The sequence below is a fragment of the Rhipicephalus microplus genome, chromosome X (assembly GCF_043290135.1).
Source record: "Rhipicephalus microplus isolate Deutch F79 chromosome X, USDA_Rmic, whole genome shotgun sequence".
Taxonomy (NCBI): domain Eukaryota; kingdom Metazoa; phylum Arthropoda; class Arachnida; order Ixodida; family Ixodidae; genus Rhipicephalus; species Rhipicephalus microplus.
Genome location: NC_134710.1, coordinates 212,196,143 through 212,340,321, shown reverse-complemented (window position 1 = coordinate 212,340,321; position 144,179 = coordinate 212,196,143). Strand labels below are relative to the sequence as shown.

At 44.7% G+C, this 144,179-nt stretch overlaps 4 protein-coding genes across 10 annotated transcripts; 2 read left to right on the top strand and 2 right to left on the bottom strand.

The window, feature by feature from the left end:
* Window positions 1-1,260: 1,260 nt before the first annotated feature.
* On the bottom strand, window positions 1,261-1,716 carry LOC142775174 (uncharacterized). Its single transcript, XM_075876518.1, has one exon. The coding sequence runs from the start codon at window positions 1,714-1,716 to the stop codon at window positions 1,261-1,263; it is 456 nt and encodes a 151-aa protein (XP_075732633.1).
* A 39,846-nt stretch (window positions 1,717-41,562) lies between these two features.
* On the top strand, window positions 41,563-127,657 carry LOC119183795 (uncharacterized). 6 transcript variants are annotated; one of them, XM_075878556.1, is made up of 4 exons: window positions 41,563-42,453; window positions 53,277-53,367; window positions 77,084-77,364; window positions 127,352-127,657. In XM_075878556.1, exons 1-2 carry the CDS (start codon window positions 42,020-42,022, stop codon window positions 53,284-53,286), a joined length of 444 nt encoding a protein of 147 aa, XP_075734671.1. In that variant the 5' UTR covers window positions 41,563-42,019; the 3' UTR covers window positions 53,287-53,367; window positions 77,084-77,364; window positions 127,352-127,657. The 6 variants fall into 6 exon arrangements, 4 of the variants coding, with proteins under 4 accessions (XP_075734671.1, XP_075734672.1, XP_075734670.1 ...); XR_012887174.1 differs by lacking the exon at window positions 41,563-42,453 and adding an exon at window positions 50,783-50,929; XR_012887175.1 differs by lacking the exon at window positions 41,563-42,453 and adding an exon at window positions 50,940-51,128.
* On the bottom strand, window positions 100,087-104,194 carry LOC142775951 (BEN domain-containing protein 5-like). Its single transcript, XM_075878553.1, has 11 exons — window positions 103,862-104,194; window positions 103,668-103,804; window positions 103,472-103,573; window positions 102,939-103,194; window positions 102,775-102,822; window positions 102,042-102,080; window positions 101,912-101,956; window positions 101,732-101,809; window positions 101,608-101,645; window positions 100,711-100,930; window positions 100,087-100,244 (listed from the first exon to the last, which is right to left on the bottom strand). Exons 1-11 carry the CDS (start codon window positions 104,052-104,054, stop codon window positions 100,102-100,104), a joined length of 1,299 nt encoding a protein of 432 aa, XP_075734668.1. The 5' UTR covers window positions 104,055-104,194; the 3' UTR covers window positions 100,087-100,101.
* On the top strand, window positions 104,321-107,953 carry LOC142761609 (uncharacterized). 2 transcript variants are annotated; one of them, XM_075878551.1, is made up of 3 exons: window positions 104,321-105,617; window positions 106,150-106,267; window positions 106,620-107,953. In XM_075878551.1, exons 1-3 carry the CDS (start codon window positions 104,559-104,561, stop codon window positions 107,885-107,887), a joined length of 2,445 nt encoding a protein of 814 aa, XP_075734666.1. In that variant the 5' UTR covers window positions 104,321-104,558; the 3' UTR covers window positions 107,888-107,953. The 2 variants fall into 2 exon arrangements, with proteins under 2 accessions (XP_075734666.1, XP_075734667.1); XM_075878552.1 differs by lacking the exon at window positions 106,620-107,953 and having other exon boundaries at window positions 106,150-106,538.
* Window positions 127,658-144,179: the final 16,522 nt, after the last annotated feature.

Sequence of the window (144,179 nt, the reverse complement as noted above, 5' to 3'; positions counted from 1 at the left end):
GGCGACGTCCTATGGAAAGCCGGTTTTCTAGACAAATTTGATCAAGTACCGCAATGCGTTATCTATTTCCAGAGATGTCAACGGCCCAGAGGAGGATGGCTAATTTCTGGAGGCGTTGCAAACGAACCTCAAATCCAGGCAATTACTGTTAGGAGCCTAAAGAGTTAGCTGTACTTCTTTAGGTCCAGTAGTGGTCTAGGCGGGTGTGTGGCTTGAGCTGATAGTGCAGTTGATAACATGGCCGGCAATTCGCTGTTGAAGTCCTGCACCGTCAGATCAGGGCGAGGATTCAGAGGCCAGATGCCTTCTGGTTCAGCCAACGAAGGAGGTGCATTCCACTACTTGGTCTCTTGTCTTAGAACTGCTGCGGACATTCGCGCGTCGAAAGGCCTGCTGGATTGTTTGCGCTCGCGCAGTGCCGCCAAGTGTAGCCTCGAGTCAAAGTCTGAATCTCTTGCAGACGGTTCCTTACGAAGGTCGCATCGCCAAAGACCCAATGTCGTGCAATGATTGAAGCCGTCCAGAAAGAGGTGACCCAGGATGAGAACTCGGGCAGTTTCTGGATGTAATTCTGTTACCTCGCCGCTAAAAACAGGCAAAAAGCTCTATAGACACGGTAGTGTGGTTCTATTCAGTGGAGCAGGGCGAGACTTGCTCATGAGCAGTCGCACTGTAAAACGGCCGTTTTCGAGTAGCTAGCGCACAAACACGGCGACTCCATTCGCATGAGGGCTGGCATCAGCAAACAAGTGTACCATTGTGCGTCCATGCTCTTGCGATGCAACTGCGAGACAACGTTGAAATCGAATGGCAGACAGAACATGCAGTTTCGGCACCCACTTCTTCCATATTTCCTCAATGTCAAGATGAAGAGGCTTGTCCCAGTCTTGTCGCAATAGCCGGTGAAACAGGATTCGTTCTGTCGCCTGAGACGGAGCAACAAAGCCTAGCGGGTCGAAGAGTCTGGCGAAGGGTGGAAAAACGGTTCGCTCCGTCGACGGTTTGGTTGCAATGAATGCGAATACGGCTTGTGAAGTGATGATGCTATGATCGATTAGCGATCCCAACGTAGACCAATCAACTTGGACTTGGAGCTCTCTTCGGTAACATTCTCAAGTGCGAGGATATCCTTCAAGAACTGTGCGCATAGAAGGCGGGAGTTGGAGCACCACTTTTGCAATTGCGTTCCGGCGTCGGCAACGATAGCATATGTTTCCCTGTAAATCTTCAACACCTTCTCTTCGGAACACGCACCCATGATTAATTCGTCAACGTGAAATGGCCACTGTAGATGGGTGGCGGTATCAGCACCAGCTCGCACACCGCCACCCCTCTGCAGGTACCAGGTGTCCAGGTACCAACAGACGGGTGGAAGTGTGCAAGGTGGTGCTGCAGGGTTGCTGACACCATACACGGGCTAGAAGACACTCCGAACGGAACCCTGCTCATGCGCCACTCGACGATTGTCGAGACGGGATGGTCAGAGGAGGGAAGATGGTCAATCCACAGGAACCTAAGCGCGCCTCTGTCTTCCGGTTTGATGCATATCTGGACGAATGCGTTTCGGATGTCTGCAGTAAGAACGAATTCAGTGCTCCTAAACTGCAAGAGCAACTGCAGGAGTTCCGGACCCAACACTGTGTCTTTATCGAGCATGTCATTCAATGACGGTCCACTGTATTCATGCGACGACGGGTCGAATACGACGCGGACCATTGTAGTCACGGCCTCTCGTCTCACTACCGCATGATGAGGCATGTAGTAGATGGTGTGTCCAAGAGGTGCTAACGGTGCTACTCACTCTGCAAGCCCATCCTTAAAGTACTCGCTGATATGACATGGTATTCTTGCAGAAACTCTGGGTGATTTTCGAGCCACTGAAGCTGACGCTTCAGCCTGGTTTCAGCCACACTTCGGTTCGTACATGACGTGAGACCTTTTGACTTGATCATCAGCGGTACCTCGTAGCGCCCTGCACTCTTGCATACTCTGCTATGAAAGTGGAGGAGCGCTGGTGCTTGCTGACGTCTTCTTGTCCGTCAGTGATACCGATGGCGTCCAAGCGCTAGATGTCTGATGGGTCTCGAGGTAGAACTTCAGTGCACCAGTTGTCGGAACAAGCCAGGAACAAGGCAGTGGCACTGATGTTACGCGAGGACAACCGATAGTTAACGTTGGCGCCCACTCCTTGAATGACCCAGCTAAATATGGTCTCAACTGCGCACAGAGTGCCAATGAAACGCTCGACACGCCCAGTCACTACCCTTCATTTGTGGTCTGAGCCGATCAAAGCGCTTATCATAGAGTCTTGCGGTTGTTACCCTTGAGGTGCATCAGCAAATGCCTGACTGCGGTCACGCATCATAGCGATAACGCTCGGCTCTTACGCGGGATCATTTACGGTACAGACCTCTGGAATCTCCAGAGCTTCAAGATTGACGTCGATAGGCTCCGTACATCCACAGAGCGTGACGTTTACCCTTCGGCACAGGTAATATTGTGGATGTTTTGAGCCGCCGAACGTAAAGACGTCCACCTCTTCGGTTACAGTGCAAGATAGGGGAAGCTGCTGCGATATGTCCTTACGGAGGAACGTTTGTTGGCTGCCAGTGTCATCCAGCAGGCGCAAGGGTACACGCCCATCGGTTTTGAACGCCTAATCTGTGGTTGTTTGGAGCAACACAGATGACGAGTGCGTGCTGCTTGCTGGAGCCTTTCTTACGCGCTTTTCTCGTTTTGAGGTCACCTCTAGAGGTTCGGTTGCAGTCAACTGTGGACCGTCAGTTCCTCTTTGGCTCCAGATCTTGCATAGAGCCGAGATATGGCGTCCGGAGCATCGTTCCCACTTAAGCAAGGGTGCGGTTCGGCAACTGCGAGTAATGTGTGCTTGCTTCCCGTACCTGAAGCAGATGCTGTAGCTAAAAGACGTGTACGCTTTTACTCTGCTGATAGCGTGACCCGACAATCACGGGTCATGTGTCCCGAGATGCCACAGAGGGGGCGTATAGTCTGTTCAGGCCTTAACTTCAATTTATATATTGATATGTGGGGTTTAACTTCCGAAAACCACCATATGATTTTGAGAGACGCTGTAGTAGAGGGTTCTAGATATTTTGACCACCTCGTGTTCTTTAACGTGCACCCAAATCTGAGCTCACGGGCCTACAACATTTCCGCCTCCATCGTGAATGCAGCCGCCGCCGCCGCGATTCAATCCCAAGACGCGCGGGTCAGCAGCCGAATACCTTAGCCGCTAGCTCATCATGGCGGGGTCAGGCCTGGAATTCGAACTGGCCGATGATGACCGTGCTGTCAGTGCTAATGTGGACGGCAGGTGGCATCACGGTGTCCAAAGTTAAATGACGGTTTGGTGACAGGCTCACGGATCCGGGTTTCTCGCGTGACCACGGCTCTCCTCTTTGATTTCGACTTCCACTTGAAGGAACTTCAGGATTGCCTGCACTTGCTCGTCTGTCGACTAGACTACAGAGTCCGCGGCATCTGTCTCGGTTTTCATGCGGCTTCGGTACTGGATAGCCAGGTCCTCTGACAATGAGCGCATTCGAACCCGTTGCAGAAGAACCACGTATTCGGAAGATGGCATACCAAAGCTGTCCAAACAGCTGGTACAGAAGTGTATGTTTTCGTGCAGGTCCTGCAGCCTTGATACCTGCGATGATTTCTCGCTTGGCTCGATGGCTAGAAGGCTGTCAATACGGTCGTCGATGAGGACATCTTTTCGGCCAAACGTTTGGGTGAGCAACTTGACGGCAACGTTGTAGGTCACTTCTGTATGGCGTATTTTTTCAATGGCCTGCTTCGCAGTGGCGGATAAGTACGTCTTCAAGTATTTGAACATCTCGATGCTGGTGAGATCGGGGTGCGTGTGAATGGTCACCTCGTAATGCTGCCAGAACCCCTGCCATCCACGGTTCTCGTCGTTTAAGACAGGCACTCGAAGCTTTGGCAGCGCGACTCGCAAGCCTTGTGCGCGTGACCTATTGTGATCGATGAGGATTTGGCCGGTAGTTTCTCAATGGGCAGCTCCCATGGAGTGGCAGGATCCGTCGCTCGTACTCGCATGCCCCGACTGGTTGACTTCACGGACAGTATAGCCGACCGTTACACGTGCGTTCATCGCAGATCGAAGCCTGCTTGCTGATGGCGTTCACGAACTTCTCGTGGTAGTCGAGAGCGCCCTGAGCTTCTTCACCAAACTTTTCCCCGTCGATGACGTCGGCAGGGTGTTTATCCAGTTCGACGAGAGCTGAATCTTTGTCATGGAGCACGTCGAGGATTTACTGCAAGTCGGCGGTAGACGGTAATTTGTCTCGCAGGAGGACCTCGCTGGCTTCGGACAGTTGTGGCACTACGGATGATGCCGCGATGCCTGCGTAGTCTGTCTATCTTGGGAACGTCTCGATGCTGAGTATATCGGCATTCTACGATTCAGAGACTGAATTTCCAACGAGACGGAATGCCCAACGATACGGAATGTCCGATGGGTCACGTGACGGGCGAGACTGAATGTCCAACGAGCCTGAATGTCCAACCGAGACTGAATGTCCAATGAGACTGTGTGTCCAATGAGTCTGAATGTTCAACAAGCCGGAATGCCCAACCGAGACTGAATGTCAATCTAGACGGAATGTCCAACGAGCCTGAATGTCCAACCGAGACTGAATGTCCATCGTGACGAAATGTCCATCGACACCATCGGCAGTTTCGTCCGTCGGCCCAGACACCATGCACCCGCGGAAAAAGCGCAGGGCATAGTGTGCAAAATCCAATGCGCCGACCCCAAAATGACCTCCGTCAATGAAACAGCGTACACAGCGCAATGGCATAACACTGCGAGTAGTTTGACTACCATACCAGTCCCGATGGTGCGCTGTCGAGTTCTATGCCTTGTTTTGTACGCTTCCTGCATTTCTTGGGATGCATAAAGAGAGCAAAAATATGTACGAGAAACTTGAATCTAGGAAACGACTATGCCACCAAGCTTTTTGCAGTTTAGACTGCCTGAACATAATCACGGGAGACGGACCATCGAAACTGCTTCGGCGCTTCAAAGCTGACTATAAAAGGTAAGGCGTCTGAAAAAAAGAAAAAAATACAAAAATACGGGCGTTGCTTTGTTGAGTTAGTATGACTGAACTACAGGCGTGTTGGGAAATTAGGCAATATCTTATACGGTCACTCAAGAATTCGAGCAAGTCATTAGAGTTTAAACACCCTTCTAATTTCCCAGCGGGAACAGATTTTTTGACCACATTTAAGCTTGACGAAATTTGTTTTTGTGAGTGATAAAACGTCATATACGGCATGAATGCTGCGTTTTTACCTCCTTCCTTCGTGGAACCTGGCTGCTACAATTTTCAAGGTACCCTAAATAACGCAACTGCTGTTTAATATGTAGCAAAGGGCATGACAAAATCTGATGGTCTCTGTCAATGCTTCATTAAACAAAACAAAATTTAGTGATATGGTGCATAGCTATCTGAAATTTTCAGCGCACAACAGTGCCCTCATAAGACGTTCACAATCGCCCGTCCTCTCCTCTCGTTCTTGTGAATAAGTTGTTTAGCATTCTTAACTTTCCCACTAACCACAATTATTCATGGAAACAGACAGACAGAAAAAGAACTTTATTGGGTCCTGAGAAACGCTACTCCTTTAGAGCAACGTCGCGGGCCACTCTCATGTAGAAACGGGGACGCCTAGCCTCACCGCCGCATCGTGGGCTCTCTTGACAGCCCGTAGTTGTGGTAGCAACTCTGAACTTCGTAAGGCAGAGTCCCAATCTTTTTCTGTGATGAGACTTTGGCCCCGTAACGATGGGCACTGCCAGAGCATATGTGCCAAGTCACTAACCTCACCCCAATCAAGACAATTGGAGTCAGAAGCCTCTGAGGAGACTATGCTGTGGTAAAATAGGCTTGGATAGGACCTGATCTGCAGCGTTCTAAACGTGATGGCCTGAGGTCTAGAACTATTGTTGTGCGGAGGAGCAAATGACCGCCTACTCAACTGGTAGTGTTGAGCCATTTGACTGAATGTAAGTAAAGCGTCCATGAACATCTCACTGCCAACCTGCGGGCCTACGTCCTCCCTAGCGCAGAGGGTTAGTGCGCGCGCCCGGGAGTGAGCAGTGTCCTTCGGGTTTACTAGAGAGTCCAGTATTGGTTCTAGATGTGCAGGAAACAAAGTAATGGTATATGGAGAAAGTGTCATATCTTCAAGTAGTTTGAATGCTTCAGTACAGACGAAACCATAGGCGAAAGCCTTGACCGCTGACCTTGAGTCGGTGAATATTTGCGATCTACTGTCATCCAAAAGGGTAAGGGCTACAGCCAACTGTTCGGCTCTTGAGTGAGTAGAGCCCCTCACTGACGCATGATTGAAAACAGAATCCATATGATTGACGGAAACAACAGAAAACTATAGCTGCGCGACCGTACTGAGCGGCATCGATCAAACACACTCAATGAGGATCTTTCCTAATATTCTTCAGAAGTGTGATGGTCCTAGCCGGGTGCCTTCCTACGTTGTGCTGAGGATGGACGTTTCGCGGAAACGGAGAGACCAGAATGGAAGTACACTGTTCATCGAGTAGTTGAAGACGGTGATCCTCTACGAGAGCCGGGCTGAGGCCTAGTACGGCCAGAATCTTCCTACCAGCCAGCGTAAACGACAGGCGCATTAGCTCTGCAGTCTCTTGGGCGTCAATGATCTCATCTAGGGTGTTATGAACTCCTAGCGGCGTAAGCCGTTCAGTGTTTGTTCGCACGCAGATTCTCAACACCCTCTTTACGCTTTTTCTGTTCAGAGTTTCCAGTTTATTCATGAAAAACACGAATCGGCATTTGAGGACAGAAACAGTTAAATTCAAGAAATAGAGAAGAGGCGCTGCTCGCAAATCGTGCTGCTTTGTAGCCTTTTAATTACAACGATGAAGTCATGGCATTGCACTCATTCTTCATTGATTTCGTACATAACTGTCATCATCATCATCGTCAGCCTGACTACGTCCACTGCAGGACAAAGGCCTCTCCCATGTTCCGCCAGTTAACCCGGTCCTGTGCTTGCTGCTGCCAATTTATACCCGCACACTTCTTAATCTCATCTGCCCACCTAACCTTCTGTCTCCCCCTAACCCGCTTCCCTTCTCTGGGAATCCAGTCAGTTACCCTTAATGACCAGCGGTTATTCTGTCTACGCGCTACATGCCCTGCCCATGTTTATTTCTTCTTCTTGATTTCAGCTATGATATCCTTAACCCCCATTTGTTCCCTAATCCACTCTGCTCTCTTCTTGTCTCTTAAGGTTACACCTACCATTTTTCTTTCCATTGCTCGCTGCGTCGTCCTCAATTTAAGCTGAACCCTCTTTGTAAGTCTCCAGGTTTCTGCTCCGTAGCTAAGTTCCGGCAAGATACAGCTGTTATATACATTCCTCTTGAGGGATAGTGGCAATCTACCTGTCATAATTTGAGAGTGCTTGCCGAATGTGCTCCACCCCATTCTTATTCTTCTAGTTACTTCAATCTCGTGGTTCTGCTCTGCGGTTATTACCTGCCCTAAGTAGACATAATTTTTCACAACTTCAAGTGCACTATTACCTATATCGAAGCGCTTCTCCTTGCCGAGGTTGTTGTACATTACTTTCGTTTTCTGCAGATTAATTTTAAGACCCACCTTTCTGCTCTCCTTGTCTAACTCCGTAATCATGAGTTGCGATTCGTCTCCCGAATTACTCACAATGCAATGTCATCGGCGAAGCGCAGGTTACTAAGGTATTCTCCATTGACTCTTATCCCTAACTGTTCCCATTCTAGGCTTCTGAAAACCTCCTGTAAGCACGCGGTAAATAGCATTGGGGAAATTGTGTCCCCCTGCCTTACACCCTTCTTTATTGGTATTCTGTTGCTTTCTTTATGAAGCTATATGGTAGCAGTTGATCCCCTGTAGATTTCTTCCAGAATGTTTATATATACTTCATCTACGCCCTTCTTCCGCAGTATTTGCATGACGGCTGATATTTCTACTGAATCAAACGCCTTCTCGTAATCTATGAAGGCTATGTATAGTGGTTGGTTATACTCTGAGCATTTCTCTATTACCTAATTGATAGTATGAATGTGGTCAATCAGGTAATAGACATAACTGTAGACCAAGCTCATTGTGAATCACGAAGTCCCAAAATGAAGTTGGCCTCGAGTTTCACATGTGTCAGAACTACTGCACAGCCCCCTTCCATTCCCTCGTATACAGCCATGTTCATATATTTCGAACGTTTATGAGACGCACACTAATGCAATGATCAATAATTATTCAGTTTTTCCACTTGTTAGTATCTTGCTTAGCCCCTCTAGAAAAAAAAATTATGCTGTTTCGTAGTAAGCATGAACATAAGTTGCTGCTTCTACTTTGTCAAAGAATTTCATCGGTGTGCTCCTTAAACACATCACCTACTAACATCAAAGTGCGAGCCAGTGCAATGCATAAAAAGCACTCGCACATCACGACAACTTATGGGTTTCCCGGAAAGAAACTCCTAATGCCTAGATAATCAAACTGAAATTTTGAAATCGTCCCGCCACGAACGGAGTTAGCTCCCGGACCAAATACACCTTGAAATGGGCTACAAATAGCAGTGCACTGCTATAATAATAATAATAATAATAATAATAATAATAATAATAATAATAATAATAATAATAATAATAATAATAATAATAATAATAATAATAATAATAATAATAATAATAATAATTTATTATTGTTGTCGTCGTCGTCGTCGTTGTTGTTGTTCTGAAGCAGGTCGTCGTGTTTAACCTCGCGTTTAGAGTTACTATGTAACCTCCCTGAATGTAGCACATGCACCTTTAATCAATTTCTGTCATCCGGTGAGTTACCTAAAAACTAAGATTGGCAAGGTAGTCCCTGTATTCAAGGGCCGACGGGCGCTCACCCTGCAATTATCGACCCATTTCCCTAACATGGATATCCTGCCCCGCCGCGGTGGTCTAGTGGCTAAGGTACTTGGATGCTGACCCGCAGGTCGCGGGTTCGAATCCCGGCGGCAGCGGCTGCATTTTCGATGGAAGCGGAAATGTTGTAGGCCCGTGTGCTCAGATTTGGGTGCACGTGAAAGAACCCCAGGTGGTCAAAATTTCCGGAGCCCTCCACTACGGCGTCTCTCATAATCATATCGTGATTTTGGGACGTTGCCTCTTTTTCGACTTCGCGAAAAAGAGGGAACGTCCCAAAATTGCCTCTTTTTCGACTTCGCCAATTAAAGCTCTCGGTACCGTCCCAGATTGTCGTTTAATCTCCAAATTGTCTTCCCTCTGTTCCGTCTGTATAGATTCACTAGCACTATCTTGGATACGCAACTTATTTTCTTCCCGTCAGAAATTCACAGTGGTTAACGACACTTCTCCTATAATCTGGTGTTCCTCAAGGCAGTGTACTGGGTCCATTACTGGTTTTAATTTATCCACGCGCGTTTCTTATTTTCACTCTTGTTTGTTTCGGTTGCCGCCCACAAGGCCTGTCATGAATGCTCAGTGCAAACTGTGCCTCATTGTTCGAGAAAGTTCGCGACCATTGTAGATTGTTGTGTTGAGACCACGCGCAAGAAGCGAACACCAGAGATTATTCCAGAGCTTGCGCGATGACGACTGATAGCGCTAGAGTATTCGACGGCACATGTATAAATGTGGACGCGTGTCATCTCTTGTAGTTGATCGACGACCGATGCTCTGTTCGCCGCTATCAGTGCCAGTGTCTTGCTGCAATCTGACATTTCTTTTACGTGGCCACAATTTCAGCCCAATATACAGTTTATTTTAACCACACTGTCTGCTTCCTTCGTCCACATCACGACCCAGTGAAAATATACATTAAAGACTTGCCCGCAAACCCTTAAACCTCTGTTAGGTAATGCATGAATGATTGCGTCATCCACCTCAATATTTAATCTGTTGACTATCCTTTTGCTCTTTAAAATGACCTTAATCTAACTTTCAGCTGGTGTGAAGATTTGCAAATGTCCCTTACGCCTCTAAATGTAAGTTAATCTCGTTCACTAGAAAGCATACTAACTCACCCTTTCTCTATACTATTAGGATACTGTTGTTTCAGTCACCCCATCGTACAAATAACTCGACGTTCACCTTGTATACATGAGATTTATCTTGGACTACGCACATAGCAGCTGTCCCTTAAAAAGCCTACCAGTCTCTCAGCTATTTTCGTAAAAACTTGCGCAACGCTCATTCTAACGTACGCACATTATCGTATCTAACCTATGTTCTCCCACAATTGCAGTATGCATCATCGACATGTCACCATAACAAGATTACCTTGTGCGTATGTTGGAAGCCGTCCAGAATAGGACAGCGAGATTCATTGCTGGTAACTACGACTACCGTTCAAGCATCACTCTAATGGAACAAGACTTCGCATTTATGTCACTTGATCAACGCCTCGTCAAATCCATTTTATGTTTATTTCATAGGTCCGTAACAAGTAATAAATTCCTCTGTTGGCCCCTTCGTCTTCCTCTGCGCACATTTCGACACATTCACAACGCTCGTTGTTTCATGCACGTTCGTTGTCAAACAGAGGGATTTACCTTATCACCATTACCTTGAGCCATAGCACATTGGAACGGCCTTCCAGAATGCATTCTTTCCATCTCTAATTGTGAAACTTTTTGTGATAACCTGACTTCGTTGCATTTTACTATTATATAACTTTGTTGCACCTTGCTGTTTATTATTTGTTCTCTTTGTTTTTTGTTCTTTTTTTACTTTTTGTCTGTATTTTTTGCAGTGCATTTACTGATGCTCCCCTTACTCAATGCCTTTTTATGAGCATGCTAGGCATTCTGAATTAATAATTAAACACTAACGGCGTTGAGTATACGCGAGCGTAAACTCGTCTTCCCTGACCCCGTTTCGGCCTCCATTTTTGCATTCGTGTCATTGAAAACGCCGTATTCGAGCACCAGCACCTGTGGCTGCAACGTTCGCGTTCACAAATGCTGTGGTCCCTATTACGCGGCTGCATTCTTTGCTAGTCACGTAGGCAATGTTTCACGCGAATCTTACTTTTGCGAAAGCGACACGTGCTGGCACGTGTTGTGGACTAAAATACAGGTGCCACGTGTTGTGGGCTACAATACGATGACAGCCCGGCCCCCTAAAGTGATTAACAATTAAAGAAATACAAATTACATTTTCATTTCTGAGGCTGGGAAGTCTCGTTTCCGAACGAAGCCGATTGTCTAACGATATGGAATGTCCAATGGGTCACGTGACGGGCGAGACTGAATGTCCAACGAATGACCAACCGAGACTGAATGTTCAACGAGCCTCAATGTCCAACGAGCCTGAATGTCCAACCAAGACGGAATGTCCAACGAGCCGGAATGTCCCACCGAGACGGAATGTCCACCGAGACGGAATGTCCACCGAGACGCAATGTCCACTCTTCGACATTTCGTCTCGATGGAAATTCCGTCTCGTTGGATATTCAGGCCGCAAGCGGCCTTCTACCGGGGTTTCGGCACCAATATGTTGCGACAGAGACAAGAAGGAAGGAAGGAAGGAAGGAAGGAAGGAAGGAAGGAAGGAAGGAAGGAAGGAAGGAAGGAAGGAAGGAAGGAAGGAAGGAAGGAAGGAAGGAAGGAAGGAAGGAAGGAAGGAAGGAGGGAAGGACGGAAGGGTGGGAGGGAAGGAGGAAATGAAAAGAGGAAGGAGGGATGGAGGGAATGAAAGGAGGAAGGAGGGAGGGAGGGAAGGAAGGAAGAAAGGAAGGAAGGAAGGAAGGAAGAAAGTGATTTGAAACTGTGGCACACATTTACGCTGGGGGATTGGCCAAGAACCGGTTAGTTCTGACAAAATACTGTTGATTTGTTAGCTCAAGGTTATTAACCTTAAAAAAAGGCCAAAAATAAATGAGAAATGGACAAAAAAAAATAACGAATATACAAGATGAAGCAGATGATTTCAACAAACACAATTATAAATGAATGAGTAAAGGAATTTGGAAAAATAGGTAATTTAGGAGTAATAATAGTTTATACAGTCTGAATCTCTTTGAAGCTTTAATGAACTCCTGCAAGGCATCGGCAACTTTCCCGTCCATGGACTCTAGGGACAAAGCTCAAAAGAAAGTATATTTGGAGTGGTGAACTTCAATCCTACGAGAGGGAAGATTGCATCTAATGTGATTTTGCGCAATACAGCGTATTTTTTTACTATATATCAGATAATGTTTTGATGTCTCGGAGACTCCACAAAACCAACAATTAGGGGAAGCAGCCAGACCAGTTCTGTGTAAATAAAAATTGAGATATTGAGTATGACACCTCAGCTTTGTGATAGTGACTTCCACTGCACGTGTGTCACATATTTCGCAGTTCCAACGATGATTTAAGTGTTGAAATTCCAATTTGTTTATTATAGCTGGCAAAGAAAATTATTCCAACACCATTTTTCTCCTAAATCTAGCCCTTATAACAAATTTAGATGCTGGAAGTATGTGAATAACTGGGCCATTCAATGATGACTTAGCTATTGCATCCGCCATTTCGTTGAGGAAAATTCTCTTATGCACTGGTACCCAAACCAATTTAACCAACTGTAGATATGGTGGAAATAATGATTCAAGAGTACTCAGCACGTGGGAGTTGTCATTTGCAGCAATATAGCGACAGTGACCCAGTTAAAATTTTTGCCGTACTAGTTGGTGCAGTTCATTTGCGGAGAGCCAAAGTTATCACAAAAAACTCTTCTACAAAAATGGGCTCAAAATCTAGAATGCATAGAGATAATGACCAATCTAAAATAGGGGTGAATATCCCGATTCCACATTTTTCCCCTTTGCGAAGCATCTGTCGTAATGACGGTCCTTATTGATGAATGAACCAGATAATCACTAAGAATATAATTGATAGTGCGGTCTGACATTAGCTTCGCTTGATTAGGAAAAATTTCGCCGAGCTGTATTACGATGGAACTGTTGCTATCACCAATCAGAGATATGGCGCTTATTGTAGACATTTAAGTTTTCAAGAAAGCTTGGTATATGGAGAACTTGAGGCGTGTGGAGTCTTGCATATGCTCGAAAACACAACTCAGGCTGGGAAACAAAAACTGCTTCAAAACGCCTTGCTGGGAATCGATAGAGCTTGAAAAATAGTTGTACCGCGAATAATTTAAAACGTGAATCAAGTGATGAGAGTCTAGCTTTTATATACAAGACTTTGATTGTTGCAAATTAAGGAAGACGTAAAAGAGAGACGCAAGGCTTGGCTCTCATGCGTTACAAGCGGGCGAAGCTTATAAGCAGGAGCATCAGCGTACAATATGCATTCAAATTCCAGCACCAGCCGAACGTACATGCACTACAATGATAAAAGCGTTTGCCTTCGCATGCCAAATCGACTTTGACTAATCTTGTGGAACAAACCGACCACCTGAACACCCTTTACTGATATGTCGGCTAATATGAATATTGTCAGCGGAGGCAAGAAATGCGATGTCATCCGCATAAACATATGTGTGTACATTCTGATGTCGTAGTATAGAACCTATTAGTATACTAATAGAACAGGAGGAAGAACTGCTCGTAGTGGAACGCCTCGTGTTTGCGCGTACGTAGACGAAGAAATGCTGCTTTTGGTACAAAAGAATGTCTGATTACTCGAAAATTCCTCAATCCACGCCGTAATGTAATTTGGGAGGTTCATGTTGTGCAACTGCTTAACTAAAACTGCATAGTCAATGCTGTACTATGTCTTCGCGATGTTCAACGTAACTAATGCGGCGTACTTTCTTTCACGCCAAGCTAACCGAATCCTACTCTCTATTTCTATATGTGCATGCCATATCAAGCACCCTGATCTGAAGTCAATTTGAGACGGATTTACCATATTTTTCTTGTTAATTACCTTTATTATATGGATGTTTAACACTGCTGTTTACATAAGCTGCTGTTAACCTAAGCTCCCACGATACATATTTTTTTTCACCCCGCTACGCCCTCAACACATTTTAAAGGCGCATCGCTACTTTCCTCATGCCGCGAGCACAGTGGTGTTGCCACTTGGTCTCTCGTTTCTTTTTTGTCTTTTTTACACACGGTGCTAAACTAGCGAAATGACGCTTACGTATCCGATATAAAACGTCTTTAACACCCTCAGTACTAGTCGGGGTCAGTCGTTACCGGGCGCTTCATCCGGACGATCCACTCGCGACAATGCTCTTCCGACAGGAGCCTTGTCTTCTCGCACTCCGTTGCGCGCACTTTCGGGACTTTCTTTGCTGCTGCTTTCGATTTTCATCTCTTTGCTCTGCGTGCGGCTGGTGCAACCGACTATCGCACAGTAAATCATTGCCGCACGCATTATTAGAATACACGACCATGATAAGTTTGCCGAGTGCTCCCGTCAACGTGTTTCCCGTGTTCCACCGGCTGACTGAGAACTTCAAATTGGTGACTTCTCCCATAACGCGTCGAGCACTGCGCGTCAATGTATACCCCCTATTGGCTACATGCCGTCACGTGAGACAGCTCGAGGCGCGTTGGTTTGTTGCAGTCGCTCCCGACTACCATCTTTGCTCTCGAAACGCGGACTCACTGTGGTAAATCGCAAATCTTTGACGGATACGAACTTGAGCTTCCGGGTGCTATGTGCTGTGGAATACTTTTCACCGGATAATTATGTCGCTGTTGGTCTCCATGTGCGGCTGGTGCATCTTCTTATGCCAGAACAAGTATTGCAACAGCAAAGCTCTCCATGATACCGCCCGGGTAAGAGCAATGAGTTGTGACAAGAGACATGGTTGCATAGAATCCGGCCGTTTCAGACTCAATTTTGCGAAGTGGCAAGTCTGTCACTTTGAATATGCGTCGAAGTTTGCTTAATTAGCTTTCCGCTCTAACGCACCAGACAAGTCGCAATTATTGTGCAGTACGCTGCCACCTCTCAAACAGGTTTCAATAATTATTTGCGGGGTCTGTTTTTTGTTGTTCACAATACATGATTACGTTTACTGCTTGATAATCGGCGCCGGTTTGTGCGTTTAGCACGCACGCGAAAGGACGATCGAAAGTGTTATTGTGAAAGTTCAGGTACCGCACAGCTTTTCCGAATAAACGAAAATTGAGGGCAGATACTCAAAATGGGTAGCCTTGATTGGCCTTTGTTGTGTTCTCGTATATTTCAGAGGAAGTTGCTTTGTCTGGCTCTCTTACGCGGACTGGTCAGCCGGGGACTTTCGATGAGAAGGTAGCTAAGCGAATGATGCTTGCCTTCGAGTCATTGGTGCTTGCATCGTTTGAGAAAGTCACGTGTACGTTCCACCTCGCGCGATGATTAGTACTATTTCGTGTGAAATAATAAACTAGCGACAGTTTTCGCAAGGTACGGTGACACGCTAGATGATTCACTCGCTAGCTGGTTCTTTCAATGATACAGTTCGCAAGTCGGATACGTCCTCAATTCGCACTTGCAAAAATGATTATTGCATCTAAGCACTTCACAAAGTAAGTACAGCTGTTCTAATCTATCAACTATACACAGCATACGCCTTAAGCACATTATTAGGGTGAAAAACTTAGATGCCTCAACCAACGCTAATTGTCGCCCTTTGCTTAAGCCTACGGTCGTTACCCTCAATAACGACGTCTCCTTTCAAGTAACCACAGACCTGTTTAAACATTTTACTTTGCTTCACCTATTGGAAAAAGTGCCATAAATCTCAGTGGAAGGCAAAATATAATACAGGCTAAAACGACTGGCAAGCTAGGTTTTCACCTCCTCGGCAAGTCCCCGATTCACATTCGCAAACACTATAATGCTGCTTCGCGTTCTCCTTCATCTTCTGCTTCGCCACCCAAACACGTTCACCTGGCGTGCGCTCACCCGCTGGGCGTGCTTACTTGTCTGGCGTGAGATGCAGTAACACGGATGTTCGATATAACCAGCACCGAGCGCAAGAAACACTTACAAACTGCAGACTGAAAACGAAGACAGGAAAGATGAGAAAGAGATACAAAGAAACATGAGAAGAATTATATGAAGAAAAAAAACAGACATACAGCCAGAAATGCAGAGAGAGAGAAAAAAGAAAGCACCAGTTAGAGAAAGAAAAAAGATCGTAAGAGTTAAAATTCAATAAATATAGGGGAATAATAGAAATAGACAGAAATGGAAATAAAGAAGGAACAAAGAAAATGACAGCATATCCCCAGGATTAATGATGATGAGTGGGCTGACCTCGTAATGCAGGGTCCTCGCGGCACGGCCTCGCAGGATCACGGCTAGTTTCGGCCTCCCGCGCTTGCACGAGGAGCCGCTTTTTGTAGCGCGAGCTGCCACAGCCCAGCACGCACGCCGCTCGGAAGCCTTGTTCATCGTCCGTTGATGAGCCTCATTTGGCACGCGCGCCAACAAGGCACCACGGAAGAACACGCAATCGCAGTGGCACGATCATCTCTCCCTCGTTCCGTACCTGTGATGTAAATCTTGTTTTCATAAAACTCACCTTAATTGCTACATTTTGCTACAAAGCGTCCTCTAGTGTGTGGCGATTTTGCATTTCTCAGCGTATATGTATTCGTTATATAGTACAAGGAGTGCTATCTATGTCAGGATTGGAGAATCAATGAGCGGTGGTTAAAAGCAATAACGGGGACGAACGAGTGACGCCTTGAGGAGCTTTGCCCTTCAGAAAACAGAGTGAAGAGAAAAAATAAAGAGGAGAAAGGAAAGCCGCCCAGCTTCAAAGTTAGTCATGCCTTCCGGCACTAATGCAAGCTAAGCCAAATTTATTAGTACATCACTCGCCAGTAAATTCCGTGATGTACTCAATTCTACCGCACAGCCAAGCTTCTGCCTGTGAATACGGCGAAAACAACTTGCTTTGCTTGGAAATGCACTGAAAGTAATTTTAATTCTTTACAAACATGCGCATCCTGTATGCGAGCTCAACAAATACAAGGTGAAATAGAAACGTTACTAGATTCTTCTTCAGTGGTCAAACTCCGCTGGGACGAGGCGGCAAAACGCGGCCGCTTTTGTTTCCCACTCCCTAGGTGGCACTCGCGATGCCATTTGACCGGTCGCCGCGACGTAATGAATCCTATGCACAGTGTTAAACGGAGTTCTTGCCATTCATTTGGCATTGCAAAAGATATTTTTCGTGATAGTGCACTAGGGTTATTACGAGTGGGCAATTAAATCACCAGTTGTGCGGCTAATGTGGTGCCACATGGCGCAGATGCGAGTACGATGTCTGAATCTTGCAGACATTGTGTTAATTTAGACGTATTGCGTTCTTGTTGTTTAAAATACCACCGTACGTATATATTAAAAAAACCGCTGCAGTGAGCGTAAGGGTAAACGCTGGAAGACATTGCACTTTAATTCCGGTGCATCTTAGAAAAACCACAGGTGGCCAAATTTTTCAAAGCTCTTCTACACAACGTTCCTCATAATCGTATGACCTTAGTTATTGTAATATGATGAGGCACACACCACATTCATCTGATGCCGCCGTATATATTGGAAGTGTAGAGCCTAGAACAACTTGTTCATTCCCGATAACTCAAAGTTACGATCCGAACGTTTTTTTTTTTTTTTTGAAGAAAAGGTAGCACACGAATTCGATAGATGCGTGTCCCTTATAAGGCTTTAAAATGCTAAATATAATGAGTTCTGCAAAGTTTTATATAACACAATTTATTGAACGCTACAACAAACACACTGGAAGTCACTTATGTTAATGCGGTATCAAAATTACGTCACCCTGAAAATTGTGCACGCAGTCCTTCAAGATACTGTCCTCCTGGAAGCCGCTGTGAAACACAGCGCAAGATCTTGATAGTTCCTAATGCAATCTCGGTATTGCTCGTTGCCACTCATGAAGACTTACCTCATCAACGGTTTGTAACAGACCGGACTATCTGCTATCAGCATTCGCCCTAGGCGATATTGTCTCCTCCTCCTCTCCACCGTTTTGTGCTCTTTACTTTCCTTCCTTTGCTTTCTTTCCCCCTTCCCCGCTGTGAGCGCGGCTACTTAAGCCCAGCAAATAAACGGCCAGGGGTCTTTCGTCATGGCGAGGCCCAGCCAAGTGTTCATCGTCGTCTTGTCTCTGAGCTAAACGTTACACGGTTGGCTTGAAAAAATGCCTTTTTTCGGTCGCAGATTTCGTAGAGTCATAGCCGCTTCGGTAACCTGTGACAAAGCAGCGAGGCATGTTTTATAACATCGAGAAACCGTCACACGATGCATGAGAGCTATGCAGCTAACAACCGGCGTGATAACACAACAGAGCTCACAGCAAGTGAGACACAACGTCAATTGCCACCATGATATCGCTGTAAGCAGCAGTGGGAGCACAAACTGCGCGAGTGTCGTCGATCTCGCTGAGGCACACAATGATAGCGATTGCCACGAAACACTCTTGCACTACACTTGCACGCTACGAAGAAGCACTTGTGTTTCGCTTCGCCGGCGAGGTCGGTGGCGTGCGCCTAACCGCCGAGAGCCTCATCAGACGGGTCAAAAAACGACGAACGCGCCCCCTAGTCGTGGTGCATTGAAGGGTGACACCTAGTTGTGGCAGCGCAGTTTGCAAACTGATAGAAGGATCTAGTAACGTTGGTGAAATAGAGCGTCAGATCATGTGAATAAAAATAACGACTTTATGCTCTAAAGCCAATCGCCCGCTACAAAAGGCGCATACTTTACTGCACATATACCTCAACGGCCACGTAGTGGGTGCACAGCAAGTTCGAATATAATTCAGTGCTTGAACTATGCACCAGAGACAGGATATATAGCTAAATTTTCACGACTGCATAGATATAGATTGCGTTTTTGCTGCAGGGCTGGCACGCGCACGCGTTATTCTAGCCACCGCAAAGCCTGCACTGCACGTATGATAATGATGATGATTCCCGTAAGAATAGTACTACCCACAACGGATGATCAGCCACGGTGCTTTCGTTTGCCTTCCTATTTTTCTTAATTTCTACGTAGATCTTAGCGAGCACGCGTTTCATATGCGTGTGGTCGTTCGTTCTGCAAGGCATTCTGCAAGGACTGCGGTCGTTCGTTCTTCAAGGACTGCAGCAGCGAACGCAAGCGGTTAGGCGGTTCTCGGTGCGGGTTGAGGGGCTAAGTACCGGATAGTTTTTATTTTTTGCCTGGTATTTGGTGTGTTTTTCTTTATTTCATGCAGAATAATTTTTGTTTCCTTGATCTAGTCTTAAGGCTGTACTGATGTCGAGGAATTCTCCGGGTTAGGAGCGTTCCCTGTGGACGGCCTTGTTACACAATCATGACTTACCTCTCGATTTGTTTCTCCGCAGTGGCGTGAGAAATATTCCCGTCGCTCTGGTACCTTTGGGTGGAAATTTCATTAAGCTGAATAACCCTAAGGCGACAAAAGAACATCTGCTTGCCGTGACCCCAAACTACCAGAGCATAACCGACGTGCGGCAGTTTGGTCGCGGTGGCATTATATGTCAGACACCAGATCGGTAGTGTGTAAAGGATTTTCTTAAGTGTTCTTCCTTTACTTCGATCCCAGGAAGTGTGTATATACCACAACATCTCGCATGCACTAAAGCCATTGTGCGTGGGGTTGACGCACAACTAAGCCCTGCGGAGACGCTCGAGAAGCTGTCGGAGGCAGTTGTGGTTGCAGTTTACCGGTGCAATAGACTCGTTGACAACAAACGACATCCCACAGAGTCAGTGATTGCGACTTTTGCAGGTACGTCGTGTCCGTCAGAAATTAAAGCATGACCATTAGTATTTCGAGTAGATCAGTTAGCGTCCCGCCCATTTCAATGTCAGAACTGCTGGAGGTTTGGACATAGCTCTCGTGGCTGCAAATCAGAGGGTCGATGTCGTAGATTTGGTGAACGCCACTCAGATCAAGATTGCAAGGCCCAAGATGACTTGTGTTGCTTGTGCGGTGGACATCATGCAGCTGATTTTGCAGAGTGCCCAATGCGCCATGAAGAAGTACAAATACTAGAAATCCTAGACAAAAGGAGATGCTCTAGAAAGGAAGCCATTACAGCTGTTAAGGAGAGAGCCCACGGCTATGCTGGCGTTACAGCAAGTCATTCATGTCAGGATACTAATATCGCGCAGGCAGTCGAGGTTGCGGTAGGAAGAGCTATGGCTACAGTTATGGACCAATTGGTAGCTAGCATCTCGGAATGCATAGCGCAAGTTTTTAGTAATCAAATTATTAAACTGTTAATTCCAACTGCTTTGGGTAATCCTGAGCCCAATAAAATACCGACTAGCAGTGATGCTACTGCAGTATGTAATGATGAGCTGAATAATGCGGATAACATCCAGGGCTCCTGAGAGTGCATAACAAACGTTGAACGAGATCAAGTGTTAGACCTAAGTGTGTCTACTGATGTCGAGCTTGATGCTCGGGCACAGAAACGAAGCCGAGCCCCATTGAACCACGACGTCTCAAGTTCCCTTCCGTCAAATCCCAAAAAGACGCTGTCTAGTAAACTACTTAGAGACAGTATTTTGGAGAAAGCTATCTCCGCAACAATTCTTACACCAAAATAGCGTCCCTAAGAGTTCTGCAGTTGAATTGTCGTTCTCTATTTGCTGCTCTTACTGATTTACATTTCCTGTGTGATAAACTAAATCCCCATTTATTCTTCAAGAATCTTGGATTGCTCCTGATACTAATATTCATTTTAAAAATTACCGTTTGTTCAGACTAGACCACCCTACGAGAGGTGGCGGAATAGTGACAATGATTTCGAACGAACTTTGCCACAAAGCCAAACTGATGTTAAAGTTCCTCTCTCCGGCATACGAAATATTAGTTGTAGGCTTAACTCTCCAGAGCGGGTAGGTTTTGTCAGTAGTAAATGCTTACTTTCCTTCAGGCGTACATGACACTCGGCCATTAGATACCTTAATAACCACGTGTGAATGAAATGTTTTACTAGCAGGTGATTTCAACTCCCACCATGTCACATGGGGGGTAAAAACTGATAAGTGTGGCAGCCGGTTGTGGCATTGGGCCCAAGATAATCATTTTTCATGTCAGAATTCGGGAAGCCCAACATACGTATGCAGTCATACTTCTTCAGCGCTAGATTTAACTTTTACAAGCTCCAACCTTAATGTTTCATCTTGGTCAGTAGTTGATTGCGCAACAAACAGCGACCACTTACCGATTACTTTCGAAATAGAAAGTCAGATAGCCTCATCAATCTCTATTACTCGTACGCATATTAACTACTCAAAATTTAAGGATTCCTTCCTTTCTTCACTGTCTTCGTTGTCAGATAATAGCTCGATGACCAACGCTCGGAGCTTATATTCTTTATTAAAGAATTCCCGAGAGAAATCTGAATTCGTGGTGTCGTCAGCGAATCATACCTCGAATTCTCTTCGGTGGAATGACGATTGCTCGAGGGACTAAAGACGCAGAAAGGCAGCATGGAAAATGCTTTTGTACAATCAGTGCCCTCAAAATTTGAAAGACTACCAGTTCATTGCAGGTGTTTTTAAACGTACAGTTGCCAAGTCAAAAGAAGATTACGAAAGGCGGAAGTTCGATTATCTTTCTAGATCCAAGAATAAAAAAGCGTTATTTAGATTCCTACGTAGAAAGAAAATGATTCCGCAATCAATAAATACAGACTCTGTCATTTTGTCAGCTGAAGAAACAAAAGCTTCATTAGAAATGATTGGTAAGGGATTAGAGCAACGTTTTTCCAGCCAACTATCACCACCTCCTTCACCGGCGCGAAGGGACGAGGACTTCACAGACGTTTCCAGGCATCAATTATCGCAAGTGTTAGCTAACTTGCCATCAGCGGCTCCAGGCCCTGACGGTGTTATCTCGTTCATGTTGAAACTGATGCATAAAGAGTGCCAAGAATAGCTATTGGATATAATCAACTGTTCTTCACGTACGGCATGGCTCCCATTTGAGTGGAAAATAGCAGAGGTAATACCAATACGGAAAGCTCCGGGTAAAGGATACGTTTTGGATAACATTAGGCCCATTGCGTTAACCTCAAACTTTGTAAAGGTAATTGAGAGAATCCTGAACTTAAGAATAACAAATTTCATCAATGGGAGAGAAATTCTGAATCCATCCCAAATTAGCTTCAGATCCGGATGCTCCATATGGCAGGCCCATATAGACCTTGAAAGTCACATAAAATTAGCTAAGCGGGAAGGAAAATATGCTGCGCTCGTCACTCTTGATATAGCAAAAGCGTACGACAGCGTTGAGCATATAGTGTTAATCAACCAGCTGCACAACTTTAAATTCCCAAACTATATACAATCATCGATAGCAGAATTTTTACGCAATAGAACGTTTTATTGTTACAAAAACGGCATCTCGTCTTCTAAATATGTGCAAACAAGAGGTTTCCCGCAAGGGGCCGTTCTTTCCCCGGTGTTGTTCAATATCTTGATGAGCTCTGTACCTCGGCACCAGGACGTCCACACTTATGTATATGCGGATCACATCGCATTCTTTTCAGCAGCAGAGGATATTCATAGGCTATTTAAAATATTACAGACATACCTATCGGCCATAAAAATGTGGCTTGATAGCTTACATCTGTATTTAAATGTCAAGAAATGTTCTGTTTTAACATTTCCACTCAAAGACCCTTTTCATATTTCGCTCTCCTATCACCTGGATCATATCCCTCAAGTAGTGAATGTGAAATATCTGGGGGTGACCTATGACCAATCAATGTCTTGGAAGACACACATTGAAAACATTGCAGCAAAGGGAGGCCGTGCGATGGAAACATTAAGTAAAATTAGTAATAGTCACTTAGGTATGCGGAGAAATACTCTTATGTCAGTGTATTGTATGTATATTTACCCGGTGCTTGAGTTTGGGTGTGTGTTATACGCGGGGGCACCTGCCTACAAGATACATCCTCTGGTAGTCATAGAGAGACAAGCCTTGAGACTATGTATAGGTCTCCCCAAGTTTGTTTCAATCAAGATCTTGTATCTTGAAGCTAGGCTTCCCTTCCTTGCGACCCGTTTTAAATTGTTAGCTACACAGGCATTTCTTAGGCTCTATGAATCGCCGGTAAGGTGCTTAGAAACAGTTTTTATTGACCGTCCTGACTTGTTTTTTGGACAATACTGGCCGAGATCTCGTATACCACAAATTTCTGCCAACAAATTTTGGTTATACAGCGCTTTCTAGATGATTTAGATGTTTAAATTGATGCTGTTCATTTAATCAGTACCAGTTACAGTGCTATGAAAAGCAGTTTGATGATATATTCCCGAAAAATTCAAAATTGATGCCGCTCAGTTTTTTAGAAGCTATATTAAGAGATTACCTGGAACATACGCCAATACAAGCAGTCATAGCAACTGATGCGTCACAAAGGGAAGAAAAACGTGGAATTGGTATTTTTTTCTCCTGCCCTAGACTGGTCCTTTTCGCTTGGCCTTCCCGATTATGTGCCCATATTTGAAGCAGAATTTTTTGCGATAATTTTAGCTCTCCGTAAAATAACTGCTTCAGTAAGAACCGCAATAATTTTAACAGATTCACTATCAGTATATGCCTCCCTTACTGCAGATGAGAACTCGCATGCTCAGAACGCTTTCAAAGCATTAGTTCCCTCGCATCTCAATCTGATCAGACTGGTCTGGCTTCCTGGACATAAGGGCATTTATATGAATGAAATGGCAGATGCGTTGGCCAAGTCATGTTTAAATGGGCCTGTTATTGATGTATTACCGGCATCGAAATTCTTGATAGGTGCTAGATTAAGAAGGAAACTACTGTTAGAGGAATTTCCCACACCTTCACTAACAGCCACACCAGAATTCAAGCGCTTGTTATACCATTGGAATAGTAAAATATGTCAAACGCGAGGAACTGAAGTCGCAATCACTAGACTGCGCGGTCGAATTCCACAGCTGAATTTATATTTACACAAAGCTAGTCTGGCAGCCTCCCCTCATTGTCCTGTTTGTGGAGTAAATGAGTCAACTGAACATTATCTCATTTATTGTAATAGATTCTCTGTCTTACGTAAAAACACTTTAGGAGCCGTTCGCCACCTTCTCTGAATAGATTTAAATGCTGAAAATGTGCTTTCTTTCGGGGCTTTGGGTCTAAGCCAGAGCGACGGGAAGATGGTTGACGCATTGCAGGAGTTCGTCAAAAGTTCAAAGAGGTTTAAGTGTTGAAATCATTGTTCGGTAGATTTTGAAACTTCCAAATTCATAATAAATCAAATACGATGCTTTATTGCATTACACTACAGATTATTTACTATTCAATCATCAACTTTGTCTTGTTGCATCTTTCATTTATGACTCGTAAATGGATTAATTTTAATCTGTTATTTAACAAGAAATCCATGAAAACTATCAGGTTCTTGGCCAATCTCACAGCGTGGGTATGCGCCACATCGTCAAGGATCTTGACTTGACTTGAGTTGCATTCAACGTCAGTTCGCTCGTTATCACGTTAGCCTCCGCATCAAGTCTTCGACCTTCATTTTTCAGCATGTGGTCGACGCGACCTTGACTAGCTGACCACAAGCCCGACCGAGACCTTGTTGGCTCCCCCGTTTGACGTAAAGCGTCGTGAAGACACAAGACTACGCATGTCTTCGCTTCGCGAGCCTACCCAGCGACACCGTGCTCGAACCAGACAGCACGACTGCGGCATCACCACCTCGAAGCGCAGAGCACAGGGTGACGGGGAAGACCTGGTGTTTGTGTTTGAGAAGCGCCGTTTCTTACTTGCGGAGTTCATGCGAAATGCATGGGACATCGTCATGCATGACCGTGAGCTCAATCACGAAGTGCCTCGGCTCCGCACCTGTGCCTTCTTCGCGTAACGCCTTCCGGTCGTGTCCTGCTGTCACCCTCGGCCCTTGTGGAATCGCTACCGTGGGGACGTCGGTGAGGCAAGCGTACTTTTCTGCTTCAAGGCCAACACATGCATTCAGCTTCAACTCCTCGGCCTGAGCTACGCCACGCATCTGCGACTACTCACTGAGTGCTTCAACGGCCAGCCTCGTGCTTTCATGTGCGGTTTCTTGCCGGGCCACATGATGACGCACAGCTCCCTCAGCACCATGTGTGGCTGCATTGCTTCCAACATGCGAGTCGAGTACCACATTTCCTTTTTCTTGAAGTGGGCCGCGAGACCCTGGCCAACCATCTTGAAAAAGCGTGGACAGCAAGGGCACCGTCAGTGACTTCCAGCTTCCTGAAGGCTTCCTTCAGGATAGCAATGCGCCTTTCCAGGATGTGTGTTGCCCATGTGTGCAGCGGCTGCTCAGGGGACTGACGGCATGGATTCCCCGTGTACTTGGACAAATTGAATGTTATATACGGATGACCAACACGGGTATGCGTTATGATACATCGTACAGTAGCAAGTACTGCTTCGGGGAAGTTGTTTATCATTTTGTCACACTAGATTTATAAATAAACGATAATATTGCAGTCTCGCCTGATTATTTGTTACGTTAGGCCTGGTTAGAGTGTTCCCCAAAAAGCTGAAAAACTCTTTTTTCTCGAAGCATCTTTCATCTCCCACTGTCATCTCCCACGCTGCATTTATGATGGGCAGAAGGGTTGGCACCCAGATTTTCATATTGTTGCTATGAATATCGACAATGAGAGTAATCAGCTCTACGGAGGCAAGGATGGTCGTGATTGAAGAAGGTGGCTTTCTACTTAGAGTGCACCGAAAAAGCACTGTTGTCAAGAAAACCATCATTACCATTGATGTGATTAAAACACGTCAGGGTAACAGGAACATCACAATTGAAATATCCAAATTTATTAAACTGTAAGGCATTTTTAGAAAGCCATTCTGTTTGTAAAGGCTAACTTGCAAGGTAAGTGCTGTACCTTTTAGGTCAGTGATGAAGGCAACATGGTCAATACATGTATTTAGGGGATAAGCACATTTTTTTTTAATCCTTGTCTTGACGGCAGCAGCACAAATGTGGTGATAGGAGTCCTCGTCGTGTTCTTAGAAGCCACTACACTGGATGCACGTCTGTAGAATTACCCCAGCCTAACAAGACCATCTTCTCATCTCCCTACATTAACATCGTTAATCAACACTTTTTCACTCTCCAGTCACCCTTCCCCAGTGTAGAGAAGCAGGCCAGAGCAAACTGTAGCCCCGGCCGATTTCTTTGCTTTTTTGTAAAAAAATATAATTAAATCTCTTTTTGTTGTTCTTAGAAATCAACAAGGACGATTACTTCATCCTATGAAGCTCAAGTAATTAATATTTAGAGCCCCCATTGTAACTATTAGTTCCCTTCGTGCTCGATCCTTTTTTTTTTTGTTTCCGTCCGCGCAGATTCAATTCACGGAAGTAAAGACGAACAATCATGCATGTCAAACTGCTTGACGACACTGAGGAGATCGATTGATTTATTTATTTGTGGGGTTTAACGTCCCAAAACCACCATATGATTATGAGAGACGCCGTAGTGGAGGGCTCCGGAAATTTCGACCACCTGGGGTTCTTTAACGAGCACCCAAATCTGAGTACACGGGCCTACAACATTTCCGCCTCCATCAGAAATGCAGCCGCCACAGCCGGGATGACACTGGGGAGAGGAACACTCTAACACGGGTACATGTTTCTTTAGGCGATACGGAATTGTTTATCTCGACGGTGGCCGATCACGGAATGGTTTTCCTTAAGCTCAATTACTTCAGGGGAAGGCGAATACATTCTCGACTACTTTCTCGAGAAAGAGAGGCGTATGTCCGACAATTACCAAAGTTTTTAAACGTTTCAAACTATTTACACGACAGCACGAACTGAAGTCTATTAGTTTCCTCTTGGAATCTTGCACCATAAGGGATTTCGAAAAAGTAGATGACACCTGCTTCAAGAAATTTATTCTCCATTCGCAAACAAAAAAACAAACAAATGGAAAAACAAATGAATAAACGAAAAAACTAAGAATTGAACAACCAAACAAATAAACAAATCAAATATTGATTACCATCATAATCTTTACTGTCGACCGATTCCATGTCCAGTGGAGGACAAAAGCCTCTCCGAATAATCTTTTGAATACCGTAAATGAGCTCATTTCATTCTTTTCGCGCGAATTCCGCAATTTGAACTACGCACTTGTATCGCTAAAATGGCAATAATAGCAGAGAAATAAACAGTTAATAGTCAGGTGGCAAATCAAGAGAGGTTTATCGGCGAAACGGCACAGAAATTACCCGTGTAAACTACGCAAGTAATGTATGCTACGGAGAAAAACACAAAATACTAAACAAGTGCTTGTTCTGCGCTGTGGTTGCTCCTCTGATTCCCGCATGTTACTAGTAATCCAAGTGTACATTAACGTAGGCCAGCCACTACTTCTCTCAAAGACCGTCGAAATATGTATTTTTGAGAATATTATAATATATTTGCAATAAACCAGGGTGTTGACTCTATAGGTAAATACCAGCTTCCAATGGCGTTGCTTATTTAGTCATGACAACAAAGTTGTAATCAGATGTTGTTTTGTTGCGGGGGGGGGGGTATTCCGGTATGTGTGTCCCATTCGCGTTTTTATGTGCTGTTGCAAAAGAGACGAGACCAACACCCGCGTCGCCCTGGTTGAACACATCGTTCTTCTTTTGTTTATTGCGTGCTCACGTACCCCCCACCTTACGCTCACATCTTCGTGCGTCCGGTGCACAGCACTGCGTTTCCCACCAACGTTTTCCCGTGGTAAATTGAAGTTTGTCTCTGTATATCGCCCTCCTTCGCAATTCATGTGCGGTTGAACTAGGCAAACTACCGCTTGTGCTTGCTGGTAATTTCACAACACGCTTGCCGCTTAAGGCATGCGATGGCGTCAGTGCCTCTGCATCCTCCGCGTCCTCGCAGAGTTGGGTGAGAGGCTATCAGTTGACGATCGCTTCCACCTCCACCAGCACAATGAGCAGCGCTTCGTAACTGAGGCTGCTTCCTTCAAGGCAGTGCTCGAGCACATCCTTGATTTTCCGTATGACTCGCTCCCGGAAACCTCCCCACCACGGGGCTCGTTCGGCGATGAACTTCCAGTAGATTCGGTGGGTACATGCGTGGTTTCGCCCGGTCTCGTTTAGCAGGAATGGCAGTTGCTTGGAACAGCTGCGGAAAATTTTGGAGTTATCCGAATAAACGGTAGATGGGACGACCCTCCTAGACGTAAATCAGCGAAAGGCAAGAAGAAATGAGTGAGTGGGTTGTCATGTCTGAGATTAATTGTAACTGCACTGCCCGTGTCATCGCACAGGAGGAAACGGCAATATAAAGTTTCGCAGGCTGTAGAGTAGAGCAGTAGTACACTGGGCCGCAAAAGTCTACTCCCAGCACGTCGAATGGTGACGCCTCCGTTATGCGGTCTTTCGGCAATGGTGCCACTGTGACCGATGCTGGACGCAAACATCAGTGATGACACGTCAAGCACGTAAGCCCTCTTTTAGCTGTTTGTCTCCCTTTTAAAATTCAAAACCTTGTTCGGAGGTCCAGCAGCGTAATTTGAACGCCGGCGTGTAGAAGACGAACATGCGTCGCGGGTATCAGGAGCCTCGTAAACACGTGGTTGTTTGGTAATAAGATTGGGTGTTTAAGCTCCTCTGGTCCATCAACTTTCTGTAAACGACCTGCAACTCTTAGAAACTTGTCCTGGTCAATATCCGGCCTTAGTTTCCGAACATTGGAACTTGATGGCAAAGGCTGGCTGTGCGGTGCGCGGCGACGTCCTCTGGGAAGATGGTTTTCTAGACAAGTTTCATCAAGTATCGCTTTGCGTTATCTATTTCCTGAGACGTCAACGGCCCAGAGGAGGATGGCTGGTTTCGGGAGGCGTTGCAAACGAACCTCGAAATCCAGGCAAATACTGTGAGGAGCCTGAAGAGTGACATGTACTTCTCTTGGTCCAGTAGTGGTCAAGGTGGATGTATGGTTTGATCTGATACTGCAGTTGGCAACACGGCCGGCGATTCGCTGTTGATGTCCTCCACCGTCAGCGCAGGGCGAGGATTCAGAGGCCAGATGCCTTCTGATTCACAAACCAAGGAGGTACATTCCACTACTCTGTCTCTTGTATTAGAACTGCTGCGGAAATTCGCACGTGAAAAGGTTCTGGATATTTTGCGACCGCGCAGTGCCGCCAAGTGTAGCCTTGGGTCAAAGTCTTAATCTCTTGCACACGGTTCTTTACGAAGGTCGCATCGCAAGAGACCCAATGTAATGATATCATTGAATCCATCCAGAAAGAAGCAACCCAGGATGAGAACTCGAGCAGTTTCTGGATGTAATGCCATAACCTCGCCGCTAAAAGATAGGCAAAAAGCTCTAGACACGGTAGCGTGATTCTATTCAGTGGTGCAAGGCGAGACTTGCTCACGAGCAGTCGCACTGTAAAACGGCTGTTTTCGAGTAAGTGGCGCACAAAAATGGCGACTCCATACGCATGAGGGCTGGCATCAGCAAACAAGTGTACCATTGTGCGTCAATGCTATTGCGATGCAACTGCGAGACAACGTGGAATTCGAATGATAGACAGGACATGCAGTTTCGGCACCCACTTCTATATTTCCTCAATGTCAAGTCGATGAGGCTTGTCCCAGTCGAGGTCTTGTTGCCATAGCCGGTGAAACAAAATTCGTTCTGTCCCGTGAAATGGAGCAACAAAGCCTAGCGGGTCGAAGAGTCTGCGAAGGCTTGAAAAACGGTTCGCTCCATCGACGGTTTGGTTGCAATGATTGCGAATACGGCTTGTGAAGTGATGATGATGTGATCGGATGAGCGATCCCAAAATAGACCAATCAACTTGGACTTGGAGCTCTCTTCGGTAACATTCTCGAGTTAAAGGATATCCTTCAAGAACTGGGCGCATAGAAGGCGCGAGTTGGAGCACCACTTTTGCGTTTCCGTTCCGGCGTCGGCAAAGATAGCATATATTTCCCTGTAAATCTTCAATGCCTTCTCTTTGGAAGACGCACCCATGATTAAGTCGTCAACGTGAATTGACCGATGCAGACAGGTGGCGGTATCAGCACCACCTCAGACACAACCACCCGTCTGCAGGTACCAGGTGTCCGGGTACCAACAGACGGGTGGCGGTGTCCAATGTGGTGCTTCAGGGTTGCTGACGCCATAAGCGGGCTTGAAGACGCTCCGAACGGAACCCTCCTCATGCGCCACTCGACGATTGTCGAGATGGGATGGTCAGAGGAGGGGAGTTGGTCAATCCACAAGAAATTAAGCGCGTCTCTTTCTTCCGGTCTGATGCATATCTCGAGGAATGCCTTTCGGATGTCCGCAGTAAGAACGAATTCAGTGCTCCAAAACTGCAAGAGCAACTGCAGGAGTTCAGGACCCAACTTGGTGCCTTTATTGAGCATGTGATTCAAAGGCAGTTCACTGTATTCACGCGACGAGACGTCGAATACGACACGGTCCATTGTAGTCACGGCCTCTCGTCGGACTACCACATGATGAGGCATGTAGTAGAAGGTGTGTCCAAGAGGTGCTAAAGGTGCTACTCTCTCCGCATGCTCTTCCTTAAAGTACTCACTGATATGGCATGGTATTCATGCAGAAATTCTATGTGATTCTCGAGCCACTGAAGCTGACGCTTGAGCCTGGTTTCAGCCACACTTCGGTTCGTACATGACGTGAAACCTTTTGACTTGATCATCAGTGGTACCTCGTAGCGTCCTGCACTCTTGCGTACTCTGCTACGAAAGTGGAGGAGCGCTGGTGCTTGCTGACGTCGTCTTGTCCGTCAGTGATGCCGATGGCGTGCAAGCGCCAGATGTCTGATGGGTTTCGAGGTAGAACTTCAGTGCACCAGTTGTTAGAACAAGCCAGGAACAAGGCAGTGACACTGATGGTACGCGAAGACAACCGATAGTTAACGTTAGCGCCCACTCCTTGAATGACCCAGCAAAATATGGTCTCAACTGTGCACAGAGTGTCAATGAAACGCTCGACACGCCCGGTCACTACACTTCATTTGTGGTCTGAGCCGATCAAAGCGCTTATCATGGAGTCTTGAGGTTGGTACCCTTGAGGTGCATCAGCAAATGACTGATTGCAGTCACGCACAATAGCGATAACACTCGGCTTCAACGTGGGACCATTTACGGAACAGACCTCTGGAATATTTTTTTTTCAATTATGTGAGCCCAACGAAGGAGCTAGACAACACACATTTTTTATCTGCCAAATCTTGCGCCGTCCACAACGAACACGAACAAATTATGGTAAACAAACTTTTACCCATCAAGCAACTTGCATATTAAAGAAATTAAAACATAAGCTTAATTTTGATTGTACAGAAAAACATTTAAGGTACAAGTTGAAGAAGTGCTAATGCAGGAAAACATCCTTTTTGATGGATCCTAAAAATACTGATGTTAGCAATGGTAGTAGTCGGGCGATGGAAATCTTGTACTGCATGTATTTTATTAACTATAAAATATAATGGTATGTATCACATGTCTCGAATGTTCTACTCTGAATCATCCTGAGTGATTGTTATTTAAGTATGTTATGTAGTAAGTATGTTACAAGATTTGTAAAGTCAGATTCAACGTAACACGATAATTTTTGGCACCTATCTTTTTTTTGTTGCTTCTTGTGTTCTTGAAGGACTGATGCCGCGAAAGCTGTTTTTTATTTTTATTTTTTTGATGTACGAACTGTGTACAAGGGTGTTGGGTCCTCTGTCAGGCTATATGCATTTAGCCCCAACATCCTTTTGTTTCTTGTGTCTTGTACAAGAAAACAATAAAACAAATTTTAAAATTGAAATTGAAATTTAATCTCTAGAGCTTAAAGATTGACGTCTAAAGGCTCCATACGTCCACAGACCTTGATGTTTACCCTTCGGCACTGGTAATGTTATGGATGTTTTGAGCCGCCGAACGTAAAGACGTTCACCTCTTCGGTTACAGTGCAAGATAGGCGAAGCTGCTGCGATATGTCCTTACAGATGAACGTTCGTTGGCTGCCGGTGTCAACCAGCTGTCGCACGGGTACATGCCAATCGGTTCCGAATACCCAATCTGTGGCTTTTTGGAGCAACACAGATGACGAGTGCGTGCTGCTTGCTGGAGCCTTTCTTACGCGCTTTTCTCGTTTTGAGGTCACCTCTAGAGGTTCGGTTGCAGTCAACTGTGGACCGTCAGTTCCTCTTTGGCTCCAGATCTTGCATAGAGCCGAGATATGGCGTCCGGAGCATCGTTCCCACTTAAGCAAGGGTGCGGTTCGGCAACTGCGAGTAATGTGTGCTTGCTTCCCGTACCTGAAGCAGATGCTGTAGCTAAAAGACGTTGACGCTTTTACTCTGCTGATAGCGTGACCCGACAATCACGGGTCATGTGTCCCGAGATGCCACAGAGTGTATGTATAAGCTGTTCAGGCCTTCAATTCAATTGATATATTGATATGTGGGGTTTAACGTCCCAAAACCACCATATGATTATGAGAGACGCCGTAGTGAAGGGCTCTAGAAATTTTGACCACCTCGGGTTCTTTAACGTGCACCCAAATCTGAGCTAGCGGGCCTACAACATTTCCACCTCCATCGGGAATGCAGCCACCACAGCCGGGATTCGATCCCGCGACGTGCGGGTCAGCAGCCGAGTACCTTAGCCACTAGACCACGATGGTGGCATCAGGCCTTGAATTCGAACGGACCGATGATGACCCTGCTGTCAGAGCTAATGCGGATGGCAGGAGGCATCACGTTGTTCACAGTAATATTATAGTTCAGTGACGGGATCGCTGATCCGGCTTTCTCGCGTGACCGCGGCTCTCCTCTCTACTTTCGACTTCCATTTGAAGGAACTTCAGGATTGCCTTCACTTGCTCGTCTGTCGACTGGACTACAGAGTCTGCGGCAACTGTCTTGGTTTTTATGCGGCTTCGGTACTGGATAGCCAGATCCTCTGACAATGAGCGCATTCGAACCCTTTGCAGAAGAACCACGTATTCGGAAGATGGCATACCAAAGCTCTCCAAACAGCTGGTACAGAGCTGTATTTTTTGTACAGGTTCCACAGCCTTGATACAAGTGATAATTTCTCGTTTAGCTCGATGGCTAGAAGGCTGTCAATGTGGTCGTCGATGAGGACATCTTTTCGGCCAAATCTTTGGGTGAGCAACTTCACAGCGATGTTGTAGTTCGCTTCTGTAAGGCGTATTCTTTCAATGGCCTGCTTCGCAGTGGCGGATAAGTACGTCTTCAAGTATTTGAACATCTCAATGCCGGTGAGATCGGGGTGCGTGTGAATGGTCACCTCGTAATGCTGCCAGAACACCTGCCATCCACGGTTCTCGTCGTTTAAGACAGGCACTCGAGGCTTTGGCAGCGCGACTCGCAAGCTTGGTGCGCGTGGCCTATTGTGATCGATGAGGGTTTGGCCGGTAGTGTCCGAGTGGGCAGCTCCCATGGATTGGTTGGATCCGTTGCTCGTACCTGCATGCCCCGACTGGTTGGCTTCAAGGACGGTAGAGCCAACCGTTACACGTGCGTTCATCGCAGATCGAAGCCTGCTGATGGCGTTCACGAACTTCTCGTGGTATACTCGAGAGCGCCCTGAGCTTCTTCACCAAACTTTTCCCCGTCGAGGACGTGGGCAATCTGTTTATCCAGTTCGATGAGAGCTGAATCTTTGTCACGGAGCACGTCGAGGATTTCCTGCAAGTCGGCGGTAGACGGTAATGTGTCTCGCAAGAGGACCTCGCTGGCTTCGGACAGAAGACGGGTTGTGGCTCCGCGGATGATGCCACGATGCCTGCGTAGTTTGTCCATCCTGGGAACGTCTCGATGCTGAGTATGTCGGCTTTCTACCGGGTTTTCGGCACCAATATGTTGCGACAGAGACGAGAAGGAAGGAAGGAAGCAAGGAAGGAAGGAAGGAAGGAAGGAAGGAAGGAAGGAAGGAAGGAAGGAAGGAACGAGAATGGAAAGAAGGAAGGAAGGACGAAGGGAGGAAGGGAAGAAGGAAGCTGGGAAGGAAGGAGGGAGGAAAGGAAGAAAGAGGGAGGAAGAGAGAAGGAGGGGGGTAGGAAGGAAAGGAGGGAGGGACGGAAGGAAGAAAGAAAGTGCCTTGAAACTGTGGCACACACTCGCGCTGAGGGATTGGCCAAGAACTGGTTAGTTCTCAAGAAATACTGTTGATTTGTTAGCTCAAGGTTTTTAAACTTTTGAGAAAAAGGCCAAAAATAAATGAGAAATGGACAATTAGAAATAACGAATATCCAAGATGAAGTAGATGGTTTCAACAGCATCAAAAAGTACATGAATGAATAAAGGAATTTGGAAAAAAAGGTAATTTAGGAGTAATAGTAGGTTATCTCTTTGAAGCTTTAATAACCTGCAAGGCATCGGCAACTTTCCCGTAGATGAACTCTAGGGACAAAGCTCCAAGAGAAAGTACATTAGAAGTGGTAAACTCCAATCTTACGAGACGAAAAATGGCATCTAATGTGATTTTGCGCAATACAGCGTATTTTTTACTATATATCAGAAAATGTTCTAATGTCTCAGGGACTCCACAAAACCAACAATTAGGGGAAGCAGCCAAACCAGCTCTGTGTAAATAAAAATTGGGATACTTAGTTTGACACCTCAGCCTTGTGATAGTGACTTAAATTGGACGTGTGTCACATATTTCGATTTTCAACGATAATTTAGGTGTTGAAATTCCAATGTATTTATCATGGATGGCAAAGAAAATTCTTCCAGCATCATTTTCCTTCTAAATCTAGCCCCTATAACAAATTTAGATGCTGGAAGTATGTGAATAACTGGGCCATTTAATGATGACTTAGCTAGTGCATCCATCATTTCGTTGAGGAAAACTCCCTTATGCCCTGGTACCCAAACCAATTTAACCAACTGTATATACGGTGGAACTAATGATTCAAAAGTACTCAGCACGTGGGAGTTGTCATTTGCAGCAAGATAGCGACAGTGACGCAGTTAAAATTTTTGCCGAACTAGTTGGTGCAGTTAATTTGCAGAGAGCCCAAATTATCGCAAAAAAAAACTCTGCTACGAAATCGGGTACGAAATCTGGAATGCGTAGAGAAAATGACCAATCTAGAATAGGGGCGAATACACCAATTCCACTTTTTTCTTCCCTTCGCGAAGAATCTGTCGCAATGACGATCCTTATTTATTAATTGATTGATTGATATGTGGGGTTTAACGTCCCAAAACCACTATATGATTATGAGAGACGCCGTAGTGGAGGGCTCCGGAAATTTAGACCACCTGGGGTTCTTTAACGTGCACCCAAATCTGAGCACACGGGCCTACAACATTTCCGCCTCCATCGGAAATGCAGCCGCCGCAGCCGGGATTCGAACCCGCGCCCTGCGGGTCAGCAGCCGAGTACCTTAGCCACTAGACCACCGCGGCGGGGCACCTCCTTATTTATTAATGAACCATATAATCACTCAGATTAGAATTTAAAGTGCGGTGTGACATTAGTTTCGCTTGCATGGAAAAAAATTCGTCAAACTGTATTACGATGGAAGTGTTGCTATCACTAATTCGAGAGGCGGCGCTTGTCGAGGAAATTTAAGTTGTCAAGAAAGCTCTGTATATGGAGAACTTGAGGTGTGTGCAATCTTGGTCAATATGATCGAAAAAACAACTCAGGCCGGGAGACAAAAACTGTTTCAGAACGCCTGGCTGGGGGTATTAGAGCTTTAAAAATAACTGTACCGCGAATAATTTGAAACGTGAATCAAGTGATGAGAGTCTAGCTTTTATATACAAGACTTTAATTGTTGCAAACTTAGGAAGACTTAAAACAGAGACGCAAGGCTTGGCTCTCATGCGTTACAAGCGGGCGAATCTTATAAGCAGGAGCGCCAGCGTACAATGTGCATTCAAATTCCAGCACCAGCCGAACGTACATGCAGTACAATGATAAAAGCGTTAGCCTTCCCATGCCAAATCAACTTTGACTAATCTTGTGTAACAAACCGACCACCTGAACACCCTTTACTGATATGTCGGCTAATATGAATATAGTCAGCGGCGGCAAAAAATGCGATGTCTTCCGCATAAACATATGTGTGTACATTCTGATGTCGTAGTATAGAACCTATTAGTATATTAAATAGAACAGGAGAAAGATTTGTCCCTTGTGGAACGCCTCGTGTTTGCGCGCACGTAGACGAAGAAATGCTGCTTTTGGTACAAAAGAATGTCTGATTACTCGAAAATTCCTCAATCCACGCCGTAATGTAATTTGGGAGGTTCATGTTGTGCAACTGCTTAACTAAAACTGCATGTTCAACGCTGTACTATGTTTTCGCAATGTCCAACGTAACTAATGCGGCGTACTTTCTTTCACGCCGAGCTAACCGAATCCGACTCTCAATTTCTATATGTGCATGCCATATCAAGCACCCTGATCTGAAGTCAATTTGAGACGGATTTAGAATATTTTTCCTGTTAATTACCTTTATTATACGGATGTTTAACACTGCTGTTTACATAAGCTGCTGTTAACATAAGCTCCCACGATACATATTTTTTTTCACCTCGCTACGCCATCAACACATTTTAAAGGCGCATCGCAACTTTCCTCATGCCGCGAGCACAGTGGTGTTGCCACTCGGTATCTTGTTTTTTTTTTGTCTTTTTTACACATTGTGCTAAATTAGCGAAATGACGCTTACGTATCCGATATAAAACGTCTTTAACACCCTCGGTACTTGTCGGGGTCAGTCGTTACCAGGCGCTTCTTCCGGACGATCCACTCGCGACAATGCTCTTCCGACAGGAGCCTTGTCTTCTCGCACTCCGTTGCGCGCACTTTCGGGACTTTCTTTGCTGCTGCTTTCGATTTTCATCTCTTTGCTCTGCGTGCGGCTGGTGCAACCGACTATCGCACAGTAAATCATTGCCGCACGCATTATTAGAATACACGACCATGAGAAGTTTGCCGAGTGCTCCCGTCAACGTGTTTCCCGTGTTCCACCGTCTGACTGAGAACTTCAAAATGGCGAATTCTCCTATAACGCATCGTGCGCTGCGCGTCAATGTATACCCCCTATTGGCTACATGCCGTCACGTGAGACAGCTCGACACGCGTTGGTTTGTTGCAGTCGCTCCCGAGTATACCATCTTTGCTATTGAAACGCGGACTCGCCGTGGTAAAGCGCAAACCTTTTGACGGATACGAACTTGAGCTGCCGGGTGCTTTGTGCTGTGAAATACTTTTCACCAAATAATTATGTCGTTGTTCGTTGCCATGTGCGGCTGGTGCACCTTCTTATGCCAGAACAAGTAAAGCAACCGCAAAGCTCTCCATGATACCGCCCGGTAAGAGCAATGAGTTGTGACAAGAGACATGGTTGCATAGAATCCGGCCGTTTCAGACTCAATTTTGCGAAGTGGCAAGTCTGTCACTTTGAATATGCGTCCAAGTTTGTTTAAGTAGCTTTCCGCTCTAACGCACCAGACAAGTCGCAATTATTGTGCAGTACGCTGCCACCTCTCAAACAGGTTTCAATAATTATTTGCGGGGTCTGTTTTTTGTTGTTCACAATACATGATTACGTTTACTGCTTGATAATCGGCGCCGGTTTGTGCGTTTAGCACGCACGCGAAAGGACGATCGAAAGTGTTATTGTGAAACTTCAGGTACCGCGCAGCTTTTCCGAATAAACGAAAATTGAGGGCAGATACTCAAAATGGGTAGCCTCCATTGGCCTTTGTTGTGTTCTCGTATATTTCAGAGGAAGTTGCTTTCTCTGGCTCTCTTACGCGGACTGGTCAGCCGGGGACTTTCGATGGTAGCTGAGCGAATGATGCTTGCCTTCGAGTCATTGGTGCTTGCATCGTTTGAGAAAGTCACGTGTACGTTCCACCTCGCGCGATGATTAGTACTATTTCGTGTGAAATAATAAATTAGCGACAGGAGTTCTCGCAAGGTACGGTGACACGCTAGTTGATTCACTCGCTAGCTGGTTCTTTCAATGATACAGTTCGCAAGTCGGATACGTCCTCCATTCGCACTTGCAAAAATGATTATTGCATTTAAGCACTTCACAAAGTAAGTACAGCTGTTCTAATCTATCAACTATACACAGCATACGCCTTAAGCACATTATTAGGGTGAAAAACTTAGATGCCTCAACCAACGCTAATTGTCGCCCTTTGCTTAAGCCTACGGTCGTTACGCTCAATAACGACGTCTCCTTTCAAGTAACCACAGACCTGTTTAAACATTTTACTTTGCTTCACCTATTGGAAAAAGTGCCATAAATCTCAGTGGAAGGCAAAATATAATACAGGCTAAAACGACTGGCAAGCTAGGTTTTCACCTCCTCGGCAAGTCCCCGATTCACATTCGCAAACACTATGATGCTGCTTCGCGTTTTCCTTCATCTTCTGCTTCGCCACCCAAACACGTTCACCTGGCGTGCGCTTACCCGCTGGGCGTGCTTACTTGTCTGGCGTGAGATGCAGTAACACGGATGTTCGATATAACCAGCACAGAGCACAAAAAATACTTAGAAACTTGGAGACATAGATTGAAAACGAAGACAGGAAAGAAGAGGAACAGGTATAAACAAACTTGAAAACAACTATATAGAGAGAAAAAACAGACATATAGCCAGAAAGGCAGAGAGAAACAAAAAAAGGAAGCACCACTTAGAGAAAGAAAACAGATCGAAAGAGTTAAAAGTCCATAGATATAGGGGAATGACAGAAATAGACAGAAATGTAAATAAAGAAGGAACAAAGAAAATGACAGCATATCCCCGAGGTGAATGATGATGAGTGGGCTAAGCTCGTACTGCAGGGTCCTCGCGGCACGGCCTCGCAGGATGACGGCTAGTTTCGGCCTCCCGCGCTTGCACGGCGGGGTCGCTTTTTGTAGCGCGAGCTGCCACCGCCCAGTGCGCACGCCGCTCGGCAGCCTTGTTCATTCTCCGTCGACGAGCCTCATTTGGCGCGCGCGCCAACACGGCGCCACCGAAGAACACGCAATCGCAGTGGTGCTATCATCTCTCTCTCCTTCCGTACCTGTGATGTAAATCTTGTTTTCATAAAACACACCATTAATTATTACCTTTTGATTCAAAACACTTCTAATGTGGGGCGATCAGCGTATACGTATTCGTTATATAGTACAAAAAGTGCCATCTATGGCCGGATTGGAGACTCAATGAGCGGTGGTTAAGAGCAATAACGGGGATGAACAATGGACGCCTTGAGGAGCTTTGCCATTCAGAAAACAGAGGGAAGAGTAAAAATAAAGAGGATCAAGGAAAGCCGCCCAGCTTCAAAGTTAGTCAAGCCTTCCGCCACTAATGCAAGCAAAGCCAATTTTATTAGTACATCACTCGCCAGTAAATTCCGTGATGTGCTCAATTCTACCGCACAGCCAAGCTTCTGCCTGTGAATACAGCGAAAACAACTTGCTCTGCTTGGAAATGCACTGAAAGTAATTTTAATCCTTTACAAATATGCGCGTCCTGTATGCGAGCTCAACAAATACAAGGTGAAATAGCATCGTTACTAGATTCTTCTTCAGTGGTCAAACTCCGCTGGGACGAGGCGGCAAAACGCGGCCGCTTTTGTTTCCCACTCCCTAGGTGGCACTTCCGATGCCATCTCACCGGTCGCCGCGGCGTAATGTATCCTATGCACAGTGTTAAACGGAGTTTTTGCTATTAATTTGGCATTGCGAGAGTTATTTTCCGTGATAGTGCACTAAGGTTATTACGAGGGGGCAAATAAAGCACCATTTGTGCGGCTAATGCGGTGCAACATGGCGGAGATGCGAGTGGGATGCCTGAATATTGCGGGCATTGTGTAAATTTAGCCGTATTGCGTTTTTGTTGTTTAAAATTCAACCGCATATATTAAAAACCGTAGCAGTGGGCGTAAGGGTAAACGCTGGAGGACTATACACTTGAATTCAGGTGCATGTTGGAGAAACCACAGGGGGCAAAATTTTTTAAAGCTCTTCAGACGACGTGCCTCGTAATCGTATAACCTTAGTTATTGTAATATGATGAGGCACACAACACATTCATCTGATGCCGCCATATATATTGGAAGTGTGAAGCCTTGAACAGCTTGTTCATTCCAGATAACTCAAAGTTACGATCCGAACGTTTTTTTTTTTTTTTTTGAAGAAAAGGTAGCACACGAATTCGATAGATGCGTGTCCCTTATAAGGCTTTAAAATGCTAAATATAATGAGTTCTGCAAAGTTTTATATAACACAATTTATTGAACGCTACAACAAACACACTGGAAGTCACTTATGTTAATGCGGTATCAAAATTACTTCACCCTGAAAATTCTGCACGTAGTCCTTCAAGATATTGTCCTCCTGGAAGCCGCTGCCAAACACAGCGCAAGATCTTGGTAGTTCCTAATGCAATCTCGGTATTGCTCATTGCCACTCATGAAGACTCACCTCATCAACGGTTTGTAACAGACCGGACTATCTGCTATCAGCATTCGCCCTGGGCGATATTGTCTCCTCCTCCTCTCCACCGTTTTGTGCGCTTTACTTTCCTTCCTTTGCTTTCTTTCCCCCTTCCCCGCTGTGAGCGCGGCTACTTAAGCCCAGCAAATAAACGGCCAGGGGTTTTCGTCATGGCGAGGCCCAGCCAAGTGTTCATCGTCGATTTGTCTCTGAGCTAAACGTTACACGGTTGGCTTGAAAAAATGCCTTTTTTCGGTCGCAGATTTCGTAGAGTCATAGCCGCTTCGGTAACCTGTGACAAAGCAGCGAGGCATGTTTTATAACATCGAGAAACCGTCACACGATGCATGAGAGCTATGCAGCTAACAACCGGCGTGATAACACAACAGAGCTCACAGCAAGTGAGACACAACGTCAATTGTCACCATGATATCGCTGTAAGTAGCAGTGGGAGCACAAACTGCGCGAGTGTTGACGATCTCGCTGAGACACACAATGATAGCGATTGCCACGGAACGCTCTTGCACTAAACTAGCACGCTACGGAGAAGCACCTGTTTCTTCACTTCGCCGACGTGATCGGTGGCGTGCGTCTAACCGCTGAGAGCCTCGTCAGACCGGTCAAAAAACTACGAGCGCGCCCCCTAGTGGTGGTGTATTGAAGGGTGACACCTAGTTGTGGCGGCGCAGCTTGCAAACTGAAAGAAGAATCTAGTGACGTTGATGAAATAGAGCGTCAGACCATGTGAATATTATTAACGACTTTATGCTCTAAAGCCGATCGCCCGCTACAAAAGGCACACACTTTACTTCACATATACCTCTACGGCCACGTAGTGGGTGCACAGCAAGTTCGAATATATTTCAGTGCTTGAAGTACGCACCAGAGACAGGATATATCGCGAAGTTTTCATAAATGCATACATATAAATTGAGTTTTTGCTGCAGGGCTGGCACGCGCACGCATTATTTTAGCCATTGCAAAACCTGCACTGCACGTATGATAATGATGATGATGATTCCCGTAAGAATAGCACTACCCACAACGGATTATCGGCCGCAGTACTTTCATTGGTCTTCCTCTTTTTCTTAATTGCCACGTAGATCTTAGCGAGCGCGCGTGTCATATGCGCGTGGTCGTTCGTTCTCCAAGGCGTTCCACGTCAGCTCGCTCGTTATCAGGTTGGAGCCTCCGTATCAAGTCTTCGACCAGCATTTTTTCGCATGTGCTCGCCGCGACTTTCGCCAGCTCACCGCAATCACGACCGAGACCTTGTTGTCTCCCCCGTTTGACGTAAAGCGTCGTGAAGACACAAGACTACGCATGTCTTCGCTTCGTGGGCCTCCCCAGCGACACCGTGCTCCCACCGGACAGCAAGACTGCGGACATCACGTCGAAACGCAGAGCACATGGTGACGGCGAAGACCTGGTGTTTGTGTTTGAGAAGCGCCGTTTCTTACTTGCGGAGTTCATGCGAAATGCATGGGACATCGTCATGCATGACCGTGAGCTCAATCACGAAGTGCCTCGGCTCCGCACCTGTGCCTTCTTCGCGAAACGCCTTCCGGTCGTGTCCTGCTGTCACCCCCGGCCCTTGTGGAATCGCTACCGTTCGCACGTCGACGAGGCAAGTGTTCTGTGCTGCTTTAAGGCCGGCACATGCATTCAGCTTCAACTTCTCAGCCTCAGCTACGCCACGCACCTGCGGCTACTTACAGGGTACTTCGGCGGCCAGCCTCGTGCTTTCATGCGCGGTTTCTTGCCGGACCCCATGATGACGCGGAGCTTCCTCGGCACCATGTGTGGCTGGCTTGCTACTACTCGGCGAGTGGAGTACCACATGACTCGCTCCCGGAAACCTCCTCACTACGGGGCTCGTTCAGCGATGAACTTCCAGAAGATTCGGTGAGTACATGCGTGGTTTTGCACGGTCTCGCTTAGCAGGAATAACAGTTGCTTGGAACAACTGCGGAAAATTTTTGCGTTATCCGAATAAACGGTAGATGGGACGACCCTCCTAGACGTAATTAGGCGAAAGGCAAGAAGAAATGAGTAAGAGGGTTGTCAAGTCCGAGATTAATTGTAACTGCACTGCCTGCTTCATCGCACAGGAGAAAACGACAATATAAAGTTTCGCAGACTGTTGAGTAGAGTGGTAGTACAGTGGGTCAAAATTCTACTCTCATAACGTCGAACTGTAACGCCTCCGTTATGCGGTCTTTCGGCAATGGTGCCAGCTGTGACCGACGCTGAACGCAAACATCAGAGATGACATGTCAAGCACGTCTGAAGCCCTCTTTTAGCTGTTTGTCTTCCCTTTAAAATTCAAAACCTTGTTCGGAGGTCCAGCAGCATATAACTTGAACAACGGCGTGTAAAAGACGGGCATGCGTCGCGCGTACCAGGAGCCTCGTAAACACGTTGTATTTTGGTAATAGGATTGGCTGTTTAAGTTCCTCTGGTCCATCAAGTTTCTGTAAGCGACCTGCAACTCTTAGCATTGCGATTAAGGCGCTGGCCTTTCCAGCGGGCGAGAAGGCTTGGCGTCGAGCAGGTGGGCAAGGTGGCTGTCCATTTTTCAACCGGAAGGTCAGTACTAATATTCTTCGTGGTACTTATGACGTCCTCGCTGAGCTGGCTAATCCACTGCTGGATGCTTGGCCTGGTTGCAGGTAGGGGTCGGTCGTTGCGGACTTTGTGAAACTTGTCCCAGTTTGTCCAAGAAAACTCGCGTGCCCTCTTTCGGACCACTAAAAACTGCGCGTCACCAGGACGTAATGGTCGCTACCTAAGTCAATGTTCGAGTTGGCCCACTGTACATCGGGGAGATTCTTGACGAAGGTCAAGTCGGAAGTCGAGTCTCTGCCGGATAAGGTGCCCAACCGAGTTGGAAAGGCCTTGTCGGTGGTTCATGTCCGTCGCGTTCTGCCACAGTTCCGCGCCCTTGCTGATATTGTACGGGTAGCCCCAACTGTGGTGCGGAGCATTAAAATCGACCGCCACAACCAGGGGGTTGGGACCCGCCAAGCTGACGGCCTTCTTTATGAGGGCCCTGAAGCGCTGTCATCGGTCCTTAGGGCTACTGTACACGTTGAGAAAAAAGATGCTGCTTCGGTCCGAGCTGCGCGGCAGAATCTCGGTCATGACATATTCGGCGCTGCTGGTGGCCATTTTGAGGTCGTGAGAGATGTGTGTGAGCTTGTTACTGACCAAGGTGCAGACGCCCCGGCCATAAGAATAACGCGAGACGGGCTTGTAACCAGTCAGTGTGACGTTTGAGGTTAATGTTTCCTGAAGCAGAATGACGTGGGGTTTTTCACTAGAGCATCGAATGTACGGCTGCAAGGACGCATTTTTACTAGGGAAGCCCCTGCAGTTCCATTGCCAAATGAGAAACGTCTCACTTGGCTTGGCCATCTTGGTGCTTTTGTGGGCTGGTGCTGCCCTCGGATTGGCTAAGAATGGCGTGGACGATGGGGCCCGTAGCGCCGGGCTGGGGTTGTACGACAGTGGTTGAGGTCAGAGCGGGTTTCACTACGCTTTCGAGAAATGACTCTACCTTGGATACTCGGTCGTTTTGCGCGGCCAGGGAGATCTGCAGTTGGGCGAAATTCTCCCCGAGCTTATTGATGCTTTCACTGAGCGCGGATAGCGTGTCTCGAAGCTCAGACCTGACTCGAATCGCTACACCTTCCTGTTCGTAGGCGACGGCCCTCTTCTTGGGAGCACTTTGACCCTCACTGCTGCTGTCGCCGGCTTCAGTGCTGTGCAGCTCTTTTTTTTTATTCATATGATATATAAGGAGATGTTGGCGCACTGTGCACCTCCATGGGTAGGGGAATCGTATCGGTGACGCATGCGGTGGCGGGTTGCGGTGGCGGGTTCCTCGCGTTCTTAATCTCGGCCATTTCAGACATAAGCCTGTTTATGGTTTCCTTCATCGCTGCGTTCTCGCGTTTCAGCTGGGAAATCTCGCGCGCGCTCTCCGCGTGCTCTGGGAGTGACCCCGACAGTACCTCAGCTGGCCCTCCTCAGACCGTGTCAGCCCAGGTTATAGAGCCCGACTTCTTGCTTCTCGATGATACCCCGCTAGGCTGCTGTTAACGCCCGGTAGACCAGGATCGAGACCTGGAGCGGCTCCCAGACTTGTAGCGCCGCGCTCCTCCTCGGGACCGGGAGCGGCTCCTGGACCGGGAACGGCCCCTGGAATGTGACCGAAAACGTCGCCTGGAACGTCCCTCAGAACCGCGTGACTGCTGGAAGTCCTGCCCATCCGTGGGGGGTGATAATGGTGCCGTGGCTTGGCCTTGATCGATGGCTCGAGACTTTTCCCAGCGCCTTCGCCTCACGACATACGGGATCTGGAATCTTTGCCTAAAGTTCTTGTCAGCCGTGAGGTGTTGTCCACCACACAGCCTGCACTTGAGGGTACACTTGTGTTGTGCGTCAGGATTTGAAGCCCCGCAGCCCCGACATACGACGTCGCCTGGGCTGGGACACACATCAGCACGGTGACCGAGCCGTCCACAAGCGTAGCAAATGTCTGTTTTCTTGCGATAAAGCGAACATTGCACAAGGGTGGGGCCGTAGCGTACAAAGTTTGGGACTCTATGACCGTCGAAGGCGACGATTACCGTACCAGTGCTGCCTATGCGCTTGGCTGCCAGGGCGAGCGGATTTCTTTCATTTACGATCTTGTTGTCAATATCATTCGGGCCGTCTACGAGTGGAATACCTCGGATCACGCCCTTGCACGTGGAATGAAAGGCGGCCTCGTAGACACTGACCTCGTATGTTCGGCCCATGACGACGATCTGCCGAACTTTGACGCAGTGGTTGGCATTTTTCCTTCTAGGTGGGCTGACAACCATAATATTCTGCTGCACGTTGGGGCATAGCATGTCACCCCGCAAATCTTCGGCGCAGATGCTTGTGGCCGCCAGGATTGCATCAGCCACCACGGTGCAGCCGGTCTTGACAATATTGAGGCCTCCACGGGGCCGAACCACGATCTTGGTATCCTCCCTGGGGAGCTGGGGCATCCCGCCAGCGCGGATGATTCTAGCCTTGATGTTATTGCCACTGTTGCGGCCTCGCGGGGCCTCGGCCGTTGTCGACTTCGTCTCGTTGAGAGTAGCGCCATTAGGATTAGCGCCTGCCGAGCGCGCGCCAGCTCTTCTGGCACCTGCAGACTGCCAACCTCGGTCTTCTGTCACCTCTTCGGGGGTTATGTCCTCCCCCACCACCTGATATTCCACTTTTTCTGAAAATAAGTCCTGAGAAGAGCGAAAAGGGCACCCGGGAACGGCAACGCGGCTGGCGTCGCGCCGGCGTGGGTTTACCTCATTAAACTTAGCCCAGGCGGTGGCCGGCTCCGGAGAAAAAAACGTTCCAAAACATGAAAATAGTCCACTCACGCAGCAGGTTTTGGCATCAAAATACTCCTGGCACTTTCACTGATGCGACAAAAACAAAGCTGAACGCGCACTCGAAAAATTCACTTGAAGATCATTGTCGGAAGCAGGAGCCACTCGAAGGTCGTATGAACAACACAGACGCCACGCCACGTCTTGCAAAACGCGGGTGATAAAAAAAATTCTTGCAACTACGGGCCTCGGGAGCATTGCGAACAACGTGGCCGGAAGAAGAGGCAGAAGCTGTTGCTCGGCTGTGCAGGGCTATCATGCATGAATGTACTGACTATCCACGTCAAACGAAACGCTAACAGCGGGAAGCCTTCGCGGTAGCATTGTGCGTACCGTCCGGTTGTCGCCATTCGCAGGCGCGCGCATCCTTTACGGCTGCCCTGCGCATATATACGTGCCCGTTCGTGATGAAGTAATGTAGCAAATTGGACTAGTTGGAAGATCCTCCTTACGGATCAGCGCACACAAAGGACAACGAACAAGAAAGTGATCAGCGGTTGTGTCGTGCACTTTTTTGTTTTTTTTTTGTCATTTTTGTGCGCTGATCGGGATGAGAAGTGGACGGTGTGCATTATACCATCGCAAAGGCTTGCCGCTGTTTGGTTTTCATTTGACGTGGATAGTACATGTGTTCGTAATTTTGGCTTGCGTGCCACCTGTCGCGAATGAAACTTGAATATTGGCGGTTGGCCAACAAAGTAGTTTCCTCTGTATCTAGTCTATTCTTGTGCTCCCTAACGCTTGCCTAACACCGATTCATGACAGCGATAAGCAGTCACAGTTGTTATCCCTTTTATGGTCGATAGCCAAACCTGTTCATCGCAAAGCCACCATCATTGTTGCGGCCCTGTCGAGACAGCACAATCGGGCAAATACTTGGTTGTTCGGAAGCGGAGCGTTAGGGAACACCAAAATGATTGTGCGCACTGGCGCCGAGCTGGTTTGTCACGTGGTATTTTTTTTCTATTTCACTGGCATTTGTAGTTGGCAGAAAACACTAACAATTAATAGATATAATGTTTGAAACTGTCTAATCGGATGTTTTGCAAACGGATTACAACTTTCGCATATAAATTTTTATCCATCCCTCTTCCTTCCGAAGTTCGTTTATTGAACTGATCTAATTAATCAATATTTTAGTACACAAAGATAGTCTGACTATCACCAGGAACCAGTCAGTAACATGCGTTTGGTGGCGTCGTAAATGCGTGTGTCGGCACTTTTCTCAACTCTGGCTAAAGATAGCTGGGGCACCCTGAAAACGGGACCGCCGTTTATATAATTATTGCATTATTAGAAAAAAATTCTGAATGGCTAGCTGAATTTTGAAAGTATGTACGCAAACGGTCCAGCAAAAGTGGGGAGTCCTTCCCACTACTGGACCCAGATGGTGTCGAAGTACATGCCATCGCCGACTGTATTGCCACGCATTTTTCATCCATTCAAAAAGTATCAGACTCTCGGACTCCGATAGTAAAACAGGCCAAGGCAGTCAGCACATCTATTGGCCTATCCATGGATAAAAATCTCACCTGCTCATGCATTAAGACCTTAAAACCGTCCCTATAGCGTACCCTAGATGGCATCCCTACCACCATACTAAATGTTTATGGCAGTATATATTTGCCCCATTACTGACTACAGTATATAACAACTGTCTGAACTCTTTCAGATTTCTCAGCATGTGGAAAACTGCACGTGCTTTTCAAATATTTAGGTCGGGCTGCAAAACTGATGTTTCTAATTATCGCTCGATTTCGCTACTGTGTGCCACATCGAAGATATTTGAGCTGGCTCTTCACAATTACATATATATGCTAGCATGAATAATTTATTTTTTACAAATCCACACGGGTTTCCCCTTGGCCTCTAAACTACCACAAATCTTGTTAATTTCATGACGCAAATCTCTTCTCCCAATTCTAAGAGAGGACAGGTTTGTAGTCCACTGAGACCTGAGCAAGGCTTTCTACGTAGTCAGCTGCTCATTGCTTTTGTTTAAACTTACAAACGTTGATGTTGAATTGTCTGTTTGGGATCTCCTGCACAGCTATCAGCATAAAAGATAATGTTAAGTAGCCGTAAATGGTCAATTATCTTTCTTGTACAAAGTGCCTTTCGAAGTCCCTCAAGGGTTGGTGTTAGGCCCACTGTTATTTTTATTTACCTTAACGACGTTTCTTTTGCAATTAGTTATTCTTCTTTTCTTGTCTATGCTAATGACATCAACATCTTTAAGGAAATTCATTCAGTGAACGACTTTCATTCGCTTCAGCCAGATTTGTGTTCTTTCTCTGAATAGTGGAATGACAGTAACATTGTCTGATTACCTCAAAGACCGAATTCATCAGTATATCTCGCAAAACATTCACCGTGTCATTTCCATACTCTGTCAATACCATGTCCTTATGTAAGGTATATGAATTCAGCGATCTTGGTGATATTTTTGACAGCCTGCTAAAGTTTTCTCCTCATACTAAACGCGCTGTCATGTGTGGCCTTCGTTCTCTTCTAGGCTGTGTTTGTAGAATCTCTCGAGAATTGAGTTCTCCTACAGCCTTCCACAAATTGTGCACCACAATATGTCTTTCTCAACTTGAATATGCATTTGTGATCTGGAATGGCTTTGCTAAATATGGCAATGCCGCCATTCAGCGTGTCCAGAAAAATTTATAAGCATTTACAATAATCGTTTCTCTAAAAATGACTCAGGATCCAGTTTCAGCACTGCCAGATTGTTATTATTGGCATTTCATTGCCATCACTGCACTGCCGACGAAATAGCGCTGACCTATTATTTCTTATTACACTAATTCGTGGAATGGTATTCTGCCCTGATATTCAGCCAGAAAAGCCGAGCGTTAGCTGTTGTGACCTGCCCTGTGACATTCGCACGTGCCGGTTGTCGCCGCCCGCTTTCACCATACTTGCCCATATCTTGCCCTCAACTACCCAGTTGTAATAATTTTAGGATTTCTCGCAAGATATTTGCTGGTATTCAGTGTGGATGCAAAGCATCAACTATTGAGCAGTCGAAAGAAGTATTAAACGACATACACGTCGTAAAGGCCAGTGAAATGCAGAGTATGGCGCTTTTAACATGACAAAAGAAAATAATAGGTACAGACTATAGAGCTAATATGCTACAGATCGTACCCCCTTCCCCGATTCTGGCCCATCACACGCATATATGAAAAGTCTTGCCCGATGTGCGACCGAATGAGCGAAGAGGCGCTAATTTATTAGGTTCGGGTGCAGCGCTCAGGCATACAAAAAAAAAAAAAAATCGCCGTGCGGTTGTCTTTTCTCGAATATGTCTATTGAGCCCACCGTGAACAAAGGGCTTGCCAGGAAGGTTTGTTGGTGCCGTACAGTTATCCTCTTTTGTAAATTCTGTAACGACATTTGCCACTCACAACCCATGAACAAAGATGCTGCCAATTCACGTCCCATTTTCCCCAGAATAATGTCCCTTGGGCCCAACCGCCTGTCGTGTCAACTATACAACTTGCAGATATATTCTACGAAAAGCTCCCTTGCATCTCCCGGCATCCCCCTTGCTGCCTGTTCAGTGTGCTGTCAGCTGTCACTAGCGTGGAAACACGAGTTATCGGCCTTCCTATCATCCGCACGGCGCTTCAAGAAACGTGTCCGAAAATACTCACAATAAGGGTTTTTCGACACCTTTACTCACCGCCTACGGTAATATTTACGGTCGTAGTTGAAGATAATTATATACTTATTTACTCATTTATTTCATCAGATAAGGCAGGCGGTCAGTTAACACAAGAGGATGTAAGTCCCTCCTGCGAACAGCGCATCGGGAATTCCAAAAACCCGCACTTGTGAAATACCGGCTGGTTCCGCTTTCACTGCTGCACGCAAAACCGAAAACCCCAGCACTCTTCTATGACTTCCCAAATGTACGAGCGTCTGTGCATAGACAATGCATCCACCTGACTTTGAATGTAAGCGGGCAGCGATTGCCCCAAAAACACGCGTGGTACATGCAGGTAACGAATGCAGAACTCGCCCCACTGCCATCGTTGTCGCAAACAAGCAGTGATGTCTGTCGTCTGCTTGAAAATGCCGCTGCGCTAACCAGGGATAAAGCTTTTCGCTGCAGTTTCATCAAACTTCTAGTTTCGTGAGAAGGAATCATACGTCTTGCAGCGCCGGGAAAATTTATCCCAGGTTTGTCAGACGCCGTCAAAGTCCAAGGAACGCGATCACGCTCTTGCCAACTTTCGCCGCAGCGCCCTTTAAGCCACAGAAACGAAACCACTAACACATCGTCAAGTGATGTTAAGCAATATTTTGTCGTAAATTTATGTAAAAAAACATAACAGCAACAGAAAACTTGCAGGTTTAAGACATTACGTTTTTCTAAGGAATGACGCCCATACAATATATTACCGATAGCGTTATTAACAATGTGAACAAACTTCGGTGTTTTGTTGTTGCCAGATTTTCATGTTCACAAAATACAAGCAATTGATAATCAAAATAAAATGTTACTACTCTATCATTTGTACACTAAAAACAATTTATATGGAGATCTTGTGTTTATTATTTCACAAAAAAATTTTATTTTTTTCAATGTTGCTTGTCTTTTTTGAATAATTATTGACATGGTTGCCTGAACTTTGGACAAAATAAATAAATATTCAGTTTTGATATTATTGTTTAAAGTTTTGTACAACAACGACAAAAAAATTTTTCAAGCCTTTCAGTGCACGCCGGTGTGTTCGTTGTAATATTGTTATAAACTGATCTTCGCGAACACGTGGCACAAGTACGCAGTACACGCGACGCGCCCAGGTGTTCTGTGACGCGCCTGTTCCAAAATGCGCTAGTCTCAAACTTCCCAAACGGTAATATCACTTCGTACGGTTTCTTGCGAACACCATGCTTGTCAAGTTCTGTTTGTGCTAGTTCTGCAAGTCATCTGTCCGGTATGTACACTTTGCGAAGCACGGTGAAAGTCGTTTGCGAGTCGCGGCCTTCCGTAAACGTTGATCACTTGAAACACGTGTTTTCCAAAGCACTAATTGCGTACCTCCTGCGTCTACACCTAGCTAGACGCCAATGAATTCTCATCTAGAAAACCGCCACCACTGTGCCTTGCCTCAAATCTAGGACTTCATCCGGCCTGTACGTTTTTTCCCATCTTGGTAACTTTTACCGCATATCTGCTGCTATCGTTTTGCAGCCAATAAAAAAAAAAGAGAAAAAGTGGCAAACGAATGTGTACTATGTTCTCGTTAATATAGACAAATGCAAGATATTTATGCATTTTACAAGACAATTATGATTACAATGCGATTACGTTTCTCTCGGAGAAAACTTTCTACAGATTCTGTTTCTTTTTTTTCTTCCTTGAAGTTTAGTAGCGACCGCGTCTATTTATAACTAAGCATTATTATGAAGACATTTAAAACGCTGCAAATGCAGAATTTTTCGCAATAAACTGCATCTAAAAGTGATAGTCATTACTCGGAAAGTATTGCTTTCCCACTTGAAAAAACATTTTTTATTGTTTTTTTTAGTTTAGATCTCAGAGTCAACATTCTAACGGCAGTTCCATCCACTATCTATTAGCTGATAATGGTCACATTGGATCGGAGGCTACCAGATTGCAATGTGAGGACAACAACACGAAGCACAAGAATAAACTCAGCATCTCAGTTTTTTTTTTTTTTTTTTCAAAAACCGAATTGAGATTCATTCCACTTATGCAGGTTTGTCCTGCATTATGTAGCTGTGCTGACACTATCACAAGTTTGTGTTTAAACCATAGGTGTACGCAGGGTTCCCCTTCAAGGGGGGAAAGGGGCGAGGTTGGTCGCAGTGCCCTCGGGGTCCCCTCCGAGGGTGTCTATACCGCTATGGAGTCGGTCACTCACGCAAACTTCAAAATTAATTTAAAATACCTGCTATATTCGCTGTTGATATACGAATGTTCACGAGAATCGACCCCGATGGCTATCTCGGCCCCGAAATTTTGTGTCAATACCCTTTAAAGCCAGCTTTATGGTATTGATGCCTTGATTGTGTAATTAGTTTAGCACTCCAGTTAAAGCCAGACTGCAGTGGAAGTACAGGCCTCTAGCACACAGAACTAACTGTACATGCAGCAAGCCTGAAAGAAATGTAGGGCAGGGAATAAGTCTCCTTTGTTTCTCTTGAGCTTCCTTTCCTCCTCTCTTTTTTTTCTTTATCAGTTTTTTCTGCCCTTATTTCTCCTCTATTTTTAAATTTATTTCTCTTGCCCTTTACATTTTTCTACCTATCTCTTCCTTTTCTATCTCTTTCTGTTTCACACTTGCTTCATCTATTCTATTTTTGATATGGTTTTGCTTGCATTAATTACACTAAGCAACGACAGCCCAAGCCCCTAAAGTGCTTCACACGGGAAAGCACCTTCGGGCTGCGTGATTTCGCGCTATCATGTACGGCAGCACGCCACGTGCATGTCAATTTTATAGTGATTCGCACGCTTTATCTCATCGCGCATGTAAGTGTATGCATTACGCATGATCGACTGCTACATGTCCATTTATGTTCGAGCACTTGCTAGATTTTACGTGCCACTATATATTTATCATTCTAAACATCAACTAAAACGGTTTTGAAAGGCAGAAAGTTCTGCGATGCATCTGATGTTGAGAGCACGTTTATGTGACATCATTTGTGACGTCTACTTTTTGTCTAAGAGAGAAGTGCATATGATCTTGATAATACGTAGGCTCTATAAACTGTAAAGATGGCCCATTATGGGAATGTCGATTTGATGTTATTGATAAATGTAGACGTATGAATCTTATTTCTTTGTTGACAGGATATCAGTGGTTCATTGGGCTAATACGACACATTTCTCAAATTTATTTCGGCATCTCTCCTGTTTTATTTCAGCATCTCTCCTGCTATTGAAACCAACATTACCAACTGCTTGTTCTTTTTCCCCTTGTCTTAATACTGTTCTATTCAAGTCTTCAATGACTGTGGCACGTTGGGCTTGTGCCTTTTTTATTGCCAATAGAAAATTCTCATGAATTGGTCTACATCTATGGCTGCATACACCTATACCTGCATCTCTGCATGCCTAATTTAGAGGGGCCTTGAAGATTAAACTTACTTATGTCCAATTTCGTGTTAACAGCCCTAGGTTTTTTTAATTTCTTGACCTCAGGCAAACCTGATAATCACTGCATATTGTTATTCATTGAGAGTATTAAAGTGCGAACTGTGCCTTGTCGTATCAAAAAGAACTTTATTTGTGAAGACGTTAATTGCTTTCAGTACAAGCTAGTCATTCAAGTTGTGCGGTGGAGCCCAGCTGTCCCATTATATGAGCAGAAGTCTTGGGCTTCTGGTCCATAGACGGAAATGAGTGAGTGAAACAAGTTCTAATGTTTTTGAAAAAACATGCTTTTTATATCTACCACTGTCCTCTCACAGTGCTCTTGGTAAAGTGTAGTAATGCATCATGAATATGACATCCACAATTACTTCCTTCAACACGAAATTTTTATGATTCCGTCCCATTTGGCACGTTTCCAATACGAGAATTGCCATTCTGTCAACGCCCTGACAATTTGGTCCAGAATTGATGAAATTTAACTCTGCGGACAGGTATTAAAAAAAGATATAAAGTTAATAATTTATTGGTCTTAGCTGTAATAAATTGGCATAGAGATCTACAGAATCACATTAATTGGAGTCTTCATGTTTAACTTTAACAAGTTCCTTTACAAGAAATATTGCTGCAGTCGAGAAACAGAACTAACATAATTGGTTATTCAGCTGTTTTATAAAACTTGTAATTGTGCCAAGTTTCATTTGCTCTAATTCTATAGAAGTTATGTACTCTATTTACCCCACCTAATAGAGAAATTGCACAATATACTAAGAATAAAGATGTTCCATTTCAATGTGGAAAGATTTCTGGTTCAATATTCTAGCTGGAAATGGTCCCTTTTTTCCTCTAACAGGCCCAAATGGTAAATGTTTGTTGAGATTGTGCTCGGTTAGAAACCTTATTCAAAAGATACAGGATTACTGACTGAATTTATTCTAGGCATGTTCTGAATAATTGTTTCATAATTCACCTTCAAATATTGGTAGAAAGAATTTATGTTCTATTGTGTGTATATCAATGCATGAAAAACCAACTTCCACCTTTCTTAGGCATCACTGTCTAGGCCAGTACAGCCACCGCCACGTCTGTGTAGAGCAGGCAAGCAGCTGGTTTGTGCTCTGTGGAGCAAAACCTCGAGGCAGTATCAGGCTCTGATGTGGTCAGCCTCACAAGTAGGACATGAACGCTCCTGGTACATCACTTCAGACCCAGAAACTGTGTCAAGTTTTCGCACCGCGGAGCAAAAACTGGCTGTTGGCGTGTTCTACATAGACGTGGTTGTGGCTGTACATAAAGCTTCCGCACAAGCTGAAACCTTGTATGTCTTTGTGTGGCTCCAGGTATTTTTATATATCGAAAATATTTTGCAAGTGCTCTCACTCCACAAATGACATGTGTGCAATTTACAGCAGGGCACATGCATTGATGCTGATGTCATCAGTTTATAGAATTGTGTGTGCATTTCAATGAATTTAGGGAAGGGGCTCTATTGGACAACACTCTATGAAATTAGTGGTTAGGCATGGATATCATGGTACGCATAATTTATCAAGAGATGGCAGATGCAATTTCCTTGCTTACACGTACAGTGAGTTAAAACAATGAAACTACACATAGTCCCTTTAGTAAATTCAAATACATTGCACCCACCCGTGTCTGCTTGCATAGGGAATCAAAATGAGTTGGAACTGAAGTTTGAATTTTTAGCTCTTGACTGCCTTTAAGAAAATATAAATATGCGTATGACCACACAAATTTGGTCATTTTCATCTAAATTTAGCTGGATACAGCAAGCTTAATTTCTTGATTGTATAGTGCATTTGCAAGTGTGATTGCCCAATTGCATCCACAATGTGATATCAAAAGTGAAGGCAGATTACCATTCTGCAGTAACATTTCGTGGCATACAGAAGTCATTCATCTTCTCGAGTTTGTAGTACACAAAGAAATTTTACAGAGTAATTTAATGGTTCTACTGTTCAATTGCATCCACAATGTGATATCAAAAGTGAAGGCAGATTACCATTCTGCAGTAACTTTTCGTGGCATACAGAAGTCATTCATCTTCTCGAGTTTGTAGTACACAAAAAAATTTTACAAAGTAATTTAATGGTTCTACTGTAATTCTTCCTTGCTCAAATACTACCACTGCAATCCCGGAGGCACATAATGAGCTGATGACAAGATTGACAAAATGCAGGTTTAAATTGAAGTTTGATAAGGTACAAAAGCTGCACTTGCACAACTACACACCAGCTGAGTAGGCACAGTTTGAGAGAAGGGCAGCACTTGAGCATCAAGGTTCTTCTCATGGCATATTTTTTTATGCACAAAGAACAATTTTTTATTCAGTCGCACCAACAAAACTACTTTTACAGAACTCACGTGACCTCTTCATCTATTTTGCAAACTTGTACAATTGTTGACTCGTGAGACATTTACCAATACATTTTCGATACTTATAAATCTAAATAAAAAACACCTCATGCTTATGTGTTTTCTTTTTTAAAAATTGGCTGTCTACTGAATGATTTCATTAGTTTGTTCTCCTTGATTCAACTTCATATATATATCAAGGGAGCAGCAGGATTATATCAGATAGTTTACAGCGGTAGCCTCCAAATTGATCGTCACAATATTATGTCCAGTGGTCCTTCAACTGATTGTGCCTTAGGCATTCACTCAAAACCTAGATATTCTACTGCCCCCCTTCCCCCCTTGAACACATGCATGCATGTCCTCTGCGCTGCATCAACATCCACTTGCGTGTCAGTTGATTAGTGGCCGTTAATCGTAAATGTTTTCGTAGATCAGTTATATACTCTAACCTCGATATAACAAACCCAGATATAACTAATATTTGTTATGACGAAATAAATAAAGAACAGTTTTGCAATATTTATAGTGCTAGCTAGACTATACTTTTATAGCGAGCTTTCAATTTAACAAACTTATTTTGTACAAATATCAACTTCGTTATAATGAGGTTTTAGTGTACCTCTTCTTATTATATTTGCTGTCATGAAACTGCATAAATAGGCTGTGAGTCAGTGGCGTAACTAAGGGGGTGCAAGAGGGTACAAGGACCCCGGGCGTCATTTTTGAGGGGGCGCTGAGCCAAGTCTGCTCAACATGTACTCTGGGACCTTCTGAAGTACCAAACAGAATGCTAGCTCCCCTCGCCCAGTGGGAGGGTCAGCCTTCAGGTTCACTCTTCAGTGAGGGCATGCCATCAGGCTGTTTCAACACTCCCGTCTTCACTTTCTTCTCTACTACTACAACATTTGAAGCTAGAGGCTAAATGGTGCTCCTCACCTTCAACGAACAAAACGCAATCTTTTGGGAGCCTGTGGCTTCTGGGAACTTATGGCTCATATTAGCAAGAAGCCTGTTCTCTTTCTGATAGACAAGTCTGTAAGAAACTAATAAGGTAAATAGGTTGGTGTTAGCCTGTTTTTACATGAGCACAATTATAGTTATGAACATATGTATCCTGGCCAGTAGACAGAAACTTTATACTGGAGTTCTGTCTTCTCTATATTGGTGATCTGGCATATGTTTGTGCACATCATGTGTCATCATCATCATCAGCCTGACTGTGTCTAATGCAGGAGAAAGGCCTCTCCCATGTTCTGACAGTCAACTCGGTCCTGTGCTTGCTGCTTCCATTTTGTTCACGCAAACTTCCTAATCCCATCTGCCCACATAACTTTGTGCACTCCCTCTAACCCGCTTGCCTTTTCAGGGAATCCAATTGGTTATCCTTAATGACCAGTGGTTATCCTGCCTACCCGATAGATGCCCGGCCCCCGTTCAATTCTTTTTCTTGATTTCAACTATGATACCCTTAACCTCGGTTTGTTCCCTGATCCACTCTGCTCTCTTTTTGTCTCCTAAGGGTACACCTACCATTTTTCTCTTTATCGCTCACTGCGTCATCTTCAATTTAAGCTGAACAAGCCTCCAGGTTTCTGGTTCGTAGGTAAGTACCGGCAAAATGCAGCTGTTATATACTTTCCTCTTGAGGGATAGTGACAATCTATCAGTCATAACTTGAGAGTGCTTGCTGAATGTGCTCCACCCATTCTTAATTCTTCTAGTTACTTCAATCTCGAGGTTCAGCTCCATGGTTATTACCTGTCTTAAGTTGACGTGGTCTTTTACAACTTCAAGTGCACTATCACCTATCTTGAAGCGCTGTTCTCTTCTGAGGTTGTTGTACATTATTTTCGCATTCTGCAGAATAATTTTAAGACCTACCTTCCTGCTCTCCTCGTCTGATTCAGTAACCATGAGTTGCAATTTGTCCACTGAGTTACTCAAAAATGCAATATCATCCGCAAAGCGCAGGTTACTTAGGTACCCTCCACAAACTCTTATGTAACCCTTTCCATTCTAGGCCTTTGAAAACCTCTTGTAAGCACGTGGTAAATAGCATAGCGGAAATTGTATCCCCTTGTCTTACACCCTTCTTGATTGGGATTCTGTCGCTTTATTTATGGAGCACTATGGTGGCTGTTGATTCTCTGTAGATTTCTTCCAGGATGTTTATGTTTAATCAGGGCATGCTTTGTCAATGCCCTGATTCCGCAGTGTCTTCATGACTGCTGATATTTCTATTAAAGAAATGCCTTCTCGTAATGTATGAAGGCTATGTATAGTGGTTGGCTGTATTCTGAGCATTTCCCTATAACCTGATAGATGGTATGAATGTGGTCAATTGTTGAGTAGCCTGTTTGAAATGCTGCTTGTTCCTTTAGTTGTCTGAATTCTAATGCTGCCAGAATTCTGTTAGCAATTACCTTTGTAAATACCTTGCACATGACAGAGAGCAAGCTGATCAGCCTCTAATTCTTCAAGTCCTTGTCATCTCCTTATGCATTAAGATGATGTTAGCATTCTTCCAAAATTATGGTACCCTCCCCATCAGGAAACACTTTGTGAACAGGGTGGCTAGTTTATCTAACACAAGCTGTTCTCCATCTTTCAGCAGATCTGATGTTACCCGAACTTGAAAAGCAGCTTAGCTTCTCTGCGTTCCCTCCAAGGCTTTTCTGACTTCTTCTGTCATTATTGGCGGGATGTCATATAGAATACTGCTAGTTCTTACATTACGGTCGTGGTGTTTTCTGCTACTGTACATATCTCTGTAAATGTTCTCTGTTATTTTAACTATCCTATTCATATGGGTAGTTACTTTGCCTTCCGTGTCTCTTAGTGCATGCATCTGGTTTTTGCCTATCCCAGGTTTCCTCTTCACCACTTTGACGCTTCTTTCGTTCTTTAGAGCATGTTCAATTTTCTCCACATTGTACCTCCTTATATCGGATACCTTACGCTTATTAGTCAACTTTGAAAGCACTGCCAGTTCTTTTTTGTCTGTTGTGTTTGAGACTTTCATGCTTTGATGTTTCTTAATGAGACTCATTGTCTCCTGGGACAGCTTGCCAGTGTCCTGTCTAAGTACCATACCTCCAACTGCTACTGCACCCTCCGTAATGATACTTGTCAGGTGATCACTCAGTTAGTCAACGCTAAGGCTGGTTACCTCGATAAGAGCCGAGTATCTATGCTGAAGCGAAACTTTGAATTCCTGTACTTTCCCTCTCAGTGCTAGCTCATTGATATGCTTCTTAACTATCAGTTACTGTCGTTCTTTTTTCAAGTCTAGGCGAATTTGACACCTTACCATTCTATGGTCACTGCATCCTATCTTGTCAAAAACTTCCACATCCTGAACGATGCCTGGATATGAACTCAGCATAAAGTCTGTTTCGTTCTTACTTTCACTGTTCCACTTACGATTCCTTCATTTTCGGTAGAAGGTATTCAAGAAACGTAAATAATTGTGTTCTGCAAATTTCAATAATAACTCCCCTCTGGTATTTCTAGTACCTATGCCATAATCTCCTACTGCCTGATTTCCAGCCTGCTTTTTCCCTACCTTAGCTGTCATATTGCCCATCAGTATAGTATACTGTTTTTTCACCCTACTCATCGCTGATTCCACGTCTTTATAGAAGCTTCTAACTAGTATGTCATCATGGCTGGATGTAGGTGCGTAAGCCTGTACCACCTTCGTATTGTAGTATTTCCTATTGAGTTCTATTACTATACCTACCACCCTTTAAATAATGCTTTAGTATTCTGTTATGTTACCAGCTATTACTATACCTACCACCCTTTAAATAATGCTATAGTATTCTGTTATGTTACCAGCTATATTTCTGTGGATAAAGAACCCTATGCCGAGTTCTCTTCTGTCAGCCAAGCCATGATTCCAAAAGACATGCTCATTCTGTAGCACTGTATATGCCTCATATGTCCTTCTAACCTCCCTGAGCCCTATTACATCCCATTCAACACACTCTATCTCCCCGAATAGTACAGCTAGATTTGTCTGACTTGATTAGGTTCTGGCGATAAACGTTGCCAAAGTCATGTTCCAATGACGGCCTGTCCAAACGCAGAGATTCTTAGCAACCTCGGCTGCTTTGCAGATCTGACCACCGCCGTGGTCAGCTGCTTTACAGCCGCTGCGAACTGAGGACTGTGTTTTAATTGACGTATCATATGGGAGGTAGTGGGAAAATACTGCACAGGGGGGCCAATTCTTCTCTGATGAGGGAGTGCGTTACTAGTGGTGGTCACTGGTGAGGCCGCCCACTAGACCTCTTAGGGCAGTACCATCATCATGCAGATTTTTTTTTTAATCCAAATGGAAAATGCTTGGCACCGGGATTCGAACCACGGACCTCTTGCACGCGAGGCTGATACACTAATCACTATGCCGTCGCTGCTATTGAATGACATGTATATACATTTACAAATGTAATAATATCCTTGAGGTGGGAGGTCGAACCTCCCTAGCCTCCTGCTAGCTTCGCCACTGAACTGGTCTTTTGAAATCTTCGCTTTCTTCGGGTTTAGCCCAAACACTATTAGTTCTTCTGCACATACATAACCCCAGTGATAATTGGAAAAGAAAAGCGCTGCCCACAGTCTTTTTGAAGAGTTGTGATAAAAATTTCTTTACCAACTAATCAAACATGTCAGCCTCCAAGCTTACAGCAAGTTTTCATGAGCAGATATCTGAATGAAAGAACGAAAGGATAAAACTAAATACAGGCTATCTTGCAAGGCTACATTATTATCCTTTTCAAGTGACAAACTCGTTCAAAAACTGCTTTCTTCTATCAAACTGCGTCGCCCCTACTGGTTTTTCTCTGGGTATTGGTACTTTCCCCCTTACATTTTCCTCAATCAGCGTGCGTAGGTTGGAGTTGCCTATGAGGGATCACTTACCCGAAGTAATTATTTTTTGGAAGATTTCGAGGTGTTTGCGTCTTCTGATAGAAATAAAGAAGTCCTGTGTGAAGTAAATGTCATTCACTAAATTGATAATTCTGTCACCAGTCCGCAGAGAAAGTCGCATTCTTGGAAGTGCGTGCAGCAAATGCCTGCGTGTGTCTCTGGCTAATTGCTCCTTCTAAGCTAGCTTTATCAGCCATGCGTCCCTATGTTAATATTTTTGGGAAGAAAAAAACCATAAATGTGAAATTGTACCCTGCTCTATTGCATGTGCGATGCACAAATTGTGGCTTACAGCACCACTTAAAACATTATTCATGCTTTCTAAGCTTTTATTGTTTCTAGATGCCAGTGAACAAGAACTGGTTGTGAAAGGAAGCTGCATGAAGGGGTAAACTCTGAGAAAAGACACGCTCGGGCTGCTGGCTACCTGTCTTTAGAGCCAGGTTCTGTGAAGCAAGGTGGCGTCACTTGATCATAATGTTGTAGCATGTCGACTCCTACACCCTTGTCTGCAGTGGTGGGCCTTGTGTAAAATAGCGCAAAAGAAATTCAGGAAGTGTAGTTGCAATGGCAATTCATCCTAATATTTATGGATTCATGTCGTTATTGCTGTCAACAGCACTTTTCCAAATGAAGAAAATGCCAGAGACATAAGGGAATATACGTGTACTATCAGCATCAAATGAAATGCAAACAGTGACAAGTAATAGAAACCATATAGTATGCTTTATCCACTCATCACGATTGATAGGCGCACATCAGCTCTGTTTGGTAGCACTGCGCATGTCCGCCGTGATGTCTCGACAGGACGCTCTAGAAATTGCAGGTACTTGCGGCTGTTTGTGTTTCATTTGATGCCGATAATACTAATGCTTCTTTCCATTTGTCTCAATGATCACAAATGCAGTTCAGCCGTGATTTGCCAAAAGTATTTATTTTTATATCCTCCTCATTCCTTTGTTTTGATTTCTTGCTTCTGCCGGTGAGCGTATTGGCAATAACAGCATCCCCAGAGCATTACCGGAGCTTGACTCCGGTAATGTCGACGTCCTTTAAACGAGCCTGCCTCGTACCGATTCTGCGGCTGATTTTACTCGTGTTCTGCCGCTGTTTCGCAAAAAAACAATATGTGACTTTGATGGTTTTGATTTCATGGTACATTTCTTCTCATCGGAACCCACTCACCTGCTCTTCTGATGCGTGCCGTATTCCAGGGGTGGATTGAGTAGTTATGCATGGCTCTGCTCTCGCTGCTCTTCCACAATTTTCTTCACAGCATCGGGCCTCTGCTTGAGTTCTCCAAAAAGAAAATGGTGTTAATGAAATTGGAAATTAAAAACACGAGCAATCATAAACAGTATTCAGGAATGCGACATCGTAAAAGAAAACGACACTTTGCTTTCCGTGCATTGGAGCAAGGCTTCGTTCAAAAAAAGCTGCTGCCACCGCGAAAGCGGGGAGGGATCCTTGCACACTCAATGAAATGCAATCCTCCTTCTATGTGGTGATCTTCGAGGCAAGGTTGAAAGTCTACAACTAGATTAAAAGTGGCAATCATGAAAACCACGGCATCACTTCATCGCGGCCAAACAGTGGCTGATTCTATGCGTGTGGTGACGTGTGGTGGCACTTTCTTATTGGCCGAGAGCAATCTGATTCATGACGATATTCCTTCAGCACTGAGTCTGAGGCATAAGAATTTGAGTAGGAGATACGCAGTCTACGCTTTATCTCCACTAATAACTTTTCTTTTCACACCCTACCAGAACTGGACGCGTTCTTCAATGGTCTGCTCATTCCACCTCAACTGCATACTTATTGTTAGCGTACCTTTAAGGCCTCTAACTGAATGTGCATATTGGACGCCCAAGCAGGAGAGTTAGACCAGAAAAAATCTATACACTCATGTTTCACTTACTACCTCGTAGAAAAAGTGGATCATGAACGTCAAGCTCACTGTCGGCTCCAATGAGGCGGTAAGCTACAATGACACTTCATAATCTGCTAACAAAGCTCAAGATTTTGCATTTGTTGGTTCAAGTGAACGGGTTGTTGTGGCTACATGAGAACGTATTAGCATATTGTCTAGTACGTATATCATAATCTGAATAAGACTTTAAATAAACACCCACAAAGGGCTAAAATGTATGAAATGCCTAGCATTGCAATTTGAAATATTTTTCTTATTTCATACATCAGTCAATTTTAAAGGCGATTAAGTGCAGGTATTGCAATGACATAAACCAGCCTTCAAAAAGACTGAAGTCTCGACAATTCTTAAATCTGACAATTAGAAAGTCTAGAATGTCGTTTCACAGTTATGCACCAACACATGTTGACTGGAGTGGTTCCTTCAAGGAAAAAAATGGTATAGACAAGTTATGCCATTGTAGGTCATGACCACACCTATTAAGAAAAATGAAAGGAAGAAAAGTGCGATGAAGACAGTCATGTGCGGGCAGGGCTTGACATTAGAGATGTCTGTGGGTCATGTGTTCGAGAACCAGGGTACAGAGTGCAGTCGATGGCGAAAATGTATGACCGGAGAGGGACAGTTCGTTTTTTAATGAGCGTGCGGCATGTTATATGTGAAATATATAGAACCCATTTTTATTTTTTCACAACCATTGTTCACAATCAAAATTTGCACTGGTGTGCATGTGGCAATAGGGTTTGACAGAACGAAGATTTGAATGCATCATTACCATTCACAAAAATGTAGGCATAGTATGCAGATTTGATGAATGCAATAAATAATTTGGAACAATACTTTTTATGGCAAAATGAAAAAAACCATTTACATGTCTACCTTGTCGTTTTCTTTTATGTGATTGGATGTAATTTGCAAACTTCGTATATTTCGTGGAAACTAGACAAGTGACTGGCAACATCCATTTCTTCTTTCACATTTTTTCTATCTAACCTTGTGGATTTCTGGTGGGTCGTTTGATGCATGAATGTGCAAGACGGCTTTAGTTCACTGTATTGCCAAATCAATCAAGAGATTGGTCATACGCTTGCCCAAAACAGACAAATTGCTTTTTACATGCGAGGCAGCTTAGGGCAGGGGCCTTGTGCCTCGCTTGTTCCCACTGCGTTCGCACCCCCCTACTGCACATGAGCATTCCCTCCCTGTTTCTCTCTCCTTCCCTAGAGCCCCCCTGTCTCTCCCAAGTCAGCGCTGAAAGAAGGGCCACAGGTAACGCTGACTGACGCTGCCCAGACAATGGGTGTCGAAGCGTTTGAATTCGTCCATCATGTTCATGTACACGTTGTCACTCTTTTGGTGGAAGTGATAGTCACCAGCAGTGGTAATAAGGTGGATGTTTTGAATGTTGTTGCACGTGCTTAAGGCGACATGAACGAGTGTCTGTGGGTGTCGCTCACCTTCTCACCGCGCCTTTGCATCCACACATAGTTCTCTTTAGCAGGAGATAATGTAATTTTTTGCACTCTAATACTACTACTAATAATATTAATAATATTAATCACTATATATACCGTCACGAGGGCCTCGAAAATATATTTGCCATGTGTGCGGTCCTATCTAGTTATGCTGCTGCTGTATTTGTAATTGGTCGGTTATTTAAACACTCCACTTTTATAATTTCTGGCAAATACTCCTGGTGAACCTTTAATTATTTAAAAAATTCAAGCATTATTTTTGTTTTATGTCACTTAGTTATCTAAACTTCACTGTCACGTGCAGAAGCCATAACATCTGCTATTGATGATGCTTTTACATGTGTAAAATATAACTCATTTTCAGTCTGCAAGAGCTTGTTACTGCTTTACATTATAACAACACCCATTTACTTTTATTTAAATGCATGCCTAACCAGTTGAATGGCTTGTTGGTTAATTATAAGGGAGGATACAGTATAGAAAATCAATGCATATAAGGAGAGGTACGAAAAGTAGGCACAGTGTAAATAGCAGCCTCCTACAAGTGCTGTTAAAGAGCATTTGCAGAGAGTGTGCTCACAAAACTCTCACATGGGTAAACCACTAGGTAAAAACAGTACCAAACTTTCCTTACCAATTTATTCTAACTCTTCTGGGGAATATTTCTGTTAGTGTTGAATGTCGGGTGTATTTATAGAATACCATCTTGTAAATATGGCTGGTTTTTCATGCAAGCAAGTTTTGTGATGTAATTCATAACGTTCAAAATACTTTCTTTTATTGATTGTTTCTGCAGGTTGCTAAGTGAGTGACAGCTACACATGTGGCGCTTAACAGAATGCCCCACGAGTCTGATGCAGCACTTAAGTAATATGTATTTTTTAAAATAAAAACTTCAGTTTTTCATTTACTCCACCCCTCCTTTCTTTCATTCAGAGCACGGGTCTCATTCTAGCAGTCTTGATACCTTCAGGTAGTATGTGAGGGATTATTGGTCAACTGCCAACATGTAGTAAGATTATGTGCTATATGACGGCAACAGGCAAAAAGAAGAGGACTGCGACTATGATGACGGGGCCGGTCAGCGCAGTACTATCGTGACTACGGTGGCGGAACCCATAAGTGCAGTACTATCGTTAAAGAGAGGGGGCCAGTCAAGATAGCAATGCAGCTATAACGACGGGTCCTGTTACCGTAAAGCAATGACTACGGTGAGGGGGCCTGTCACTGCAGTGTAATGGTAAAAATTAGCGGCCGTTGCCATAAGTTTGTAGTCGTTTTAGACACCACCATCTAGCTCTTCTGGTGGTGTAGTGGGTTGCTGTTGCGCTGTTTGGAAGTGGTCGTGCCGCAGGTTAACTTGAATCCCGTTTTCTTACTTTTTACTTTTTTTTTAGGGAATGCTTGAAGAATCACATTACTGCTCCCAAGGAGTGGTAATTTTGCTTTTTTACAAGAAAATAATGTCGCTGTTTGTGCCCATTGTTAGAGAGCCCTACCGCATTGATTTTTCTAAGTGCAGTGGGTACGTTATTGGTGTACTGCAAATGATGCGTTGTTGTGCGACTTCAGTTCGAATCGCGCTGACCAACTGAACTTTTTCTTTCTTTTATGCTTTCAATATTCTTTTGAGTAATGTTGCCTACTTAAAAAAATATTCGCATAGGGCAACATTCTACAATGGAGTGATAGGAGCAGCCGCTGGCCGGCAAAAACTTGGACGATCAGCTGAGTCGAATGTGGTGGCTTTAATAATGATGGTTTTCACCACAATCAGTAAAAGTGCATGCACAGACTTTACCTCATTGAGACAATTGATACAGCTATAATGATTTAATTCTGAGGTGGCCTGTTAAAACAACTCTGCTTATAGTGACAGGCCGAATATAAGGCTGCTGTTTCTGCTCTTCCAGAAGTGATTGGAGAAGTTTTTTTTTATTGCTGTACGAAGTGGCTGCATTCGAGCTCCTTATGGCTGCCTTTCCTCAGCATAGGATACATCAGTGCTGCTAGATGCATGCTCATTTTTTTATATTTTCTTGTTTCATTGGCTCCATCACACCTTGTAATTTACCCAAGCCCGAAGTCACACCAGCCTGAACTTGAATGGATAGATGAAAACGACTTCATTGAAAGTCTCACGATGTTTACAACCTGTTTTTCGTGTTAAAATTTGGATTCCTCAATCAATGGGAATTTGGGAAGCGTGTGCATTTAAACCTGGAAGTTTTGGTATGGTGCCCACTGTTTACTGTATGGTTATGACGTGAGGCTTGGGTTGCGCGTGTTGTACATGTTGTTCCAGCAGTGGTTGCTTCTTAGTGAAGCCCCGACAGTTCTACTGCCACACCATGAGCTCGTTAGTGGAGCTGGCCATTGTGGTGTTCAGCGTATGCGCTATCTGAGATAGGGCTATTGTGAATGACGGTAGGGCCCACAGGAGGCATCATTGAGCGGCCTTGGCGAAGGCCTATGCGAGTCTTGAATTTGTCGATGTGAAATTCTACCCTGTGTGTGCAGGCGGTGAGGTTGTTGACCGCAACGCCGATGTTGCGGATCGCACATTGAATGTCAGTGAGCAGTTTTCGCATTTCTTCTTGTTCATTCCACCATTCAATTATTGTGGCCTGTTTTATGCACCCAAGATTGTCATGCCATTCAGGTTCGGAGCTGGTGGCCGCTGGTTTATTTGCGGTTAGCGCTTCATCATCGTTAACGCTCCCAACATGAGTTTCAACTGAAATAGGCGTATGTATAGATGACTGCACCATCGACTGCTTAATCTCATGGATTTCTTGTGTTAACTGCTGCACTACCGTACGTAAGTGCGCATTTTCGTGCTGTACTGCTTCTAATGCCTCATCTTTAGGGTTCTTCTTATTGTAAGGTTCTTAGGCAGTAGCTCCTTGAGCGCCACGTCTTTGCGTGCCCTTAACCGCATCTTTGAAGCTCTCGTTGTCAGGTAGATCTGGGTTCTGATGACCAGTTTGCTTCGGACGCCGCGGCGACCTGGAACGAACATGACTCCCGGGACCGGCTCTGAAGCCGGCTCTGCCGGTGAGATCAAGGGCCTGTTGACCACACCTAGCTTTGAGAGTGGGAGCTGGAACAGGAAGGCAGTGTGTACTGTTCATCATAGTTCGGCTGCTGTAGCTCGAGCGCGGCCTCCGCTGCAGCCCTTTGTCGGTCACCGCGTCGTTTTTGACAAGATAAGGTGTCTTGAATCAAGCCTTGCAGGTCTTGTCTGTAGTGGGATGGGCTCCCCGGGAGAGGCGACACGTTGGCATGTATTTGTGATTGGAGTCTGGGTTCGAAGCTCCTCAGCCTCTACAGACATGGTCTTTGGGGTTTGGGCAGACGTCCATGCGATGACCAAGACGCCCGCACTGGTGGCACACGTTGATCTTCTTTCTGTACATGGTGCACCTCAGCATAGCACCCCCGTAGTACACGCATGTTGAGACCCGGCCACCGTCGAAGGTAATGATGATCGAAGCACATGCATGTTGAAACGAAGCACATGCATGATAAACCATGATGCTTCTGAACTGGTATACAGGGCTTTGTTCTGAAGGTACATATAGCGAAGAAGCAGTTGGCAAACCACAATTTCTTCAAGAGGTCTGATCAGCAGTAAATGTCCGATAAACTTGTTGACCTTATACTTCTGCTTTCTGTTCATTGCATACATTTAGGGTTTAAAAATGCTTAAGAAATTTTTAAATCTGATAAAGTCAATGCAAAATCCCCTCACTCTCAGTCACTTCACCCATCTGAGAACTTCTGATAATTCAAACTTCTTGATAATTCAAACAAAATTGGGAGGTCTCTTCGAATTTGAATTAACAACAGTACTAGAAAGTGCTGGGATCACAAGAAACAAATTTAACATGCCAAAATCGACGAACCGAAGGGTCGATCACCTGTGATCGATTTGAATAGGCACGGTAAGGAAAGATTTAATACAATGAAATCTGCCTGCCCAGCGCTGTATCAGTTGGAAATCATCTGGGAAAGGTCTTCATCTTACATTGGACGTAAAAGAAGGTTGATAGTTATATCCCCAATGAATGAACACAATTATCATTTAAAAACATAATAATACTTGAAAGAATACTGAGCACAGAAAATAAAAAATAGCGTGATTTGAACCGAAGTTGGACACCAACGACACTGCACCACGAAATCCACAGGGCTGTCTTACAACCGCCGTAGACAGCGACTTGATTTTTTTCTGGAGAAAAGCAAAATTACGACTCCTTTGGAGAAGTCACGCCACTGCCAAAATAAGAGTTGAAAATTTGCCGGCATGGCTACTAGCAACGCTGACTAACACTCCCAAGTTTAAATGCACATAGTGGGGGCATTTATAAGATGCTTCTTCATCACCCTGTACATAAACATCATCAGATAGTGTTCTTTATCTTGACTGTTTATGGAGATATTTATTGAGTCTCTTTGGTGGTTTGGTAGTGATCTGAATCGGCCATGTCTTCCAGGTCTAATAAAGATGTGTAAAGCACTACGTTGCAAGATAAATTTGAAGCAATCCCCAAAAAAAACGGACGTGCAGAAAAACAGCGACTGCATTTCTTCTCGTATGATTGCACAGCTGGATCATGGCTCGCAATGAGGTGTCAGCAGTAGGGTTATGGGGGATGGCTGTAGGAGAGTTTTCCTGCTGGAGCCACGTAGATTCGATCTCGTACGGGTGCTGGTATATAGCTTCAATGTCAGCAACCTGTAGCAGGGTCTTTTACTGTCAAAACATTGGAGGCAACAGGCTCGATGCTTTTGAGATGACGACACATTTTGTCCGACTCGGCCATGGAAGCATCGACACGTCGACAGAGTGAGAGAACATCCTCTATTTAAAAGGTATAAGACTCGCTGATTTGTTGTGTGCGAGCGTGTCCTCTTCGCCAGGCGGCATGAAACTGCCGGAATACCGAAGACTAGTCATAGATGTTCTCTGAAAGCATTTCATTTGGAAAAGTCAATCTGGTGGTTAAAAAAAACTATAAGTCTGCCATGCTCATAAGATAGAAAGAGACGTGGCGGAGCTTTTGCAGATTATCCCAACAATTTGCCGCATTCACGGTATCATATTGGTGTAGCCAATCGGACATGTCCTCATTGCAGAGTCAAGCAAACAGAGCTGGCGATCCAAGAGAGAGGATCTACGGCAGTAACAGCCTGATAGTAGATGAAGAACTTTCTGAGAGTTTGACCTGCAATATGCTGGTGAACAAGTGGCCCAAACAGCGACCTGAGGGAAGCTTCTGGAGTTAAAGCAGGCAAGTAGAGACGAGGAATTGAGGAGCAACCTCCACCGCTTATGACATAGTGATTTACACGCCTTCTTTAGGCCTGAAAATGTGGCTAAAACAGCCACATTCGAGCCAGAGATATGACTTGAGAGATTTATCCTCACATACTATGAAGATGAAGAACAATATCTGATGATGGTTGTGTGCAGTTGATAGAGAAGCATCTTACAAGTGCCCACAATATACATACCTCATAAAGTAAACATGTGAATGGCCATGGCTGTAGCTCTGTCAGGAGAGCATCATGAATGTTATTCGAAGGTCACAAGTTCGGTCTCTGCCAGCGGCAAGTTATCTATTCGTCCAGGTTTTTTTACGTTTACGTTACAGTTACTACTTGTAATAGCATCCCCTATATTTTCCTTGGCATCGTTGCCTGTCAGTTCTTATTTACATTGGGTTGAACAAAAAAAGTTAGCCCTTAAGTTTTTACTTTTTTTCATTTATTGCACCTGTGTCACATGTAGTTTCTTGTTACCATACCTAAGACTAGTATGGTTCGCATATTTTTTTATATTGTGACATGAACGAGCAGAAGGCATGAACCTCATACGCATTATTGCGCATAATCTGAATTTTACTGTGTTGTACATTCTTTCATATAATATATTGTTATGCATATGTGATTTGGGTATGAGCCTCTGGGTAGCAGGGAACAGGCAGATTAAAGAAGAGGACGTTCGGCTAGCGAGATAGGCCTCCGGTGTACGACCCCTTCAAGTCTACCAGTATGCCACAGCGTAATAAACACATTATTAAACGTAACAGAGTGGTGGAGGTGCTGGGTACAGCACGTCGACGAACCACGGAGCCACAGCTGTTTGAACTTCGTCGGAGCCATCGTCCTGCTGGTCTGCCACCGACAACAACTGCCATGACCGAGAGCGAAGGCCACGGCTTCTCAACCACGCAAAGGTCAGTGCCGGCTGCACCTAGGTATCGCTATATGGAACCCCGTCCGTTCGCGGGAAGAGCAGGGGAAGATTTGAATATGTGGCTGACAGATTAAAACAGGGTGAGCCAGTACAACGGCTGGGATCCCATCAACCAACTGGGAAAAGTCGCGCTTTTTCTTACGGAAACTGTTTTGATGTGGTACGAAAGCCACAAAGACTCCTTAACAACGAGGGATCATTTCGCGGAAGAACTCAAGAAATGTTTCGGCGACGCTGATTCGAAAAAGAAAAGCGCGGAGCGCACGTTGGCTCAAAGAGCCCAGACTCCTGGAGAAATGTGTACCGCCATCATAGAGAAGGTTCTGATGCTCTGCAAGATCATAGACCTGTATATGCCTCAAGAGGACATGGTTGGACACCTTCTGAAGGGTATAGCAGAGGACGTCTACAATTTTTTTATAGGCAGGAAAGACCTCACTTCCGTCTCCGCCGTCTAACGTCACTGCCGCACTTTCGAGAAGCTAAAGACCCGTCGCATTGCCCCGAAATTTGGTCGGCTGGCAAGTGTCACAACGATCGCCAGCGTCGTTGTAAGCCCGCCTGCCGACCTTGCCGCTACTATCAGGGCAATAGTGCGCGAAGAGCCACAGCGACAAGACACACTGGTCGACGACACCATCCATCATCCGCCTAACTGTTCATCTCACTACCCGGCGCCGTTTGCTCCTCTGCCACCATCGGTATGTGCAACGGATTTTAGCGAAGCTGGAACTTCCTGGCCAGGCCGGGACTCATTCGCGCCTGACCAGTGGTATGACCGACGCCTTCGTCCAGCCCCGCTCCACAGATGTGGGTAGTTCCCGTTCAGTAAGCTGCTCCACTCCGTTCGGGTAGGCAAACTTACACAGCGGAGCGCTCTCAGCAGTGGTTCGGGGAACGACCCCTGCCCATCTGCTACAACTGTGGCGTTAAAGGCCACATTGTTAGGTACTGCAACTACCGGCAGCTGCCAAGGTTTGATCGCTCACCGAGATCTCACCTGTATGGCTTTACACGAGCACCAACGTTCTCTGGAAGCGCATCCCACGAGATACCAAGGCCGCTGCGACACCGTTCTCCGGCATCCCACGAGATACCAAGGCCGCTGCGACACCGTTCTCCAGCCTCTGACCCCAGTTTGACACCCCGCCAGCCCCCCTCGCTCCAAATGGTCGCCGTCTCCTAGGCGCCGCTACCCTTCACTGCCGCCAGAAAACTAGTCGGCGTGACCGCTGGAGATGAGGTCGCTGGACAGTCTTCGATTTCCACAGAAATGCCTCCTTTAATTTGCATGTTTCGAAATAAGGTTCCTGTGCTAATCGACGGTGTCTCAACAATGGCCTTAGTGGACATAGGTGCAACCATATCAGTGATGAGTCTAGCATTTAAACTCCTTCTTGGATGAAAGGTCATGTTCTGTTTGGATCGTGCTGATACATTTCGTGGAGTGAGCAGAGATGTCTACAACCTGTTGGTGTCTGCACAGTGACTGTTAGTTTGGGTGGCCAGAATTTTATCGCTGATTTTGCTGTTCTCTTTCATTCAACACATGATGTAATTCTAGGACTCTATTATCTGAATCTTTGTGGTGTCACTGTCGATTGCCGCACAGGAGAGATTACAGTAGATTCAAATGTTCCAGTAGCATTTATGGAAAGCATGCCCTGTATGGAAAGCACCGTTTGCGTGTCCATGGACACAACTGTACCACCCTTGTCTGCCAAGTGTGTTCCTGTCGTCAGTTCCCCTGCAATCGAGACGACATTTGATGCCACTGTAGAGCCCATTCACCTCAGCTGCATAAATAAAAATGTTCGAATACCCTATTGTACATTGTCGCTTGTGCAAGGGCATACTGGTTTGTGGGTGATCAACGGCTCCAATGAACTTTCGGTACTGCCAGAGGGTCTACAACTTGCTAAGATCCGTCAACATGAGGTGTTCTCTCTTGCCATCCTTGCAGAGAGCAGTGATTCTCCGGATAAGCCCGATTCCAATCATTTGCACGCCAAGGACGCCTCCATAATGGCAATGATTGACAAGTCTCTTAGCACCAACGAGCATAATGACCTGGCGAGTATTCTGTGCAAACATATTGGTCTTTTCGATTTCGCACAGCTACAGGCTCCACTGTCATTCCCTGATTCTCGTGTAAAGCACTGCATAGATATGGCATACCATAGACCTCTCTGACAAAAGCCATACCGGATATGCCCGTCGGAATGCGCAGTGATAAATGAACAGGTTGGCGAGATGCTAAAAAAGAATGTGATTCAGAAATCATGCAGTCCGTCGGCCGCTCCCTTAAGGTCAAGAAGAAAGATGGAACATGGCGATTTTGCGTTGACCACCGCCGTCTCTGCGCTATCACAAAGAAGGACGTGTACCCACTACCACGTATTGATGATGCTATAGACTGCCTTTCATCAGCCTCCTACTTTTCGTCTGTTGATTTGAGGTCGGGGTATCGGCATATTCCAATGCATGAGGAAGATAAAGAGAAAACGGCATTTGTTACACCAGATGGTCTTTTTGAATTCAATGTGATGCCCTTCGGATTATGCAATGCGCCTGCAACTTTCGAGCGCTTCATGGACAACATTCTGCATGGTTTGAAGTGGGAAGTATGTATGTGTTATCTGGACGAAGTTGGGATTTTCGGGCGCACTTTCTGTGAGCACAACACGCCTCGACCTCATGCTGAACTGCCTAAGCAAAGCATGCTTGGTGCTCAACTCAAAGAAATGTCGTTTTGGAAAGCACCTAACACTCGTGCTTGGACACTTGGTGAACAAAGATGGAATACGGCCGGATCCTGCGAAAACGGCTGCAGTGGAGGCATTCAAGCAACCTCACTCAGGGAAAGAACTACGCAGCTTTTTGGGCCTCTACTCATACTTCCGTCGATTCATCCTTGGATTTGCCAATATCACGCATCCACTCACGTGCCTGCTTCAGAAAGGCATGCCCTTTGACTGGACTCCGGAATGTATGTCCACTTTTTCTGAGTTGAAGTTCCTTATGACATCCCATCCGATTCTTCGACACTTCGATCCTCTGGCTCCCACAGAACTTCACACAGACGCTAGCGGTGTCGGTGTAGGCGTCGTGGTGTTGGTTTAACGCCTGGATACCAAAGAACATGTCGTTGCTTATGCAAGTCACTCGCTAAGCAAGTCTGAGCGTAAGTCCTACCTGTACGGACGCCCTTTACCATCATGACAGATCGTCATTCGCACTGCTGGTTGGTCAATCTGTGTGACCCATCTGGTCGACTAGCGCGCTGAGCGCTCCGTCTGCAGGAATACAACTTTACAGCTTTCTATAAAAGCGGTCGTCGTCACGCTGATGCAGATTGTCTATCAGGACTACCGCTTCCATCGATGGACTGCGGCACGGGCAACTTCAACACCTACATTGCGCCATTGGACCTGCCATTTTCTGATACCAACGCCTTTAAGATTAAGCAGCAAAGAGACCACACCATACATGAGCTCCTTGCTACCGAGGCAAGACCATCCGCGACTCGCTTCTCCTGCAGATGCGACGGGCTTGTGTACAAAAAGAACTATGCTACGACCGGCTTATAATATCTTCTCGTGGTTCCGAAAAGCCTTCGCGTTTCCGTCTTGCAGGCTATGCTTGATGACCGAACGCCCGGCCATCTAGGCACAGCGAAAACCCTTTGCGGGCTTCAAGAAAGATTTTACTGGACGAAAATGCGCCAGACGACGGAACAGTACGTCTCTAGTTGCAAAGAGTGCCAACGTCGCAAGCGCTCTACCAGTGCTCCTCCAAGTCGACTACATGCTATTCCACCCAATAGAACTCCATTTGAGCAAGTTGGGATTGACCTTCTAGATCTCTTTACGAGGTCTTCTAATGGCAATCGCTGGATAGTCGTATGTACCGATCACTTAACACGGTATGTACCGATCACTTAACACGGTACTACGAGACAGCTGCTATACCATCGGCAACTGTAGCTGACGTGTGTTTATTCATGCTGCGTTGTGTGGTTCTACGGCATGGACCTCCTAAAACTGTTATCAGTGATCGTGGGCGACAATTCACTGCAGACGTGGTGGAAGAGATGCTTCGTTTATGCGCTTCAAGCTTTCGGCACTCTACGCCATATTATCCCCAAACAAATGGCCTGACGGAACGAACTAACAGGGCTCTCACAAACATGCTTTCTATGTATGTTGCAGCAGATTACAAGAACTGGGATGGCGTGCTACCTTTCATCACTTACGCATTTAACACCGCACATCATGAGACTACCAGCTACAATTTGATTTTTTCTTCTGTATGCTTGGCCACCTTGTCATACTCTAGATGCCGTCTTTTCGTTTATAGACCACCACGATTCCGGTATATTCGAGATAGTCTGCCGTGCAGAAGAAGCCTGACGTCTTGCTTACCTGCGCACCCTCACTTCACAAGATCGCTCGAAGCCACGTTCTGACCGTCAACGTCCGCACGTGACGTAAAATTGCGGAGACCACGTGCTGCTGTGGACGCCAAATAGGAAACGTGGGTTGTGTGAAAAATTGCTGGCACACTGTGCGGGACCTTAAGTGTTTCTAGACCGCATAAGCAATGTAACTTACTGCGTAGCATGTCTTCATTCAAATGGCCGACGATTTGCAAAGACTGAACTCGTCCATATAACACGTTTGAAGCGCTATATTCCCCGAGAGACTCTTTAACTCGCCCGGTGGGCTTCGTCTGAGTGGAAGGAAATGTTATGCATATGTGATTTGGGTATGAGCCTCTCGGCAGCGGGGAACAGGCAGATTAAAGAAGAGGACGTTCAGCTAGCGAGATGGGCCTCCGGTGCACGACCCCTTCAAGTCTACCAGCACGCCACAGCGTAATAAACACATTACTAAATGTAACGATATTTGTCTTCGTTTTTTATAAAATATATTGTAGTTTTATAGATTCACACGCCAGCAGGTGTATACATACTTCCATTAGTTTTGTGCCAAGTGCACCATTTAACTCATGTGACATTAAGCTATTGATCCACCCATACTCATACAAATACTCATACTCTATAATACTCATGTAGGCACTGATAAATGGAGCCAGTCTCAACTACATTAGAAATTTCCTCTATTTTTTTTCTTTTTCAATTAAGAATGCTATTGATCATTCGTGGAGAACACATTTGCTTGGGATCAGCCCATGATCACTTTACCTTCATCACAAGTAATGTTGGCGGACATAATCTTCACCTCTGGAAATATGATTAGCAGATGCTATTCTAGTTAACCAAGTGATTTCTGGAAAAGCCTGCAAGTGCTTAGTGAAACATGCATTTTAGTGTTTGCCAACACTTTGCTCTGTGGTTTTTCAGTTCCAATATAGCATAGACACACAAAGGATGTTAAGGAGAAATTAGGGAACATCAATTTTTAACTTGCGATTCCACCGCTTTGTCAGCCTTCAATGCATTTTTCATAAATACCACTAGTACTTGTGAACCAGTCGTCTCCGAATTGAAATTCCTTCTTATATATATCGTCTTTATAATCATCTCAGTTACAGACACATCTTCGGCCACACACAGTCATTCAATAATTCTGCTTTGCCTCACCTCATCTCACTTTGGGATAATCTTCCTGGTGAAATTGTTTCGTTAAGAGACCCTGAGAAATTTCATGAGCATTTGGAAGTTTGTACATTCCCTTAATTTCTATATAAACATTTGTTTTTTTTTTCATTTTGTATTTTACTGCATTATATTTTAGCATTTGTTCTTTTCTCTTTCATTGTACACATTTTCTTTTCATCTTTCGTGTAGTATCTTTTTATGCTTTGTTTATTGTAATTTTTCTATAACCCCTTCACCTATTTGATGCTTTTTGGGGCCAGTGGGGTACAATGCATAAATAAATGGTTAAATAAATATATAAGTATATTCAGAATCAAGATTATAGAAGTACTTATGAGAATTTCTTCGTAACACATGTAATATCTGTGTGTATAGCATACATTGTGTGAACGTGGCTTATATAGGTGGCTACCATAGTTGTGGTTAACCTGTAGAAAAATACCTGGAATGCATAAATACCTAGTGTGCTTCTTAATATAGCAGAGACTGAATAGAAGCACAAAGGTACTTCACATGAGCAAAGCTTGTGCAGTAAAAAAAAAAAAGACACACATCCTGGAAAGTGCAGTTGTTCTCAGTTGGTCCTATTTGGTGTGCCTCATTATCCAAAGGCTGTTTACCGAAGTTTTTTTTACCCACTTTGCATGACAACACAGCTGGATGATCTCCACTTGTAATAGATTTTTATGCATAAACTGTGTTCTAAATTGCAGTGAATACATGTTTAAATTCAATGTTCTCAATTTGGACCTGTGCATGTGATGACCACACTATCACTGTACCTGACGGAAACAAAAATGCAAAAATTTTTGCATACCGATCTTTCACATTCTTATGGTTCCGAGTTATTGGCAATCATGGTTACAGTGGCAGCTACAGAAGCGATGAGAGAAAGGGCAGCAGTGAAGAACAAGATGCCTCAAATTTCAGAATTCCAGGAACTAGAAGTTCAATGAAGTGGAAGAGGAAAACGTTAAAATTTTATAATAATTTAGACTCACAAGATATGCGTTGTTCAGTGGGTACAACTAATTGCTCTTGGTACCTTTGACTGTGCTTGACCAAAAGGTTCTAGTGACAAGCAGATAGATGGGTGAAAGTGCACCTGCTTGATGTAATTGCAAGGTCTATATAAAATTGCATGGTCGATATAAAATGCCAAATTTCGCCTTATTACCACAATTTATTGCACAGATGAAAGTGGAGTGTCTGCATACATTCACAAAGATTTTGGTAGGGCATATTGTTGTGGCAGGATGAAAGGAAGCTTGCAGTGATCTCAAAAACTCGGATATGACCTGGGCATGGCGAAGTGAGCAAAAACAGCAATGCTGACCATGTCTGTTCCCTTTGCTATCCAGGCAATCTTATTTGGTAGCGCTTTCTTCGAGTCCGTCTGTCATCAAGGCCCATATTCCCGCCCTCGCCTGCCTCGTCATCACCTACCGCACCACGGCGCATGCCTGAACCAAGGCATGTGCTGTATAGTCTCCCGCCCATCGACTGCTCCATGGCGCTCCTGCCTGTGACGTCAGCCTCAGCGCGGACTATAAAGCCTGGCCTACAACGCTTTCACTTCAGTGGGCATGGCGAAGTGAGCAAAACAGCAATGCTGACCATGTCTGTTCCCTTTGCTATCCAGGTTAGTAGCAAACACAGCTGCGTACCTTGTAGTATAAGGTTTTTAATTGTTGTGCCATGCCCACATAAGTGTATCTGTATTGTGTATGATTGTTTCCATGCTTGCAAACTTATGCTTTGTGGAGATGTAGAGCTGAATCCCAGTCCTCAAATAGAAAAGATGCTTACTGAAATCCTGGCGCAACAAGGTGAAATTTTGAAAAGCCTAATCGATTTGAAATGCGAACAGGCTGTCCATAAATCTTCTTTTGTGGTTATGGCTGAAAAAATTTCTCTGGTAGAAAAAATGGTCACCGAAACAAAAGACTCAACAAGCGAGATCGATCTGTTCGATTCAAGCTTAAAAGAAATAAAGACTTCAGTAGTAGGAACATCAGAAAAGATTGTTTATATAGAAGACCGCAGCTGCCCTTCAAACTTACTCATATACAGTGTTGTAGAAGAAATGGATGAAACGGAAGTTCACCTAAAAATGAGGTCGTTAAGGAACTATTTGGCAAAAAGCTTGGCGTTGAGTGCAAGTCGATAGGACGTATACACCAACTTGGAAGAAAAACTGGAAATCGTCCCATAATTCTGTACCTACAGGATTACAACGAAAAACAAGAAGTACTAATAAATGCCAAGAAGCTGAACGGCACAGAAATTTTTATCCAAAATGATTATTCCCGCTGCATGCTCCGCAGGCGTGAACTGCTGTGGGACAGTGCTAAAATTGATAAGGCTAACGGCAAGAAACCCTATCTTTTGCACGATAAGCTCCGTATCGATGATGACACGTTCATGTGGGATGACAGCAGCAATTGCCGAGTAATAGTTCGAACCATTATCCATCCAAGTTTATCACCGGCACTTAAGCCCCCGGAAAATGCCTGACAAATCCCGCCTCCACGTAATCAAACCTTGCGTCTTCCTAATATCAACGCACAAAGCATTATCAATAAAGTCGCTGAACAAGAGAGCAGATTGTTAGCATACTCTCCTCACATCATGGTCTTGACTGAAACTTGGCTGCACGAAGGTGTCAGTGATGCTGAAATTGTTCCTCTCAACTTTAAAGTGTATAGAAGGGACAGACCATCGCGTGGCAGAGGTGTCGCCGTTATTTTGAGCTCTCATGTGATTGTTACACCTTTGAAACAAATAGATGGCCATGAAAGCTTACGTTTGAAACTAAACATTTCGGAAATTCTATTATTGTAGTAGCGGCCTACTGCTCTCCGACTTCAGATGATGATTTCTTGTCTAAAATTTATGATTTCTGTGTTGAATATTCTGGAAGCCACCTAATACTAACAGGTGCTTTTAAATTAGCCAGTATTAATTTGTCCAAACTATTTCCTTCATCCTCAAGTGACCACATTGTTTTTGATTTAATGCTGGCATGTGATCCCGAACAAGCTGTGAATGTGCCGACAAGAGTGCAGGATGATACATCGTCTATATTAGATCTTGTGTTTCATAGCAAATTCCTTTCTGACTTACATGTATCTGTTGATGATAGTTTGTCTGATCGCAAAATGGTTTTCTTTACATGCCGTCTTGGTAATCAGTCTGACAATATGCACGAGAAACAGAAAGTGTTTAAAAATTTTTTTAGAGCCAATGACGAGACCGTTCTAGATTACCTTGATGTAGCCTTTGATCGCTTTTCTGGTGATGATGTAAACTATCTGTGGAATACCTTCTGATCACTTTGTAGCTATTGCATTGACAATTTCATTCCTAACAAAACTAAAAACCAACATCCCAAAAATCTATGGATAACTAGAGAAATCATTCAAATTGCACGCAAAAGTAAAGCGTATGAGAAAGCATAACTCAAAGGGATTGCCATTTCAGAAAAAAAAAGAATGCTTTCAGAAAGAATACGGTCCAGCAAACATGTATTTTATTCTGTTAAATTGCCCCAATTCCTTAAGAGTGATCCAGCCAAGTTTTGGCGCCACATAAAAGTTAAGCAACAGAAAACTACAGATTGCACTGTGCTTGGGGATCAAATTATTCAAGGTAAGAAACAAATGGCCACAGAATATAACCGTTACTTTCACTCTGTTTTTTCCAATCCATGCTCATTTATAGTGCCAATGGCAGTAATTCAGTAGAAATTGATCCTGACTTCATAACATTTGAAGGTATCTTTTCCATGCTTCTGAAGCTAAAAACAAAATCTTCTTGTGGCCCGGACAACCTGCAAAATACTTTTTTACATCGTTACGCTGAATCACTTTCCCGCTTCCTTGTAGTAATCGTTCGTTTATTATTATCTCAAGGCATTGTTTCCTTATACTGGCACATTCCTCGAATAATTCCGGTACTTAAAAAAGGAAATAACCCTTTTTTGCCTAACTACAGACGATTATCACTTACTAGCACTTGTTATAAACTTCTAGAGCACATAGTTTCTAACTATATGATTGATTTTCTAATTGAGTGCAATGTACTATCACCATTCCAGTACGGTTTCGTAAAGGTCTATCCACGACAACCCAATTAGTTTTCTGTATACATTCTTTCTCCTCAGTCCTAGATAAATCCGGTCAAACTGATGTCATCTTCCTTGACTTCAGCAAGGCATTTGATAAAATGCCTCACTGCAAATTAATTTACAAACTTAACTTGCTTGGTTTTCCCGTGACCATTGTTGAATGGGTAACATTGTGCCTGTCTTCTCGCACACAGTTTGTTGATATAAACGGTACCTACTCCAATCCTCTTCCCGTTAACTCCGGAGTTCCCCAGGGTAGCATCCTGGGACCACTACTATTTTTAATCTATATCAATGATATTACATTCTATTCTAAATATGGTGTTGAAATGTGGCTGTTTGCCGATGATTGCCTTCTATTTAGTTCAGTTAAATCCACAGCTGACCAAGTGTTATCGAATCAAAGTGTTCATGCAGTTAATACTTGGTGTGAGTGCTGGGACATGCACATAAATTCAGAGAAAACTGTATCTATGTGCATCACTAACAAAAAACAACTCCTAATTTACTTGTACAGTATTAAAGGAACTCCAATTTTGCTTACACAAAGTTATAAATATCTTGGCGTCACAATCACGAACAACTTAACTTGGTCCTGCCACATTGAAAAGATTTGCTCTTCTGCCAGTAGAAAATAAGGGTTACCAAGGCACACCCTCAAAAGCTCTCCCCCTAAAACTAAACTCCTTGCTTTTAACACAATAGTCCGACCTTGTTTAGAGTACGCATCTGAAGTCTGGGATCCGCACACTAAAAAAGATATTAATAATCTTGGGAAAGTCCAAAGATTAGCTGTTCAGTTTATTTCAACCGCTTCCACTGGTCTGACTTCCCGACAGAACTAATAATTAATAATAATATTCCAGTTTTAGAATCCCGAAGGAAACTAGCTAGATTTAAAATTGTTTTTCACCTATCTAAGAAAAACGCTATCAAAGACCTTTCGCACATCCTCACTCCGTTATCTTCACGTCCTACTAGAGGATACCAATCTTACAAATTCACACCTGCCTTTGCGCACGCTAGCAACTTCAAGTACTCTTTTTTCCCTCGCAAAATAACAGACTGGAATGAGCTGCCACACCATATCTTTGAGTCTTCAAATGTACTAAAATCTCTAGAATATTACTTTGAAGTGTGAGTTTTGTAACCTGCAAATATATTATACACCTGTCTGATTTAATTTTTCTGTCATTGTACTGTTTTCTTTGTTTTTTCTTCTTTCTCTACACCTGTACATCTATTCATTGGTCATATCATTATTGTACCACATCCCCCTCCTGCTTGGGCCATTTTTTATGGCCTGTAGTACTTTAAAAATAAAAAATAAATAAAAACCTATATTAGGAACTGAGCGCTCATACATCCTTACGACTAGGAAGTGAAGAAAAAAACAAAAAGCAAGAAAGGCCAGCTGGCTGATGGAGGCACACAGTCACTTTAATTGTTACCCCCCAAATAGTGCGAGATATGACTTCCCAAGAAAGTTTCCTGAACACCGAAAGCTTGGACAAAGTAACAAATGCTGAAAACAGTGAGTGGTGACAAATTTAGAATGAATTCCTAAAAAGGGGTGAAGAAAAAGCCCCCCCCCCCCCCCCCATCCCTACTTGCTTCATTAAAGAGCTGATAACACTAACAGTAAACGAAATTTACCCAGTAAGTTCTATCGTATGGGTGACTGGAAGACTTGCGTCAAGCAACTAACATGGTACTTTTTTTTATACTGCAATTACAACTAAAATTACACTACTGACTTGTAAAGTTCAAGTGCCTGCCGTCTTCTTTCTCTCCGAAATACAGCACAAACTATGCCTTTGTCCCATTAATTGGCAGAGATGTAGTAGAATTTTTTCAAAATGCAGCAGAATGTCGCAGGTATCATCTTGCCACAGTTTCCAGCAATTAGTGCTGGTATCGCATCTCTGGTGCTTGTAAAAATTCTTTGCTCATGATAGTGTGTCTCTCTTTCAATACTTGGTACTCATGTTCTTGGTATTTGTCAGCAATGGTCCAAGTTGTGACCAGAAACCAAGAAAGACTGGTTAGGATGAGCTTTCGATTAGTTACAACTGGGCAACCTGTAGGCAACTGGTTCCAGCTGAGCATTATTCTGCAATATAGTTTAACTTGTTCTACCTAGAACCATCTAGAACCAGTTACATTTTTTCCACTAGGGTGTGCTTTATATATCTTGATGGTAAAATATTTTATAGCATTATCGATTCATCTGTAATGAAAAAAAAAAAGCGAGACCGGTAATTCAGGGTTACTGGTATTGTCAGTGGGATAGAATGGCCTGGCCAATTAACCTAATATGTCAAACCATTCGGATTATGTCTCTTCTATGAATCGTGTACAGAACCACTAAGGAAAATAATGAACTTGTTTAGACCAAGTTCATTAGCAGCTACACAAAATCAAATGAGCCTTTCTTTTATCACAGAATACATCCGGGTAACTTGAACCTTGCTTGTTCGTTAAACATCTTCCTACGCCTAGGTACCACCTAGGAACATTTTATTTCTCGGCGGGCTTGTTGCTGTATATTTGAGGTCGGCGCGCGAGGTTTGTTGATGTTGCTGGCAGATGGTGCGGTGTGTACGTGATCTGCCGACGAGATGTGTAGCTTTGCAGGCCATCACTTAACGTCCGTTCTTGTTTTTACTCATGTGTACCACTCCGAGAGCTTCCAAAGACGGCACCAAATGCGTTTTTTTTGCCATGGTGTATCAGTCTTCAGCGAATTGGCATGAACAAAAGAATTTCGCTTATCCTCGTGTCACACGAGCAAAATTTATTGTGATCAGGCTCGATCTGTATTTTGTGTTAATTCATGGAGACTAATAATCGTGGTTTGTGCACTGTGATCTAGCTTCCGATTGAGGTTTGAATGACCGCTGCGCCGAACCCGATCCGGATTTGTTTGAACTGATTAGATGCAATGATTGTATATCGTGATCAAGAAATCCGGTCTCGGTCGACCCTGATCGTTATCAAAAGTACCCGTGTGACAACGGCTATAGCTATCCTGCCCACTCCTGTGATTGTAATGCGAACAATCAAAGGCATGGGAACTCAATTTAACGTAAGTTTCAGTGCTTCTATAAAAGAAAAGAAACGAAAACTGAGCAGGTCCTTAGACGCCAGCTTGTAACCTAAAATAATTGCAATGCTGGTTACGCCAAGCTGCTGGCGTGTGGACATACAGTGACAAGAATACATCTTCATGGAGGAAAATTATAGTTTTGAGTAGCAAGGCTGCTTTCGTTCATGTTAAGGACGCATGTTTGTCAGTGGTGGAAGTGCATAATGTACGCGGGATTCGACCCCTAACAGTCCACTCTGCAACTGTGCCATCACTATATCGTGCTGGCACACTCCTGGACTCCAGGACTTGGCAAACACAGGTTCCAGAGTTCTGGATAGAAGCTTGGCTCGTTCAGATCCGGTACATAATTCAAGTGCATACCCACTTCAGAAATTGCGAGGCCTCCTAAGTAAAGCAAGCAACCAGCAATCTCGAAACATTTGATGGTCATAAAAACCGGAACAGAAGGAGAGCAACAGCGTGATAGGGGTACGTGCACGATTATACACACCTCGCCGGCAGGACACCATGACGAGAGTTATAGCTCGAGAACAAAACGACGACAAAGGGAAACGAAGGAGACAAGCGCTCATATTCTTCTTGTCCCTTGGTCGTTGTTCTGTTCTTGCGCTATAAATATCGTCATGTCATACCAACTAGCCCAAACCACCCCACTTCTAAGGCAGGACACCATCCACGCACACACAAATTTCACGGACAACACACGCGCCATGAAGCAACAGGCTTTCCTGGGGATAAACAACTCAACACGTGTTCCTAGGTAGCATCTAGGCACAAAGAGATCTTTACGGAGCAAGCGGGGGCGAAATCTTTCTCAGGCCCAAGATACTCGGATGGATTCTGTAAGAGAAGAAGGGCTCGTGAAAATCAAGGTCAAAATATATATTTAAAGTTTGTGCCGAAATCTTCGCGCATGAAGTCAAAAATTTTAAAATTCATTTCTCATCTTATTGCGAAATGGGCTAGATTAAATTTTCTGAAACTTTGTATGCTACGTTCATAGCACCCACAGAAGACTATGTATTTCACTTTTACTCGATTATAAGCTGTGTATGACCCAGTAAACGCCTTCAAAGTCTATCGTCACAGTGTTTGGTGCGGGAATCCTGACACGCATTGTCTGCCATCATCTCCCAGTAAGAGTGTTGTTTTCAGAATTAAGAAACGATATTTTACTAATACACAAAAATTAGCTTTTTCCTTTTAGTGTTCCTTTCTCTTTAGTGTCCCGATTGTCTAGGCCCTTTAGACACAACTGAGAAATGCAATGAGAACTGCACACTTTTTTGCAAGAATTGATGCGCACCTAGTATTTTAATTTGTCAGCCATTTACATTTTTACTGTGTTACCGATTCAATGGTTTGGTCAGACCCATTAAAAAAGGGGGAGGGGCGGGATAAGACCCACTGGAATTCTTAATAGGGTTCGAAAACTTAACAGCAAATTTTTCATACCTATGTATTAATTCCACATTATAATTTCTAATTACCTTAGAGGTGGGATTTTTTGTTTTGTTTTTACTGCATGGTACATGACCTCATCATTTTTGTCTCTCACGTCACACACATAATTACTTCAGCGAAACCAGCCAGCCATATGGTGTGCTTTGCTATGTATGTGCATATAGTAGCCTAACCATGTTCCTTGGACCAGGGCCAGAACTTTCATGTGTACTGGTGTGCTTCCCTAAAATGCCATTTAATCATTGGTGACACTACCATAGATGCTCACATTCTTGTGCAGTTCTTTGTTAGAAGCTAACCTGTAGAGGCTTATAGCAGGGAAATGAACAGAAAGGACGCAAACAGGAGACACATAAATTATTTATGTATGCTTGCAGCAGTTCGGAATGCCCATTAAAGAGACGCTTAAAAAAAATAATGACTTGGTTTAGATTGATAAACTGCACCCTGAAAACTGCTATGCTATATGTTTCACTATAATTGTGGACGTTTATAAGACGCTTCTTCATCACCTGTACATAAAGACCACCGTCACATGGTGCTCTTCATCTTCTTCACTTGTGGAGAGACCTCTTAAGTTTGTTCTGTGTTTCAGCTGTGACTGGTTTTGCCTCGTAATTCCAGGCATAATAAAGGCATGTAAAGTACTACGTCGCAAGTGGTGGAGGTTGATCCTCGAGTTCCCATCTCTGCTTACCCATTTTAACTCCTAGAGCTGCTCTCAGGTAGCTGTTTGGGTCATTTGTCCACCGTCATTTCCCAGGTCAGACACTTCTTCTTCTACCACTACGTGTGCGACTGCCGCAGCTGCCCTCTCTGGGATCATTAGTAAACCCCATTGCGAGCCTTATCTGTTTGCTGGATTCCACAGTGAGGAGACTATTACCATATATTGAGTGCGGCATATTATTGCACATTTTAACTGCAATCGCGATAAGAGTGGTGCTCTTGGGATTGTAAAATTGTGCCCTACTAATACACGAAAAATTGTTTTCTGTTTAGTGTCCCCTTGAATAGTTCATGTTGAAAGCAAAAGGGAAATAAAAGAATGTTTTAGGTAAAGTGACGCTAGGAGTAGCAAGGCACACAGGCACAGCAAAGTTCATTAATAATGGTGAAAATCGGAGCTCACTTTTATTTTTCAAATATGATGCTGAAATCTTCGTGGATGACATCTGAAATTTGAAAATGTATTTCTGGCGCAGGCTCAATGAAATTTGCTGGAACTTCATATACTAGGTCTATAGCACCAACAAATGCCAATTACTGCATTTTGATTAATCAGAAGCTACGTAGGACCCAGTAGATGTCTTCAAAATTTATGACGTCGTGGTGTTTGGTGTGGAAATCTGAAGGTAGCCTCTCCACTCGCATTTTCTTTACACGCATTTTCTCGTTTATCTAAAGTCAAATTGCGATAAGAGTGGTGCTCTTGGGATTGTAAAATTGTGCTCTACTAATACACGAAAAATTGTTTTCTGTTTAGTGTCCTTTTGAATAGTTCATGTTCAAAGCAAAAGGGAAATAAAATAATGTTTTAGGTAAAGTGACCCTAGGAGTAGCAAGGCACACAGGCACAGTAAATTTCTCTCACAGGTCACTCATTGTTTTATGTGAGGATATCTTTATATCTGATGAGAATAAATTCCACTTCAGCTTGTATGCTTTCTTTTTCAGAAAGCAATAAAGAATAAACAAGTGGCTGACAATTTTTTTTTCTACCAATTTTCGGGCTTGTAAAAAACTAAGCATTTGGTATTGTACATGAAATCTAGTAGTGAACTTTGATCCATCTAGGAGTGGATTACTCTTTGCACTCCAGCTTTGTAATGAGTATGATGTAGAAACGCAACTGCTTAATTTACCTTTATTTTTCTTATTCTATAAAGGGCATGGGTAGAAGTAGCATACGAAACACTTCTATTCCTGACTTACAAAGAAATGAAAAAATTACATTGACTTGACTTATTACCAAGTCAAGTTAGAATGCAGTGACAGTTGTTTATATTATCTGAAACATTTATAGCCAATAAGCTCCACAGAGACCAGCAAGGGGTGAAAGGGTGCAGAAAGAGAAAATGAACAACCACTTGAGTGGTTGTATAGTTTTTCTTTCTTATTTGAGACATTTAGTGTCACAACTGGATAAGCTAACTGAGCGATTTGATAGAAAGAGTCAATGATGCAGTGCATTTTGGCTAACAATAACAATCAAAGCGATAAAAGAGAGGAAAAGCACAAGGCCACATTTTGAAAAGTAATATGTATTCTGTATAATGTCAAGATCATATGATTTTCAAAAACAGTAAAGACTTTTTTCATAAACTAAGAGACAGATTCGAAAACTGCCAAACTGTAGATACAGTTTTAACCCTTTGTGTAATGGCAGAACACATACGTCTCAATTTTCACTTCATAGGAAAAATTCGCTCCCAGATCACCCCTTGCCATTAGTGTAATGCTAAGTCACTCATATCTTACCTCATTCTCTGTAACCTCAAGGAAAATTTTGTTGTGTGTTTGAAGGGTAGAAGTAGTGTTATAATCATGTAAAATTTAGCTTTATTCCGATAGAAAAAAGTCTGTTTTGGAGCAAATTTAGATCAGAAACAAATTGTGTTTTGGAGCAGAATCAGAGCAGACAAATAAAAATTTAAGATCACTAATTCATGGAGGACATGCCTAAATTTAGGTAAATATACTTATTTGCATGGATATAGGAATTGGTGCTGCTGTGCGTATAAACAAGGAGAGAAGTTCAACCTTCAGAGTGCAGCCAGTAACTGCAAAAGATTGTAACAATTTGGCTTCACTGCTGTGCACAATATGTGTATTAAAGTGAAGCGCAGTGACACGGCAAACATGCAGATGCATTTCTGCCAATGACAATTGTCAAATGGTCATTCCAGGAAGAAAAAGAATCCTAACCAGAAAATCGGCACTATCTAACAATTACAGAAAGAAGCACAAAAAACTCGCTGCAAATCGGAAGACACTGTTTAAAATTTCCTGCATAGATGAATGGACTCACTATGACTGATTTCCATCGTACCCAATCATTTCTTTAGGCATGAGCACCGAAGGGCATTCTTTATTTTGTGAGGACGCTAGGTTGATCACTTCTGGTTTTCCAAATAATAAGGAAAATTGGAAAAAAATAACTGTGCACGGTAAACTGGAATGTAGGGGGTGGGGTAACTGATCCAAGCAAGCATAAAGAGAATATTCTTCACCACAGCCTTGAAGGAGGCGAGTCCACTTGCCAAAGCGTGGGCTTCAGTGGCACCACCGTGTGTTCATGATTTTTTCACCTTAAAAGGCCCCACACCAGGTGACGTAGCTAGTACTCTCGAGCAGCAAACTTTTTCATTTTGGAACACTCTGGAACAGCTAACTTCAAATCCTGGGGGAAAAGGAAGTTGCATTTACAGTTGAACCTGGATATTACGAAATCGATATAAAGAGGATTTCATTATATGCATGTTCGGTATGAAAATTCTAAAAATAAATGCACAAATTAAACAAAAGGAAAACTTAAGGCAGAGCTAATTCAAAACACTTACTTTACAGTAAAAAAGTACGTTATTATTGCGGTAGCAATTATATGAAGTATCTCAGTTTTTGTCGTCGTCACCATGCTTGGTAACAAGTTCAAATTGATAACATGCCCTCGCGCAGCTTAACTTTCATGATCTGGTAAAAGCGCGCGTGCGCTGCTGAAGCAGAGATCAAATGAGTCAGCCCATCTCAGTCTCCTGGGAAGTGCATAGGGCACATCTTTTGCGTGTTAGAACTGCCGTCGAATGCTCAAACAAAAAGGAAACCACCCGTGTTGGACGAGCATGCAACAACGAAGGGAGGGGAGGGGGGGGTCTCTCGAGTAGCAATAATGAACTTGGATTTTAAGGGTGGTCGCAATCGCTGGTGCGCTTGCTATCTCGGTGAGTATCCGTGCGGTTTAAACGCGAAGGGGCCGTGTGAAACGAGCACCTCTTCCTGGAGCGGCCGTGTTTGCTCATACCAGCGTTTTGTAGGAGTTCCGTGATATCGCATCCAAAAGAGTTGGCTGCCAGCCTTACTTCTTATACCATCATAGTTTTTTGCTATAGCGTTCATTGCATTGCATTCAATGCGCCCTGGTGTCGCCAGAACAAATCGGCTAATCACAAAATACACCAGAATGCGAACTCGCGGCACAAGACGGGAGCGCGTGACGAGACGATCTTTGAAGATCCGTCGTCACCCTGGTCTCGGAGAGTTTCCGTCAGTGCCTAATCTGACATCCCCTCGGTGGTAACGACACGGTTGTCCGAAATTAAGAAAAATCACAGTTACATTGGAAGGGCAAAGCAATGAATGTGATAGCAACAACTTTGAATGTAACGCAGAGAACGGCAAGCAGATTGAAACGTGCAGTGCGCTGCTCACACACAAATGACGCACAAAAACAACATGCACAGGACGAGAGCGAATTAACAGTGTTTACCGCTGGACACTTAACACGCTGTTGAACAAAACCAAGGCACAAAAAGTAATATAACAAGTGTCCCAGTTGTTACTTCACTGTGTTTGAAAAGCTCCCTCTTTTCACAAACGGCGCCTGTCCAGCGAGCGAAGTGATCTTTGTGCGCCAGGCAACTAAACGCAATCGTCCCAGTCAAAGTCGAAGGCGCGCGATTCTCTCCACCATAAGCGCTCGCGCACCCAAGCATCTAACCCCTTCCCCCCTCCTGCCATTCGCGGGGCGAAGTACGCGTGAGAGATAAGCGCACGTCGGCGCATCGTGACGAGCTGGGCGCCGAGTGCGGGCAGCTTTTTTGTTCTTGAGTTTTCATACATATATATATGTATACATATACGGTGAATGACGGCGGCGATGGCAAAAAACCTGCCGAGGTTGTCCATATAATTGCTATTGCAAAAAAAAGCAACGCTGAACATCGTTGACGGCCACACCATGCGCGTGCAGTGAAACTATGCACGCACGCACGACGTCGAAAACGAAGAGCGAACGACACGGACACAGACACGGATACCGTGGAAAACTATTCGGTAAAGCGCTCTACATATGCAGCATGGCCCCACATACGTGACGCTAACTAAAAGCGTGGTGCTCCCAACGCGCATATGTAGTTTCTTTTTAAAATATTTTGGTTTGAGAGAGGGGGGGACACCCTCGCATGGACCCGCGGCGGCGAAAACGGCGGCAACGCCGGCTCGTGGGGCAGAGACTCGCCTCGTGCCCACTGGCGCGCCATAACAAGTGCTCACTCTCGCCTGGTGCGCTGTGCGCTCTGCCGCTGCGTCTTCCATGCGCTACGCCGCCCCTTCTTCATTGGCGGCAGGGCAGCCGTGGAAGATGCATACTCGTACCAAAAGGCCAAAATGTGGAGCTGAATTCTTAGATTGTCCATCAGAAAAATTGGTTATATGAAAGTTGTCTCCTGCTGTTACTTTGTTGCCTAGAGGTCGTGAATATATGTGCTTCTATGGAGCTACGGTGGGGAATAGAAAAACTTCGTTATATCGAGGAATTCGTTATATGGTGTTTCGTTATAAGGGGTTTTAACTGTACTTTCATGGACATGTATATTTATTATGGGGCTCTTGTGTAGAGCTAGAAATATTTCGATTGATCGCAAGTGTCATGGAGCTAGTCATCTTAGAAGCCCTCCTTATTTCAGTTTACGATGCAAAAATATTGGCACCCTGCTCTTAGCATTCTGAAAAAACTTGTTCAGTGATTATTCTCGTAGCAAATTAACAGAATACTGGTTGGATAAAATTGTATGCCCATTCCTTTCACCCTGCACTTCCTCAACTGGTTTATGGTGGTGCCGTTTGGGTGCTGTCGTCGTGCGGGGGATGTTACTGCTAGTGCAGCAGCAATAGGACGCGGAAGCGAATATGAGAGTGCAGATGTCGTGCAAGCCCTATGCTAATGGTCCGCTTTCTCGGGTGTTGTGGAGGCTGTGGAAATGTGAACGTAAGCGGCGGCGCAGCTTACGTACGTTCTTAACATGTGCAATTATGGGCAAAAGTTCACTGTCGTACTTGTTGCACGGCACAGAAACACACTCGAATGCAATCGGCTGTGTTGTCTGCTGCAGCTGCAGCCAACTTGAGCTACACGGACTCGACACTACCTCACGAGCAGGTGCGGGGAATTCGTGAACTAGCGTTGCACTACAACTGCACTATTTTGAAACGAATACCGTACGTGGTGCCGCTGCCATGTCAAACTTGTGAAACGAATGCCAGAGTGCAGAGCCTCCGTGAACCTGTTCACGAACTGCAGGTTAAACGAATGCACCTTGTGCTGCATGCAATACTATTCTAAATACACCTATGTGGTTATCAGCAGATATCGTAAACAAGCGCTGTGACGTACAACGCTAGACACTCACACAGTCCCAACTCGATTTCCCTATAGGGAAATCCAGTTGGGACTGTGTGATGACTTCAAGGATAAAGAAAAGTTATTTTCTTTCACAAGTGATTGGACTACTGGGCGTAACATGATGTTATTTAGTTTGTCTGATAAACCAACATCCTCCGGCACTCAACTCTCTGTGCTGAGACTACACGATTTAACAAATCTTGTTTTTCTTTGGCAGTGATTTTTTATGTGGCTAGAAATTTCTGGATAGAAAGGTGGACTAGTTAGTAATTTATAATTGTTCAGCAAACTGGCAGCGTGAGGGAGAACATACACTTGAAGCAAAGAAGAGGCACACAGCACAAGCGCTCTGTCTATATACATAGCACAGGGCGTTCTGTCTATACTTCAGAAACCCCCTATGGTGTCCTTTATAAATCAGTGCAAAAAGAAAAAGGAACCTCACAGAGTACCTTATGCATACTCCACCACTCGAAGGCAAGAGCTGTTATTTTTTAATGCATTAGCAATTATATGGACATTCTCGTCTTGCTTTTGTCATCACCAAAATTGTAGGCAGAAATTGAAAACAATTTTTTTGGGGGGGGGGGGGTGGCAATCTGATGGCAAATCAGGCAGGCAAAAGGTAATTTTATGCCATATATGTCATGGCTCTCAAGAGGAAGGTATATAACAGCTGCATCTTGCTGGTACTTACCCTTAAAGCAGAAACCTGGAGGCCTACAAAAAGGGTTCAGCATAAATTGAGGACGACGCAGTGAGCGATTCTGTTATACAGAAAGCCACATGGCACTGTATTGGGTCCACTCCTTTTCCTCATTTACATCAACGACCTCGCCAGCAATATTTCTTTTAACATATCCCTTTTCGTCGATGACTTTGTCATTCATTGCCCGATCATCAACGTCACCGATAACTTAGCACTCAAAAACAACTTAGGAAAATTAGATAAAAGGTGCAGTGACTGGTTGATGGTGGTGAATACTCAGAAAACACCCCTAGTTTTGTGTAGTAGACAGCTTGACTACAAGGCATTCAAATATTCTCTTAGCAGCAGCGTCATTTCCTCAGAACCTAGTGCCACTTACTCTGGTACGACCTCAGTTGGGCTACTCACGCAACTAATAATACTAATGCCGCCAGCCGTACTTTAGGCTATCTTAAGCGAAATTTAACACATGCAACTCCTTCAGTGAAATTGAAAATACTGTATAGCCTATGAAACAGTAATCTGACACAAATGTGAATTTATATGCTTGTTCTGTCTGCGATCTCCCTGAATACATTCTAACCGATCTTATAGAATCAATAAATAATTGAGCTATTAGATTTATTTTGATTATTTTGACATTACTAGTGCAACTAGTATAAAGAAAAAGGCAGGTCTGCCTAGTTTGCAGATGCGTCGCAGAATTGCCAGGCTTTCACTCTTTCATAAGTTTTTTCATGTTCTGCATGATATGTCCTCACATCAATTCATCTCTCAATACTTTTGGGATGATATAAACGTGTATACCCTCTCCATACTATCACTGCCACGCATCTGCAATCATTTTTTTTAAGGCTGCCATCGACTGGAACAATATTTCCTCAGACATCGTCCTTCATATCAACCATGTTCATTTCAAGAATTTCGTCTGGTCACATTTTGTAAATACTAACTTGTTGGTATCTCCCACACTCATGTAAAGCCGTGTTTACAGGGTCCTTGAGGTATTTTCAATAAATATATAAATGGGTTTTATTTGGAGGTAAAAACGCGTGAGTGGGGGTGACGAACGTGACTAAAGAGGAGTTAAAGAAATCACAGCGTATCCAAGCAGTGATTGAGGATGAGTGGGGCAAATCGTCCGTGCTTCCGTCCTTCCTATTGCACACACAGATTTATTGGACAAACGCAATCTAGCAAATGAGATGAGAAATGGTGATGAGACAGCGGCATATATGATACTGCTGGTTACGCCTGACGCAGGACAAGGTTAGAGTAAGAGGAGCTCAACCCCATAAAAGAGCCGACCTATCTCTTTTGCGCTGAGGACAGATGCGATAACATCACCCCGCTTGCCTGGCCTATAGCACTGATTGTTTCTCAAGTAGCGAGGAATGCACCGCCCATCCCTAATGCAAGAAGAGTTGGTGGAGGGGGGGGCGAGTGCGTTGTATAAAATTAAGGATGTAATCGCTGGCGCGTGCGTGCTCTTTCGGCAAGCATTAAAGATGGCTGGTATATCCTTCTACCCTTTACTCTCTGCACGAACAGACTGTGCAAAAAGAAAAAGTGCTTCATTTTGTAAAGCTGCCATATAAGGATATGCTCTGGGCCTTAATCGCATGGTGGTTACACCATCGTCGTGCCATTTTGGAGGTTCATTCATATGCACCGTTCGTGCTGTACAGATGGAATAACACTCATAAAGCAGTGGAGCGCGTGCCTATCGACACTGTTGTTGGCCGCAGCTCCTCCCTGACGTTCTACAAGCTTACGTTGATGCTTACATTATAGCACAAGGTCCTAACATGCAGTACGACCATGTTTGGTATCTCTTCTTTCTGAAGAAATTTAGCGGCAGCTGGAGTGGCCGGCTGGAGGCACTTGACTAGACAAGTCTGATTCCCTCTGTATGTGCATCGGTGTGCAAGAGGTGTTCCGGGGGTTTCTAGTCATCCAAGTCGCTGTATGGATATCTAACACCGTGCGTGCAGCTAGTTTGTGCGAGAGCGGTGAGTGAGCGAACCTTCGATATGGCAAGCTCGCCGCTAGCGCTCCTCGTGGATCACGTTGTGGCGGCAGCCAAGTCAAGCCAAATTTTTTGGTGTGGCATTGCTGAGAAAAAAAAAAACGCCATGCCTGCGTGGAAAGCACGGCATAGTCAGAGTGAAAGCTAGAAGAGCGGCCTTTTAGAGCCTTTTCTAAACACTCATTGGGTAACTGCTGCAAACACACTTACTGGGGACCCACTACAGCGTTAATAATAATAATTTCTGGGTATTAGGCCAGCATTTGCTATGCTAGTTTTTGTCATTCTTCTCAGAAGCGTGGTATCCGCTACACACTTGTGAGGAGTTTCGTGGCAATTGTTTATGGTGTGGCACAACGATGAGGCATTATGCCTGAAGAGGGTATGCGCAATTATTAGGTGATCAAAAACAAACTTTGCTTTTTTATTGAGTTGGAGCATTGCACGACTCAGTCATTACGCTATTCGCATTGTGTGATGCCTCATTTTTCTTTTTGCTGTTCTAAAACTCTTTGTTACTCATATTAACGCGATTCTATTCACAACATCAATCCTGCCTGAGGCAAGTTTGTGAAAAAGTCCCAAGCACAGGTCTGGCTCTGTGGTAGAATGCAGGGCTGGCACGCAGCGGGCCCGGGTTCAAGCAGAGCGTTTCTTTTCTCACAAAATCCATCTGGGTAACTTGGAAATATTTGAACATGTGTTGAGTTGTTCATCCCCAGGAAAGCCTGTTGCTTCATGGCGCTTGTGTTGTCCGCGAAGTTTGTATGCGCGCTGATGGTGTCTGATGGTGTCCTGCCGGCAAGGTGTGTATGATCGCGTACTCCTGTCACGCTGTCGCTCTCCGTCTGTTCCAGTTAGAGTTATTGTATATGCTATCTTTAGGTAGCATATAGTAATTCTCATTCCGGTTTTTACGGCCATGAAAAATTTCGAGAGTGCTGGTTGCTTTTTTGCTTTATTTTAATGGCCTTGCAATTAGTTGAACGCGTAGGCAAACTTTTTGCATGCGGGCATGCACTTGAAATAAGTAGCGTATCTGGACGACGTGTGGTACACATATTATCTAGGAAAGGCAAGGGTATAAACAATGGTAAAGCTTGCGTCTGGGACTCCAGGACGGGTGTTTGATGTTGAACGCGCTGTGGAGTTAATGCAGGCGCGGTTGCATAGTGGGCTGTTCGGGGTAGAATCTCACATACATTATGCATTTTTTAGAAGTGTAATTTTTTTTTCAGCGATATGACTTCATAGGAAGCATAATTTTTCTATTAAAATATAATCACAGTAGTTCCAACGTTTGTCACTGACAATCCCGGTCGTCTCATTACAAACAAAATATCACGTCATCGTGTTTGGCCTCTGTGGGTATCACATTTCTGAACAGCGTTCGATAGATGCTTTTTTCAGCCTCAAAAAAAAAAAAAAAAAAACCATCATGACCAAGAAATTTTATGTGGATCAGGCCCGATTGCGGCCACAAGCAGGCAGGATGTCTATAGCCGGCGTCACACGTGCACTTTTGATAATGACCAGTGCCGCGCTGGACTAGATGCTGCTATAGATGCCAGACTATGCTCAGGTGGCACTGCAAAAAATGCCACCAACAGCGGCCCAGTCGTCGCGCCGCCCATAATTTGGTAGTGCACAGAGAGCCGCAAGCAAGCAAATGTGCTAGGCCCTCCTTTTTTGTTGTCTTGAGGTGCGGTTTTCTGAAAATTAAGGACCTGGCAAGCTTCTTTCCTTCAATCCAAGCTTGCTTCATAAAAAAGGAAGCTCATCAAAACGAAATGCAGGCAGATTGCAGATTGCAAAATGTGTTTATTTATTTCGGCTTGCTGCACCTGTCAATTTAAGTGCAAGTGAGCATTGCATGACATCTAGCCAGTTCGAGGCAAGCATTAAACTAAGTGAATACACGAACAGTCTATGCGATCAGTGGTACGAATCCCACTTTATCCGGCACGAATGACCCTGGTGGGCCCCGCCGCGGTGGTCTAGTAGCTAAGGTACTCGGCTGTCGTCCCGCAGGTTGTGGGATCGAATCCCGGCAGCAGCGGCTGCATTTCCGATGAAGGCGGAAATGTTTTAGGCTCGTGTGCTCAGATTTGGGTGTACGTTAAAACCCCAGGCGGTTGAAATTTCCGCAGCCCGCTACTTCGGCGCCTCTCCTAATCAAAAGCTGTTTTTAGTAGGGTAAACCCCAGATATCAATCAATGACCCTGGTAATTTTCGGTTTGAAGTTGCATTCTTGCTTGCAGTTGCTTACTGTGCATTGAATGGTTTTATTACGCATCTTCGAGTGCTCTGTTGGCAGTTGTCTTCCGTGTGTATATACTGAAAATGGAGATACATGAGTGTCCACTTTTTCAGTGTACAACGAAAGGCAAAACCGATGCCTCCGAGATAGCTGCGGTAACGCCGGTGACCAACGAAAAAAAAAAAAAACATTGTGGTCACTATCATATTGCGATTTACCTGTTTGACGCAAGTGTTTGCATTTCCTAGTTAAACTTGGCAGTTAGAGCCTTCAAAACCCTAGTGTGCGTAATGCTTTGTGGTGGCGAAAAGTTCAGATTGTCGGTCGTTGCAGTGCGTGCGATGTTTAATGTGGCTGGGCGTCACCTGTCTACTGTTGCACGTCACGCACCGTAATCATAATCAAAGTTACCAGCTTCATAATCAAAGTTACCATGGTTCTTCGTCAAGGCTACTCAAAACAATAACAGGAGACCTACGTTATTACAGTTACTCAAGCGAACGGCTGTGGAGAACTCGAGTATTCGCATACCCAACACGTTCGCAACGGCCTGTATTTAGCGCTCTCGCCATTCTTCTTTGCGAAAGCTGCGGAAATCAGTAAAACTGAAGTCATCTACATCCGTGGCAATTCTCACTGCAAGAGTAGCGCAAACTAGGGTCTTTTTTTTCGTAGAGTGCCGAGCTCTCTCGTTTGTTCTTGTTTTCACCGTCGTTCAGGCAAGTGAACCAGCAAGCACTTCACGGTGATTTGGTGACGCCCCCAGCTAGCGGAGAGAAATTCAAAGCTCTTTTTGTGAGTGTTCAATGCGCAAATACATCTAATATTTAGCTCAATCGTTGTTTCGTCGCTGTAGTTGTACCTGGCTGCGCAGCAAACTGTGCAAGGGAGTTGGACCTTGCACTACTCAAAACTGCGTCGATATGTGGCGCTGCTTGTCTGCAAAACTGTTGAGTCTGAGGTTTATACTCGGTTCAAACCAGCGTTTGGTTCAAACTTATCCAGATCGAGTTTCGTGGTTTCGTGCGGAAGCCATTCGAATCGGACTTCGGAATCTGAGTGGCCGAATTGCAATTGATAGTGACCATGAATCAGAACACAATACAAATCGAGCCTGATCGCGATAAATTTTGTACGTGTGACAACCGTAAGACAATGAGCGAATTGCTGTCGTTCATGACAATTCGATGAACACTGATACATTATGGCAAGAATACGCATCCGGTGCCATCTTTAGAAGCTCTCAGAAAGGTACACGGAAGTAAAAAACAAGAACAGACATTGATTGTTGGCACAGCAGAGCTACACACCTCGGCGGCAGACCACGTACGCACCACACCGTCCGCCAGCGACATCAACAAACCTCCCGCGCCAACTCCGAAAAGACAGCAACAAGCTGGCCTCGAGATAAAATTCCATCGCACATGTTCATAGGTAGTACCATAGTCCCTCAATACTTTTTTCATAGTCCCTCAATACTCAAAATGTATTGAGGGACTTTGGTAGTACCTAGGCATAGGGAGACCTTCTTGGAACAAGCGGGGCGAAAGCTTCCCAGATCCTAGTTACCCGGATGGATTCTGTGAGAAAAGAATTTCTCCGTGAGTTCAAGCCCTATTGTGTTCTTTGTACTAGGTAACTCCTTTTACTTCGTGCGATAGTGGTTACGGACACCTGCAGCTGCGGACAACTACGGCGCCACGCGTGACCCGAGTTGTGGTCTCATAACAGCTTTCGCTGCAAAAGAACCGCCAGATGTTACTATGTGGAATGGCTCAAGTGGTTCAAAAATTCAATTTTCGCTTGGGTAAACTTAATATCCTACGGGAGCAGGGTAGCGTATAGCTCAGCCATCTTGCCTAGTTAGCAACACGGTGAAGCTATGCTCTGTTTTTGCAGGCGACATTCGTTCTAGAGCCATTTTCTATAGAACGCAGCATAAATAAGTCGAAATGCACTGCTTCGGGTTGCCTCACACTGTTTGCATATCGCTGCACCAGAATTACCTGGCATCACGATCGTCAAAATGACCGTATTTTTCCAAAAAAAAACATTCATCGCAGTGCTGCTAGACAAGCACTCATATCAGTCTGGTTGTGGTTTTTTTCTTCCGTGTGCATAAGGCGGCTGTAATCACTTCACAACATCATGCCCTAGTGTCCCTGACACGATCCAGCAAGAAGCATGTTCACTGTGCCACATGATAAGCAAGAGCAAAACACCTTCGGCGAACTGGACAAACTACGATGTATGATGCGAGACGCCATGGGCCATGGCTAGTGGTGTGCAATATAGAACTATACCTCATTGCCAGTTGAGTAACACACATTCCGCTTGCTCTTGTGCTGGGTCGTTTATATTCAAATAATCATCATCATCAGCCTGAATTTCGCCTGTATCAGCGCGGCACATATGAAATTAAAAGGGGAAAGACTACAGAGGGGTCTGGAAAGATCAGCCTGACTACGTCCACTGCAGGACAAAGGCCTCTCCCATGTTCTGACAGTAAACTCGGTCCTGTGCTTGCTACTGCCATTTTGCACCCGAAAACTTCCTAATCTCATCTGCCCACCTAACTCTCTGTCTCCCCCTAACCCGCTTGCCATCTCCGGGAATGCAGTCAGTTATCCCTAATGACAAGTGGTTATCCTGCCTTTACGCGCTAAACGCCCGGTTCATGCCCATTTCTTCTTGATTTCAACAATGATATCCTTAACCCGGGTTTGTTTCCTGATCCACTCTGCTCTCTTGTTTCTCGAAGGACCACTGACACCAAATTTGGAAACTCCGTATGATTATGTTGTTTGATAGTCTTGGATGGGGGGACGCCTATGACTGATTATTAGTGGCGAGCATTGCCTAAAAGTTATTTTAGTTGATTTTAAAGTAAGGGTGCGTACTCCTCCGAGTATTCAGGTACAATCGATATTTCCTGTGGTTTCACGTAGATAGGGGATCGCCTCGTAACGTTGCAGAGGTCAAAAGCATTTGTGGGGTATTTACAATACAGCAAGTGGCGCGCGGCGAGAACTATTGTTTGTCACCCTTCAGGCTCTTTTTCTGCTCCGTAGGTAAGTGCCGGCAAGATGCAGCTGTTATATACCTCCCTCTTGAGGGATAGTGGTAATCTGCCAGTCGTGATTTGAAAGTGCTTGCCAAATGTTCTCCACCCCATTCTTAATCTTCTAGTTTAATCTTGTGGTTTAGATCTGTGGTTATTACGTGTCCTAAGTAGGCATAGTCTTTTACAACTTCAGGTGCACTATTACCTATCTAAGAGCGCTGTTCTCTTCCGGGGCTGTTCTACATTAGTTTTCTGCAGAATAACTTTAAGACCTACTTTTGTGCTCCCATTTTCTAACTCTGTAATCATGAGTTGCAATTCGTCCCCTGAGTTACTCAGTAGTGCAATGTCATCGGCGAAGTGCAGGTTACTTAAAGCTACTCTCAATTAACTCTTATCCCTAACTCTTCCCATTCTAGGCCTCTGATAACCTTCTCTAAGCACGCAGTAAATAGCATTGGGGAGATGTATCCCTAATGGTATTCAAATAGATAAACCTAATTTTCTATTCTACGACCCATTTCTTTCCATTTTGTTTCATTCACATCTATTTGCCATAGCAAATGAACCAAAACTTCCTCTTCTTTATGAAGGTTTTGAACCTTCTAGGGGGCGCTCCAGGCACATGAGCAAGGAGAAAAGAGGAGGTAGTCGCTACCTTGGAAACCTGTTTCGTCTAGGGACCTTAGCCGCACTAAGTCTACAGCATTGCTTATTTCCCCAGGTGAAAATTTCCTGTTGGTTTTCTGTTGGTTCCAGTATTGATGGTTTATTAGCACATTCCCCGTAGTTGATGGGACCAGTAGGTGATGGGACCAGTAGGTGATGGGACCAGTAGGTATTGGAACCAGTAGCTGATGGAACCAGTAGGTAATGGAACCAGTAGCTGATGGAACCAGTCACTGAAACCAGTATCCGAAACCAGCAGCTACTGGTTTCAGCTCAGGGTTGCATACATGCAACAAAATTGTTACTCACCGAGATGGAGGACGCCCCCAATCAACAAGGTGGTGCCCAAACGAACTCAAATGCATGTTTCTGCCCAATTTAGCAACTTTAGGGTTACAAGCACATAACTTTTATGGCTATCCAGATGGTTGTGCCATTCGATTAGTAAGTCAGTGCTTATTGTAACTTGCACGTTCTACATTCCTGTGCCAAGTTAACAGCATGCATTGGGCGTTAAACAAACAGCCTTAGTGTTTAAGAATTTATTGTGCTTGATCGTCAAACATCTGCTTGCGCACTTTCGATTTCAGGAGATCTTGGATCTTCTCAGCCAGGATCCTGGGCAGATTTTTTTCCGTGTCAGCAGTGTTGACGTCTTTCTGCTGTCCCCAGTGCTTGAGTGTTTCTACAAACAGACGAGTCGATTTTGAGCATTAGACAACAAAAAGTAGTGATTGCGGCAACGACAACTGCCACACCATAGAGGCAGAGCTTGGGTTTGAGCACTAAAGCTCCGACATCACTGGATTAGGAATGTGCATGACTTAGTTTCACAAGCTCCACAAAACCCAAGTTGTCCTGTTCGGCAGCTGATGGCAGTTAAATTTGGTGCACAGTTTCATGTGCAACAGATTGTCAGTTGAGCATAGGAGCCTACCATGCACCCCATCAAATTTAACCCAAACTCAGAGATATCTTTCCATATTTCCAGTACAAAGTGCAACTTCTGTTCACCATATACCAAAATTTTGTTTTGACAACTCGCAAAGCAAACAGCATGAATTTCACTCTTTCATTTTCGTTCATGCTGCCAGGCTGTGTAAAGATGACTTCCTGCATGCGCTGTGGAAAACTATTCATGCTAGTTGTACCTGACACAACAAGAAGTTTCTCCGGTGTCAGCGGCTGCTTGGGCTGCTCCCCCAATGCTCTCTTCCTGGAGCCAACGGTCCCTGTGACGCTCCTAGATGCAAGAACGTTGCTTCCCCATATAGCGTGGGCAGCATCCTTCACCACCAAGGTAGCCTTCTTGTTCCCAAATATTTTTTTTGCACACACACCACTTATTGTTACGCCTTTCGTCAAATGGAACTGTGAAAAAGCAAAATAATGGAGGAAAATCACTACTGTAAGGAGCAATGAAACAAAAAATGCTGCATGTTACTTCTGCTAAACATACAACAAAACTAACAAATTGTTTAACCAATGCACCTGGCACAACACAACGATGTAGCACATGAATAGTATGTACAGTCTATCACACTTGTCTATGGTGCACAAGTGGTGTGCTGCAAATCAAATGCAGTAAAATGTTATTGGTTACTCTGTTAGAGACAATGCTTTTGAGCCTGTGCGGTTCATCTAGTATATTCAACTGCACATGAATGCAAGAAGTATCAGTGAAATTGAGTATCTGCTTTAGAATTTTGCCATATTTCATCCACACAGCACTGCTCAGGTGCTCAAGACAGGTGTGATCAGCACTGTACACCTTGCTATTGCTGATAATAAAAAAGAAAAACTGTGTGCTGGTCCCAACGGTATTCATACTTCTCTCAAAAAGTACACTGAGTAAAACTGAAGACTTGAGCATGCTAAAAAAATAAAAATGGTAAACATGCTGCAAGCAAGAAGCTTTAAGAAAGCTTTCGTAATTAACTATACCACCTAGATCTATAGAGTAGCTGTGACTACCAATAGAAAAAAAAACGGTTAAGCATGAAAAGCAGCTGCAGACAGTGACATTAAATTTCGAGCAAATTACTTACAGAGCCATCTTCCATATAAATGAAATCTCCATTTGGGCCTGCAAGAAAGATATCAGGTCCTTGTCATGGCACAAAAAAAAAAAAAAATTATTGTCAGAATATCTGAGGTGACATCTGAGCTGACCTGGATGTGTAGTGTTCTTTTCTCCACCAACAGTGCTTGTCCTTTCCTCTGGTTCTACAGCAGTAGATGAGCACGGTGCTACGCAACATTTAGAATTATTCAAAAATGGCTTATCTTGGTGCACAACTTGCTCTAATTGAAACAAAGTTTACTGTCTATGAAACCAGAGCTGTTACTTACGGAGAACACGTTCACTGCAGGCCATGTTGTCCATAATCAACAGATCTAAAGTTACAAAGATATAGTGACAGTAACTGTCACTCCAGTTTTGAAATGCAGGGAAGTATTATAAAAGAAGCAAAGTACTCACTTCCGACGAAGCTTTCTCCTTCATCTGTCTCAGAATGTGCTGTAATAAAAATGATTCAGGTGTAAAAGTTTAGATTTCAACCCCTCAAGCCTGTTAAATCTGGATGCTTTTGTTTAAAGCTTCATGCTAGTCAGAGCGTGCCTTAGAGCATTACTGGCTGCTTCTAAAAGCTACGATGAGGTGCACATCTCCAAGTCAATTCACTTCGGACTTTCAAACCAAAAATCACAATGTAACATAGCGATAAACCATACCAAGGAAAAATTTTGTTCGTTCGAGGTTTTCTCGATTGGCTACTCTGTTTTACAGTTCAAACTTTACTTTCATCTATCCACCTCCACTTTCAAAGAACCAACATCATTTCATTATCATGGCACTAGCATCTTCTATATTACATACTGACTGAAGCTGCCATCTTACTGCAGAACAGCTGAACTTACACTCCAAAGTTAATTCATGCTGTGTTTGGCGGGCACTTTTTCAAAACAAATAAAAAGTGCAGCACTCTTTGAACTCGTTCGGCAAGTTCATCAAGTAAAGCCAAATCTCTATAACCTTTACTTTGCACATACTACTGAGCGAGTTGCTTAGACAAAATATGAATAAATAAATAATAAAAAAGCTGACTTCATTAAACAGGTCAAAGTATGCTATATTACTGTCCCAGTGAAATATGGAACTGATGCATTTACTCAAGAGCATAGGTGTATGCAGTTCTTATGGGGAAACAAACCTGACAACATGCCCCGACTGCAAGGCACCCGGTCTTGTTCTACTGCAACTGCATGTACACAAAAAAAGGGTGCACAAGTTTTTATGTAGCACATGAGTTGTCATATAATCATTATACATGGAGCTTTTGTCAAGTAAATAATGCAGAGCAAAAAGCATTCTTACGCTTGAAAAGCTTGCTTTCAAGGGATCTCTGCAGGCTTGCAACCTGCTGCTTTAGAAACTGGTTGTCGTGCTGCAGCTCCTCAGCACGCAATTTCCACATGTCTCTGTCCTTCTCAAGCTCTTTAACCACCAGCGCCTTCGTTCTCGCCTTCCACACGTCTTTCTTCTTCTTCATTTGAAGAATTTCACTTTTTGGGCACAATTCATCACTATCGGAGGACCCGCTGTCCGACGGAGTGTCTGTCCCTTTCCTTGGCTGAAATTTCATCATGCAAAAAATGACTTCATGAATTCACTAGGATGGCTTGGTGGGCTAGTTGGTATTGCATCTTGAAGGCTACTGTGCACAATAGACAGGAACAACAGAAGCAACACAAGTATCGGCGCTTCACTTTGTGCTTTCTTCTGTTGTCCCTGTCTATTTATTGTGCCCTAGCTGTAGCAGTCAAGGGTCTCATGAGGGTTTTGCTTTCAGTAAAAAAAAATGCTTCTTTTATAGTACAGTGCACTAATGAAGACCATGGCACACTTACCTGTGCTCTAGGTTTACGCCCAGAGTGCGCTTTTTCCAGATTCTTTTTAAGAATTTCGTCATACATGTTTTTTTTAGCATTTGCTCTGTCGTTCTTTTGTTTCTGAAAGAAGTCGAAAGCACAATTACAGATGATGATCAATGCAAGACCAGCAAGTTTTCAGCCGTTTCAAAATGTAGGCAGCATAAATAGCAACCTTTCTTTCAGCCTTTTTTCTTTTTGTTTGGGACTCCACGAGCTCATCAGGATCATCATCTGACGTTTCTTGCATAGGTATTTTTGGTATCACCAACCTCTTGGCCCGCATTTTCGCGCGGGCGTCATCTTCGCTTTCTGTAAGAAATTACGACTATAAAATTGGAACCGTAACATTTCACATACCACACATACCTGCCAGCATCAAGACTTGCGTGTTGTACAAACCAGTGTTTGTGTCATCCACGGGGTCTCGCCAGTACGCGCTGTAAACAAAGCGGTTGTCGTAGTCGCTGGTGTCTTTGGGATCAAACTTCTCGATGTCATGCACGTGAATGACGTGTAACCGTTTGTCGTGATCGTCCAGGAAACGAACAACAGCGTACATGGTAGTACTGATGATTTAACAAAGCCTTAAATGGCATCACACACACACCAATCTCTGAAAAAAATGTAGCAGTCGCGTGTCGCGCACGTGTCGTGTCCATTAAAAATAACACCATAACAACTCCTAGCGGCAAGACTGGGCAATACCAATAACTGCGTGCGGAACAAAATAAATAAATAAATACACCTATAAACAAATAAAAAATGCTTTAAATAAGCTTATAAACAGGTGTAAAAACTGTTCATGTTATAAACAATTACTTACTAAGATATAATTAAATAGATATGTGTTTTTGAAATCCGGGTTGCAATCCAACTAATTCAACGCCGTACAAGCCAATCCAAGTCGTTTGATTGTGTGAGATCATGGAGAATGTGCGAGTCCGAGCGAACTATGAGCGAACTGTCGTGATTGTGCGCGTGAACACAACGTGTGGCTTCATTACTTAGAAGGTTTTCGGTGAGTTTGCAGTGCGATATTTGCGTGGATCCGCACTGAGGGAGTATGCCTCGTAGAAAGGAATACCTAAACCCAGGCAGCGCCTCCGCCATCCCGTATTCAACGAAAACATATCTCGAAAGATCAGCCTCGAGCGTGCAACAATCACGTCGTGGACTGCAGCAGGACACAAATGTCGCTGGCGGGTCGACTGCTCCGACAGCACTTCGCGTACTGACGCAACCTCCGCAGACTGATGTTGAAGGCGACTGTGACTCTGAATCGGCACATGAAGCGGCCCCAAGTGACGAGCCGCAGCCTTCCGTTGGCGCAGAAATGACAGACGAGCCACAGGGAGATTTAGGGAGCTTCTCTAGTGACGATTTGCTGGCACTGACTGTCAATTTTGTCCTCGAATTTGGCATCCCTTGGAAGGGAGTCGAAGCACTCCAAAAGTTGATAATGCACATACTTGAACGACATGATATACCAGTTACTAAATATCTTTTCAAGAAGAGTGTCGGGGCAGAAATAAAAGCCGCCCGGTTACACTTCTACTGTGAAAACTGTATGACGCTCCTTGCCGTAACAAGTGGCGACCTTGCAGCGCGGAATGCAGTGCGGGTAACGTGCACCGTATGCGGGCAACGTAACAGTGGGCCGCAGATGCTACGCGATGGCCACTTTTTCATAACCCTGCCCATCGCAAAGTTGCTGTCTTCGTTACTTGCCGAGAATGATGCGAGCACTGCACTCCACGAAAGACTGAATTCAATAAACGAGAGTATGTCTGTCGACAAAGATGAAATGACAGACATAATAGATGGCACCTTATACAGGGCACTTAGGCGCGAATTGACATCAAAAAATGATATCACTCTCACTGTTAACAGTGATGGAAGCGCCGTGTTCAAGTCATCGAAGTTTTCTGTGTGGCCCGTTCAAGTGATGGTGAATGAACTCCCAGTGTACATGAGGCAGAAAAATGTGCTTGTGTCTGCTCTGTGGTATGGCCAGAAACATCCCGACATGACTCTCCTACTGAACGCATTTGTTGAACAAATGGACGGTTTGTCGACCAGTGGGATCACATGGAAGGCAGGCAACGAAACTGTGCATTCCAAGGTAATTTTTTTTTAATTATTAAAGCTGCTTGAACAACACGACTTCAAGACATTCTAGTTGTAAATGCTGCACTGAGCTACAATGCATAGACGAGGCTACATTGTTGTGCCAGCTAATTTCTTCCAGTCATGATGAAATCCAGGCCACTTGGGCATAATGACACCATGGAGGATGGCACACTAGTTCATCTTTGTGTGTATTCTTTTCTAGTGCGACTTTATCTCTAAATACTGTCAATTATCTAAGTGTCAAAGTGGTATTTACTGCATTGTGTTTACTGTAACTGTTACAACTTACGGAGATCATGTCCCTTTATGCAAAAGCATGAAAAGTGCTTCTTCTGAATGGATTGTTATCAATTGAAAACTGTTAATAACATCACCCGATCTTTTCCTTGTCCTCAATGTCTACTGCAATAATTGACTTGTGTCTGGCAAAGAAAACAAGCCCTCTATCCATTTCCTTTTTGTTGTACTTCATTGCAGAGGGTAGTTAGGGCTAACAGCTTCCTTTTTTGTCCTTGCTCATGCAGGTGTACTGCTTCAGCTGCAGCGCTGATGCACCAGCACGGGCAGCCATGCAGCACCTAACCCAGTTTAATGGGTATTATGGCTGTGGATGGTGCTTGCATCCAGGGGCAGCTGTGAATGGTTAGTAAAGATGTCGCATTACTGCATAACATGGAGTCAGATTTCTGACTAGATATGTTGATCAGAGTTTCTCTCTTTTTTAGCAATTTTTATGTAAACATTCACCTTGTTTAATGTATCTGGGGTTGCCATTTCTCATCTCAGAGGCAAAAATGTGCTTTATGTCGTAGCGATTCTATGTTTCCAAATTCTGGCACATAGTATGTTTTTCTAAATGTGTTCTAGAAGTAAATTCTCAGAAATATCACTGAAAACAAGTGTGCCATTTACAATCAAGCTTAGCTGTGCGAGATTTTACAAACTTCTAAATTTGTGAGGTTCTCTGTTTTTTTTTCTTACTATTGCCAAACAGGAACTGTCAAGTATCCTGTGGACACTGTTTCACCTGACAGGACAGCAGAAGGCACAAAGGAAATCATGGCCAAGGCTGCTGAAGCTGGAAGACCAGTACAGGGAGCAAAAGGCATCACGCCTTTGATTAATCTTCAGCACTTTAATATAATCTGGGGCTTTACTCCAGATTATATGCATTGTGTGCTTCTAGGTGTGGCACGGCAGATGACAGAGGACTGGCTCTCTAATGTAGGCGAGGAATATTACATTGGGGCACCACAAACTGTGGCAGTATTAGATCAACGTTTGTGCTCTATAAAGCCGCATAGCTGTATGCCACGACTTCCCCGCTCAGTTTCTCTGAGAAAGTATTGGAAAGCCTCGGAGTGGCAGCAATGGCTACTGTATTTTTCATTGCCTTGTCTGGAAGGCCTACTTCCACGGCAGTATCTTAAACATTTTGCATTGCTTGTGAAAGGTATTGCCCTTCTTCTGCAGGACACAGTGTCCCTCAGTGACATTTCTGTAAGCACAGACTGCTTGGTAAAGTTTGTTGTCGACATGCAGTTTCTCTATGGAGAAAAAAACATGACTTTCAATGTACATCAATTGTTGCACATGGCTCAGAGTGTTCTGAACCAAGGACCTCTTTGGGCACATTCATGTTTTGCTTTTGAGTCTAACATTGGCCAAATTAAGCAGCTGGTCACATCAGCAAAAGGTGCCCCACTGCAGATTGTAGAGCGCTTAATGATGGCCAGCAACTTCAGGTATCTAAAGGCTTCAGCTAGCCCTTGCACTCTGAAGTTTTTGACAAAAGCTGGCCCATCAAATAGTAAAGGTGGTTTACTGCTCAGCAAACCCCGAGCTGTGTCTGACCAGCTGCTTCACCTTGTGCAGGACCATGTTGGCAACATCGTTAGGGGCCGTGTCATGGAACATGACCGAGTGATTGTATCACCGGGTGTTCGGTTTCACAGTGAGCAGTACTCAAGGCCGAACAAAAGTGACAGCACTGTATTGCAAATATATTTGGGAACGTGCTTGAAGTTGAAGCACATTGTTTCTATTAGGGATTCGTCAGGAAATGTAAGGATTTTTGCACTGTCAAACAAATTCTTGTCACGTCGTGCATTTGGCACTGAGCACATAATGAAATCAGAGGATGCGAATTCCCAACAGCTAGTGGAGCTGTCTGCCAGTGTTGTCCCTTGCAACTATGTAGAGGTCAATAGAAAGTGTTTTTTTCAGAGAATTTCTTTGAAAATGCTCTCTGGTGGTTGTTAAAGGGACGCTTAAGAGCAACATTGAATTAGTTTCATCATTCTATAAAAAGGTCTCATCATATAAAAATCGCACCAATACCTTCTTATACCTACTTTTTGTACTTTTTGTCAGAAACACTTCACATCTGTAAAATTAGTTTTTTTTGTTCCTTGTGTGTTGTGGCTTTATTAATAATTCACTGCTGTCAGTGCGCATGTGCATGTGCACATTAGGTGGACATTTTAGGCATTCAAGCATCAGTTGCAGTTCAGTCCTTGCGTTAGCGTCAATTTATGTGTGCGTGTTTGCGTCCCTATGTGCAATGCTTCATAAAACATCATGGCTCACCAACTTGCCCATCAGTTCATAGTAATATAAATTTTACTCGGAGAATTTTAATATCGATGATTTCACCATAACAGGTTTCTTAATAGAAGAGAAAATCAAGTTCAAAGTATCATTTTAAAATTTCGAGTGGAAATCTCCACGTATGAATCTCCACGGAAATCTCCATAAATGACGTCACGGATTTCGAAGTCTATTTATCGTGTTTTGGTGTCGTTGTTCAACGAAATTTTCTCAGGCTTGGTATGTTAAATCTATTGGCCCCTTAGAGCTTGAGGCACTTCACTTTTACTGTTTAGGAACTATGTAGGCCTTAGTAGGCGGAGTCAAAATAAGTGACGTCACGGCAAATGGTGCGGGAATTTCATGGTGGTGTCGCCACGACATTTTCTTTTGTGCATTTTTTCACATATCGAGCTTCTCGCTGCAAACAACGTTTCTTTGGTATCCAGGGGTGCAACAGCTGCGCCAACTGTGCCAATTTGATACAATTCCCAATTGTTGCGCTGAGCTGCGCCAGAACCATTAAATTTGCTGGAATTGCACCACCCTGCGCCAAAATGCCCAGCCAGCCTCAAAATTTTCACAGGTGCGCTAATTTCGGTGAGAAATGCTAGCCACGTCGGCCACCTACAGTTTGCGCCATCAGTCAAAGCGTGCGAACTTTAACCAGCCCTACGCTCGCGAGACGCCATTGACCAGATAAAGTAACAATGCTTCGTGCCAATCGGTCCGCTGAGTGCAGCGGATACCGATCGGCGGGATGACAAAACTTCCAAGACAAAAATGCATTGCTGTAGCCCCCAACGCTTCGCGGGATATGTAAATTTCCTAGCCTGAAAATGCTGCTATAGCTTATTAGCACCTAAAGCTGGAAGCGTGTGCCCCGTTTTTCTCGCGCGAACAAGCTCGACGTGCGGCGAACGCCGGCGTTGCCAGCGACCACGTTGATTGCAGTAGCACATAAAACTTTTTTTTGTGTGTGTCTTGAAGTTGCGTCATCCCGGCCACTGTCCTGGTGATATACACTCAGTACCGTCACTGGGCCAATGGGTGCACGCCGTTGTTACTTTACCACTCAAACATGCCTTGCAAGGGAGCTGAAGTGGTATATAACCCTACGGTGAAAGAAAAGAAAGTGGGAAGTTTATGGAAGGGGGGTGGGGGTGAAGTGGTAAGAAAATTTTTTGGCTTGGAATTCTCACTCGTGCACAGAATGCTGCTTAAGCCACCTTTGTCGCACTACACCAGTTGCCTACTGAAAAGCCTATTGAGATTTTGAAGGGGCCGTCAGCGCTAGTGATGGGACACTGCATATTTTGTTCAGTTATGTGTTTGCCGCATAAATATGAGTACCAGTATAATAACTCGTGCATAAATAAGCTATTGGCAATCGTTTGGAGTAATGTATGACATTTCTGCTTCCCTAAAAAAAAGTAAATTGTGGGTCAGTTTTTTTTTTCCCCACCCCTACCTCTTGGTTTACAAATCTTCCAAATTTTGAGGTCGTGAGCTTAGCAGATCTATATTTAAATTCTCAGAGTCTCTTGAATGATTTGACAGGTGCAGCAAATGTTAATATAAACTTAATCATTGTTTGCTCGTGGGGTGGTTCAAATACCACTTTCATTGAAATAGCAGTGCTCATGTTCACACTGCACGATTTAGGTGATGTCAAATGCTTTATATATACATTTTTTTTCTAAATGTCTGTCTTGTTTATACTGCTCCAAATTTGGTATTTCATGATGAAAAATGCATGTTTTTTCCCTGCAACCTGCTCAAAATTTAGATGTCAGTGCTCCAAAAAGTAACATTTTGCTGCTTCAAAAATTGCTCCAAATTGTATTTTGGCTGTTCCACCACTGGGTGTCCTGTAACAGTAGTTTACTAATACGAGAAAAATAACTATTTAGTGTCCCTTTAGCTGCATAGTGTAAGTAACTGTACTGTGGATGTAGTCTTCATTTCCCCTTTCTCTGTTTTATATGTGACCCCAATGGGGGTCACTGGGGCTGACAAGGGTGATGTGCACCTAAATCAAGGCCCGTCCTCTATATAGCATGTTTTTGGTCGGCAGTCAATCACTATAACCACTGTGGTGGTGTCGCTAGTTCCCCATTGTTGCCACTCTGCAGAGTTGCTCCTTTAGGACTGAGTGTTTTCTTATGCTTGCGTCTGCTCATTTCTTGTAACATTATGATAGCTACATATGCATCATTGCATTTGTTGTTGTGTAGATCAGTAGTTTAGTCAAATTAAGGGTGGTTGACATATTCACAAGATTGCAGGTATGCTTATTTCTTTTGCTTCAGCTGTAGAAACCCAACCACAACTAAAATACGAAATAGCACCAAAAATGATTATGTTAAATTGTTCTGCATTTTACCAAGCATTCAATTTGCCAACCTGTGAAAGCAAAAACTGCACTTTTATTCTCCAATGTTGCTTCAGTGGAAGTGAATTCCAATCCAATGAGTGTGCAGTTTGCACTATAACTGTAAAAGTGAGCGCAACACATTTTCTTTTACCAAGAAAATGTGATCTCAAGCCACCTTCTAAATTACAATGATATGAGTAGAAACCTCAGATGTGTACACCGCATTGTCATTGCATGTCAAGCTGTTAAATGAATGGGCTGTTAAAAAGAACCTCCACATGTCAGTGAACTGCAGGTGTAGATGTTTGTGGATTGTGCAGTGAAACAGTTGTTTTTAGAGGAAGTGAGAAATGCCATTTTCAATTGATTTAGCTATTGCCAATTTGTGCAAATTCATGCTGTATACTGTCGAGTGCCTCTTGAATTACTAATAAACTTCATGATTGTGAGTATTGACAATTCTCATTGTTTAAGCCCAGCTTTAGCCCTGTCTCTGGGTGTAAACATTTTGTATTATAAAAAAAAGAAGAGAAAGTGTGCGCTGTTGTACAGTACAAGGTTTAATGTGCACTGGGTTGGTCAAATGTTCCCAGGCAGTGCTGTCATAAGATTACAAGCGTAGCAGCCTGGGAACGTTTGAGCACCCCTTTATATTTGAACACACCTTGTGTGTTCAGGGTGCATGCAACTCTTCAAAATTCCTCCCTTTTTTCTCTGTATCCTTTGTACATGTATGTTTCCAAATTAAATAACAATAAAACCATTGAAATAAAAAAGAACATATTCGAAGCCTAAAAGTCTAGGAATTTGTCTATGAGCTGCTTCTTTGTGCTTAGGCAGCAGTGTAGATTCACCAAACTTCATTTCAGCACCAATATGCTTTGTTCTTCAGGGCATTAAAAATATGAAACACTGTTAATGAAGCGATAGACACCTACTGTGGCTTAGGTGCTGGCTCCCTTCTGGTGTTGCACTGTTTTCTTCACGACATTTTTTATTGTTCATTTCCCCACCTGTACGTCAACCTTGTCGTACATTGTCTCTTTCTCGACTTATCTCTCTGCTTCACTATGTCTCGTGCATTTATGCCACAAAATTGGTTTCCCCATCATGTGAGCAGCATGTTAAGTTAGTATACTCCAACGAAGCAAAGCCTAGTTTATGCTTAAAAAGTCTCCGCAGCTAATCTGAACATTTTTTGTGTGTAGTGAACTACTTCTTGTGGAATAAAGGCTTCACTATCACAAGCACTATGTTCATTATAATATAAACTTATTAGAACTAGTCAGAATGTTGAAATGCAGAGCACCCACAAAAATATTCTTTGGATATCTTCTTTAGTCCTTCGAAAACCCAAGACACTGCCTTGAATTCCCTTGACTTTTGTTTTTTGAAACCTGTATAAACAGTCTCTACGTCATATTTCTCTATACTACATCTTAATTGCTCAATGTATTGGCACACCACTTTCAAGTACAGTAAAGTCTTAGTTATAATCAGAAGATACAAGCCTCATGATTGAATGTTTCGGCTAGTTAGAGTTCTCAGGAAACCACGAAGTGGACCACCACTATAATCAGTTCAAGCAGCTGAGAACCGTCCGGTATTGCCTAATGGTCCCAGCAGCATCCCAGGGTGAAACCAGTAGCCTGCTTGAACCAGTACAGAAAACCAGCAAGCATCCTGCTGGTACCAGTAGAGCCAGCAGACAGGGTACTGGTCCCAGTAAAGAACCAGTAGGCACCCCACTGGAACCAGCAGAAAACCAGTAGGCACACTGCTGGAACCAGTACAACCAGCAGGTAGCTTGCTGGGACCATCAGCAAACCAGTAAGAACCAGTAGGCACTTTGCTGGAACCAGCAGAAAACCAGTAGGCACCCTGCTGGAACCAGTACAACCAGCAAGAAACCAGCAGATTAACTGCTGGTTCCATCAAAAACCAACAACTCCCAACAGAAAACCAGCAGGAAATTTTCACCTGGGTCAATATGTTTTTCGAAAATGGTGCGTAATCTACGCACATACTTTAATGTCGGAGCTTAAGGACATTTATCTAAACCAATTAAAAGCACCAGTTTGTCGTAGCTAACGAGCTACAGAGTGCACGATGGTCACTTGCCAGATCTCACGGGGACGGCAACCATGAACTTTCGGCGGTGCGGGCTGTGCACCAACTTCTCTGCAGTGCATGATTGCTAGTGACGTTGTAAACCAAATGCGCTACTCTACTTCCTAAAGGTAGTGTATACAGTTACTATGGGTATCTTGTTCGATATACTTAGTTGAACTAGGTAAACTGGACAAGTCGTGCCATCTATCGGGGTTCACTTGAACCGCTCAGGTGCAGTCTAGTCCGGCCGTAACCTGCAATTGTGAAGAACACGGCTAAACACATTTCATTAGCCCTTGTTGCTGCTATGGCTCACGCTCTTTCTCTCTCCTGCTACTAGTGTCGGTGGCCGCGCAGTAAAGCCGGGCAATGTTTTGCAACAGTGACGTCAGATTCTTCGTATACGCGGAAAATTTGAAGTGAGCCAACGCAATGCAGACCACTAAAACATGATCTAATTTCAAAATAAGCTCTTCTTTGGCAGAAAAGTAACACTACGGGGTTTCTGGACCGCTATTTCAAAAATCAACTTTGACCTAATAGTTGCCTTAAGTGTCCCTTTAGGCAAAAATAACAAATTGTATCTTTTGGACCCAATATCACGTAATTCAGAAGAGCACTGGCTTACAGGCAGTGATAACTCCAGTTGCTGAAGCGGTTTTCATGCTGTACGTTATCTAAACGTGAAACAGATGTTAGTAATTTTGAATGCGCACCCTTGCAATTTTAACTTCAAAAGTGTAGGTTTTTTTTTTCTTTCGATGCAACCGTTATTACAAAAGCGGGTATTATGCTGCAAGGATTTACAAAAAAGCTCTTCTGGCTGTGTTCATAAGAACATCGGTGCATGTCCAACGCCCTCCTTTAATTTTGCCTGAAAAAATGTGTTTTGTCTTTCGAGTTTCCGCAACCACAAGACCACTTTTGGTTTCGCGGAAAAAAAAGCAACTTTTCCCTTAAAAAATTTGGAAGTGTCCACTGAGCTGTAATCGTTTCTTTCGAATTTTGCGAAAATAGGATTTTGATGAGTTTCCGCATAAAAAACAACTGTTATAGCTATAAGTTCGAAAAGTTTAGGCCACATACTGAGAATAGTTTTTTTTTGATAAAGCTTTATTAATTTGTAGTTTTGGCGCTGTTCTTTGAAGCGAAAAAATCAGGAAATTGAGTCTCAGTTCAATATTACTCGAATTTTATATATTTCTCCAGGCGTATAAATGTCATAGTTCCCAAAAATTTCAAGAGCATTGCCGCATGTTATGTTAACAATTTTCGTAATGCTATTGCTTAGAGGGACGTCAAACGTTAAGCAAGAATATTTAACGGAGGACATGTGTCTGAAAGTGCAATATTTTGGGGACCATTAAAAAAAAAGCCATCTTCGATTTTTTTCGAACTCTTCGGAATCAAACCCAAGCACAAGGTCTAACTTAAAATGTAAAAATTTGCTGCATGACGTTTGTGAGAATAGAGTTGCAAAGCATGAAAAGTGGTAAAAAATTACGTAAACTGAATAACCATGACATCGAGTGAGCAGGAAGCTATACAAAGTTGCCTTATCAATCATTTTAGGTCGTGAATATGTTTTGTGGATGTCATAAAATAACGAATTTTCCAAGAAAAATACAAGAAGAGATGGTTTCAAAGAGCAAAAACTGCATTTTTCTACGCAATTCACAAAAACTTGTATGTGGATCTTAGCCACTGAGTGTGCCGCAAGGCTTAGTCACAAGCTTCGCAAGAATCGGTTTCAAGGTCTTTTTGCGAATGCAAGCCTGTGTACACACCATGAAGCATGTGGCACCATGTAGAAGATGCACCACTGGATATTTATCACTTCCCGTGGCATGACGGTAATCTAATGATGCAGAAGGTGCGTGGCGGCACAAGCGGTGCGTCTGCAACTTGATCGCGCTCAGCAGCCCGCTGTGAAAAATAGCCGCTGCTCTGAAGTGTATTTGCTCGCTGCAAGTTCGTGGAGTTTGTATCTGTTCTTGAAATGACTCGGGGCACCGTCACTGGCGTATGTGACGTGCATATAAGGGAGCAGCACCCTCGAGCCACTCGTGCACCTTGGCGAGAGTGCAGCTTGCGTGGGCGGTGTCATGGTAAGTGTCATCGCAGTTCTCAGCAAGACTGTAGGTTCCTTTTGTAGTCGCGACGACGCATGTAAGTAATGAGGCTTGTGTGATACGACTGAACTTTTCTCGGTAGAACTACGGTCAAGTTTTTTGCGAAGAAAAATGTAGGAGAACGCTTCTTCTTTCAAGGGATTGTTTAGCTCCACTAATGGCTCTGCCCTGAAAGCACTGAATGTACTCAAGTGGTACCAGTTTCCTTAAGCACTGCTGAAGGTGTTCCACGGAAGTGTCCAGCCTTACTTGTCTTCTGAACAAGTCTCCGTTATGCCAGGTTGCGAACAAAATTTCATATTCTTGTGGGATCCTTAGGTCGCAAGCTGTAATAGCTGTGGTAATAGTAAATAATAATGATAATAATAATATTTGCTCAGATTTAACATGCCAAAACCACCATAAGATTATGAGATACGCCGTTGTGGATTGCTCCGGAAATTTCAACCACTTGGTGTTTTTTAACGTGCACCTAAGTCTAGACACATGGGCCCGAAGAATTTCTGCCTCCATCGATAAAGCGGCCACAGCGGTCGGGATTAGTTTTTGCGACGTGCAGGTCAGCAGCCGAGTGCCTTAGCCACTCGGCGGCAGCCTTAGCCACTCGGAGGTTCAGCTTTGCAGACAGCCGTTTCATGTGGCGGAACTGGCCATATTGTAACTTTTGTTGCGTTTAATAATTTCAAATTATAAATACTGTGTGCATTCGTCATGCGCTTCTTTTCATATATGCATTATCACAATCATCATCATCCGCCTGGGTTTCTGTCCTCATCTTCACTGGGTGTCACCACAATCATCACCGTGTGTGTGCACGCTCAGTCTGAGACTGCCCGTTTGTTGCTGAGCCCTTGGGCTGAATAAACGCTGTCTCAACCCAGACGTCATACGTGGTGGAGGTGGATTTTCGATCCTCGGTCCTCTCCCACTTCGCTCGTCTCCCTGGAGCTTCATTCAGGCCGCCGATTGCCCCCACTGTCTGGCAGCATGTCACAGAACGAGCCTGCCGACGCTACTACCATCGCTGCTGCCATCTCTCCCGCCGTCTTCTGCCGTGCCTCCTGTTTACGTACACCTGTATAGTACCTCCTGTATAGTACGTCATAATACTATTACCCGGTGGATGCGCCAAACTATAGTTAGAAGAGGAACAAGTGAAAAGAGTGAAAAAAGATCTTTAAGCAAAAAGAAAAAAAAAAGGCTTTGTGTTAATCGATTCGTTAACCTGGGGCGTCACTTCACTAGTGAGAACATACTTTTTTTCGTTGCTTCGCATCTATAGCCTTCAGCCACAAGAACGCTTGTGATGCCGTTTGTATTTACTTTCATGAAACTAAACAAATTAAGTTCCTACATGTGTGAGTAGTATTCCTGCAACAATATTTTAACATAAAAAGGGTTTCTTTGTGTCATTTCTGTCATTGAAATTTCTGTCACTGATTACGACTATACTGGCTGGTCTGAACGATTGAAAAACAGTCCTTACACTCCGTCCGTTTTACGTACATTGTTTTTCTTTCGGGAATAGATATAGAGTACCGAAAATATCGCACTAAATTATAAAATAAATTCTTCCCTGATCTCCCATGAGTGGATATGAGCCATGCTTGAAAATTCGTCATCATCATAAGTTCTCCAGTACTGCTTGCAAATTATTTACGTGCTTGTGGCTTTGCCTGACAAGATTGGCCAAAAAGTACTTAACGATCGCGTCTTTGTGAATGAGACATCATGATGCTGAGTACCCGCAGCCAAGCGAATCGAGCCAGTATGGAGAAGCGCGTCACGGCAAACGAAGACAGTTCGAGTGCAACATTAGCAGCTTTACGAAGGGAAGTCCAGGAGCGAAAGCGTGAGCTCATGGACTACTAAAACTTACAATGTTTGTTAGGCAAAAACCCCACAGAACAATTAATCGACATCTTGTACGAGAAGAGCACGTTCAACACCACTGTCAATACATACTTCCGCTCCTGTATCAAGGCTCTCCAAGAAACCGCTGAGCACTTCACTATCAAAAACACGCAACATTTCGGCACAGCACCCATGTGGCGCCGTCTATCGCCACGTGCTGTCACCAGAGTATCAAAAGAGGCAACGGAGCGGCAGTACGGCGAAAATGCCCGCCCAATGGTCGAGGCGCGCCTCAGATCCTCGTATCGTCCATTAAAAATAAAGGGAACGACAACTTCCCGGAATGCAAAATAATATGACTTCACGGATGAAGAGATCGTTCCTCATAGCGACTCAAACCAACCCTGTTTGTCGCGTGAGAAGTGGAGCTATATTGTTACGTGAAATACAGACCCCGTGGTCGCAGACTTAATGTATACAAATATATTACATACACACACACACACACACAACTGTTTTGTTCAGCTGAACTTCCAATACGAAGAGTTCGCGGGCAGTTTATCTGCTGTCGTCCTCTTCTTCGTCGTGTTTATCGCTATGCCAGTGGTACGGGGCAATATCTTCATTTAATAAAAAATCGTGAGAAAGGGCCAGTGGCGCCACCTGGTGACAAGAGCTCAATTATTCAATGTACCCTGTCACGTGACAGTAGACTGGTGCATGTGGTCAACAATTTCCTTGTTAATATTAAAATATTGTTTGCTTACTTGTAGTAAAAGATGTTTGTCCACAAAAATGTACACATATGCATGTGTTTGTAGTCATTGGTGTACCAACTCTTTCGTGAGTGGGGGAGGAAATACCCTCCCTCACTCGTCAGCCGGACGCAATTGTACTGTGTGATTTTTCATACATGCAGCGCTTGTTGAAAAGCGTAAAAAAGAGACACGTAGCAAGATTTAAACGGTATGCACTAGGACAACATGTGTATATATGTGTGTCTTGTGTCTTGCACATAATAGTATTACATGAGACATTCTTTAAGCACTATCTCGCAACTTTCCGCATGAATACAGTTATGGTATTGTCGGCCTCCCCAACAGAATATATTTGCAATATTGAATGAATGTTCAATGATTAGAAGTAGGTCACTAAGACACGTAATTTTAAATCCACGGCAATCCCTAGAGAACCAAAGTTTTTTTTAGATTTCTAGCTGCTTATCTACATATCTGGTTAGCTACGTGTTGGTACTCTCGTATTTGCCTGATCACTTTAGTACAGACCAAAATCGGCATGGTAGGGGGCACGAAAACATGACAACATGCGTATGCTGACGAAATAACGCGAAAATCAAGTGTACGTCATGAAACTCTTTTTTTCAGTCATGTTTGCCATACCCGTATACCTCGGGCTGCGGCATGCGGGTATGCGCCCTAAAGTTGGTATCTACGTAGGAGTAGCAACAAAAGACGTTTGTAATCTAAACACGAGAACCTTCGAAAAATCTGGCAATTGCTTTGTTGATACTATGAGTGCTAAGAATAAAAATCAGGTCCCAGAAGGAATTCAAATCCAGCATTTCGTGCGGCAGTCATGTATTCTACCACAGAACCATGCACCGTGTTTAATCTGCTTTGGTAAAGGTGTTGTGCAGATAAAAAGTTGGTGCAAATTGATTATGTTTACTATGGTAGCTATCGAAATTTATAACAAGAAGATTGATATTCCATATGTACTCCTACTATACCGATGCACGCCATGTCTGGCTAAACTCCTACTATATAGATAAACGTCATGTTCTGTTAACATCAGTTGTATATATTCAGTATCGCACCGCAAGCAGCCTTCAAGGACAATCATCACAGCAGAAATTTCGAAAAATGTTTTCTGTATCAAATCATCCCCTGGTAACATTTTCATTTTCTCGTAACAACGGTAATTTAGTGATTACTGTGGTGAAGCAAAACTTCACCTTAGTATTGGTTTCCCCAGCGTGCAACCGACAACGACCACGGTCAAATGTAGCGGGGCTCAGTCCCCCCAACTTTTCTCTGTGGGGCGAGAGAGGGGGGTTGCGCTTCTCTTGCCTCCCTCCCTCCTGGCTAATACGTCTATGTTTGTAGTACGCATTAAAGTGGCGCCGTCCTTGCATAACAAAATAATCCCATGCTACATAGAGGTAAAATGTAGGAAAGCTGTAGAAAGCCATATCGTCTCATTGTAATGGCTTGTTATCTTTAGAAGTAGCTGTAAAGCTCAGAATAAACATTATTAAGCATAGTTACAGGAACTCCGGCAAACGAAGATTAAGTACAGCATGCATGCACAAATCGCTATAAGGGCTAACGGCATACTACATAGAGATAGAATGGTAAAAGTTTTGGAAACTGACTGATAGCAACACTACACTTGGTTTGAAATCCAACTCAGCTAAACCAACCTATGCACTCTTTAACCGCAGGAAGCAACAGATTATGGGGAATCATTTGTATTATTCTATCCTGCATGATCTGTTGCTTTCTGCGGTTGAAGAGTGCATAGATTTGTTTGGCTCTGTTAGATTTCAAACCGAGTGTGGTGTTCCTAAGAGTCGGTTTCTAGAAAGTTTTATCATTTTACCTCAAGCCGACGTACATTTCATGGGATGAGAAGCCTTTTATTCAAAAGGGCGGAATTTGTATCGGGTCATGCATAGTGCCCATTTTAAGCGACATATTCTAAAGTAGAATTGACAGATCGATTGACCTATACATTTTGATAAATTGAACGTCAAGAAAATATTCAGGTATGTCGATGGTTTTCTTGTTTTGCTAACTAACGACACGGCAGCATATGAGGCAAGTTTGGTGAAAAAAAGCTTAGCAATTTTCTAAGTGTTTTAAACCCTTGACTCTTACTTACAAACTGTCCGAGAGCGATGCTATGAAATTCCTCGTTATCTTCTTCACCTTTTACCCTAACTGCATTTGTTGGGCAAACCAACCATGCATAAACAAACCGCCGTCCTTTCTTACCAATAGGCTCATTCCAAACTAGTAAAAATAGGCATTATCAATCATTGTTTCCGTCATGCATTAAGCAAATTTTGTGAGCACAAAATCGCTAAAAGTTTTCATAATCAGTCAGACCGATTGTCAAAAGCAGGTTATGCTCTGCACGTTCAAACTTTGGTTGCAGAAGGCTTGCTTCGTGCGCTTCGCAACCCGGCATGTATAGCGCCTCATGATGCCAAGAAATCGAAGCACCTAGTCGTCATAGCATACCATCACAAGATATCGCACAACCTAAAGAAATAAGCTAAGCGCTTTGAAGTTAGCGTTGTCTTTTCGGCTAAGGAGAAGTTGGCCAGCTTTTGTGGCCTTCATGACCATGACAGAAAACCCAAAGGCTGTAATAAGAGGCATCGAACTGTTTTTGTTCCCTGTGTCATTTGCATTGTTTATCGTGTCCCGCTCTCTTGTGGTAAATAGTGTATTGCACAGATGAGCCGTTGCCTTAATGATAGATTAAGAGAACATTGTAATAATGTTAAAAATGGCCAAGGGATTTGGCTGGCCAGTCATTGTTAATCCTGCAGCTGTTCACCGATATTCAATGCATGCACAGTTATCAAGAGAATCTTTGACAAGCTGACTGGAGATATTGAAACGCGCTAGTGAAGATTCGACGAAGAGGAAGAGACTCGACTGGCTCGCAAGCGACGCTGTTGATCCTTCGCTGAGCTACACCTCTGCATTACCCATCTTGTAAATAAACGCGTTCCATCGTCACAATTGTGGTGGAGGTGCTGGGTAAGCTAGCTACAACCAAGTGATACCGGAGAGGCACCGTCCCTTAACGACGGAACCGCTACACGAGCTTTGCCGCAGCCGTCGACTAGCGGGCTTGGCACCATTACCTCAAGAAATGAGCTCGGACGGAGACAACCAGCAACCAGCCGCAAGGACGTCGCCCTACCACTACAGGGAGCCGCGAACCTTCACAGGGAAACCCGGCGATGACGTGGACGAATAGCTAAGCCACTATCAGCGGGTGAGCCGTTCGAACGGTTAGAATGCGGCTAGCCAGCTGTCTCACGTGGGGCTCTTCCTCGATTTCATGGCGCTGGTATGGTTTGAAAACCATGAAGACACATTGACAACCTGGGACCAGTTTGTGGAGGAAATTAGGAAATGCTTTGGAGACCCAGCAACGAAGAAGAAACGTGCCGAGCAAACGTTGTCGCAGAGGGCTCAAGTCACCGGTGAGACATGCAGAACCTACATTGAAGAGATTCTGAAGTTGTGAAAGTCTGTGGATGCCCACATGACGGAAGAAGACAAAGTGGGCCATATACTCAAGGGCATCGCCGATGATGTCTACCACTTCCTCATTGGCAAGGAGAGCCTGGAATGCGTGGCCGACGTGATTAACCACTGCCGAACCTTCGAGGCTCTTAAATTTCGTCGCATCACATCGAAGTTCGGACGTCTGGCCAACGTCACGACGGTTGCCACCGTCGATGTCTGCCAAAATTCTCTACCTGCCGACCTTTCCTCCACCATTCGTCAGATTGTACGGGAGGAACTGCGTCGCCATGTCTCTGTTCCCTTGCAAGCTGGAGACGTGCAGTGTGATACACTATCCCCAAGCATCAATGCTGCGAGTTTCGACGAGCGCAGTTACTCCACCCGCAGTCCACGGCTGAGGGCTCCGCCACCACAGGCTACTTACGTCGAGTCGTCTTATGCGCCCCGCAGCAGTTATAGCTACGACAGCCAACCGCCTCCATTTGTGTCCGAGTGGCAACAATTCCCTGAGCATCCTCTCCACACCGCAGCATTCAATGTGCCTCGGGAACGCCCCGTGTGCTACCAGTGCAGTGTTCGCGGACATATCGCCCGGTTTTGCCCATCGCGACGTCGCCCACGCACGACGTTTTCTGACTGACCAGCGATGCTTGCACGGCAAAGCCAACAGCCCGATTACGCCTACTGGCCTTCGGATTCAACTGCCCAGAAGCACGGGCACCGGCCGAACATCCGCAGTGACTCGCCTGCCTCTGTGAGGAGCTTGACGCCACCTACTTACTACGCGCCAGCGACGGTCCCCATCTCCCCGTCCCCGGCCGCGGCTTTCCTCTCCGCCACCGGGAAACTAGCCGGCGTGGCCGATGGAGGCGAGGTCGCTGGACGTACTGTTTTGCACACAAGTATGCCTCCATTAGTTCACATGCTTCACAACAAGGTTCATGTATTCATTGACGATGTTCCCACGATGGCTCTGGTAGACACCGGTGCAACAGTTTCTGTAATGAGTTTAGTTTTCAAGGAGAGACTTGGCCGCAAGGTTACGTTTTATTAGGATAAATCTTCTACTTTTCGAGCAGTCAGCGGCACGGCTTTGTGTCCAGTAGATGTGTGCACTGTGTCTGTTCGTGTTGCTGGTAAAGCGTTCAAGGCAGAATTCGCAGTGCTCGCTCATTCCACGCATGACGTTATCTTTGGAATTGACTTCTTGCAAGGGTGCCGTGCGACTGTCGACTGCGGGTCAGGCGAGGTTCTGTTGTCCGCCCTCGCCCAGCAGCCTCAGCGTAGCGGAGACGACAACCTTGTTGTAATTAAAGACGCTATTCTACCGGCATGGTCTACTGCCAGCGTGCCCGTTGCTGCTTCGAATGCCGACTCGAGTTTCAGTTCTCCTGATATTGTGATTGAGCCGTTGCCTTTGCCTTGCATGAAGAAAAACATCTTTCTGCCGCGCTGCGTTGTGTCTCTCACCGAGGGAAAAAACTAAATTATGGGTAGGTAACTGCTCATCCGAGCCTGTTGTACTACCAGAGGGAATGCGCCTTGCCATGTTTGAAGGGCAGTGCAGGATCTGCATAGGAGCTCTCAGCAATGCGGCAAATTCGAACTATGCTGATGTATCCGGCATGGAATACGAATTTTATAAGATGGTTAGCAAGTCTATTCCCTCGCATAAGCGCGAAGTGTTGGTTACACTGCTGGCCAGGCACGCTAAAGTATTTGATCTTGTACGGAAGTCGCATAGACCTCGGACGCCCAGCACACGCACTCGTCACAAGATCGACACCGGATCTGCGCACCCCCTCAGACAGAAACCTTATCGAGTTTCCGCGTCAGAGCGCAAGGTAATTTCAGAGCAAGTCAGCGAGATGCTAACCTCTGGCGTAATTCAAGAATCGTCAAGTCCCTGGGCCGCGCCTGTTATCTTGGTCAAGGAAAAAAAATGGGTCCTGGAGGTTCTGTGTTGACTACTGACGTCTCAACTCTATAACTAAGAAGGACGTGTACCCGCTTCCTCGCATCGATGATGTCATCGACTGCCTGGATTCAGTGTCCTATTTTTCATCGGTGGACTTGCGATCTGGGTATTGACAGATCCCCATGGATCCGGCTGACAAAGAAAAGACGGCCTTTGTTACACCCGACGGTCTGTTTGAGTTTAATGTTATGCCATTTGGAAACGGAAATTCACACAGATGCCAGTGGAATCGGCCTTGGTGCAGTGCTCGTTCAGCGCCATGACAATGCTGAACACGTGGTTGCTTACGCGAGTCGTTCGTTGAGCAAGGCAGAACGAAATTACACAGTCACAGAACAGGAGTGCCTCGCAGTCGTTCTCGCCGTGCACAAGTTTCGCCCATACATCTACGGCCGTCGCTTCTCGGTAATCACCGATCATCATTCTCTATGCTGGTTAGTAGGCCTCCGAGACCCATCTGGACGACTGGCGCGATGGGCTTTGCGCTTACAGGAGTTCGATTTCACAGTACGCTTCAAGAGCGGTAACCGGCACACAGACGCCGACTGCCTATCGCGCCTTCCTCTACCGACGACTGAGTGCGACGCTGACAACTTCGACCAGTATATCGGCGCTATTGCCTCTGAGTTCCCTGATCTCGCGACTTTCCTGACAGCCCAACAAGAGGACCGCTCCTTAGATTCTCTGTTCGCCTCCGCAAATGAACACACAAACCCAAGCTCTTTTGTGGTTCATGACGGCGTCCTTTACAAGAAGAATTATTCCGGACAAGGCGCCCGTCTGCTTCTAGTTGTTCCACGCACTTTACGGGCTCACGTCTTTCGGTCCTTACACGACGACGCAACCTGCGGCCACATGGGCTTCGCCAGAACGCTTCAACGAATCCAGCAAAGGTTCTATTGGCCCAAGATGCGACACGACACGGAAAAATACGTTGCTGGATGCGAACAATGCCAACGACACAAACGTCCCACGGCTACGCCGCCAGGACTTCTCCATCCTGTTCCACCTCCTAACTCTCCCTTCGAGACTGTTGGTGTCGATCTGCTCGGTCCATTTCCACGATCGAGCAGTAACAATCGATGGGTCGTCGTCTGTGTTGACCACCTAATGCGCTACACAGAAACTGCTGCAATACCTGCTGCAATGGCCATGCACGTGTCGCAGTTTATGCTTCGCTGTATAATTCTCCGCCATGGTCCTCCACGTGTTGTCATTAGCGACCACGGACGTCAGTTCGTGGCCGACGTCGTTGAAGAGATCCTGCGTCTGTCTGCCTGCCATTTCCGCCATGCCACACCATATCACCCGCAGACCAATGGTCTCGTAGAGCGCACGAACCGGACTCTCACGAACATGCTGTCTATTTATGTCGATTCTAAGCACAAAAACTGGGACGAAGTGCTACCTTACATCACGTACGCGTACAATACCGCGAAGCATGAGACTACAGGTTACTCTCCATTTTACCTGCTGTACGCTCGCTCCCCACGATTTTGTCTCGACACTATACTACCTTTTACACTAGATGTGGAAACCTCGATAGCCGAGACGCTCTGCCGCGCAGAAGAAGCCCGTCGCATCGCACGCCTTCGAACCTTGGCATCCCAGCAGCGTTCTAAGAAATGTTACGACGCCTGCCATCACTCCGTATCTTATAGTAAGGGCGATCTTGTGTGGTTATGGACACCAGTCCGCAAACGTAGTTTGTGCCAGAAGTTCTTGGCCGACTATTCCGGTCCATTCGTCATTCTTGACCGCCTCAGCGACGTCACGTACGTAATCTCGAGCGTCACAAGCAATGGTCGCCGCTCTAGCAAAACATAACTGACACACGTTGCGCGCCTTAAACCGTGCCACCATCAACCATCTGAGTGACTCGCCCAGAGGGCATCGTCTGTGAACCGGGAAGTGAAACGCGCTAGCGAAGATTCGACAAAGAGGAGGAAGAGACTCGACTGGCTCGCGAGCGACGCTGTTGATCCTTCGCTGAGCTACACCTCTGCATTACCCATCTTGTAAATAAACGCGTTCCATCGTCACAATATTATTGGGGCTGAGGCTATCTCATCACTGGGGTCTAAGTGCGTCATCACTCCCTGGCTTATGCTCAGTGATAAGGAATTATATTTTTAAAGAAATTATTGCTTTGTGTGCTCATCATATATGTCATGTGATATTCTTCTGGTGATATAGGCGAGCGTGCGTTGGTAATAAACGCTATGTTCGAAGTTAGCGCTTGTATTGTGTGTCCTCTTCGTGTGTCCTCATTTTTTAGCGCTACTTTCAGTCGTCAGATCAAGAAAGAAAGTATTTTTTCACAGACTTGAAGTATTGAAGTAAATGTGAAATAGGGAGGCTGCAAGCTGAGAAGGCGTGCCAAGGTGTGATGGTTAAGGACGTTCGTCACGATGTTTGTTAATAGCGGACGAGAAAGGATTGACATCAACATGTGATGCGACCAAAAGAAGCTTTATATTGCACACTAGAGAAGGAAGTGACACTTTCTTGTTGATGAGCTGCGCGAACCAATGGCTCTGCACCTCCTGCGCGGGGAACACGCCCCCAAGCAGCTGCAGCAGCCCGATAAAGGCCAGCGTCGGGTGCGGCAGGTGCGGCGGAAACACCTACTTGTACAGGCACACCTTGTTCTTCTCGGTGTTGTGCACTTCCTGGTCCAGGAATGGGAACGTCGCAGTTTGGGTCCCCGTCGTCCCGACATGATGCGGTCGTCGACGTGCGCGAGGGCAAAGGTGGCACAGCTGGAACGGCTGACCGCACACGGATGCGCTACCGTGTGCAGCGCCGTTGAGTCGGACGTCGCGACCAACCCAGCAGCCTGGGTCGCAACTCCCGAGGTCCAGGATCAGGCCCCGGCTCACGAGGACCACGCCCGGTAGGCCTCGCCCACGAGCCTGCTCCCGGCCACTGCACCCAGACAGGAGCCGTTCAGCAGGCCCCGTCCTTGCACCTTGTACAGGCCGGCGGACTCGACCTCAAACCGACACACCGGAGCTCGACCTTGCTGACACGTACGGGTCCCACGTCCGGCTCAGGAACGCTGCCAGGAACTTGTCCTCTCGAGCGGCGCACCGCTTCCTCTGCCTTCCTGGCCTCCACCCTCGAGCTCTTTTTCCGCACGTTTCTTGGTACGTGCTCGGCACCGCTGGCGATCCTCGATTCAGCCAGCAACTCCCCTGGCCCCTCGATCCTCGGCCACCCTGGACCTCGCCCGGCTCCGTGATCCTCCGTGCACACGCCCGCGTCTCGCCCGGCAGAACGTCTCGCTCGTCCCTTGCCGATGTGCGACACTCTGGTGACACCGGCGCTTGATGGCATGGGTGCGGCCACGGAGCAGTCAACCCGCATCGGAGACACGATGCTCCATGCGGGGAATGGCCAGCCCGTCCAGCGAACAGCTTGCGCCGAGACGCGATGCTCGGCGCAACCGTGACCATTAGCCAGGCCACCTACGTCGCTGTGCCGAACGGCTTACCGTGGAGACGCCTCGCCGAGATCCGCGATGCCCTCGGCAAGGAAGAGAACAGCAGGCCAGGCCGCGCCCCGAGATGCAGTACTCGTGCCGGCAATGCCGCCCCAGCTGGTGGTTGGACGGCAGCAGCGTGGACGGCCGCGTTCCCTGGCCGGAACCTGGATCGCCTGCGTCCGACGCTTCGGCCCGCTGTCTCCTGTCTGCCGCTGCTTCGGCTCGTCCCCAGCCACAAAGCCCACTGCCACGTGATGGTCGCCCGTGGCCCAATCGTGGCACGCCACCTCTATGGGCCACCACAGGTCATCAGCTGATTCGCTGACACTCACGCGCACATTACACGCGCCTTGCCCCGCACTTCCGTCGTTGTCGTTTTCTTCACTCATCACACAAGGCAACCACCAGGTGCATCCATCAGCACCTGGTGGTTGCTGATGTGGGCCACCTGGTGGTTGCTGATGTGGGCATTTATGTGGGCGAAAAGCAAGAGCACCTGCATACTTCGATTTTTTTATTTATTTGCAAATACTTCAGGCCCTATTTAGGCCCAAGAAGGAGTGGGTGCGAAAATTTCAGTGAGAATAAAAAAGTCAGTAGAAGGTTCGAAAGTTACAACAATTCGCAACATGAATGAGGAATGGTATAAATATGTAGCAACACGAAAATATAAAACTTCGTAGCAACAATGAGCTTTAGGTGCGTGTAAATGAACATCGGCCAAAAGTAAGCTCGATATTCCACAATAATGTGCTTCTAATCATAACACCATCGAATTTATTAAGTTTTTAACAGTACAAAGATGGGAAGTTTAACTGAATTGAATATTCATTCTGCTGATATTCATTCATGCCGATATTCACTCATGTGATGTTCATCATTTGCTTATTTGCTTTTTATTACAGAATGCCTACACCTCATTAGACCTGAAAGGCCCCGAAATGCAGTGGAGATCGCCGCAGAGTTTGAAGACTTGTCAGTGGAGATCCTGGATGTCATTGCTGGTGTAACAGCCCTTGTGCAGATATATTATGCATTTATAGTGCATTATGCATTGCACAACCAAAACACCTTTGCTGTGCTGGAACGCTTCTGTGGGCTAAAGTGTGCATCAATACCACTACAACAGAAGTGGTTAATCGCAGTTCTAGAAAAGAAACATAACGAACGATTGAGGAGCCCCAAATTTTGAATATATGTTTCATTCATAATATGTGTTTTTGTTTTTACTGCCAAGCTGAGCGTTTGTTAATACTTACTTGTTATGAAAGGAATCACTACTCATTTTTTGCCCAACCTAAATTTCTGTGAGTTAAGCTTATGCATTTTCTTTATATATAGTACCATGCAGTTTTTTATTTTATTACACTATTTGGCAACATTATAGTTCATGAACTTGAGTAATGTCAAGTGTTGTCAGAGACGCGCCATAGACGCCACCAGGAGCGGCCGCGTTTCGCAAGCGCTACGGCAAAACCCCTGTTTCTGACTGTTTAAGTCATTCAATGGCAACTTGAACAAAGTGAAGCTTTTTACGGAATCGACCGCATCATCTGAAGTGATTTCAAGTGAGTGCTTTTCAGTTCACATCCACGAAGATCGACTTTTTGGCAGCGTTCGACTACCTCGGTGGGCCTACAAGCCTGGCCTACCGGCTAGGCCTACCAACCTGGTCATCTACGAAACAGAGGGAGAGGAGCTTTCCTCCGCCGAAGCTCTCGACGATGATGAAGGCAGCTGGCGTCAAGTGTATGCTAGGGCCACAAAGCCCGCTTCATCCCCGAAGAAATCTATGCCTGCCATCAAAACTTTGCAAGAGTCACGGAAAGCTCTCCCATTGACTCGTCGCAGTTCCCCCGGACTTCCTCCATTTCCAGCGGACGACTACAAAATAGTCCTGCGAATACGTAGAGGCCTCAGCTGTGCTGACACTCCACTTCCGAAGCTCATAAATTCCGTCCTAAAAGCGGCAGCGCTCACAAGCTCCCTACATGACCAATACCGCATCAACTCTGTAAGCAACATTGTGCTCATAAGCACACCGGACTTGGCACGCACTGAAGCACACCACCGTATCAAATCCATCAAGATGGACGAGCGCAGCTTTGAAGTGGTCCCCCACATTACCGATCCATTGAATACCTGCTGAGGGGTCATCCGTAATATTCCTTTGGAACACACATCTGAAATCATCTTGTCAAGTCTATTGGACTTTGACAGACTAGGCCTCATCCTGACCGGACGTCGCATGGGTTCCACAACGTCCATCTTGGTCACCTTCAGAGGTACGCGCATGCCTTTCTACATAAGTTATCAGGGTGGCATCACCAGATGCGTACCCTATCGTCATAAGACGGAAGCCTGTAATCTCTGCCGCAAGCTTGGCCACAGACCAGACGTATGCCCAGGCGCCCCTCAGCCTTTATGTCCGATGTGTGGCATTCCGAACCCACTCCTTGATCACGGATGTGAACCTATGTGTGTGGTGTGCAACATTGACCACCCCACCGGCTCGCCCCAGTGCCCACAGCTCTACAAGCCCAAACCAAAGCATGCACCCTCAACTTTCCAGCAAGATGAAGCTCCATTCCTCGACCCAAGCCCATCTTTCAAGAACGCCCCTAGAGAACGCTCACCCAGTATTACAAGACAGCAAAGCCGAAAAAGTCGCAGCCGCAGCCGAAGCCGCAACAAAAGCATTCATCAAGACCCCAGCCCTCGGACTTGCCCTGGACACGAGGTGAGCTGGGCTGATGTAGCCTCCCCTGAAAGCTCCATTAAAAAGCAGCTCAAACTATTGCAGGATGAGATGGCTGAATTGAGGGCAGAAAATGCAAAACTACGCCTAGAGCTTCAGTCCTTCAAACAACCGTCTACCTCCACACACCTTCCCGCCTCATATTTCACCCCTACACCTATCTCACCAGCACCAGCTCCTCTCTCAACCACCCCTAGAGCTATGCACCCCGCTCAACCACCTGTGCAAAAACGAAAAGTCTCGACTCCCACATTGTCATTCGATGAGCGAGTAGAACAAGTCGAAGCGAAACTAGAGAAGGTTGACAAAAAGAAAGAAAAAGTAACCAAGCTTGAGGAAAACCTAGACAATTTTATTACCTTCTCCACAGCTTCCTTGCAGAAGCTACATGAGTCCGTGGCCACGATACAACAAGCCATGTTACCGATGCAACAAACCCTAGATAGAGTCACGCAGTGGATCGAGACGGTCCACGCTAACTATCCAGATCTTGCCCAACCTAAGCCAAATCAACCGACCGATAATGGCTGCTTGTACCGCACTGAACTTTGCGTATGGCAGTGAAACTGCAGGGGGTTTCGCCGAAAAAAGGCAAACCTCCTGCAGTACATCAAATCACAAACTACCCCTCCCCCAATCATTGCGTTACAAGAAACAAATGGTGTAGTGCAGCTGCCAAGTTATGAACGCATCAAAACCCGGCTGATACTAAACCAAACACTGCTGTCTTAACTCAGAAGTACCTTACTCAGAAGTACCTATTAAAAACTTCCTGACATCGACATTGAGCACGACTTTCTCCGAATACTACCTGATAAACTTAACTCTCCATTCTTATACATTCTCAACGTATATAGTAGACCGCAAAGCAAACGCATCGCTTCGATTCCCTATTTGCCCGAGCTACATCCTCGGCAGGCAAACACACCCTCCTCATAGTGGGGGATTTCAACGCCTCCCACCCAGCGTGGGGTTACACCACATCTACACCGAAAGGTAGAGCCCTCTGATTCCATATTCAGGCACATCGTTTTACACTGCACAACGACCTGCAGGAGCCTACTCGTTTGGGGAGCAGTGTGAACAGATACATCGCCCAATCTTACCCTCACTCACAATGCCCCCACAATGGTTTGGACTAACACCCAAACTAATCATGGCAGTGTTCATTACATTATTAGCATTACTTTACAACTAAAACACAGACCCATTGCACCTAAACCACTGATGCTCACAGAATGAGACAAATTTAGAGAGACCCGCAACAGCACCGCTCCCTCACGTATTGCAGACCTTACCGAGTGGACTCAACAGCTTCAAAAAAGATGTTGAAATTCACACGAAAACTCTACCCCCCGACACCCTAATAACTACTCTCGACTCCAAGCTTCTCCATATGTGGGAAGCAAAACAGTCACTTCTGCGACGGTGGAAACACCAGCGCCACAACAGCAAACTCCGCATTAGGATAGCGAAGCTAGACCAACAAATCGAGCGATACACGACTCAATTGGCGGCACAATGATGGGGTCAGCTTTGTGAAGGAATGTATGACCACCTCAGTAATAAACGAACGTGGCAACTTCTTAGACACCTGCTAGACCCCAGCACTTCTCGCGCACGACACTCTCACGCTATCACTATACTGTTACACAAGCACAGTGACCATTTAGGACAGCTCTTCGATAACCTCCGCACGTCGCATTTACCCCAATTACGTAAGGATTCTATACCATCTTACACAGGGAAACCTAATGAGTCATTAGATGCGCCGATAACGGAAGCGGAAGTTAGGCACGCCCTCGCAACACTCCGTACCAAATCAGCTTCAGGTCCCGACCGTGTTAACGACAAATTACTTTGACCTTGACCCTATTTTTATTAAAGCTTTGACTGAGTACTTTAACGACTGTTTCGACACGGGCACCCTTCCACCTTCGTGGAAAGATGCCAGAGTCATATTTATACCTAAACCGAACAAAGCTCCCTTAGTAGAAAATCTGAGGCCCATTTCCTTAACATCGTGTCTCGGAAAGACTATGGAGCATGTTGTGCTTGCACGCCTCCAAAGACACGTGGAGGATAATGGACTACTGCCTCCAGAAATGATTGGTTTTAGGCCCTCACTTTCCGCGCAAGATGCCATGCTTCACCTTCAACACGATACCATAACTCCTAACCAGAGCGAGGATACTCAGGCAATCCCTGGTCTGGACATACATAGAGCATTCAATAACGTGGCCCACTCAGCTATATACGCTGGCCTCAACTGCATCTCTTGTGGTGCTAAAATCTACTCTTACATCAAAAGCTTCCTCACAGGCTGCTCAGCTACATTAACATTAGGACCAGAACATTCCTCACCCTATACACTAAGCAGCTTGGGAACACCTCAAGGGTCAATGCTCTCTCCAATCCTTTTTACCCTGGCTATGCTACCTATACCCAACCCTCTTCAACGTATCCCTGACTTGAACTTCTCCATCTATGCCGATGAGATCACCTTATGGGTGAAAGGAGGCTCAGATGGACACATTCAAGACACCCTACAAGCAGCTGTAGATACAATAGCAGCACTAACATCTCAGATGAATCTCTATTGTACCCCAACTAAATCAGAGTTACTCCTTCTACCAACTCATCGCCGGAACAAACACGTTCCAATGATCGAAGTTCACATAAATGGGTGCCTCATTCTTAGAGTATCATGCATCCGTGTGCTAGGTTTATTTATCCAAAACAACTGACTTAATACGTACACACTCGAAGCTTTGCGCAATACCATTCAAAACACCCTATGAATGATAGGAAGAATATCAGGGGAAAATGGAGGGCTCCGAGAGTCAGAGTTACTTCGTGTAATACAAGCTTTTGTGATTAGTAAAATCACATGTACCCTTCCTTACCTTCACCTTAAATTAGCAGAGGAGGAATCGGTCAACACCCTCCTCCGCAGAGTTTACAAATACGCGCTAGGCATTGCAATCAATACCTCTAATGCACTACTCCACCAGACAGGAGTCATAAATACCCTATGTGAAATCCGTGAAGCCCATTTAACAGCTCAATACGCAAGGCTCGCGACCACTAGCGCAGGTCGCCACATTTTATCGTCTACCCGAATCAGCTTCACCTCACTCACCAATGCTAAATACAAGATTCCCCAAAATATACACAAACAATTACTCATATCACCCCTTCCTAAAAACATGCATCCAACATATACTAAGCACCGAATCCAAAGAGCAAAAGCTGTTCAGAAAAAAATTGCATGGAGCCAATGACGTGCTCTATGTCGATGCGGCAGAATACCCATCCTCCTCATCTTATGCCCTCTCTGCGGTCGACTATAACGGCAAGGCGCTCACAACGGCATTCGTCACTGTCAACTCTTCGGAGGAGGCAGAGGAGACTGCCATCGCCTTAGGTCTATCCATCCCCAATATCACTATGATTGTAAGTGACACCAAAACTGCCATACGCAACTTCAGCGCAGGTCAGGTCGCATCTCATCAACTGCCCTTTCAATTCTTAAGAAACATCCTCCCACGCAAGACGTTGCTCTCATATGGACGCCCGCGCATGCGGGTTTGAGTGGCAATGAGGCGGCTCATACCTGTGCTCGAGGAATGACCGGCTGAGCGCAGGCCTCTGATGGCGCCTTAGACCACGCGGCCTTTTTCAGCGCGAGAGATCGTTTTTTGACCTTCCACGATATAACAAATCACAACCGCCTACAGCGCACTATATACCCCCCCCCCCCCCCCCTTACATCATGGAGCTTCGCGTTACCATGAAATACTATGGCGCCAGTTACAGACCCGTACGTTTCCTACCCCATCTTTTCGCCATCTTATACACCCTGCGATATACCCCTCCCCTTTGTGCATTTTCTGTAAACAAAGAGCTAACCTAGACCATATCATGTGGGGATGTACTCGAAACCCACCACCCAATTCTCTACACATTAATAGTAAGGAGCAGTGGGAGGCTGCTATGTGCAGCTCGGCGCCCGAGGTCAAGGACCAGATCTTGGATTGGGCCAAGAGGGTAGCGGAGACCTACGCTGGGTAGGCTCCTCTGACACTCCACCACAGCACCTTTCCCTATTGGGATGAATAAAGTTTTTCTCCTCCTCAAGTGTTGTCACTAGTTTGCATTGCTATTCGGCAATAGTAAAGATTTACTGTGAAAGTTTATTTACATATTTTACTTTCCTACTTGTATAGTAACCAACCTAGTAACCTTTTTGGTAGTAAACTTAATAGCCCAGCTTACTACCTTTCAATAAGTAGTAAAGAACTAGTTACCATCATGATAGTAATATTACTAGCTTAGTTTGCTACCTTTCACTAAGTAGTAACAAGAGCTAGGAGCCATCAGAGTAGTACATTTACTTTTTATGTTACTACCTTCTGGTAGGTAGTAACTGCAGCTAGTAGATGACATGGTAGTAATTTCACTATCTTATCATTTACTGCCTACAGTTACTACTTGGGTAGTGAATGTTGTGACAGCAATTTACTACCTCAAAGTTTGTAAGTAGCCCCACCTTTATTTAAGAGGGATGGACGCCGACTTCGCACAAGACGACGCAGTGGGCATGCCTGACAAATGCTTCAGCACGCACCCATCAGGCGTGCTTGAGCAGTTGCGAGAGCGGGTGACAATAAGCAAACAAGGTCGAAGAGCTATACAGATGCATGACGCGGAGACAATAATAGTAAGTGATTCTTAAATTAAAAGAAGATAAAAGTGAGCCCCGTTATTGTCTCTCAGGTGAAGGACACCTCAACAGTAGCTCACGAGGGATGGGGGTAAGGAGGGATGAAACGGATAGGATTAAAAGGTATAGAGATAAAGAGGGGGAGAGAGCGTGGCGCGGGGACAGCGACACCCAGAAGCAAGGAGAAGATAGGAAATATGCACACGGTCGCAGGAGTCCAACGATGGGGCACCACTCAGCGAGAGCTCTTGTCGGCGTCGGGAGATGGCGTAGGGTGAGCCAGTCGGCCAGAACTGCGCTGTCGTCGGAGATAGCGGGGGCACAAAAACGGTCGGCACGAAATCCAGCAAGCGACCGGAATGAAGAAACCCCAACTTCGTCGTTAGTTAACACGTGTGGTTTAGATTATCTGCCGTTCCTGGGAAGCTTTCTTCACAGTTCTCCACGCCAAACATAATCGTGGAAAATCGTGGATATGTGCGTGGAGAACGCGTCCCAGTTAGCCACTGTTCACCCTGCAGCTGTCAGCAAAATAAGATCCGGCATCTCTGCTGTCATGAACTCTGGTCACCGGCATCCACTCAATCTTCTGCTACAGCTTGGAGTGATCTATCGCATCCTGGGTCATGAAGATGAGATTATCGGGAAAATCTAAACTTTGCTACCCCAGCCGCTGCAGACAATGCGCAAGGTTCAACCAAACTGTTGAGATGCCAAGCACGCATTAAAAGGTAGACACCATAGAAGTTCGACTACATTTGATAGCATTTTTAAATGCGGAGCATTTCTTAGCGAACTTCGGCGACTTTGAGCGTATCTATCCATCTATCTATCTATCTATCTATCTTGCCCCGCCGCGGTGGTCTAGTGGCTAAGGTACTCGGCTGCTGACCCGCAGGTCACGGGATTGAATCCCGGCTGCGGCTGCTGCATTTCCGATGGAGGCGGAAATGTTGTAGGCCCGTGTGCACAGATTTGGGTGCACGTTAAAGAACCCCAGGTGGTCAAAATTTCCGGAGCTCTCCACTACGGCGTCTCTCATAATCATATGGTGGTTTAGAGACGTTAAACCTCACATATCAATCAATCAATCAATCAATCAATATATCTATCTATCATCTAGCCTCTTACGACTTATAGCTTCCCGGACGTTTCGATGATCGAATCTACACCAAAATTGGTGTGGGATAACATGACTGTATGATGAGCAGCATAGGTGACTATTCATAACATGAAAATCGTGACATGTATGCCTCGAATGTCATGATTTACATGTCATGGTCTTGCTGTTCTTGCTGTGGTTTTGTTCACATCACATATTGCAAAACTGGTATGGTATCACATGACTGCATTGCCAATATAGGTGACAGGCCCTTACATGGAAATCATCACATGCATGTCATGTAAGACATGACTACACGCCATACGCTCATGATGCTCTCGTGGTCATTTCGCTGGCTTCACATATACCGAATTTGGTATTACGTGACGCGAAAGGACGACGAAGGTAAATGACACGTCTGAACATGATATTCATGACATGTGTGCAGGGGCTCTGCAAGTATATGTAAAGTTTGGGGGCAAAGTTTGTGGGCAAATATGTATATATATATATATATATATATATATATATAGTTGTGGCAAAGTTTGTGGGCAAATATGTATATATATATATATATATATATATATTAAAGTGAATCAACCGTCATCATTCGTGCTTCGCATATACCGTCGATTCCCACTGCACGTAGGATCCCCCAGTTTTTTTTATTTTTCATGATATAATGCGTCAAGGTTGACGTTACTGTTCTCAAGTTGCCGTAATTTTGCTTTTCTTGCAAAAAAAATCGTTGCCTTTTCTGCTGGTTGTTCATTGTCATGACTGGGGACTGGCAGTGCAAGAGATGCCCATCTGCTGAGCTCTCTCAAGCGGTTCTCGTCGACGAGAACGCTGTCTGCGTCCCACCAGAGCGCGGGAACACTCCCAAGTGCACTGCAAGGAACGCGCACCGGCGTGCCAGTGATACCCGGTCCGCGTCGCACACGAACGCTGCGACTGCAGTCGGCGTTTCAGGAGAAGCGCCTGCACGGACAGAGGGAATAAAAAGCGCGTCGCATGTGCGCAGGGGTGCTCTCTCACTGTGGCCGTGTAGCATTCACCGCATCAAACCCTTGACAGTCACAGCGGCACCATCACAGTCATGTGTCGAACTCGGGCCTTCTCAGAATGAACGAGTTTGTATCCGAGTTCATGCGTCTATCATTTTGATTGGCAGACCCCCGCGGCAAATATCGAATCCCCCCACCACATTCGCTCTTGCCGAGGAGCAGTGTTCACGCCGCAACGCCAGGGAACGCACGGTTCATCTACCAGCTTTATTGCGCTGGTTATGCACACACACACACGCAGAAGTAAAGGTTATGTCACCATGTGGCTACTAGAAGGGATGTTTAGAATAGCGCACCGCGAGCCCTTGCGGTGCGGTCGCTGCCACTGCGCATGCGTTGTGACGCGAGCCACCGTTCGCGTTCGTGGCATGCCCGCAGAAAATCCGAAATAGCGTTCCGCGAAATGCTGTGTGTAGCTTCCGTGCAATCGGGTTTGTAGTCGGGGCGAATGTCTCTAGACTTTTTCCTAGGGGAAGAAAACGCTATCATAAAGCTCATATGGCGCCCGCAACTAAAGCGACTCCCGCAACACCTGTGAACATTATTCTAAACCGCCCTATTTCTCGTATTAAATTCCACCGATTGGAGTTTCATATCCAATCACAGCCGCGTTGCGGACAAGATGCGAGCGCCCCTGGCGACCACCTGTCCTTGCATTTATCCGCAACACTTGATAGAAGCGAAACGAGCAGCACGAGGGTGCTGCCTGAGCAGTCTTGCTGTATTCGAGAGTGGAATTTTCCTTGCTGGAGGTGGAACGAAAGAACTTGGGCGAAAGAGCATATACGCATACGAACACGCCTCTTGGAAGCGCGTGTTGAGTCGACAAAAACATAGCACGGCAATCACGCTGACGTCGCTGCACTGCTAAAATTTTGAGTCGGAGGTAACGCTGACGTGCTAGCACGGGTGTTTCTTTGATAATTACCCCAAATGTCCCATATGCGTTTCCAACGCCATGCGCGTTCGTGTAGCCATTTTTTCTACGCTGCCATCACGCACCCCGCACCGTCTTCATGCAACGGCCACCGCAAGGGAACTCGGAGCAGACTTGGCTGCCCGAGAAGCTTGGGTCATCCTGTATTGCAGCCCTGGTCTCAGCTGCCTCCACCGCAAAATTGAGTGCAGTACTGCAAGTATGCATGCGATGCGCATTGATGGTTAACGTAACAACCCGACGACTTCCATGGGCACGATCGCGCGCAGCCAAGCCATGGCTGCGCTATGCATTTTACAGCGGAGGTTGAGCGCAATGTTTGAAGGTTATTTCACTGCAGCTGTTACATTTTGTGAAAACATTATTGCAGTCATTCATGAAATAAGATACTATGTGCGGTGACGAATGTGGGCAAGAAACTGCGGTACGAACGAAGCTTGACTAGCTCCACATCCCCGAAGTACAAGGCTTAAAGAGCGACAGCAATCATGAAGCCGTCTAAACAAGTAAGCAGACACCAATACATAGTTGAATATACATGCACTCAATAAGAAATATCAATCAGAAATGTTAACGACACTTTACTCTTCGAAGAAATACTAAACGTAGAAATAAGCAAAGTACAAAAAATATCTTCGGAACCACCAAAATTTCTGCTGAATTTTCCCAAAATGTCTGCCATCTTTAAAACACCAATATCTTCCGAATTATTTTCTTTTAGTTTTTTTTGAAAATACTCATAACTTTGTATTCATCTGTTTGGAAAACATAAATCGACGATGCTACTGCTTGTGCGGACACTGTAACATGATGCGGTAGTGTCGCTGACACGATCCACTAAAGAAGAATATTAGGCGATTGTTAAATTTCTAGGCCAATTATTTACCCATGTATGTTCGATTGCTTTAGGTTGTCCCTTCTACACTAATGTTAGCTTCATGCTTCATGTAATGAAGCCAATGCTTTGCCCATGTATGTTCGATTGCCTTCAGATATCTCTTATACATTAAAGTTAGCTTTATGTAATGAAGAAATTAAATGAACTAGCTCCTCATCTTCCCTACCCCTGAAACATCCTTGACCATGCAAGAATAATGAGTGCGTTTCGGTTTTTTCTCAAATTCAGTCGAATTATTTCTAAATTTGCGAAAGGAATCCGGTGCGCCTGGATAACGATTTTCGAGAATAGTTGATAAATGCCATTTTTATCATTCATCATGTTTAACACGTTCTTTGTGAGCCATGGTTTCCGTGAACGTTTTCAGTCTTTTATTTCTTTGTAGGGAAAACACCGTGTGTAAATACAAGAAATTATGTACATAAAGCTGTCAGCGACTGCCAACAGTTTGTGGTTTACGAAGGCGCATTATCAGGGAAGGCTTCTGTAAAGTCAGGTGTGCCCCAAGGCTCCGTCTTTGGGCCATTATTATTTCTTATCTATATAAAAGACATTACAGCCGGCATAGACCGCAAAATTACACTTTTCGCTCACGACTGCGTTATTTACAGGAAAATTAAAGACAGCGATGACCACAAGGTACTAAATAGTTCATTGGGAAAAATTGCTCACTGGTGTGAAGAATGGCAAATGTCGATAAACTTGACAAATACAGTCTGTATGACGGTGACCAGAAAAAAGGCGCCCTGTGAGTTTACTTACACAATAAACAACACACCTTTACAAAGAGTCACGCTGCAGAAATTTCTCGGTGTCACATTAACTTCCGATCTGAGATGGGAAGCACACATAAATAACGTCACAGCTGCCGCTTTGCGCAAGCTGTATTTTCTTAAGAGGGCGTCTCCCACTTGCACCGACACAAACTAGGCTCTTGACCTACACAACATTCGTTCGTCGAATTTCAGTGTACGCGAACACTGCTTGCTTACCTCGATATGCCACTCCTATTTCAAGGTTAGAACGGGTACAAAGGAAGGCCGTAAGGTTTATCTACAACAAGTATATAAGCGCACCCACTGCCCCCCCCAACCTTTTAGAATCTTGCGGTCTTCCTACGCTAGCGACAAGAGTAAAACTGGCACGATTAAAATTTCTACACAACCTGCTTCATAATCGCAGCCGCATCGATGCATCAAAATACATCTCCCTGGCTGAACCCAGAGAACTAAGACACAAACATGCGTTCACAATTACAAAATACACCTTTATTAACGATTGCTTCAAGCATTCATGCTTTCCCCTGTCAATAAGAGAATGGAATAATCTATATTCTTTGATTACCAGTATACAATCATTGTCATAGTTCACCTAAAAAATCGAGGACATGTTCTGCAAATCATTTTCCAGTTATCTTTTTCTCTTTTAACAAGCCGTATCATCGTTTTTTCTAGCGGTTATTTTTGTGGAATAAAGGCTCGTGTTCAATTGCGCGTAAACGAATTTGTTTTGCTGGGTGCAGTAACTGGTTGTAAGTTACCTAAGTGTGTATTTTTCTGGTGTATTGTTCCCAGTGCTCTTGTGTTTGTGTACAACTAGTGTTGTATTGTCTACTAGATAAGAATGGTCTTGTATGCCGTCTTTAACTATGTACCGATTATTCAGTGTTTATATGCAATTAACGCCATTTTTTTCAAAATGTAGTTATTGAATTTTGTAAAGGCCTCGAGGCCCCTTCAGCCATTTCTGCTTCCAGTCACTCTTAGATGTTCTGACAAATATGGCGCTGTACAAATGTGAAACTGAAAACTGTATTTTGTATCCAAGAATTGATGCCCTTCTGCTTTGGTCTCATATGAAACTGGCTGTATCGAAAATAAAAAAAAATTAAAAATTATGCTGGGTTGACTGATGAGCCAGAAAACACTGCTGTCCAAGTAGTTCTGGAGATTTGACGAATTTCATCTCGAAGCTGCGAATGAGGTTTTTTGGTTATATTCTAATACCAAAAGGTTTATTTAGGGTTTAATTCAATTCGGCGTTTGTTACTAACTAAACATATTTATTTTATTTATTTATTGGAAATACCTCAAGGACCCTCTATACATCACTCCGTTTTACATGATGGGGTAGGAGAAAGAGACAAGTAAGTTAATATTTACAAAGCGTGACTCAATGCAGTTCTTGAAATGATTATGGCTGATGTGAAAGACGATATCTAGGGGAAGGTTGTTCCAGTCGATTGCAGTCTTGACAAAGAATGATTGCAGATGCGTGGCAGTGTAGGCGCGGGAAGGGTATACGGCTTTATCATGACTGATGCGTTGAGAGATGAGATGAGCTGGATTGATGGGAGAAAAGTTACGTAGCACGTGAAAAAACTTATGAAAGAGTGAAAGCCCTGCATATTTGCGCCTAGTTTGGGGAGCAGTTAGGCCTCCCTTTTTCTTTAGGTAATTTACACTAGTCGTGTAACAATAATCAGAATAAATAAATCTCACCGCGCGGTTTTTGAGTGATTCTACTAGATTGGTTGAAACGCGTTCAGGGGGATCCCAGGCGGAACAAGCATACACTAATTTAGACTGAATGAGTGTTTTATAAGCTAGTGATTTTACGGGAGGAGATGCATTTGTTAAATTTCGCTCAAGATAGCCTAAAGTACGATTAGTGGCATTAGTAATATTGGTAATGTGAGCAGCCCAAGTGAGGTCGTAATGAAGAGTAATACCCAAGTATTCAGCAATAGGTTCTGAGGAGATGACACTGCCGTTAAGAGAATATTTGAATGCCGGGTAGTCATTCCGCCTAATAAATTAAACCAGATGTTTTGTTAGTATTCACCACCATCAACCAGTCACTGCACCATTTATCTAATTTTCGTAAGTTGTTTTGGAGTGCTAAGTTATCGGTGACGTTGATGATCGGGCGATGAATGACAAAGTCATCGACGAAATGGCATATGTTAGAAGAAATGTTGCTGGCCAGGTCGTTGGTGTAAATGAGGAAAAAGAGTGGGCCCAATACAGTGCCTTGAGGCACTTCGGATAAGGCTGGGTATGAAGTCGATGATCAATCATTTGCATGCGAAAATTGCTGTAGGTTAGTGAGGAACTTTTTATTATGACCGAAAACAAGGAAATGTAAGTTAAGTCGAGAAAGTTTTAATAGCAAGCGTTTATGTGGCACCTTATCGAAAGCTTTTTCAAAGTCAATTAAAAGTGCATCTATAGGGCTATGTTCTGATCAAGGCCAATATGGATATCGTGGAGAAGAAACGCAAGTTGGGTTTCGCAGGAAAAAAGCTTTTGAAACCCATGTCGACCATGATTAAAAAAGTTTACAGAATTTAGAAAATTGACAGTGTGGGTATATATGAAATGTTCCATGATTTTCGAGCAGACACTGGTTAGAGATATAGGGTGGTAGCTCGAGGGGCCTTTCTTAGGGACAGGAACAATCTTACCCAACTTCCAATCATGTGGCACAGTGTTGGATGACAATGGATGTTGAAAAGAGACAGAAAAACACTATTTATACACTTGGTATTTTTTAACACTTTGGAGTTTATACCATCGGGTCCAGCAGATAAACTTTCCTTTAGTGAATCAATGATTTTTACGATACCTTTAGATGAAACTGTGATTTCAGGCATAATGGGGTGATTTGAGAGCGGAAATTGAGGAAGGTTATTATGGATTTCTTTGGTGAAAACAGAGCAAAACATGGGATCCAGGGTAGTCGCCACGGCGGCATTGGGAATGGCATTACCAGTGTCGTCTTCGAGATATACGGAGGATTTATGCTGTTTTGGATGGATAATCTTCCAAAATTGTTCGGGGTTATTAACCAAAGATTGAGGCAGAGTGAAATTAAAAAAAAGAGCGCCTGGTCTGGGCTACAATAGCCTCGTATACCTTAGCTGTAGTGCGATATTTTGCCCAAGCGTGCGGGTCGTTAGAATTTTTTGCCTGCCTGAAATGTCTATTTTTTTTAAATTCTTCAGCCTTTTTAGCTTACGGTTAAACCAGGATAACGTCGCACGGTCTTGAACGGAAACTGTGGGAATGTACTTTTTGATAAGCCTGTGCATTTTTGTTAAAAAAAGAGCAATTTGTTTCAACAGACCGTGATGAGAAGTGAACTCATAAAGAATGCCAAAATTCATTAAGCGGCCTATTCATATTTTCATAATCTCCTTTTTTATGTGTAAGTTTATGTGTAAGTTTTTATGTGTAAGTGTTTGGACGTGTAAGTTTGCAATGAAAGGATCCGTGAACGATTAGATGGCCACTTATTCCATCAAGATAAGTGAGAGGGGGTATGTTCTCAGGATCGGACGTAAGCATGAGATCAAGAATGTTCGATGAATGAGTGCCACGTCGAGTGATGGAAGTAACAACTTGAGATAAGCTGAAGAAAATCACTTTCATTGTTTTGTTTCACTGTCGTTCATGACAGATTGGACCAAGTAATTGCAACTTAGTTAAAATCACCAAAGAGCAAGATGCTAGCAGGACTGTAGACAGACGTTACGTGATGAAGGTCGTCATGAAAACGTTCGACGAATGACACCTCCGAATCGGGCGGCCGATAGCACTCACCTATTACGATAAAAGGATAGATGGCCTTGCAGATGACAAAGATGATTTCGAGGGTTGATTGATTGATTAATATCTGGAGTTTAACGTCCCAAAGCCACCATATGATTATGAGAGACGCCGTAGTGGAGGGCTCTGGCAATTTAGACCACTGGATGTTCTTTAACGTGCACCCAAATCTGAGCACACGGGCCTACAACATTTCCGCCTTCATCAGAAATGCAGCCACCGCAGCTGGGATTTGATCCCGCGACTTGCGGGTCAGAAGCCGAGTACTTTAGCCACTAGACCACCGCGGCGGGTTGATTTCGAGGGTTGAGGAAACTGATATAGGAATGCAGTTAGGTCACCGTGAGTGGCGATGAGTACGCCTCCTCCTAGTTTATTTGCACAGTCTCGTCTAAATATGTCGAAGTGAGAGAGAGAAGGCAGAATATTGGAATCATCGATGAAGGGGTGAAGCCATGTTGCAGTTAATAGCAAGATATGTGAATTTGGTGATTCTAGCACGCTGCACAATTTTTCATGCTTGGGTAATACACTCGTAATGTTAGTATATAGAAAAGATACATCCTTGTCTACACAGGAACGGGCTGGCTCTTTCAATTACAAGGATGTTTTACGGACAACTTCGTTTTTGGCATGGTGTAAAACATACGTGTCTTTACCTGCAGTAAGTCTATCATGTCGCAGCTTTGATTCAAAAGGCTGCAACTTTTTAAATTCATTCAGGTGTCAACGGGCGAGACGCGTGTTGGCAGAGAAATCCTCTCTAACAATAGTCCCAGGTGCTTTTTAGTTTCTGCTAGCTTGAAGAATTCCCTATTTGTCTTTAAAATTAGACAGTTTTACAAAGATGGGTCTGTTTTTGTTTGCAGTAAAGGATCCAAGTCTGTGCGCGTGCTCAATTTCTTTGGGGAGGATTGCTTCTTTGAAATGAATTGAACAAACATCAATTACTTTTTTCTCAGAATCCTTCCAGCTTTCCCGTTTTACTTCTTGTAATCTAAAAAATATTAAATTACAACGACGCCCACGATCTTTCGCATCGTCTAAACGGGTCATCAGAGATGCTATCTTGTCTGAGTTGCCCTCTGCGAGCGCTTGCGCTTCCTTCACCTGAGTTTTGATTGTACAAAGCGAGCTACAGTCCTCCTCTATTTTGGCAAGTCTTTGTTGAATTTCATTTAATGTGCTGTCATTTGTCGCCAGTTTAGTTCCAATCAATTTTACTTCGGAAAAAAAGCTGTGTTGGACCATCTTTCAGTTACTTTAAGACAGCGAGTTGGTCAGACTCAGAAGACACATCGCCAGGAGAGCATGTGTTGGGTCCGGTATTTCGCTCAATATCTCCGGACTGACAAACATGTGATACGACAGAAGCGCAATCATTAACAATAGTAAGAAGAGTGTGTTTGCTTCGTAGCACGACTAAAGCAGCAAAGCGAGTTCGCTTAGCAAATAAGCAGTGACAATTGGTTACCTGCATGAAAAGAAACGGGTAGCGTTGAAGCATGATCGTTGCTTGCGTGCCACTAAGCCCACTGGAAGCAGCCACAGGATGCACACGTGTTTTATCGAAAGACAGCCATATAGGTGGCAGATCAGATGTTCTGGTCTTGGGAGCTGACATTCGCGGACGGG

What these genes read in the sequence shown, in the direction of transcription:
- LOC142775174 (XM_075876518.1), bottom strand. Translation starts at nt 1,716, where the DNA reads ATGGTCCGCGTCGTATTCGACCCGTCGTCGCATGAATACAGTGGACCG.
- LOC119183795 (XM_075878554.1), top strand. Translation starts at nt 42,020, where the DNA reads ATGCGAAATGCATGGGACATCGTCATGCATGACCGTGAGCTCAATCAC. An exon ending in ATGAACTTCCAGAAGATTCG is followed by an intron (nt 42,454 to 77,083) that starts GTGAGTACATGC and finishes TTTGCTATCCAG; the next exon opens with GCAATCTTATTTGGTAGCGC.
- LOC142775951 (XM_075878553.1), bottom strand. Translation starts at nt 104,054, where the DNA reads ATGTACGCTGTTGTTCGTTTCCTGGACGATCACGACAAACGGTTACAC. An exon ending in AGGAGAAAGCTTCGTCGGAA is followed by an intron (nt 101,957 to 102,041) that starts GTGAGTACTTTG and finishes TTGTAACTTTAG; the next exon opens with ATCTGTTGATTATGGACAAC. An exon ending in AAAGAACACTACACATCCAG is followed by an intron (nt 101,646 to 101,731) that starts GTCAGCTCAGAT and finishes TCTTTCTTGCAG; the next exon opens with GCCCAAATGGAGATTTCATT.
- LOC142761609 (XM_075878551.1), top strand. Translation starts at nt 104,559, where the DNA reads ATGCCTCGTAGAAAGGAATACCTAAACCCAGGCAGCGCCTCCGCCATC. An exon ending in ACGAAACTGTGCATTCCAAG is followed by an intron (nt 105,618 to 106,149) that starts GTAATTTTTTTT and finishes TTGCTCATGCAG; the next exon opens with GTGTACTGCTTCAGCTGCAG. An exon ending in TCCAGGGGCAGCTGTGAATG is followed by an intron (nt 106,268 to 106,619) that starts GTTAGTAAAGAT and finishes ATTGCCAAACAG; the next exon opens with GAACTGTCAAGTATCCTGTG.